Here is a 138,346-nt window from a genome sequence, read left to right on the forward strand (position 1 = left end):
TTCTGCCTTACAGTCGCTGAAGCGGCCTAATGCATCATATTCATTAAAATAGGCATCAGACGTCAACATTATCACGCTTAAACGATCTCCTTGATCGAAGCGGTGTTATAAATAGCTAAGCTCCTGAATTCGTTTTTTTAAAAAAAACCACCCGCCCCTCTTCACACTTTCTGGCTTCGCTTACCTACCCTCCCTTTAATTTAAACCTTTCTTCCTTTTGAGGGCAAAAAGGGCGGGTTACTGCACTGCTAGGGAGGGGGAGGCTCGAACTCGCGTCATCTCCGAGGCTTCTCTGCTGTGGAGAGAAGGCTCAGAGCAAAGAGCGCGGGAAGGAGGCGAAAGGTGCTTGGCGCACTGGGAAGAGGAACTTCAGCTTCGGTGGACGGCTGCTTTTCTGGATTTTGCCTCTTTTAGCCAAGGAGCTCGCCGGCAGAACAATTCACAGCTGGGTTGGAGGAGAAGAGGAGAAGGAGGAAGAGGAAGGATTAAGAGGAGGTGAAAAGATGTAGGGACTGGCGCATCAGTGACTCAGAATATTGCGGCTTAAGCTGAGGCACTTGGAGTCTGAAGCGCAGAGCATCAGTTCCTGCACACAGATGGGACTGGATCCCTAAACCCCCCTTTTCAGGGCACAAGGCAATTTATTCCTGTACCACCCCATCCAGTACATGGAGGAGCAGTAAAGGAACTTCTGTGTTGAGGTACAGGAGAGGTTTCCCTGGAACCCACGCCTCTCCTCTGACCTTTTTCCTGACCTCCCTCCTCACAGCACCATACCTGCAAGAGAAATGGAAGAGTCTTTTGAGCTGTTCTGTGGTACATTATGAGGAGGAGTGGACCTGGGCATGGGGAGAGGAAAGTTAGAGGGCCGATTTGGGGTGAGCTCTAGCTTTAAGTCCCAGCTGCAAAATGTGATTCTTCACTTTAAAGAAAACAACAACATACAAACCTTGACAGGATAATATAAAAAATAACTGTGGAGATTTATCTCTATGCTAAACTTGAGACTGCCTTGCCAGAAGATCGGAGCCCTATTCTTGGGACACTACGCCCTGGTGTGTCTGCATTTAAATCCTCCAGGTTACAACCACTGATAGATTCCCCCATTAGGACCAGTCATTGTGCCAAATGTGGCACTGATTTCAACAGACAGATTTGGGGCATCCTTAAAGAGCAGCAAATGTTTAGTTCCTTGATTTGGAAATACTGTATATTTATACTGCCAAGATGGGGAAGCCTTTGTGGTGGTGCTTTGTGCCTCCAGCTCCAAGATAGCTCAGGTGGCCTTGGTCAAGATGCAGCTTGACCCCAGGCAGGGTACGTGCATGTGTGACTTGCACCTCTGCCACAAGGAAGAAAAGGTCTTGGACTAGTTCTGGTCACTGCAGCAGATCTAGACTCATGCTGCAGGCCTGTTCCTCTCCTTTTCAGCCTGATGCTAGAGAATGGGAAGTTGCCATTGGTGACCAAGTACAATGAACCAAAACTTTTGGTCTGGATGCCCGTGGACTGAGTCCACTATGTACAGTTACCTACAGAGAGGTAGGGAAAGTGTGAAATCAATGCCTCTGTAGATCAGAGGTTGGCAGTGTTGGATACAAGGGTGCCTTGATCTGATCCAGAGCAGTTCTTACTATGTTGTAATGATATGAATCAGAAACTCCTTGGATTACAGTAGGCATAAAAAAAATTTAAAAGAAGCATCTGGCTAGTACCAGGCTCCTAACCTTTCTTCCCTTATAGCACCAGAGCTCCCAGAATCATGTGGAGCTTTAGTCCTGGGGCTGTTGTCCTGCTGAAACTCTATGAGATCTAACTTTGTTAGAAGATAAATGGGAGCCTAGGGCAAGAATGTGCTGCTTATATGTTGTCTCATAGCTCTTAAAGCACTATCTGAATGGTTTATGATTTAATTATGCAGGCTACACATTGCCCCCTTCCAGTGAACTTGGTACTCAATTTGTACTGACCTTGGAGGGATGGAAGACTGAGTCAACCTTGAGCTGACTACCTAGGACCGCTGGGATTGTGAGCAGAGTCTTGATTTGAGCACATTATTTTAAAGACAGAGAATTGCTGGCATTTTTAAAGTGTCATTCTTAGGGGCCACCCTTCTTAAAATTCAGTCTAAATCTTTTCCTCAGAATTCTTTTTTTTTGCATAGCTGATTCTTTTAACAAATTATCTTGCCTTCAAAGTGTTGGCACAGCTGACATAATCTTTATTTCTGCTTGTCCAAATATGCAGCTTATCATCAATCCATCTACCACAGATTTTGCTTAGATATACAATATATATACTGTATAAGCAAAATCTGTGGTAGATGGATTGATGATATATATAAAAACTTTAGGTTGACCTAAAATGGATGTAAGCCTGGATTTTTCACTGTAGGGCTCCCATATATGAGGGCATTTTGAGTTGAATGCATTGATTTAAGTTTGATTGGCAGTTCCAATTATAGGAGACCCCCTGAGTCTGTTGCTCAGTGGTGAGTCTATAATTATATAAATCTCACTGATTTGATGGGTTCACTCCAGCTGAAAGTTCTAATTGGATTCAAACCACTAAGATGGGCATTCTTGGCATACAAGGCACAACACCAACTTATATTATAGGTAGACTGTCCTCTATGAATTAACATCCGGAGACCCCTAAAGTGTTGCTAGTTAATCCCCAAACTACTAAAAGCTAGTGGGGCAGATAGAACAGAGACAGTCATTTCAGAGGTGCTCATCATGTGGCTTTGATCTGCTACCTTTCACTCCCCCGAAAAGTGCCCCCTGGTACAGCTGGTCATGAGTGATGCTTAATATAAATCAATATGGCCAGATGTGGAGGCCAGACTTCTTGTTTAAAGCAACTGAAATCTGCAGCCTTATAGAATCATCCTGAGGTGATAGGAGTCACCTCAGGGAATGTGATTTTCCTTGAAATTTACACAGCATTGGGTGTAACGTGCTTTACATGGGGCTGCCTCTGGAAAACATTCAGAAACTTCAGCTGATCCAAAATGTGTCAGCAAGTTTGCATCTGTGATTCCCCTGTTACAGCAGTTCCACTGGTTGCTGATCCATTTCTAGGCACGGTTCAAAGTGCTGGTTGTAAACTATAAAGCCCTAAACAGCTTGGGGCCAAGCTATCTCGACTGTGTCTCCTTTATGAGCCTGTTTGGGTGTTAAGATCATCAGGAGAGGCCCTTTTCTCAGTCCCACCACCTTCACAGGCGCATTTGGTGGAGACATGGGAGAAAGTTGATGCTCCAAGACTTTGGAACTCCCTCCCAGAGGAAGCCAGGCTGGCCCCATCTTTGCTGTCCTTTCACAAGCAGGCAAAGACCTTTCTCTTCAGGCAGGCTTTCCCTCAGTGACTGCCTGGCTGAGTGGGGTTTTGAAACGGATTGCTGTGCCTTGCTGCTGTGAATGTGGTTTTGGTGTTGCTTTTGTTTACCATTTATTTAGTATAGCATTTCCTTGATCCTTTTTAGTATTTGTGTTCTTACTGTTTTTAGATTTAAATATTGTCTTTTAATGATGTAAGCTGCCTTGGATCCTTTCTAAGGAGAATGGAAAGGTAAAAATATTTTAAATAAATAAACAAATAAAATAAACCTGAAACCTTCACCCTCAAGCTGATTTTACAAGGTGACAGACTCCATCTTAATACCACATTGAACTATCATAATAGGTAAACCTCTAGGTAAACTTCTAGGAGGCCAATGCAGCTGTTACTGAAATGGCAGCACTATCTTATCAGGTAACGCCTTAAATGCATACTCAGGCACACAGCTAACTTTCTATTCTTCACACTGCATTCGAATGTGTTTTTTATGTTTGTTGCAGGTACACACAAACACACGTGCATGCCCCTCTACAAATAGAGCACTGCAGTCCAGTCTAGATAGGACTGAAGAAATAGATTTTTGAACAAACATGGATTGTGAGATCATACATTGTATTAATCTAATAGTGGTAAGAGCCCCCTTACATCACTTGGATGTAGATGTCAGTGGTATTGGAGCCATGTGGCAAATTCACAGAGCTAAGTTGGCATGCTGGGAATTTGAGTCAAATGCGATTGATTTTGATGGAAAATGTAGGGACTGCAGCCTGAAATAGTCCTGCCCTGCCCCAAAAAGCAGGATGAGCATAGACACAATGTATATGTAGTATAAACTGTAGATATTTTGATTCCTGTTCTCTGATTCTCCACCCAAACAACTGAATGGGTGCAATCCCAAAGTGTGGTACAAATTTTGGTTGGTTTTATCTTGTTTCATACATTGCCTTGGGGGTAAAAAGGGCATTTTGAAAGATGGCAATGAAAAAATAACATAAAGACCATTGTTTAATGAAACTGAATGCCATTAGCTTGGGGGGGAGGGAGGGGAGGATTCAGTGATAAACTCTGTCAAAGCATATAGTCTTGACCATCTGTAATCCAGGGTTGGGTACTGCACACCCAGCTGGCATGCTGGCTGCAGGAATGCAGTGGTGGGAGACATGAGCACAGAAGTTATTTGCATATCACGTTCCAAGTCAGTCCACTGTCTGCATGTGAAAGTGTGAAAGGCAATAGGTGGGCATTAATTACTCCCCTCTGCTCTGTATCTGTGTTCCCTCCCTCCTCTGTATGAGTACTTTCAGTCTCTTTACAAATAGAAACATATCCCACCCCCATCCCCAGGGATTCCCTGAGCCTTGGCCTCCTCTTTGCTGCAGATAATCGGTTCCCCACATTGAAGCAGAACTGATTGTAAATCTGCATCTATCACCATAGCAGCCATTCAGATTGAATTAACAAGTCACTACAGCCTTAATTACTTTGTCAAAGATGAAAAATAGTAATTGGTCTTGTCCCAGGTCAGTTGGCACAGCCTAACCCATCCCCTTTGCCCCTACCTACTCCAAGTCCTCACAGATAACAAAAGAAATGCATGCAAATGTATATAAAAATCCCAATCATGTATATGTGAGGAGATAGAAACCATTCTAAGGACTCATACCAGGCCCTTCAGAAGGCAGAGGTGGAGAAAAATTGATTAACAGCTTTGAGAGATGTGTCGAACAAGGGGGCTCCTCTAAAACAGACACTGAAAAGTAAAATTTTCCTGTTTAGCATGTGGCTTGGCTGACTGGCCTACTGTTCTGGCATTGAAGGGCAATGAAGTGCACCTGCTCAGCGATTCTGGCACATAGTCATCTGGATTCAGTGACATTTCTGAGCGCATGGTCCCAGACCTAGCCAAAGACATTTTGCAGCCTGAGGCAAAGCCGCAAATGGTACTCCCCTCCTCCAACTCACAAGGCAAAGAACAGAGAACCCCCAAAGCCTGTGATGTCATTCTGGCAACTGAATTAGAACAGAAGCCTATAGACACCTCTCCAACCCCCTGCAGAAAATACAGCAGTGGCAAAGTAAATAGCTACGAATTTCTGCTGTTTTGTAACACCCAAACTCGTCTGCCTAGGTGGCTGCTTCTCCTTGCCTAGCTGTAATGCCAGCCATCAATGGTCCTGGCACTTCAATGGCACATCTATAATGCATTACAGGGAACAAGGGGAGGAAAAGCCATCTCTCTCTTGTGAACACACTGATCTTATCTGATTCTAGGAGCTTAATGGGATTGGGTGCTGGAGAGTGTTTCAACAGAGACTGCGAGGGAATATTAAGAATCTGCAAGTTGGGCTGGGAAAGAAACCACAGATGGATGCTGCCAGTTAGAGTTGACAGCATTGGGGTAAATGGACTGATGGTGTGACTGAGCATAAAACAGTTTGCTATGCTTGTAACTTCTTGCTTCAGAGGGCACCAGTGCCATGCAAGTGCCACAGTATGACTTTTAAGAAGTACCCAAAGATTATATGTGAGAGGGGGAGGAAAGGGGAGAAGAATATAATATAATGCTGATTTTATCTGAAAGTTGAGTCATGGCAACTGGACTTCTTTCTTGTTAGGTTGAAATGTTTCGCTACTCATCCAAGTAACTTCTTCAGTCTGAGCAGAGTTGGTTGGAGATCCCTGATATATTCTCCCAGGGATCTCCTACTAACTCTCCTCAGACGGAAGAGCTACTTGAATGAGTAGTGAAACATTACAACCTAATAAGAAAAAAGTTCAGTTGCCATGACTCAACTTCCAGATAACCTCCCTTGGATGACTGAGAATCTTCACAGATCTAATGCTGATTTTAACCTGTTAAAGGACCTCATGTGCCATTAACAATACTATGGACAACTTTCAGCAAAGGAACCTGCAAGGATGAGTCCATTAAAACACTGATTCCCTATCTTGGATAGTCAGATATTATTGGAGTCAAACTACCAGAAGCATCAGCAAATGTAACCAATAGTTAGGGTTCCTGGCTGTTACCTTTACTGCACTACAACTGGCTTTGCTAGTGGTAGGAACTACTAAAGCTCAGTCTCTGGACATTGGACACAGCATCTGGAATTTGGCAGAGGTCAGCCTTGGAATTCACAATTTTACTTTCACTCTGGCCTCCCATAAAGGATTTCTTGTAAAGATGAAGTGGGGAAGAGGACAGCTGTACACATTGACATGATCTCATTGGTAGAAAGATGGGATATATGGTAAACAAGCAAATCACTGCATCAGGTGACTTAGACCCTAGTGGTTAGAAAATGTTGCATGAAATATATATATATTCTCTGTCTCATTATGGCTGAAGATTTCCAGGACCAATCTCAGACCAATTTTCTTTAATAAAAGAGAATCTCCTAATCTCCGTTAGATTAACAGAGGGGTAGGGCCATTCTTCCTCTGCTATTTTTAACTAGCTTGTTTTACAGTTCATGTTATAAAAGTGGAAAATAAGAGTCATCTGGAAGAAATCAAATGGACGCAATCTGTCATGCAATAGTGTGCCTTAGATTTCAGCAGCCCTTTTTTACTGCAGAACAAAACCATAAAGCATGTGCATAGTACATCTTATCTGGGCTGAAGGTGATACATTGTCTTTCTTTCCCCCCCCCCCCGAAAGAAAGTAAACCTGTATTATTCTATATTTCCCAAATCTGAGAAACAAAGCATGAACCTGATTTTCAGGGAATATACCTAGTAAGAAATAATAAATGCAAAATGGGCAGTGAAATGCCATAACTAAAAATGGCAACATTTCTTTTAAGAAGAGTTTCCATTAAATTATTCTGATTGAATCACTCTATACTGTTACATTGCATTCAGTTTATTCTGGGCAGTGGTGGTATACCATATACTTAAAAAGTAGTTGGGGTTGCTGGAAGTCAGATGTTCAGGCTATGTGGAAGTAATGATAGTGGCACAGCTCTGCAATAGAGATGGAAAAATGATAACAGAGGACAAGGAAAAGGCAGAGGTGCTCAATTCCTGTTTTAGTTCAGTCTTTTCCCATAAGACAGACTATGAACTTCCAAACAAATGGGAAGTGCAAGGGGGGCAGGATTGGACCTGGAGATAGATAAACAAATAATCAAGGAATACCTTACCACCTTGAACAAGTTCAGATCTTCCGGGCCGGATTAACTGCATCCGAGAGTACTGATGGAATTGGCTGAAGAACTCTCAGAACTGCTATCCATTAATATCTTGAAATCACGGGAAACGGGTGAGGTGCCAGAGGATTGGAGGAGGGCCAGTGTTGTTGCTATCTTCAAAAAGGGCAAAAAGAGGAACCTGGGAACTTCAGGACAGTCAGCCTGACATCAATGCCAGGCAAAATTCTGGAACAGATCGTAAAGCGGTCATTATGCAAGCACCTAGAAAACAATGCAGTAAGAAATAGAAGCCAACACGGATTTGTCAAGAATAAATCCTGCCAAACTAATTTGATCTCAGTTTTTGATCAGGTCACCTCCCTGACAGACAGAGGGAATGCTGTAGACATAATATATCTTGACTTCAGCAAAGCTTTTGACAAAGTGCCCCATGATATCCTGATTAGCAAGCTAACTAGGTGTGGCCTGCATAGACCAAGTGTCAGGTGGATACACAGTTGGCTACAGAATCATACTCAGAGGGTGATGATTAATGGGTCCTTCTCTAACTGTAAAGAAGTAACAAGTGGGGTACCCTAAGGCTCAGTCCTGGGCCCAGTGCTATTCAATATTTTTGGATGAGGGAGTACAGAGAATGCTCGTCAAATTAGCAGATAATACCAAATTGGGCGGAATATCTAATACCTTAGAAGACAGAAACAAAATTCAAAATGGCCTTGATAGGATGGAGCCCTGGGCCAAAAGCAACAGAATGAAATTCAACAGGGATAAGTGCAAAGTATCGCACCTCAGAAAAAGAAACCAGTTGCACAGTTACAAGCGGGGGATACCTGGCTCAGCAAAACTATGAGCAAGAAGGATCTTGGAATTGTTGTAGATCACAAGCTAAATATGAGCGAACAGTGTGGACATTCAAGAAAAACATAGATAATCAAATGTCCTCAAAGCCCGAGGACGCTTGGCAGCAGGGAAGGTGAAAAGAAGTGCAGCTCCCTCTTACAGAACTGAAGAATCAGATCAGCTTTCATCCTTGGCCATGCTGATTAGGGATTATGGGAGTTGTAGTGTAACACATCTGGAGGATACCAGGTTGCCTGAAGATTTGGACAGTGGCACTGAGGTATTAGACAGTGGCAGGAAGTTATTGTCTCTTTTCCCCCACCATTTCCCATATAAAGTATCACTGCTGAGAATAACGTACAGTATTTCACATTCTTTTCAGGCTGTTTTTTTCTTTTTTCTTTTTTTTTGAATGAGAAGCAGTAGGGGATCGTTTGGCCTGAATCTAAGAACCCTTCTTCACACTCTTGCCCCCATCTAGTAGCTATTGATTGCCTGTGGGGTGTGCACTGTTAGCTATTTTTAAAAGAAAGGGTTCATTTATTGTGCTTCCTAGCTGTATTTCATACTATGTGGTTGATTGCATTGCACATCTGGAAACAGAAACACCTGGTCAGTGTTGTTAAAAAAGAAGTCTAGTTGTTAAAAATGGCTTGCTTGTTTCTTAAGTAAAAGAAATTTCACCTACAGAATATGAGGAATATTCCTAAGCAGTTTGCAGGTCATTATCTATTTCAGTTCTGGAAGCTGAAAGATAAATTTTGAGGATTTCTGCCTTTATATGATGTACAAAGGTATAGTGGTTTAAAATTATCTATTCTTATTCTTATACGTATGCTTATTCATATTCTTGACCCACTGTTTGTCAAGTAACCCCACTGGAGATGGGTGAGTTTGTTCCGTAACTGTTAAGGATTTGTCTCTGTGAGTCAGTATGGTTAATAAAAAAACCAAATCTCAGTGACAGGGAAATCATTACCTTGTAAAGAGCTCTTTGATAAAAATTCTGTTTCATTCCCTTTCAAATTGTCCCTAGATAATGAAGAGTCTGGTAAATCTTTAAAGTGTTAATTGCTTTTGCGGTTGGCTTCCCATCAGGCAGGGTTATTAAGCGGAATGGGAGCCTGCTTTAGTGTGCTTGTCACTATCATGATCACCACTACTGTTTAAGCAGAAGTTGCCTAGATGATTGAATCTATACTCTGAATTCTGACATATCCAGAAATGTGGGCTGTGAAAGAATCCAGAAGATTCATCAACGAAAATGAACATTGGGAGTTAAGGGGATCAGATGAGAGGGGGGAAAAGACACATCTAGAGGAAATTTCTGCATCCTTGGTTGAGCAGTCATACTGCTAATAGCTACTGTCTCCCAGTCATGTACCCCTTCATGCCACCAAAGATTTCCCTTGGCCACTGTACTCTACTGCTAGAATGTATTTCACTCATATAACATAATCATCATATACCAAAAGTGAAACCTGCTCTTTTTTTCTCCAGGATAAAAGAGAATCCAAGCAACAAATGCAAGTGACCATTCAAAATAAGGACCTGACTAAAACTATAATAATGTCGAAGTATTGCAGACTTAAAGCTGTCGTGGCTGATGGGGCTGTGTCCCTCGCCACCAAAGTTGTCTTGAGCAATCTGCACAGTCCTAGAGGCAGCACCAGAAGAGAGACTGGTACAGTAAATCATTTCTGAGATGTGACCCATTGAATCAATTGCTGAAGGGTACTTCCACCCTTACTCATATAAATCCCATTGATACAGTGGCTCTACTCAGAAGTAATATTTGTATTAAGGCCAGAATTTTGATCAAGTTCATGTTGGGTAACAACAATCTTGCATGCACTAACACTGGATATCAGTAGGAGGGGCTTTTTTACAGCCTAATGTCATTGTCCCTTGCCACTAACTTGATTGGTAGAATCCTTTCCCCACATCTAGCATCTGAGGCAAGTCCGTCAACCCTCTTCCTGTTCACTTGCTTACTTCCACTATCTTTGTTATTGCTAGCTTTCTTCTTTCTCTGACCTCCTACCAAGCAAGAAGCATGGGAGGTCTCTTCCCATGATGGAGATCCATTTCTACTCTTTTTATCTTTCTGACTGTAACTACAAAATGGTAATTGTAAGTAAAGAAAACTTTTTTTCTACTTTAAATGTTTCCAGATGCTTTTACCATGCGAAGTGCTAGTTTGTTTGGAAAAGGAACCAAAGAGACAGGCAGAGGCAGAGACTGGGCTGTTATTGCTATTTTCTTTGCTGCTATTTTATCCTAACTCACATTCTGCTAACTAAGAGGAATCACAAAAACTCCCCAGTAGTTCATTCTGAAATAAATATTCAACTCCAGTGGAGATTTTTGAAATCTCATTGAACATTTCAGTTACAGCAAAGCAAACATTGCTATACTCTATCAAAGGAAAAATCCCTCCTCTGATGCTGCAGTGATTAAAACTGCATGGAAATCAATGGTTTTAGATAAAAAAATGAACAGAATGAAATTCACAGGGTGAAAGCAAAAGTGTCAAGGTCAAAGGTATAACAAACATTGACCTCAGAACACTATAAAACTTTATAATACTGTTTGGTGGTTTGAGTCTGTGATGGTCCATCATACCTGCTATTTATCTCTGAAACTGTTAGTTTCAGTATGAAATCAGACAACTCTTTTTAATTCTATCAGTTTTCATCTTGGTAAAAAAGTATAAGTATTTTCCTTGTTCTACTCATGGTGAAGTAATTCATTTTAGATATCCACAACTACACCATCAACTTGCCTAATTCAACAAGCTTTATTCATTTAAATTGCTTCTATGCTTCATAAGCATAAAAAATAATTCAAACTTGTTAAAAACAGGTAACTTCTGTGACAGACACACTCAGTTATACAGAAATTAAACTTGCAGCAATGAAAAAGCTGTTGGTGCAAATTCTTAAACAGATATCCATTCTTGCAACTTCTGAAAAGCTGTGGGCGTGACTGTCATCAAAAATCTTACACTTATGGGAATTTGCAAACAGAAGCACGTTCAAAAGATATAAAGGCAAAACTTAACTTGTAGGCAGAACGTATCATGTTATAATCATGTTTCAAAATTACAGGAGCACACATTCTAAAAATACAGGGGCTTATAGCCTAAAAAAGCTGTAATCAAAAATTAGATTAGAAAGTACATCTCTGAAAAGTACCATTAAAACTGAAAAACATTACAGCAGTCTTTAGCATATCTAGACACATATGAAAAATACTCTAAGTGCTTGCCCAGCCATTTCCCAGTTCGAATCTATGGAAAGAAACCCATGATTGCTACATATTGCCTTACACTCCTAGGTGTCTGTTATCCAGTGCCTGGTATCTGATATGTGTGTTGTTGTCTTTTGCTTCCCTATATTTATGTTTCCCTCATTTGTTTGTTTTTCTATGCTCACCTGGCATACTTAATGGTATACCAACAATTTGCTACCAGACCAATTGCTTCAGTAGGAAACATGTCCCATACATTTTCTATAGCATGTCATGCTCAAGTGTCAGTCTCGCGCTAGGAAACAGATTCTTTGTGAGCCAATGTTCTTTTACATTGATCTTTCTTTTCCTGTGATGGCTTTCACTGAGAGCTAGCCAATAGTTGTTCAGTGAATTACACAGATGTTCAAATTTCATTTTAAAAAAACCCACATTGTACATTTTCAGGGTTGCATTTTTCTACACTTCCCTTAATTATTTTAGCACAGTGTATGTACAAAATTCGAAACCTTGACAATGGGACTTTTTGATTAATGAAGGTGGTTGTGTCATCTGTCCAGAGTCTGAAAAACCTGTTTCTTTGAACAACAGTTCTCAAACTTCAGCCAGAATGGTCATTGGCCATGCTGGTTGAGGGATTCTGGTAACTATGCTTCAAAGCCATAATTCTGTTCACCACCAGCAATAGCTGGAGGTTGTCTCTTATAGGTATCAGTGGGACTTATACTCACATAGGTGGGTGGGTGCTGGATACCTTATGCAAGCTCCAGAAGAAATGATCCTTGAGCAATCAGGCAGTGGGATTCTGACACACATACCAAAAAGTAATATTTTCAAACTCTTCTTTATCTCCCCCCCACACACTATTTTCCTGTTATCTCTGAGCCTAGCTGCTGATGTTCTGTAAGATTCCCAGTTGTGTCAGACTGAGCAGAGGGAGGTTTCACAGGATTTAATAATCCTGAATTGTGCAGAAGGAACAGTAACATCTATCTGGACTTTGTTCTTTGTCTGAGTCGCCAGTGTGTTACTTTCAAACCAAGTACAGAATGAACCACTGCTTCCCCAACACATTAGGATCTCCTTGGTGGTCTTGTCCCATCTGCAAAGCTCATCTCTCATCTGTAGTCACCTTGACCTTGTCGTCCAGAAGGCAACAGTCTTCAAGCCTGAATAATCTCTATCATTTTATTTATTTATTTAATTTATTTAATTTATATGCCACCCACTCTACCCAGAGGTCTCTGGGCGGCTTACAACAATTAAAATGACAAACAAGCTGCAGGGAGAAAAAGTCAATTCATTCAAAATGTGGTGTTGGAGGAATGTTTTGCTGATACCATAGATCACATAAAAACAAATAAGTGGGTCTAGAGCAACTCAAGCCTAAAGTCTCTATAGAAGCAAAGATAACTAAAGTGAGTGTATCTTACTTTGGGCACATCATGAGGGGACTCACTGGAAAAGACAATAAATCTTAGGAATGTTGATGGCAATAGAAAACACAGAAGACCTAACATGACAGGGATTGACTCAAAAAATGAAGTCATAGTCGTTCAGTTGGTAGTCCGGAGCAGGACTTTTAATGGTAGGACTGTAACAGCCACCCTCAAACCTCAGAGAGTGGTTGCTACAGGACTTTTAATGGTAGGACTGTAACAGCCACCCTCAAACCTCAGAGAGTGGTTGCTACTTTACTTTAAAACTCTGCTGCCACCAACTTATCCTTAAAACTCAAAAGAAGGACAAGTGTAACTTTGAAAACAAAAACTGGTTTATTGATTACAAAAAAAATAAGAATGGTAAATCACTGATAAAGAATCAATTAGTCAATCACTGTTAATAAAACACTGGCTCTCACAGACTTTTCTTCACTGACAGGCTCACTCACTCACTCTAACTAACAAACTTTCATCTCAAACTCTATCTCCATCTGCCTTCACACACTCTTCACCCCCCTTTTTATACCGGCTCCTCCCCTTAAGTTCCACCCTCTGTCACACCATTGGCTGATGACTCACTGCCCAGCTGTGACGGACAGGTGATGTTTTGGCTGCCCATTACAAGGACCTTCTGGTAAGGTCACTAATTCAGTGACAGCCCATGACAACAACAGCACTTGAGGGCATACAACAACAACAACAACAACAACAACAACAACAACAACAACAACAACAACAACAACAACAACAACAACAACAACAACAACCATTTGAACTGATGGCTCTGGAATGAAAAGGTTTTTTTAATTGGCAGTAGCAGGTGAACAGTAGACAGAATATGGCTGTTTAGGAGAAAATAAAAAAAGAAAGGGGTGAGAAATTGGGCAATCCTATATAGGCAGATTCTATTACTCAGAATTATGTTCCACTGAGTTTAATAGGGCATCCATCTAGATAAGGAGTGTAGGACTTCATATTTTATTAATTTCTTTTCCTCACACACCTAAGACATATTGAGAGGGCACCAGAGCAAATCAAGAGGAGAGAAATATAAATTAGGGTTGAATCTGGAGTGTTTATTAAGCTGGTAGGAGCAATCCTGAGTGATGATCTGTTCAGGAGAGAAAAGAGGGGAATGCAATTTTCACCAGTTCCCCCTTCCTTTGGCAGTCCCCAGTGCCAGGTGCCCCACTCCCACTCAAGGGGAGACAATTTGTGGAGGACATGGGAAGTGGGTTCAAGAGGGGGAGGGAACTTGTGAAGAACAGGAAAAACTTCAGCCATCAGGAAAAACTTTACTAAATCAAAACCTTCCATTAATGGAAATAGCCATGGAGCTTAACTACCTGGTTAAGATGTGATTTTTTTTACAAGGTGGGAATCAACAGCATGCATAGATATACAGTTAAGAATGTAAGGTACATGTAGCTGCATTATAATTAATTTTAGAAAACATCACAACATATTGCATAAATCCCTCCACTTCACCCTCTACATCAAAATTATATATACTTATTGGGTCAGTGACTGCAAAATAACTACTACTACTGCTGCTGCTGCTGCTGCTGCTGCTGCTGCTACTACTACTACTACTACTACTACTACTACTACTACAATTATATATACTGTATTGTTCAGAGAGGTAATCGCGTTACTCTGTTCCAGTAACAGAGACAAAAGAACTGTGGCATCTTTAGAGACTAGCAAATTTTTTCCAGTGTTATCCTCCATAGATTACAATCTGTTTGAAGAATTAGATTGTAATAACAAAACTTCACAATGAAATAAAACTGTCTGAAAGGTGGCACAATATTTTTGTTGTTGTTTTTACTAACTTTTTATATAGTATGTGTGCATGCATCATTCTGTTGAACTGCTTTATAAGTACTTCCATGGTCCAACATTTAGAAAGACAGGTGGCATAAAGATCAAGTAACATTCTACATTTAGAGCAGGGGAAATCTGCTGTTGCTATTTCATTATGTCCTTTATATTTATGTCCTTCATTTTAGAAATCCCCTGTTGAGGAACGATAGCCTAGTGACATACCTGGACTTGTGAACCCAGTCCCTGGTTAAATTAACTACCATACATCTCAGTACAAACAGCTAAAGCCATGTGTCTTTGTTTTCTTAAAATATGGAAGCTGCTTGCAGGGGGATGTGGAAAAAATAAAATAAAACAAACAAACAAACAAACTGAATGCATACTTTATTATCCTATCAGATATGCAAACAGAACAGCATAAGCCAAAGGAAAGGAAAAAGAATATTTCTCCCGCATAACAGCTCCAGTGCCTCTCAAACGATGGCCTCTTATCTCAGTTCTCTCACTCTCTTCTACTGCTTGGCCGTACAGATAAGCCCGGCTGACAGGATGCTTAATGAACTGGCAGATTCCCAAGAGATGGGATGGTTCACAAGACTGCCATGATGGTGAAATAGATTAAGAGATCATCGATGTTAATAGCAAGACAGCTACAGATTGGTTATTTAGAGCCTTGGTTTAACCTTCATTTAAAGCCCACTACAAACAGGATTAGCAGTGAATGCGGCTAATAGAGGGGGATTATGAAGATGGCTGTTAAACCAGGTTCATTAAAGACATTGGTGGAATGGTACATTGCTTGGTCTCGTACGGGGCAGAACACTATGGGGGCATAAAACCATTACACTCTTGAGGTTAAATAGATCTGTCATGGAACAGCTTCTGGTTTTGGAAATCTTGCATACGCCATTTAGCACCTTGCCTTTTGGCAGACTTGGAGGCATGAGCCGTTACTGCAGTAGGGGCCTAAATTGTTTGTTTGGTTACTTTTATATTTCACCTTTCCTCCAACGAGTCTAGCACAGCATACACGGTCCTCCTCCTCGTGGGTCATGAGAGTGTGTTACTGGCTCATTCTGAATTTCACAGCTGAATGAGGATCTGAGGTTGAAACTTTAACCACTACACCTCACTGATTCTGAAAAAAGAAAAAGGAAGCACTAATACAGGGGGGTGGTTTGGATGTGAATACCAGACTGCCTCCAGGTTGGAAGAAATTCAAGCGAAAAAGCTTTATAGAGGTTTTCTTCCCTCAATAGCAAAACTTGGGGGGGGGGGAATCCCCCTTTGAGGTTGTAACTCCCAGCCAGCATGGCCGCAGACCCTGCTAACCAAGGGATGCTCAGCCTGAGCCATCATTCAAATAAGTAAGTTTTCCAAGCTCTGCCCATCACTGAATGCATGCGATGGTGAAGGGTAACAGCACTCCTACTTCTGCTGGATGACTGAGTTTGATTACCATTTTGATTCCTCACAGTGTCCCAGAACATTCAGGACCCACTGATAAGTGTCATCTAAGGGGCATTTTTCTTTAACACAGGACTAATTTCACAGTGGCCTGGCCACCACCATCCAAACAATTACCACGTGTGAAGGGAAGGCATGCATCCCTCTGTTGTGATACAGGTAGCAGCAATGCACCCTATCAGAATGCCGAAACCCTGCCAGTGACCTCTGAAGTGCTAAGCGCTGATCTGGGCCCTGATCCAAGCCACTGCCTCCCCCAACCCCCTCTTGAACAAACAAACAAAAAAGAATCAAATTTACTTCCCACTTTGATTTCTCTGTATTTCCCTTCTCTTGGGGAAGCAGAAAATAAAGACTATAAATATGTTAATAGATGCCGAAAAGGAAGATGTACCTTAAAAGGGGTTAGATATGTGGAAACTATAATTTTAAAAGGAAATGTTTTAGAAAATGATTTATTTACATATAGTTCAGCTTTTAGTTAAAATGTGAACACTTTGAACAACGCCTGGACCCTCTCCACTGAAAATCCTGTCTTCAAAGACAATTTCAAAGTGTTCCAGCATGTCATATTCTCATGCATCTTTATCTCGGGAATTTAGGAACAACACTCACATTCATTATTTAAATTTAAAAAGGGAGAGAGCAAAGGCCTCAAATCTAATTTTTAGGCTCAAGTAGAGTAGCCTCAGCTGGCTGGATAGCTCAGTGGTTTAGATATCTGGCTACAGAGCCAGAGGCTGGGAGTTCAGTTTCCCGCTGTGCCTCATGGGAGAAGAGCTAACCTGTATAGTCACTGGCAAACGGCACAGTCCCAGAGTGCCAGGGAATTATAAACCTTTTCTGTGAATTCTTTACCTAAAAATCCTAGAAAGAGTCACCATAAGTCAGAATCAACTTGATGGCATGCAACATAGAGTAGTCTCATTGAATCAATGAGAAATTAGTTACTCAACACTTACTTAAATTCTGCTGATTTGGTGGGCCTGTCGCTGTTAGATGAAACAATTATCATCATTATTTTGCACTGATGATGCTGTATTGAGTTATTTTTTTAAACACATTTTGTAACTCTCTTTGTTTGACTTAGAATGTCTGTACATGATCCTTTACTTCACAGCATACAATATGGCAACAGAGCAACTGCTAAACAAAATCCTTGGAGAAGCACTGCCAGTCAGAGCAGCTGATACAGGGTTAAATGGAGTAGTGGTCTAGACCTGTTCCTAAGAAGAACACTGTTGAGTTCTAGTCTAGGTATTTCTAGTATAGAAATCTATGGGACTCTCACAAGCATGACACAAGCGCAATGGTATTCTGTTACTAGGGGCCCCCAACAGCTTGTATTCAAAGGCCAGATCCTGGAAGTAATGCACAGCCATCCTGAATAGCAGCCATTCATAGCCTGATTCCTAAGATAGCTTTGCATGAGGAAATCAAACAAAGAAAAGATATATTTTTGCAGCTTTCTCCCTCAATAAGCAGAAGATTTTGTTGCCTGATGCCCAGCAGGCTTTGATGTGAGGTTGCATATATCCAAAGGTGCTGTTTTTTTGGTTCATGAAGAAGACAAATCCCATAAGTACAGATTCCACGAGATGGCAGTGAGAGAAAAAACAGTGAAGCCACGTCTTGGTAAAATTCACCCCAAATATGCCTTCTGAGATGGCTGCTTCACTCTGTCTAATGGCAGGGCCAGCTATCTGGAAGAGCATATTTGTGACCTAAGAGTCTTGACTCACCTGAAGCTATGGTGGAGGTCCTCTGGCAGTCGAAGGTCTTGTGTTGTTTTAATGTTGCCCTCCTGATTTATATCATGTGCAAGATAGCAGTAAGCATAGTAACACAAGTTGGTTTAATTTTAACTCTTGAAATAATCTGCTACCTCAGACTTTTGAACTTTTAGCAGAAATCTAGACATTATTTACCTAACAGAGGCAGAAAGGTGTGGAGCAAAATATTCAAGGCTCCTAGCTCCTAAAATTATGTAGAAGAAATGTGTACCTGTTTACTTAGGGGGTGGAATGCATTGTAGCGTAATAATAAAAAGCATTTGTCTACTAAGAAGACTATATGTATGCTTTTGATAATGGCAGCTATTTGCATTTAAAATGAAAAATAGCAAAGTGGTGTTCCAGAAACATTGATTTTGTAAGGAGAATCTCCTACATGTGACAAAGGCCTTGGCATTTTGTGTTGGCAGATGGCTCCCATAAAGCCCAGCCAACATGGGCCAATGGCCAAGGATTATGGGTATATGTCCAATTTTCTAGCTGAGTGAACAATGGGTCTAAAATATCTTATGAGTTTCAAGTTATTTCGACTGGTCTAGACTTTTGAGAAATCATTGAAGAATACCTCATCATACCAATTTTATAGACGGTTAACCTTACAAAATAGTGAAGTTTGTTTCAGAAACAAATTGAAAAAAATCATTCATTCATTCAATCATTCATTCATTCATTCAATCATTCATTCATTCATTCATACATACATACATACATACATACATACATACATACATACATACATACATACATACATACATACATATGCATATATAGTCTAGGGCTGCCATTCTCAACAGGGGCCTTACAATTCTGATTTGGCCTATATTTCATATTGTCTTTATGACTGTGTCTAAAATAAGGTTGTGAGTGGCTGGTCTAGGGCACTCATAGCAGTCAATATACACACATGCACAGTGTGGACATCTTCATCCACACAGGGTAGGGCAGCCTTGTGAGTGATTCCAAGTAACAGAGTTTGGCCATATATCCTCCCTAATCCAATTTTCCACCTAAGTGGACAATGGTTCGAGGTTTTCCATTGATGTGATAAAGGGCAATCCCATTAAGAGATCTTCTTTCACCTATCTAGCTTATTACAGAATATTTGAATAGCTCGTTAACAGATGTATGCACAGCTGTACTGTGTTGAGCTGAACTTCACTTCAGTAGATACCAGATGCCCACCCCCTACTCCATGCCTTTCCATACCCAGAGTTAGCATGCCCCACGTTGTAACATTTCCTACAGTAACAGTTCGAAGTTCATTAATGGTTCAACATTAGCAGCAGCATCAGAGAGATGAGATGGAGGGGAAGGTAAGAAATGGAGGTTGGCAAACCTACAAACACTGGGGTAGAATGACTTCACACTGACGATCCATTTTGGGACGGCAAGAAGCAAAAGGCTCTTTCATTGCTGAATAGAGAGAAATTGTGATAACAACCAATAGACTAATTTTATCCTTCAGCCCTTGTATGTTTGCCAGTTTCAAATAATAAACAAAATCAAGGTGTAAATTTTGAACTGTCCAATGTCTTAACTGACATCTCAATAGTTTTCAACATAACTATTGTGAGGTCTTTTTTCCTGAATTTTTCTAAACTATCAAAACCTGAGTTCAGTTTAACGAGCCTTTCAAGACAATGTGAAGGTTATCATCATGTTTAAACAGATGTCAGTGTTTGAATGCTGGTAACTCTACTGTAAAGCAAAGTGGAAGCCATACTTGCATGCGTTAGAGAGCCACATGAGTACACCAGTCTGACTCGCAACCCTGTGGCTTTTCTCTCCCGCAATCTGCACATTTCCATGGGACTCTGAGTAATAACCAAGTGGAAAATCAAATTAGCTCACTGAGTAAGTTTTATTCCTCTTTAATTTGCACTGGTCCCATTAAGTGGTTTGTGTTTTGCTTTGCTAAGCCACTGCAACAGCAGTAACAAACAATCAAAGCAACAGTGCTATTTTTTCCCCTGCAATGGCTGATTTCATATGACACTTGTGCAACTAGCATCTATCTGAGATGGTCCAAAGTATTTCGTCAAAAAGGTTTCTCGCTACAGATCTCCTTTTAAATTTATAAAATTATATATATAAATTTTACCAAAGCAAAGTCTTTTTTGTTTTAAGGTGCCATCATATTCCCAGGGGCTCCAAAACAAAGCAACATTGTTCCTTTATAAAAGCTGTCCCCAAACTAAATAATGCTTAATTGTTACATTTTCAATCACTTGATCTTCTGCCATACGTACCTGCTGTCAGAGGTCTGTTTCAGGTAACAGTTTGTCTCTGTTGAGGCATGAGCAACCCTGCCTTGCTCTTTTAGTCATGGTGTGCCTTTGGTATTTTGCTCTCTGCTGCATGCTCTCCATTTCAGATAAGAAAGTGTTGGCGAGCAGTTTGCATGGTACAGCATGCACTATTTTCAAAAATAATAACCAATGTTTGAAGAAAAAATATGTTTATTTTCTAAAACACAGGGACATTAAAAAAAGAATAAAACTTTTAGAGTTACACTCTGTCAAGCTTTTCATCAGACTGTCAACAGCTCTTTTTCTTTTCGTTTTCCTCCTATTCTACTGTTCGTGCATATTTAGTTCTTTATGTATGTCAGCATGGAAGCTTGGTTTTATTTTAACTGAGCATGAGTGCCAAAAGTATAATCCGTTAGACTTCACAGCTTCTTCCCACAGTCAGACACGTCAGCTTGTTCTGACAGGGCATAAGGTAGCAAACTGCCTCACAACTTTCTTTCTTAGACTTCTACTTAACAACAACTATGCCTGCAAACTAAAACCCTACTGCTTCTAATAGTCTTGAACCAAACCAGTCCCTCACACACACCCTTCTCATATATCAAACAGCATCTCTACATCCAGGCCATATACCAGCCAGTCACAGTTCCACTCCAATACATGCTATCCCCCTCTCTGAGGCACTTCCAAATTACCATGCATAACCAAAACATGGATGGGTAGGGAAGGGGGTGTTCCCCTGACTTCTGCCTGCCCTCTCAGTTATACAGTCCAACACCAGGGTAGTCTCGAGGGGCAGGCGGGGGAATAGCCATTGTCTACAAAAACACCCTTCAGGTTGCTAGGCACTCTGCTTTGGTGACACCAGGTCTAGAGGCCCTCCAAATGTCAATTGGGGCCAGGGATGGTATTGGGATCTTGCCAGGGATAGTATTGGGATCTTGCTGGGTTACTGTTGGGATCCCCAAGGCTTTTGTCTTGGGTGACTTCATGTGGAGGCAGAGGTTTCCAGTCCAGCTCTTGAGCTCTTGGAGACCATGGCCTCCTTGGACATGTCCCAACATGTCAACGGCCCTACCCATGTGGGTGGCCACACACTGGACCTGGTGTTCTCCACTGAGCAGAGTGAGTGTGCTCCAATGGTGGCTGAACTAGTGTGTCAGGAGTGCAGCTGAAGACCTGGAACCAGAAGGGTTAACTGAGGCTGAGGAGAATGCTGAGCAATCAGAAACACCTGAATTGCCTCCAGATTCTCCTTCCCCAGCAGACAAGCTTCGGGCCAGGCTTCGGGGAAGACTTATGGCAAAAAGGTCAGAGGATCGCTCGAAGGCTGTCCACAGAAACATCTGTTCAACTAGCCCTGAGTATTGACAGGATGGAAAGGTTTCCAGCAGCTCAAGGGGCTGTTTTACTATAAAAACAGCTCCTAGTCAGCAAGAATTTCATGGAAGCAACAAGTCAAAACCTCTGACTTGCATCCACGCTCCTATAACCTTGAACCGTGTTTCCTGAACTCCTGACTCTGGACTCGGACTTTGGACTACGTTGTGTGTTTGACCTTGGACTCTGACCTTGGACTCTGTTGTGTGTTTGACTCTGGACTCTGACCTTGGACTACATTCTGTGAGTTGGTTTGGTAATTGGATATCGGCTTTGCATTCCTAGTATTCCTGACTTTGGACTGGCTTATCGGACCTTGGCTGTTGTGTCTGTCCCCTTGTCATGGTCGGATCATTGCCTAATGAAATGCAATCTCACAGTGGCTCTCCCTCCCTGTAGGGAGCAAGGACCCATTTTAATAGTTCGCCCTCGAAGGTTATTGGATCCTATAGGATTCCAGTATATCATGAGAGGATTCCAGCCAATTTGATTGGCCCTTCTGTTGAGGCTCTGGTTGATAGGTGGCTGGCTGCCACCACCAGGGCTGTTGACACGATCACACCTAAACACTCTCTCTGGCGCAGAGATTGCCATTCACCCTGGTTTAATCCAGAGCTGTGGTCAATGAAACGAAAAAGGAGAAGGCTGGAGCGCATATGGAGGCAGAACCCAACGGAAAATAATCAAATAGCTGTCAGGATCGTGACTAACCTCTACCAATCTAAGGTGATGGCTGCTAGTCGATCTTACTTCGCTGTCTGCATAAGTGAAGCCTCCAACCAGCATGCAGAACTTTTCCGTATAGTCCGCAATCTATCTGGAGTTGGTCATAGTCGCAAGACCAGATAGGCGGGGTACAAATAAATAAATAAATAAATAAATAAATAAATAAATAAATAAATAAATAAATAAATAAATAAATAAATAAATAAATAAATAAATAAATAAATAAATAGTGACTGGCCTCCCACTAGCATCTCACCTGACCAAATTGCCTTTTAAAAATCATAAGTGGAGGCCATCCACTGGGATCTTACCCCCTATTCGAAAACAGTGAATCGAGCAGAGAAGTCCAGTGCTCTGTCTTGTCCAATGAGACTTAACCACTTTCAGCCTGCGATGTCAGAAATGGTGGACAAAGCGTTTGACCCTTGCCCAGCCTGGCTAATCAAAACAGCCAGGCCTATAACATCTGAATGGGTTATGACAATAATTAATGGGCCTCTCCAAGGAGACACTCATTAGGCCCATTAGGAAGAAAACAAGCTTGGTGGCAGATGACATTGGTAATTATAGGCCCGTCGCCAATGTTTCTTTCCTCAGCAAGGTAGTTGAGAGTGTGGTGGCTGATCAGCTGCAGGCTCTTCTGGATGAAACCAATGTCCTCGATCCATTCCAGTTGGGCTTCAGGACGTACCATGGCATGGAAATGGCATTGGTCACCCTGTTTGATGACCTACTGAGGGAGGTCGACAGGGGTAAAATGTCTCTGCTGGTCCTCTTCGATATCTTGGCTGCCTTTGACACTGTCAACCATAGTATTCTCCTGGGGAGGCTCTCCGAGTTGAGAATCAGTGGCTTGGCTCTTGCCTGGCTCCGTTCCTTCTTAGAGGACCAATCCCCAGAGAGTGCAGATTAGAGAGAATTTCTCAGCCCCATGGAGCCTCAATTGTGGGGTTCCGTGGGGCTTGATTATCTCTCCTACACTATTTAATATCTATATGAGGCCGCTGGGAGGAGTCATCAGGGGATGTGGAGCTTCGTGTCATCAGTACACTGATAATACTCAGTTCTACATCTTTTTTTCCAACAACAGTGGATGCTGTTTCATCCCTTGAGTGCTGCCTGGGGGCTGTTCAGCAATGGATGCAGGTGAATGGACTGAGGCTGAATCCGGGCAAGACGTAGGTCCTTCGGGTGGGTGTCCCAGACATCAGTGGTTTGGGAAACTCCCTCTCTTTTGGGGGTGTATGACTCTTACCACCAAGAGTGAGGTTCGCAGTTTGGGTGTACATCTGGACCCCACGCTCACCATGGAGACCCAGGTGTTGTCAGTGGTCCATTCCACACATTTCCACCTTTGGCGGATTGCCCAGCTGTGTCCCTATCTTGATATGGGGGCACTCACCACTTTGGTCCATGCACTTGTAGTCTCAAGATTAGACTACTGTATTGTGGTCTATGTGGGGCTGCCTTTGAGACTGACGCGGAAACTTCAGATGGTACAGAATGCGGCAGCCAGACTTCCTACGGGGGTAAAAAGGTACCATCATATTTCCCCCACTCTGGCTGCCTTGCATTGGCTGCCCATTCATTTCCACGTTGATTTCATACAATTGCATATGAAGCCCTAAATGGTTTAGGACCACGATGAGGAAGCTTTAAATGGTGCAGAATGCAGCGGCCAGACTTCTTAGAGTGGGATGAGAAAACATCAACATATTTCCCCCCCACTCTGGCTGCCTTGCATTAGCTGCCCATTCGTTTCTGCATTGATTACAAAGTGTTAATGATGACATATAAAGCCCTAAACGGGCTCAATATCTAGCAGAATGCCTCCTCCCCCCTAGATCTACTCAAATCACTCACACTAGCCAGGAGGAGCAGCTGGGTGTACATCTGGACCCCGTGCTCACCATGGAGACCCAGGTGTTGTCAGTGGTCCGTTCCACACATTTCCACCTTTGGTGGATTGCCCAGCAATCTTGATATGGGGGCACAACCCTATCTTGATATTAGGGCCTCAATATCTAGCAGAATGCCTCTTCCCCCCTAGATCTACTCAAATCACTCACACTAGCCAGGAGGGGCAGCTGAGGGGCCTAATGCTGAGGGAGGTCCAAAAAAAAAGAAAAGAAAAGAAACCGGGCCTTCTCGGCAGTGACCTCTCACCTTTGGAACAGTCTCCCCTCCAAGATCTGCCTGGCTCCCTCACTGGGTGTTTTTAAAAGCCAACTTAAGACCTGGCTCTTTAGGCAGGCCTTCCTTCCTGTCACCACTTGATTTTTGTTTTCCATCCTGAATGATACCATTATCGCTGTTTTAAATTGTCGTTTAGCTTACTATATTGCTTTGACAATTTTTATGGTAAGCCGCCCAGAGTAGACATATTCTAAATGGGAGGGGTATAAATTTAATAAATAAAATAAAATAAAATAAAAATCTCACAGAGTGCCTTCTCCCACCCAGTTCTGCCAGAGTTACTCATTCCAGCCAGGCTGGGCGGCTGAGGGGCCTAACGCTGAGGGAGGTCTGGAAGGGAAGAACGAGAAACAGAGCATTCTCAACAGTGGCCCCTTGCCTTTGGAACAACTTGCCAGTGGAGATCCGCCTGGCTCCCTCTCTGGGTGTTTTCAGGAACAAACCTAAAATCTGGCTATTTGGGCAGGCTTTCCCTCCTGCCGTATCTTAATTTCTTATACTTTCGCCACCTTGGATCTATAATATATGTGGGTTTTTTTTGGTTTTATTGTTTTTTAAAAATGTAAACTGCCCAGAGTAGACCTTTGGTCTAGATAGGCGGGATAGAAATCCAATAAATAAATACATACCCAAAACTGCTGGTGCTTTTAGCAGCTCACTCATCCCAGGTAATTTGTTTCCATACTTGCAAGATTTTTTAAAACGCTGATCCAGAATTTTAAAGATACCAGCACAAACTCAAGAACAGGCCATTTACAAAGCAGCTCAGACTGGGCTGATCCTGGTCTATATGACATACATTTGAAGACTGACTGATTTAGGGAAGTACTCACATATCTGTAATACTTCCTTTAGAACAATACCTCGTAAACAGCACTTGCACAAAACTTTCTGCAGGGTTGCCGTGTATTCCTTCACTCATTATAACATTGTCTAGTTTAAGATTAAATGGATCATAGGCACTGCATCACCTCATTAAAGCAAATACCACATCCCCGTCTAAAAAGAAAAGGTAACAAATAAGGTATGTAAGAGAAATCTATTATGGGTAACAGCAGGCAGCTCATTGCTTAATAAAAGACCCAGGGCAACCACCATATTAATGGCTTTCTTTTTCCCTTCTCTGATAGCAAGGCCAGGCTCCATTTTGCAGCGCAGTATGTAACACATTCAGAGATCATCTTGCAGGATGTTATAAAATGAAACGTCTTTCTCTGAAGGAAAAATGTGTACTTAGTTCCAGACAGGTTTACTTCACATGGTTATTTTATACACTTGAGCACTTGGAGGACTGTGACAATAGAAGGAGGAGGTCAAAGTCAGTTCTGGTGAGCACTCCTGAATTTCATGTATTTCTTTCCAATTTCTTCAGTAACAATGAAATTATATCTCACTAGGGACAGGAAGCTTGGGTCAAAAGTTTTCCATTGCTTATTTTCTGTGATGGGCTGCTCCTGCTGTTCCAAGAGTTCAGCAGAACTTTTGCTAGCTTTTGGGTTGTGAGGGGAAAGAAGTCAATAGAAGCAGAGTTGGGTAGTTTTATCCAGTATTGGGAGGGAACCCTCACAGAAAACGTTCAGATGCAATAAAGTCCTCTTTGTCTGGTGCAAACACCTGCTGCTGAACCATGAAATTCAGTGTTCTTTATCATACAAGTACACAATGAAATGTTTTGGCCATAAGTGCCAGCACTGACATCAGTCCAAAATCTTTATTAAGCCAACCAAAGGTGAACACTTGTTTTGAAGAAGTCTTCATTAATAGCCACCTCATATGGAGAACTGCAGCAACCTGTAGTACATACTTTACTAATTTACTATGCTTGAACAAGTAGAAGTACAGTCCACTCACAAGACTCTTGCTCCACTTTAAAGAATAACATATTTATTGCTGAACTAGATTTTGCAAAAGAGAGCTCATTTCATGTGAGGCATACTACCTTTCCAGAAACTGTCAGCATGTTGTGATTATTGTATGAGTGTATTGTGTAAGTGTCATATAGCAACCAGTCTGCTGTAAGAATTGTGAAACTTGCTGATGCTGACAAAAGTAAGTTCTTCTCACTGGTTTACAAAGCACATCCTCGATTAACTAAAAGATTTTAAAGCTCTTGAGAACCATAATATAGTGTCCTTGGGGAACATTCTTCACAGAATCATTTAATGGTTTCAGGGACGGAGAAGTTCCAGAAAGCCTTGAGAGTTACGGTATTCTATCTTCCCAAAGAAGCAAAAAGTGTTCAAGCTGTTCGTCCATAACACACTGTACAGCAGGATATTTGATCATTTAAATCTGTCTTTAAACAGCCTATCCTCCATATTATTTTACCCAGACTTCGTGCTCTGGAGAGGACACTCATACAGAGCACGTTACCATAGTCTCTTGAGACTGAAGGATGCCTAAGAAGAAGAAATGCTAAGTTCTCCAAAAGTCTTCATTGTTTAAATGCTTGTGACTGTGAAATATATATGTAGGTGTAAGCAACTATTTTTGCACAATGCATTTCCTTGCTGAAGAGTATATTGGAGCATTCACCTGTTCTGAGTGAATGTCTGAATATTAGCAAAAATGAGTAGGGGAAGTTCAAAAGGTTATTTATGGACACCATAAATGTTGCTGACCTTGTTTCTGGGTGTTGCATTTCATGGTGCAACTTTACTGCTTTGTTCATGACATCTCATTGGAGGTTCACAACAAAACCTGTAAGTAATTAAAAATAATTGGTGTTTAGAATTTTGTGGGGTTTTTTTGGACCACTCCTGGAATTCTAGTCCAAAGAAGCAAATTTTCCAACGTATGCAAACAATTAGTTATTTGTGATTAATCCTATTTTCCAACATATATATAACTACATGGCAACTGTAACTCAATGAGAGATAACTTCACTCCTGTTGCAGTGTAACTGCTACTTCTAATTTATTTTGTTGTTTCTGGCCTATGGTCTCACTAAATGTTGGAGGAATATAAGTGCTAGACTACGTCTTTCTTGTGTGCTGAAGCGATGATGGGTATGAGGAGGGCCGTTTTATACCACTGGCCTCCAAAGGGTAGTTGTCACATTTCTTTAAAGTAACTTTCAGAGAAAGTGTACTAATTTTAAAAAATGTCTCTTTAAAGTGAGAACTAAGTACTTTTCAGGGGTCTTGGAACTATGGCCTGAATCCTTTGCAACTCTCACTGAATCAGTAGGATTTGCCGAAGTGTTGATTTACTATTCAGCAATTCAGTTGTATTCTACTTTAAATGGGACTAACAATTGAATTTCAGGCTTAAACTGTAACTAGTTACTTTTTGAAAGTTACTATCCATACACCCTTGTCCTTCGTTTGTACTTTTTCTTCTCATCACTTTTTTTCTAGAGAAAGAAAATAGCTGTATAACTTTTCCAATAAGAGATCTCTGTTTGGAAACACTACTAGGTGTGTGTGTATACAGACATTCATCGTCAGTAGCCAATAATCCAGAGAATAGCATTTCAGATTCAAAACTCTGTACAAGAACAGACAGCAGGAATCACTAAATGCAAAAATACCCTGCACAAACTGTAGTTAACACCAGCTAATGACAAATCTCTTAGCTTTAATAGTCCATGTGGCTTTGCATCATTAATAAACTATTTAGTGATATGATTAATTTTTGAGATCTTATTTTTAAATATTAGTGCCACTGGTAAGAACTTCTTTATTAAAATAATTTCCTTTCACCAAGCATTGCTTGGAAAAGAACTAGTACATTTGAAGGAGCAGATCTTGTTTGATTTTATTTCATCTTAATGATTGTGTCTGAAGAGTTAATTCTGAGAATGGGATGATTAGACACTATTAGAAATTTGTATACTTACACACACACACACACACACACACACACACACACACACACACACACACACACACACACACACACACACACACACACACACACACACACACACACACACACACACACACACACACACACACAAACCCAAAGGGGGGGACCTTGGAAGCACAAGAAAATCCATTTCTTAAACATTAAAATTACGCCTGTGACTGGAATGAAATGCAGAATGAGTTTTTAATGTTAATTCCCAGTATATTTGGAGCCCCAGGGGGTAAGCAAAAAATAGCATTCCACTGAAATACTGGTTTAAATAGGGCAATTGAACTTTCAGGGTTCTTTCTTCTCAATGCAACAACACTGAGATAGTTGACAAGCACTTGTACATTTATAATCATAGAACAGTGAAGTTGGAAGGGACCTATAAGGGCATCAAGTCCATCCCCTTGCTCAATGCAGGAATCCAAATCAAATTGGGCATATAATTTTTCTCTTGAATGCCTTCAGAGTTGGATCACTCACCACCTTCTGAGGTAATTGGTTCCATTGTCACATTGCTCTAACAATTAAGATGTTTTTCTGATATTCAACCAAAATCTGGCTTTTGTAACTTGAGCCCATTGTTATGTTTCACACTATGGAATGCTCCAGAATTCTGGCATTGATGTTAGGCTGATATCAGTTTATAATTTCCGGGTTCCTCCTTTTTAAAGACAGGAACAACATCAGTTCTCCTCCAGTCATCTGACACTTCATCCATGATTTCAACCAAACGATAGACAGTGGTTATGAGTTACTCAGACAATTCCTTCAATACCCTTGAATCCATTTCATTGGGCCTTGGAGATTTGAGCTCTTCCAAAGTAGTAAGTAATACTAATTTTGTATACTAACATTTTGTCAATAGTTGAAATAGATAAAGATCGCTAATGGTTGATAAACATTAGCTTGGCTCGTGGACACCTATCATTTCACCAGTGAAAGCATCTCCCACAGATTCTCTACCACAGCTTGCCAAAGAACAGTATTGCAGGCACTTAGTTTCTGTACGAATATAGTCATGGCCAAAAATATTGGCACCCTGGCAATTCTGTTAGAAAATGCAACCCTTCTCTCAGAAAATGGTTGCAGTTGCAAATGTTTTGGTACTCACATGTTCATTTCCTTGGTTTGCATTGGAACAACACACACACACAAAAAGAGAAGAAAAGTCAAATCTGATACAATCCCACACAGAAACCCAAAAATGTGCTAGCCAAAATTATTGACAGTGTGTAAATTGTGAGAAATAATTGCTTTTCAAGCATGTGATGCTCCTATAATTTGTATTTAGACACACCTGTTGCAAGTAAGAGGTGTGGGCAATATAGTAAACATATTTGCAACCAGTTGTCTCAGCCTGCTGAACAAGTGCCTCTTCAAATTGGAAGAGGCCATGCTGCACCGCCTACCTGCAGGCTGAACACTCAGATGTCATAGTTTCCTATCTGGTGTGGTCCATTCCTAAGGCCTTCAGATCCTGCTTGCAGATATCCTTGCATTGCAGCTGTGGTCTCCCTCTGGGGTGCTTTCCCTGCACTAATTCTCCATACGGTCAGCCATTCTCATAACAGAACCCAGATTAACTTCCAAACAAATTCAAGTTGATCTGCAGACACAGTGTCAGCTTGCACTGTCTGTTGCCATCTAAATGAAAAGAGATGCTATGGCAGGAGACCCAGGAGGACACCACTGCTTACACAAAGGCATAAAAAAAGAAAGACTGGAGTATGCCAAAACTTACATGACAAAACCACAATCCTTCTGGGAGAACGTACTGTGGACAGATGAGACAAAAGGAGAGCTTTTTGGTCAAGGACATCATGGCACTGTTTACAGAAAAAGAAATGAGGCATTCAAAGAAAAGAACACAGTCCCTACAAACATGGTGGAGGTTCAAATATGTTTTGGGGTTGCTTTGCTGCTTCTGGAACCAGATGCCTTGACTGTGTGAATGGTATCATGAAATCTGATGATTACCAAAGAATTTTGGGGTGCAATGTAGTGGCCAGTGTCAGAAAGCTGCATCTCCACTAGATGTCATGGGTCTTCCAGCAGGACAACGACCCAAAACACACTTCAAAAACACTCAGAAATGGTTACAACAAAGCGCTGGAGAGTTCTGAAATGGCCAGCAATGAGTCCAGATCTGAATCCCATGGAACACCTTTGGAGAGATCTCAAAACAGCAGTTGGGAGAAGGCATCCTTCCAATGAAGGCCCTGGAGCAGTTTGCAGAAGAAGAGTGGTCCAAAATTCCAGTAGAGAGGTGTAAGAAACTCATTCATGGTTACAGGAAGCGACTGATTTCAGTTATTTTTTTCCAAAGGGGGTGCTATCAAATATTGTTAAGGGTTGCAATAATTCTGGCTAGTGCATTTTTGGGCTTCTGTGTGGGACTGTATCAGATTTGACTTTTCTTCTTTTTTGTGTTGTTCCAACACAAATCAAAGAAATGAACATGTGAGTACCAAAATATTTGCAACTGCAACCATTTTCTGAGAGAAGGGTTGCATTTTTCTGACAGAATTGCAAGGGTGCCAATATTTTTGGCCATGATGGACTTTGGTCCATTTGTGATGACCCCAACAATTGCTTTGGAATACTCGAGGGATAGTTCCCACTCATTAATCTGTAGAGTCTGCTGACCCAATGAGTCTGTTGCTAGGTTGTGTGCTGCAACAGGGACAGAAATTAGGTAGACGTGTCTTTGAATGAACTGCTCCTTGAGGAGGACAGAAAAGTAAAGGAGTGGGTAAAACAGTAATCAATGGGGTACCCCTCTTGTTTATATAAAACATTGTTCCAACATGAACAAGAAATTATATGTGGTGGGAATGTAAATGGATTCAGAAATTTTGAAAACTGATTTTTAAAGAAATATGTGATATATTTAGAAAATATATTGAATTCAACTCTAAAATTGCTTTGTTGTCAATTTATGATAAGGTAGAACTTGATTATTGTTCAAAGGAATTGATTTCCTATTTTATGACAAGTGCTAGAACACTAATAGCTAAATTTTGGAAAGATAAAAATGACATTAAATTAGAAGATTGGTATAATGAAGTATGGGACATTGCATTAAATGATAAATTAACTACTGAACTTAAGATGAAAAGAGGAGAAATAAGTTCAAATATTTTTATGCTATTTGGGGTAGATTTGTTGAATTTGCATTAGTGAAAGGAAAGGGAAAAGCCTCTAAACAACAATACAATTTTGGAAAGGAAGGTCATATTAAAAGTATTGTTCTAAGGGGTCCCGTGGGTATGGGGTGCATGGTAGTTTAGATTGTATAGTGAGTATTTTGTACTTTTGTATTTGTTCTGAAAAATAATAAAAATATTTTGTTTTAAAAATAGACTTTAAGACCGTGAGGACGTCTGTGCAGTTCCAGAAAAAACCCTTAGTGTGAATCACAGAGACCACGAAGAAGAACCTCTATTATTCAATTCTAGCAATTGTAATTCTAAAGGAAAAGGCTTAATAAATTCACAAAGTCAAAAAATAAATGAGTTTATTTTTCATGTGTTTATTTTTTACAATTTTATTTTTAACTGTATTACGGGAAAGAGTAACTTTATTTCATTTAAAACTAATGGAAGGAAAACAGTCTTATAACAAACAAATCTGTAAATTTCTTATACTCAAGATTCCTGCCAGTGGTCTGAACATGGTCTCTGCCTTTTACAAATGGCTGGAGTCCTTTCATCCATGGGGGACTTACAATTCAGTGGAAAAATCCAACCAGTCTAGGAGATGAGTTTGTTCACCTCCACCAACCTCTGCAGCATACTTTGTTCTCCAAAATCTTTGGATGATACTAAACCTTTCAGAGCAGTAGGGGAGTGTCATTAAGGGCTGCATGAAGAAACTCACATAAACCCTTCTACTACTGGGAGCTCTCTGAGATGAGCTAATGCCACCACCAAAATCAAACTCTGAATTCAGAGTTCCAAAATGCTGAACTATCATAGATTACAGAGCTCATGTGTTCTACACATCCATTTGCACCTACCTTCATATCCAATACGATGCTATGAATGCTTACTCAGATATAAAACCCACTGCATTCAGTGGACCCTACTCATATGTATGAAATCTGCCAAGACTTGCAGTAAAATACATCTAAAGTTGAACCATGCAGCCATCATTATTTTTCAGTTGCCATCTTCCTGCAAATATTTACAGCAAGCAAAGCAATTCACCCCTAAGCTGTTTACAGAACAGTCCTCACTGAAGGGTGTAAGTCTGTGTCACATTTTTAACTGTGAGTGTTATGATAAGGGAGCGTGGATCTTTTCTGTTTTTGTGAATTTTTATCTTTCCTTTCAGCTCTTCACCTGCATAAAAAAAACAGGAATTTCATTAAATCATCATGCAAATAACTGCATATAGTACAGCTATGTTTGCATTCACAATTCACTTTTTTACTAAATCAGTTTGCTATGACATGCTAAGAAAGTGCATCACAATACAGGTCCTCATTTGGGGAGCACTTTTCAATATATGTCATCCTTTTAAAAGGCAGAAAGTCCCCTAACCTTACCCCATCTCTAACAACTCTAGGCAATGCACTCTACTTCTGGTTATCAGACTGAAATCCAGTCCATTTTCCAAAGGAAAAGACAGATCATTTTGCATGTACTGATACTGAGTCATAAACCTGGCTGACTCCTGACTCTATTGTACATGGGCTATAATGTGGGTCTAGCAAACTGTAGCCCTCCAGATGTTGTTAGACTTCAGTTCCCCATAAGCTCCAGCCAGCACAGCCAATGTTGAAAAATACTGGGAGTTGCAGTCTTAAAATATGGAAAGTTGTCCTTGGCACACCTCTACTATAGGACATCCACTTGATGCAACATGGTTGCTTTGTTCCTACACCAATGTCTATAAACCATAGTAGATATTTACTGGATAGCTTTCTGAAATGCAAATGCCACCTTTATTTCTTTATAATGTTTTCTATACTGCGCAGTAGACCATGAACAATGTATTCTCGAAGGCTTTCACGGCTGGGATCTGATGGTTGTTGTAGGTTTTTCGGGCTGTGTCCAGAACACGACCAAACAGCCCGAAAAAAATACAACCATCAGACCATGAACATTTGGACTAGAACTTTTATGATGTGGCTAAGGGCCAATTCTGAAATCCTGTTAGTATTAAACAAGGAATGAAATGTATTTGTTTTACATTACAAGATCAAGTTTTACTATTCCAGATAAAGATGGATCAGTCCTTTGTTAGTTATTTCAGAAGTTTTGGCCTTGTATCAACTATATCCTCTTACTGAAAAATCGTTTCTGGATGTTTCCGCTAAATTCTTCTGACTGTCCCAATACACTGGTGTGCATGCAATTTGCCATTAAGCAGCTGTTTGTATCTCTCTGAAGACAAGTGCTTTAGTAATGAGTGAAATTATCTGTGCAAGCTCTTGCATATACTTAAAGAGTTTTTCAATTGTTTCTTTAATGTATGGAATGAAAATAAAAGTGCTCTTCTAAAAACAGAAAAGGACTGCATTACAAAGGTTAAGACAGCACTACATATTTTATATATGTTGAAGTGCTTATGCTCCACATCCCATGCGCTACAGCACGATATGGATGAGGAATCTTGTTTGTGTAAAGCATTGTACACCCTAATGCTCTACACAGAACAAAAATCAAGAAAGTGAAACATTCTGCCATAAATCCAGCGTTGCACCAATCACTGCCAGAGATCTCTCATTCATCCCCGCCTCTCTTGCTAGAGGCCCTGAAGCTCCTTAACACCTGCTCCTGTATGCTTCCCAGCTCACTGGAGCATGTTCTGAGGACATACAGAGGGCTAAGGGGAGGGGGATTGCCTCTACCCAATTCTGATAGCAGAGCAGAAGTACACCTTTGGATTCTGGCCTTTTTCTAACATACAGTATACAGAAACCATGGGCCTAAAATCAAAATATATGGAATTGTGACAGGGTGCTTAAATGTATGAATTAAGGCATATATTGGCTTTTAGAATTGATGCAGCCTTCCTGTCTTCTGTTCCGATATGATTTCAAATAAGAAAGGACAACTTCCCCTTTGATGACTCTCCAAGGTATAGGAAATTCAGGGAGTCATATGCCCAGGTAAGCTTTTTTTCTGAGCTTCCCAACCTGACGTTCTCCAGACAAACTGGACCAGAACTCCATCGCTGGTCATGGTTGGTGAGGGTAGCGAAAATTCTATTCTAACACATCAGGACTGCAGCAAGTCAAAGAAGGCTCAGACAGCTGTTAGCTCTTCTAGTTCCTTGATTCAACCATCCTAACCCTTTCCATACTGCATCTTACTCTATTAACCCACCCTATCTGTTTCCTTATTTTAATAGCATGTGATGCGAAAATAATCAAAGGTGTTAGCTACTGATTTTAAAGAATGATGGGAACATTGTACTTACAAGAACTTGTACATAATATGGAAAGGAAGTTACATACAGGTAAAATTTGTTTATCTCCTTGCAAACAGCTGCAATATCTCCATTTTTGTACTGAGATTAACTGAAGCTTATACTACAATATGGACTTAATTGCAATCAGTCCATTTTCCAATGAAATTGGTCCCAACTAGAGAAGGTTCATTGAACCAACTGTTGACTAATGAGTCAATACATATATAAATCCTACTGATTTATTCTAGCATGAGCTACCAAAAGGATTTGTGACACTATGTTCATATACATTTGATCATCAAAAATACTGTGTATTTTATTCTGTAGGTGACAGCACAGAATTGCTGTGACAATTAAACAAGGCATACTTGTATTTCTAAAAACAAAACAACTGGCAAAGCAGAACTCACTGCAAAGTTAAAATGTTATCCTCAAGAGATTCAAGAACATATTATCTTGGCTTAATTGTACAAAAATGAATTAAATGTAGTATTCAAAACAGTCCTAGTGATGAATACCTTGAGGCAAGGTCTAAGAAACAATCTTGCTGCCTACTACAGTTTTCATTAAAGACAGCTTTCTGTTATTTATAACCAAATTAATTGCATTAAGCGACCCAAACCATGAGTTTAATTCATTGTCACAAAGCAGATCTTTGCCTCTTTTTCACCCTAAAGGTCTGCATTAAATCTTCTTTTGTGCACAGCCATTTCTATAGATGAATTAAAGCAATGGCCGTGTGATCATGAGAGAGAGAGAGAGAGAGAGAGAGAGAGAGAGAGATCAAAGCAATTAATCAACGCCATGTAGATATAAAATGACTGATGTCCTTTCAACAGCTCTACTGCTCTCAGTGCTGCAGAGAACGGCTTCCTGAGACTAAGCTGCATCAACCTCTACTCAATAAGATGCAAAGCAAAGCAGAAGTCAAGCCATAGTTTGATCAAGACTGAATTCATTATCATTTTTACTGCAGCATTGTCAACCGTCTTTCAAAGCAAATGAAGTTTCTTTTGCCTAGTTAAAAAAGTCCAGTGAAGAGGCAAAACAGCACAGGCTGTTGAGGGGGAAGCGAGAGAATGGGGACGTGCTAAGCAAGTGTTCATAATTGGGCATCAGAGCAGATACGAAGTTTGTATTCATTGGGTCGGGTCAAACGGAGGTATTATAACAGATAAAACATTTCCTGATCACATCGTCTAAACAGCCTATCAGAGAAAACTCTCCTTGCTGCAGTTGCTTTTCAGCAGTTTTTATTTTATGCCTTCCAGCTCATGCTCAGTTGTTTCTCTTTTGAAATTTTCCACTCAAAGCTATCACCATCACCACCTGAAAGTTACAGAGCTGGAAGGGACCCTACGGATCATGAAAGTACAGTATAACTGATTAGTCACGGTAGACTCGCTTTGCACATATACCGTGTGCTAGTAACTCTGCTTTCAAAGGCAATCACATTTTGTTTCATTACTAAAATTCACTCTGTGTTCAGTTTTGCTACCTCCAGCCAGCAAACAGAAGCTGGGCTGAAGGGTTATCCTTTCCCAACACTGTTTTCATGACAAATAAAAACAGGATGTTAATTCTTAGTGGAGGGCAGATTTTGCCTCTCAAAACGTCTGCTCATTTACTGGGCCTCTTGCTTAAACTAAAATGCAATGTGCACCTGCAGTGAAAATTCCAGGGAAGGACTCAGAACTAAAACACTGTCAAAAGTGTCTAAACGCTCTAAAGAGAACACACTTTAACTATTGTCTGTTATTCTTGTCACTGCTCAAAAAGGATACTGTAAAGCTAAAAATGGTGATGAAAGTGGCAACCAAAAAGTTGAAGGAACAGCAGCCATTTTCTTATGAAGAAATGTAATTTTTAGGATTATTATGTTAGAAAATTAGGGGGGGCATGATGGAACCATACCAAATTATGCATGGGGTGGTAAACATGTTCCTGGAGATATTTCTCCTTTCTTCTCAGAATACTATAGCTTGGGATCATTGAATAAAGCTGGATGATGGGGGGAGGGAACAACAAACCATATAGGACAGCAGCAAGCGATAGCCATCAACCTTGGATGGTTTTTAAAAGAGATTATGCAACTTATTCATAGACACTATGGCTATCAATGGCTACTAGTCATAATAATTATATTTCATGTCCAATATAATAGCTAGTGCATCACTGTATACCAGTTGCTGAGGAGCACAACCTAGGAGGTGCTACTGCATTCATCTTTGGTGTACAGGGGATTTTCCAGCCACTGTCTTCATTCTAGTACATGTTCTTATGACTACAGGGAACAAGAGTGAATGAGTAGTACAGTGGTGCCTCGCTTAACGACTATAATCCGTTCCAGGAAAATCACCATTAAGCGAAAACATCATAAAACGAAATTAAAAACCCCACTGAAATGCATTGAAACCCGTTCAATGCGTTCCAATGGGGTAAAAACTCACCGTCCAGCGAAGATCCACCATACGGCAGCCATTTTCACTGCCTGTATAGCGAGGAATCCGTCCCTAAACACAGCGGGGAGCCATTTTAAGCACCTGGTGGCCATTTTGAAAATCTGACAATCAGCTGTTTTGATCATCGTAATGCGAAGAATGGGTTCCCGAAGCTTGGAACCTATCTTTGCAAAGCGAAAAGACCTCATTTAGACCATCGTTTTGTGATCGCAATTGCGATCGCAAAAAGATCGTCGTACAGCTATTTCGTCGTAATGCGGGGCAATCGTTAAGCGAGACACCACTGTAACATGAAAAACCTGTATCTACGCCTACAGAATATCCAATCAATCAGGTGGGAGGGGGAAATAGCACCAATGGAAATTACTTACATGATGATTTGGTAACAGCACACAAGCAAAATAGAAAGAAATCACAGAAATCATTACACATTACACCATTATACAGTATTATCTTGAGAAACATGACACTGCAGCCAACATTAGAAAGTACTAGAACTAGAAACCCAATGGGAGCCCTTTCTCCAACAGAAATTGTTTGTTATATCTTTTGCTAATGGTGTATCCTTGATATGATTATTCTTCATAATATTCTTGAATCCTGAAATTTCATGAATAATTTGCATAATCTCTTTACTCTTAGAAAAACCAAAATATGAAACATGCAGCAGCAAGAGAAAAACAGAAATGGGATGATAGGAATGATAGTCCCATAACATTTGACTGTATGAACTAGCAAAGACACAAAACTTATTTCTATACATATGAGGATAACCCAAAGTTAGAACAATGAGGTGGCCTTTAGAAAAAGGTCAAAAGTCAGCATGATTCCCACTGAAATGAATGTGATTTATTACTGAATGCACACATATATCCCATTGATTTGAATGAGTTTTCCTCTAGCTAGGGCTAATATCAGTTTAGTAGCGTGTGCCCTTTTTTACAAAAAGGTTTAGTTGCATAAAGCCTTGTGAGTCACTGTGGAAAATAACAAGCATTTTATTTCCACTGCAAGGCATTATCAAGAACATAAAAGAGAACCATGTGCTGTTTTACTGCTAATGGAATTTTGCTTGTGTGTGGATTTTATATTTCAACTTAATGCTTTTTCGGTTCTTTGGAATCAGTCCAAAATCTTTTTTAAAAAAATTTCTAGACAAGTTAGCTTTATTTTATGATTAGTGGAAATCTCAATCTAGAGATTTAGAGGAGCCACAAATATTCACTATTTAATGATTTACTTAATAAAAACATAAGAAAATCAAGGGCTTGGAGGGAAAAAACCAAGATTTTTTTCTTCTGTATTATAAAAAGACTGAAGATAGTTCTTTCATAAAAGTCTTCAGGAGGCCGTGATATGAAATCTGCAGGCACATTTATGTCAGTCAAAATGTACTTGCATGGACATAGTTTTCCTTGTCCACAAAATGCTAGATACACCTTTCCTCTGCTGTTTAGCAATGCTGCAAGGCATTATGAGCAAATGGGAACAGTGACAGCATTTTCTTGCACTTCACTATCTATCACTGTTATGTTTTGAAACACCACTCTTCAGGGATGAGGACTCAAATCGTGGGACACACTGTCAAGTCAAACTTAAGTAGCACCAGTGACTTGACTCAGATTTGACTCTGGATTTTTTTCAATGACTAAGACTCTATTCACAACTCAGAACCTGCCCGCCCCTCTCTTTTTTATGGGGGGGGAGCTTGTTTTTTTTTTAACAGGAACTTGGACTTGGGATTTGGTACCAAAGAACTCAGAATTGGACTCAGTAATCTTGCAGTGGCACAACAGTTAGCCTTTCCGGGCATATACTGCACATAAAGCTTTTAAACTACAGATGTTGCACTGGATTGTACAGTCTTGTAGCTGACATCATAATGATAACTTATCAGCAAACATGAACCTCATTTTAATAAGTTACTTTAATAAACGTGAAAAACTAAAGCTATACAGAAGATATATTATAAGAGCTGGTTGTAGGGCCAGACTCTGAAGAAACAGGAAAGAATTAATTTGATCCAGCAGATCATTTTTTGCAAGTAATGGAATCCATCTGTTAATAGAACAGCTCATAGGTCTAGTACAACCTTTCAGAAAAGGAAAAGGGAGGATGCAATTTGTTTAAAAATGTCCCCCTTCCTCCCCTTCCTCATCTGACACTGCTTGAGGGGAGGATATGTGAGGAGCACAGGGAAATTGACAATGGGCATAAGATTGCCAACTTCTGTTCATGGTGGCTGGCAGCTCCTCGTTCCATCTGCAGATCTCTGGATTTTAGTGTGCACAAATGGCCTTTCAAATTCTCCACTCTATTGCTGGGAGAAGAAATTCAAGAGAAAATGTCAATAAATTTCTCCAAGGGATGGAGAAATGTTCCAACAGTTTCTCGGAGGTGGGGCTCAACATTAGCAGTTGGTATCACACTTCTTTGTTCTAATGCATTTTTGGTTTGGCGGTATAAGTGGCAACAATAGCACCTGGCCACCATTTTGCTTTCTCCACGATACCTTCTATGGGTATTGTGGGATGAATGGGGTGGTGAGGCATCCACCAAGAAGTGGCAGAAAAATTCTGAAATGAAAGAGAGAGAAACTCTGAAAAGTGGTCTTCTATTTGTAGAGGAGTAAGGAATAGAAATCCCCAGAATCAATCAATGCCTCTCAGAAAAAGTGTCTTCTGAAAAATGTTACATTTTTGAGAGGCCACTGTAGCTGTCTTTGGCTCTGGTGCAGATGTTTATAATACAGGTTCTTCCCCCAAGCCTTGTTAGATAAAAGCAAATTTTCTATTTCACTTTCAGGGCTCTGTAAAATTTATTTCAGATATATTATCAACTACAGAAACACTAAAGGTTAGCAAAGCATGCTATATTTTCCCCCTTCTGTAACATTCCTCTTCATCATTATTTAGCCTCTTGGCAGCCTACATTTCCTAATCAGAAAAATCCCTCCAACATGAGTTATTAGTACTTTATAACATGTTCCCCTGGGATTTAACTGAAGTGTGAGACGCCAGAGAGGCTGCAGATGCTGTGGCCTGCCACAAAGATGATTATAAAATAAAATACAAGAAATGACCCACACAAACTGGCTACACTGTAAGTAACATAAGCACAAGAATCCAAAACTTCACCTATGATAATGTTCACAAACTTTCTTCGCCACTGAAAATCTTTTTGAAAGTAATTTTGTTTCTATCAGACTGAATGAGAAATTTCTTCTGAAATTTCTCACAGAAGAAATTTTCTGCACAGCATTACTTTTTAACAAACCCAACAGAGTGAATAGTGTGGGTAACAACTACTTCATCTACAACCATTTCAACTACATAATGTTGCACAGCATAGAAGAATACACAAGTGAAGTCTCCATGTTGCCTATGAGGTACTAAAAATATCCGTGGGTATAATGTCATCCCATTACATCACCCATTAAATGCAGCAGCCCTGTGAAGATTAATTGACTTAAATCCTGTTGCTTAGCATCGTCAAGAGTAGAGTAGACCCATTACCTCAGCAGGAATTTGGTCAACTCCTCCAGAAATTCTAATGATTCAAATAGGCTTACTCCAGGTGCAACTTAATATACTACAGTAAGTCACAACTAGAGGAGCCCCACTTGAATCAATGAAACTTATAGAGGAGTTGATTCACCAGATCTCCAGAGAAAATGGGTCTACTCTAGTGTAATTTACTGCACAAAGCAAAAGGATTTCAACCAGTGAAATACTACTTGATTTTCCCGTTTCTAATACTTCTTTTCTTTCTCTTATTGTTTCATAGAACAAAAATTTTAGTATACTGTTACAATTCTCCTGTGTCCAATGGCAATGGAAGTTATTGATAATTTACTCTTTATTGCCATTATCTGATAGCTTTCCAACGACTTGAAGCTGCAATGAAAAAGCAAGAGGTACAAATACTCTTTCAAGAAACAATCAGCTAATACAAGAGAATACACAGATAAATGATAGCTGAGTGAGAATAACACTCCATATGTTACATCAAGATCCTGCTGTAAAATGTGGCAATATTTTGCAAATAGAGATAGAATACTTGGCTAGCAGATAGGCGGGATATAAATAAAATGAATAAATAAATAAGTTCACAGTTGTATCTACCTTCAGATATCGTCAATCGTTCTAAAACGCAAAGTCCATTTACACTTTGTGTCATTGCTTTAGGAACACACAAGGTGTTCTTCCCATAAAACAATGAAACATCTTTTAAATCAGTCTTACTGAACAACGATCATTTTGCACAAGATGTTAAGCTATTTTAGTTTGACAACCTATTACATATTTAAAACACTTCCACACTTACTTATCAAATAGAAGTTACCACCATTCTAGCAAGACCACTAGCTGAATGAGCTCCTGAACAATTAGATTCCTATTACAGTGGTGCCCCGCATAGCGAGGTTAATTCGTTCCGGATTAACCCTCGCTATGCGAAATCGTCGCTAAACGGGTAGGGGAAATGTATTGGAACGCATTAAACTTTGTTTAATGCGTTCCAATACCTTTGTTACTTACCCGTTCAGCGAGGATTCCAGGTGCCGGCAGCCATTTTCGCGCCTTCGCTAAGCGAGGGCAGGGCGCGAAAACGGCTACCGGCAGCCATTTCCGGGCTTCCGGCGGCCATTCTGGAACCGCCGATCAGCTGTTCGGCGGCTCCAAAATGGCCGCCGCAATACCCGATCTTCGCAATGCGGGTTTTCCCCATTGCGACGATCGGGGGAGTTTCCGTATAGCGATCCCGAAAAAGGGATCGCTATACGGAAACATCGCTATACGGTGCACTCGTTAAGCGAGGCACCACTGTACTGTCTTTTATACATTTTGTAAAAAATCATTTTATAACTACTTCGACAGATGTGGAGATCTTAGATCCTAAAAAACAGAAACATTCTGATGTGGGGAAAGAACAAATTTCAAAATGCCAAAGTATGCATGTTTTATTCTGTTTAGTCAATACATTCCGCATTTCCAATGCGGGGGTCTTCTTCAGATGAATCTAATATGTTTGACAAGCTCCTTTTCAAGAGTAGTTATTTGTCCTTAAAACTCTTGATAGGCCTTGAAACTCCATCATATTTTGAATTTCCCCTCAGAATTTATAGAGGGCCAAAACACGTTGGCTAAACAAAATAAACCATGAACACAGTGCCAGTCTAAACTCATTCTCCCCCTTTTTATTTTGTTTTATTCCATTTTCTGGTGAATTCCTGCCAACTTTGGCTTATATCAGATGTTTAACATTACATCTGGTTTGGGGCCTACACATCTTGCAAAACCTTTAAAACCATCAATGCTCCTGCTCCTGCTGTCATGATACAACAAACTGCAATCTATAAAGCCAACATCTAAAATCCATGTTATGGACTGTAGAGTGTTATAATGCAATGCTATCTTTTACCATATGGTACCATAAATACCTGTCAGGGCTACTGTCTTAGAAAGTTTAATCCTATATATACCAAACAAGCAAAGAGTTAAATCACTATAGCCGTTGCATTGCATACTATTTTTAACTGCGACTGAAATGATGGTGACATAGAGATGAAATAGTCTTCTCCAGTGAGATGCTTCACCAGAAAATTTCTTCCCAAAAATGAGATATATAATATGCTCAAGATGCCACAGAGGTTACTTGTTTGAAGGGTTAACAAAAAGAGAAGTTCTGATGGATAAATTAATGTAGGGATTTTGTAACAGATGGAAAGGCTATAATGACAACCTGAATTACTTTGACCACTGATCTAGAAAGGTCATGCACTTATTGGGTACATATGTTAAAATCCATGATTATTCTTAAAGTCACTAGACCTTAGTTAACAGAGTTTTTATGGTAGATTAGAACAAGTACATCTTGATAGGTCTCTTTTTTGAAAAAAAAAATTAAATATGCCCTCTAGCAAATGCCACTGCACATTCATTAATATAAAACAAGTAAGAAGGGTCGACTAAACGAACCTATGAAAATAGGAGACTGCCAGCCTAAGAACATGTATCTCTCTGCACTGCAGGATTCAGTTGGCTGGTGTATTATAAGCACATAAATTATTATTTTCTTGAAGACATCACAGGTTAGACCTCAATAAGAAGCAAACTATGGCTTGCTTCCCGCAGTGAGATTAAGAAACTATAGAAATCCTAATCACTTTGCTTTCAATGTGTAACTTCTAAACACACAAAAAGAGATCGTAAGAGTGCAGTGCTTACTCCTGTGTGTACAGGCTTCCTTCATGTGGATTCATCTGGCCCTGCTGATGTCTTCTCCACAAAGGGAAGCTATAAATGGGGAATGAGTAAACTAATTTACTGTGCATATATGCTGTGCCCTTCACTATTTTTGAAATCATACACAGTTGATTTCAGAGAAAATCCATGCACTAATCTCACTGTAGATTATGGACTTTTATGTCTAGAGGAAAGACCCAAAAGGACTTCGAGCAATTATTTAAAAAGCCTCCAAAAAAGAATAGTTCATGCTTATGAAATATGTGCTCCCTTATTTGTGTAACTTTCTGTTGCCCTTTCAAAATTAACAGTTGTTTTTCATCTAATAGTATTATGAGGGCTGCCAGCAGCCATTCAGAACATTCTTAGGGAGTGGGAATTCTGAATTTCTAAACAGACCTGGAACATAGTGAGTTCTTTGTTTCGACATTCCTTGTGAGATTACTGTGTGCTGGGTTCCTGGTGCTCAGGACCAAGAACCCATACAGACTGCTTTCTGTATGATGCTATGGAAAACAGGGTGAATATATCTATGCAATATTTGTGCAGGAAGGTCAGACACAGAATCTTCTTTTGTGTAATCTGTGTGGGTGAAAGGGAATGGTGTGTGATGAGATTTGGCTTTGGCCAAGCCAACAGCTCACTTGCCAGGATCCAGTCAAACCTGAGGGGAGAGGAAGGAAAATGAGGGCTGTGCATGATGCCAGCCATTCAGACTTGCTCCCTCCACACCCTTTGCTGGAGTCTACCATCATCTTCCGTTGCACCCCAAAGATTATTCATTCTAGCAGAAACGGTGTACAGTGGTGCCTCGCATAGCGAGGTTAATCCGTTCCGGATTAACCCTTGATATGTGAAAACATCGCTGTACGGAACGGGAAAAGCCATTGGAACGCATTAAACTTAGTTTAATGCGTTTCAATAGGCTCCAAAACTCACAGTTCAGCGAAGTTTTCCCATAGCCGGCAGCCATTTTCGCGCCCTCGGTAAGCGAGGGGAGGGCGCGAAAATGCTGCGCGTGGCCATTTCGGGGCTTCTGGCAGCCATTTTGGAGCCGTCGAACAGCTGATTGTCGGGCGTCGCAAAGCGAAGATTGGTAAGCGAAACACTTACCAATCTTCGCTATGCGAGTTTCGCCCATAGGGGCCATCGGTATGCGATCGCATTTGCGATCGCAAAACCCTAATCGCTATGCGATTTCGTCGTTATATGGTGCGCTCGTTAAGCAAGGCACCACTGTAGTCTGATAAGAACTGGTCTGTGTGGACGGCGCTATGGGTGACAGGCACTGGTAGCACTGACAGTGCCTAGGACATGGCATTAAAGGTTGGGAAGGAAGGGAGTTGGGCTGCCAATGCCAAGCAAACAAGGCAACAGGTTTTGCTATGATTACTGATGATGTTGATGATGAATGTGATCATATAAACCAGTGCTACATAAGTCTGATTATTTTTCTTTCTCACATACTGCTGTGCGGACTGGTTCTCTGCTGCCATGCCACTCCTTTTTGGAGTACAGTGGTGCCTCGCAAGATGAACGCCTCGCCTGACAAAAAACCCACAAGGCGAATGGTTTTTGTGATCGTGTTGGTGACTCGCAAGACGGCTTCTTCTATGGCCGTGCTTCGCAAGATGATTTTTTTCGCAAGACGAAAATGATTCATTCGTCTTGCGAGGTTTCCCATAGGAATGCATTGCAATGCATTCCTATGTGAAACCACTTTTCGCAAGATGAAAATTTCGAATTACTTTAGTCTTGCAAGGCACCACTGTAGTTTTAAACGGCTCTTTAGAATTTTTGGTATGCCAGAAACGACAAATGGGACAACATGAACTTGGAACCTGAGAAAGGCTCTCCCATTTGTCTAAAATAAAAGGACCAATAAACAAAAAATATTCTTTCAAAAATCAGAGGCACCCATGAAAGAACCTGAAAGGAAAGAGATAAAAAAAAACCCCTTGCTGGATACATCTCTTATATAGATACTTTGAGAAGTGATATAGCCTGACATATCCTTTGCTGCAAGCATATGCAAACAAACAAACAAACAAAAACAAGAACCAAAGACAGCTGCAAATGCACACACTGCATGTATAAACCACAATATGTAAATTTCTGTGACGTAGTCACAGTTATGATAATACAAAATTGATTTAATTGGTCACTAACCTGCTCTACACTTTCTGTACAAGCAAGCAATTAGAGATGATATTTAAAAGGTGTTAAGCCACCCACTAACAAGCAATAATTTTTCCCTAGGCTATAGTACTTTCTGCTGTATAACAGGGTTTGAAGTTTTAAATGCTTTCACAATAAAACTCTATATAGACAGAAAGCCAACACATCAGGGAGAACTTCCTTCTTTTATACTAGTCAAATATATGCAGATATTTTAAATAACATGGGGAACAATATTTAGAACTCACTCCTGCACCACATGGAAGGATAATTTAAGGCCAGCACAATATTTTTGCTGAATACATATGATAAGCATTTAAAATTCGACCACACGTCTTGTAGTCTGAAGCAGAATAGAAATATTAGAAATAGATTGTACTTTTGTGGTGCATAAGAAATCCTTAGTTTTAGCAGCAATTCTGAAAAGTGTGTCTAACGTGCTCTATACTTCTTGTGTTACAGAGTTCTATCTACACAGAAATATGCTGTACCTTCTTCCACAGCAATTGGGTTCTCCAGAAAAAATGTTGTCTGTTTCCAGTGTGTCTTGGCACAACAGGGACTTGTAGAAAACATTACCTGAAGTGATAGAATTCAAAAAATATGTGATGATATGCATGAATTAATAACATATTATGGTAACTTATTGCACAAATACATATACATTAAATATCTGCAAGAGCTAAACAGACCTTCAGGCAATAATCTGACAAAATATACCTTGCAATTAATATTGAACATGTAACATTCAACTACTTACTTGCTTGTTGCAATTCTTCTCAAAATATATATCAAAATATCCCGCAATTGCCTGTATTAAAAACACACAGACCAACACAAGAATGTTAACAGTACTCATTATCAGTGTATGAAATAAGCCATGTAAATTGAGTTTGGCTATGTGATGGGACTTTATCTTCCCTCACTGCAGCCTCTTGCCCCACGTCACTCTGCTACGCACGGTCCCCTCCTCATTCCACTGACAGAAGGCATTTTGTCTGCAGAAAAGACTGAATATAACCCAGTATTAAAATATTTTGCAATTTATTGCTAGGAATTGGAAACAGCTTACAGTTTCCAGTTAAGTGACTGATATAGGGAAGTTTGGGATTACCGTATTTTTCGCTCTATAAGACACACTCCCCCCCAAAAAAAAGTGTGGGGGGAAAGTCTGTGCGTCTTATGGAGCAAAGCTGGCGATTTCGCCCCCACAAGCCCCATGGGGGTGGGTGGGAGCTTTCCAGAACCCTTGGGAGGCTCACCCCACCCCACCCCTGCACGGGGCCAGCAGGGTGAAATCGCCACCTTCTGGGACTCTTTTGAGGCTTGGGAAGCTTCAGAAGAGTCCCTGAAGGTGGCAATTTCACCCCTCTGGCCCCTGGAGGGCAGAGTGGGCCTCCAAAGGGTCCTGGAACACACCCTAGGACCCTTTGGAGGCTCACCCTGCCTCCCCCACGGGGCCAGAGGGGGCCAAATTGCCACCTTCTGGGACTCTTTTGGGGACCTCCATCTCACGGCAAGCATTCAGGACTCAATTTTTACCTATATGTTGGTGTCATTGTGTTTTACTGGTGGCTTTTAGCATTTGGATACTTCCAACATTCTGACACCATCTCACCTAATTCATTTGGGGTTTACTATAAAAATTAATGTTTTGAGTTTCATATTTCTAAATGGCTCTGAGGGAATTGTCGATGTGGTGATACAATAAACTGACTAATCAGGTCTTAAGAAGGACTAGAATCAGACTGGAATGTTATGTGAAGCTTGTGCAGCTTGCCCAAGGCCAACTCATTTATCTTTCAATAATATGTGAACTGCCTTGCATCCCATAATAGGAAGAAGGGCAATATAGAAAGAAAAAGAAATATAGAAAGAAAGTGAATGCACAGGGCTTGAAAAACTTTAGAATGTCTCACCAGTCAGTCAAAAATTTCACCAGTCAACATGCCCAGACTATAGCCTTGTAATTTATGTTTAAACTTAAACTTAAATTTAAATTTGAACTAGGCACTTTCTACATAACAATGCGTACAAACCCAAAATAAATATACCCTCAGAGTTGGGTTGCTTTATTACCTGCGTGCCCTTGGGTCATGAAGCTTGCATTTTGAATGCCTTTCTTTTGAATGCCTCCAGCAAAAATAAAACTGAAAGCAAAGGCGTCCAGCCTCTTAAGGTCCAGCCTCTTAAGGAGCCAGGTCGTTGGGTTGAAATTGGGGGGCCGGGAATCTCCATATTCTCCAGCATGAGACTATTCTACATTCTCCTGCAGAGCTATATATATCTTCTGCCACTCCAACTCTCTTCTCACAAGAAGAGGGCTGTTTTTCCTTTTGCAATTGGAAGGGGGAGGGGAGGACTGCAGGATCAGAGAGAGAAACAGGGACTGAGAGTAAGGAGGGAGGGAGGGAGGTGTGGTTAGTGAAGCAGCATTTTTTCACTTGTCACAGATGAGTGGACTAGTAGATTTTTCAAGCCCTTTGAATGCAGCAGCAAGTGACGCTGGAAAAGAACCAACTTCCCACTTTCTCAAAACGTTCTTCACCAAAACCTAGGGATACATGTCATATTCTGCAGTTCAGTCTCACACAACTATGCTTAATGTAACAGAAACAAGTGAAGTAAAATTAAGGCTACAGTTTAAATACTGTGAGACCAAATCAGCAAGGAAAAATAGAAGGTTATGTGTTTTCAGCTATTTCTCTCCCATCACCACAGCGAATGGAATACATATTCTCTCTCTGGTCTATTTATTACTAGGGCTTTTGCTCCCAAACAGTAGCAAAATATATACTGTAATTAGCTACAATACTTAATGCAAGTAGTAACAGGACGCTTTGTAAAGCTTTTGGAAACAGAAACTGCTAATAGTTTAGCAATTCAGAGCATTTCTTCTACTCTACTAAAGAAAAGCTTAAAGACTAAGAAATGCAACAGTCTGCTGTGTCTAAGGGATCAGTTTTGGACATGATTGGGCATCCCCGCCGCATATCCCAAACATTTTGGAAAAACTTCGGAAAAATACATGTATTTGGCTCAACATGTCCCAGAGAGGAGTGTCACAGGAGCAAAAGGGGTTCAGGGACGGGTATGTGTGGCAATATGAGTTTTGCAGGCTGTCCAGCACCTTTCTCACTGGGCAAGCAAAAGCCAAGGGAACCTCTTGGGAAGTGCAACCTCGACCAGCATTCCCCCAAGAAGTTCGCTGCCCTGCTGCGAAAGGAAGCACCAAGAAAGACCTGCCTCAAGTACAGCTCCCTAAGGAGGGGGAAGGCTTTGAGAAGAGCAGTGGGACCTCAAGGGAAGCTATTTTCTGATAGTTCCATCAGAAAATGAACAGTTACGAAGTATGTTAACCTTTTGTTAATTGTTGTTATCTTCAGCAACTGTCTTAGTATCTATGAACTTTAAATCTGTGCCAGTTTTAAGCTGCGGAATTCAAACAGCATGAAGTGACATACAACTGAAAGACATGAAGTTAAAAAAATAATTTGTCTTTAAAGCAAAAGTATGCTGTGTGTATACCAGCCCATAGCACTTAAAAGAACTCTGTGCAGTTTACAATTTAATTATGCAGGCTACACACTGCTTCCCCCCACTCCATGAGCTGGGTACTCAATTTACAAAACTTCGAAGGATGGAAGGTTGAGTCAACCTTGAGCCAGATACCTGAGTCTGGGGTCAATCTCAGGTCATGAGCAGAGTCTTGGCTGCATTACTGCAGTTTAACCACTGCACCACAAGGCTCTTCTTTGAAAGTTTTCTTATTTTGTTTTACACACAAGAAATTATGCTTGTTTCTTCTATGATAATGTTACTCTTCTTCACCTTTCGGCCCCATCTTTGATGACCGAAGATCCCCAGAGTCATCATCATGATGGAATCCAGCCTTTCTGTTTGAGTCTATCAAACACAACTCCCTGAACAGAACCTGTCGAGACTGTGAGAGTGAACAGAATGGGAACAGTCATATATAACTAAGGCTCTGGTCTGACACGCATATTAAGAGTGTGTTTTAGGTTTAAATAAACGCACAGCAATAGAGTGTTATTATTCTACCTTCTCAGCATCTCAAAAACAGATAAAACTGGTGTTTGTGTGTTGACAGGAAGCGGGTTGTTTTGAAAAGCAGGCAAGCAAAGAAAGAGCTAGTAAGTTAATGAGATGTAAAAATTGACCACATCATCCCCCTCTCCCCCAGAATTTCTCCTAATCATAAACCAAGTCAGCTATACAGGAGGGAAAATGAGGAGCACTAGAGCTGCAAATGTGATCATTAAGCCTGCATATGGACCTGTGAAATCAATTCATAGTCCAAGCTGACGTTGAAGTATAGGCCAGGTTAGCTGGCTCAATATAGAAATCTGTCTAAGTCTATTAAGGGGAACACACTCATAATTAGCATCAGTAGCCTTAATACTGCCAATTCAAGAGCTGCAGGCACAAGATCAGGGCAGGACAAAAATAATCAGCATAATTTCTTGTACAAGAGAAATATTTGCAGTTCTATGAAACATGTAGCTGTTCAACTGTGAGTGAGGGACACCTTTCTAACACTGAAAGTCACAAAAATTCACTGGAAACATGCACAGGTTACTTACTGGTTATCCTGAATGTCAGGCTTGTGGTAAAGGATAATCTGAAGCACAGGCTAATATTGGCTTCTTCATTTACCTGAGCCTTCTCTTTAAAAAGGAGAAACCTTCTGTCCACTTTGTAAAGCCCATCTGATTTATACAACCCTCTGTAAAAACCATTAAAAGCAATCTGACCAATTCACTTAGGGAAAAGGAAATTAAAAGTTGCCATCATTGCTATCAGCTGCAGGGAGCAATTTATCATTTTTGTTTCTCGTCAGTATCGTGTTCCAACAGCATGCACCTCGAGCAGATACAATTAGGCAGCTGGCCACAGAAGTAGGAGGATAATGTGCTTTTGATGGAGTTTATCCAACCATGGCGATGAAATGCTTGTAAGCCTTGCAACTGGGGTGGAGTGGGGTGGGGAACAAACACACTATCACTATGTTCCTGCAGCAGAAAAAAAAAACCCAATTTAATTTTAAAAATGGTATTTCCAAAATGAAAATGATTCAGCATCTTGAAAGTACTGGATTATTTCATGGCAGGGTTCTGAAGAAAATTTAGTTTGTTTGCTGCATAAAATGTTTCATCTCAAATCAGAATAGGCACATTCTAATTTTAGAATAGCACATGTGTAAAGCCATTTTGCATCTCAAAATTAGAATAGCACATTCCAAGAATTATTCAAGCAGGCTTTCTATTACATTATTCAAAATTTGACTAGAAGTAAATTGCATTTAGTTTCACTCTACATAACTTCAATTCTTCACGACGAACTCAAAAGCAAAGCTATCTCCTATCAGTCAAGATGGGTAGGCTTCTCATTCTTGGAGGCAAGAAATTAAGGTTGCATTTACTCCTTTAACAAAAAGTTCTTTACAAGCTAGAGTCTATGAAGGATCATAGAGGTGAAATAATTAGAAAATTTCACTCAAAGTAAAAGACCGTCAAGCTCCGGCGCTAGAAGAGCTGCTTCACTCTTACCTAGTGCTAAATCTCAGCAGTTTAGTGCTAGAAGCCAATTCTCTTTAGATTGGAGTCTAAAGTAAACAGCAAACTGCTTACCTATTCTGAGGCAATGCAGCACAATGGAATTTATTTATTTATTTATTTATTTATTTATTTATCTATCTATCTATCTATCTATCTATCTATCTATCTATCTATCTATCTATCTATCTATCTATCTATCTATCTATTTAAAATGTTTCCATGCCACTTTTCTCCTTAAAAAGAACCCAAAGCAGAAGGTAATGGGATATGTAATATCTTGTTACTTGGTGTGTTTGGGTAGGAACAAAGCTCAGCAGAAGGGCATTCCTGTAGTATGCACCTGCTGGGCTTTGCCATCTACATTATTGCAATCCTTTAGGGACTCAAAGGGGTACCTTTACTTGCATTATCATCTCATTCCCGCAAATGATACTTTCAACAATCCATGCTTCCCAGAAGGAAATAAGTAGGCATAGTCTTTGACTATTGGGGGGGTGGGGATATCTGGGGGACTCCCCAAGTATGCAGACCCCATTATCATCTCTGTCAGAGGCCCAAAGGTTTGGCATGGAAACCAATGAATTCAGTATTACAAAGAACAATGGTGTTGAACCACTGCATCTCCATTTGAAACAATAAGATACTATATTAGAATCACAGAACCATAGAGAATTGATTTGGAAGGGGCCAATAAGGCCATCAAGTCCAACCTTCCGCTCAATGTAGGAATACAATCAAAGCATATCTGCCAGGTGATTATCTATGTTTTTCTTGAATGCCTCCAGTGTTGTAGCACTCACCAAATCCCAAGATAACGGAGTTGTGCTCTAACAGTTAGGAAGTTTTTCCTGAGATTCAACCAAAATCTGGCTTCCTTTAACTGCCCATTGTTGCGTGTCCTGCAGTCTGGGATGACTGAGAACAGACCTTGTCCCTCCTCTGTATGACAGCCTTTCAAATATTTGAAAAGTGATATCATATCAATGATCAGTTTTCTTTTCTCAAGGCTAAACATGCCCAATTCTTTCAGCCTTTCCTCATAAGGCTTGATTTCCAGCCCCCTGATCATCCTTGTTGCCCTCCTCTGAACTTGTTCCAATTTGTTAGCATCCTTCTTGATGTGTGGTGTCTGGAACTACAGACAACACTCAAGGTGAGGCCTAACCAGTGTGGAATAGAGGGGAACTAGCACCTCCCAGGATTTGGAGCTAAACTTCAATTAATGCTGCCTAAAATATCATTTGCATTTTTTGTAGCCACATCACACTGTTGTCTCATATTTAGCTTGTGATCTACGACAATTCCAAGATCCTTCGTGCTCACAGTTTTGCTGAGCCAGGTATCCCCCATCTTGTAATTGTGCAGTTGGTTTCTTTTTCCGAGATGCAGTACTTTGCACTTATCCCTGCTGAATTTCATTCTGTTGCTTTTGGCCCAGGACTCCATCCTATCAAGGCCATTTTGAATTTTGTTTCTGTCTTCTAAGGTATTAGATATTCCGCCCAATTTGGTATTATCTGCTAATTTGACAAGCATTCTCTGTACTCCCTCATCCAAAAATACTGAACAGCACCGGGCCCAGGATTGAGCCGTAGGGTACCCCACTTATTATTTCTTCACAGTTAGAGAAGGACCCATTAATCATCACCCTCTGAGTATGATTCTGTAGCCAACTGTGTATCCACCTGACACTTGGTCTATGCAGGCCACACCTAGTTAGCTTGCTAATCAGGATATCATGGGGCACTTTGTCAAAAGCTTTGCTGAAGTCAAGATATATTATGTCTACAGCATTCCCTCTGTCTGTCAGGGAGGTGACCTGATCAAAAACTGAGATCAAATTAGTTTGGCAGGATTTATTCTTGACAAATCCGTGTTGGCTTCTAGTTCTTACTGCATTATTTTCTAGGTGCTTGCATAATGACCGTTTTACGATCTGTTCCAGAATTTTGCCTGGGATTGATGTCAGGCTGACTGGCCTGTAGTTCCCAGGTTCCTCTTTTTTTGCGCTTTTTGAAGACAGTGACAACACTGGCTCTCCTCCAATCCTCTGGCACCTCACCAGTTTCCCGTGATTTCAAGAAAATAATGGATAGCAGTTCTGAGAATTCTTCAGCCAGTCCCTTCAGTACTCTTGGATGCAGTACTCTCAGATGCAGTTCATCTGGCCCTGGAGATTTTAACTAGTTCAAGGAAGTAAGGTATTCCTTGACTATTTCTTTATCTATCTCCAGCTCCAATCCTGCCACCACTTGCCCTTCCCATTTGTTTGGAAGTTCATATTCTGTCTTATGGGAAAAGACTGAACTAAAACAGGAATTGAGCACCTCTGCCTTTTCTTTGTCCTCTGTTATCCATCTCCATCGCGGAGCTGTGCCACTATGTCTTTTTTTGTCTTTTGCTACTCACATAGCTGAAGAATTCTTTTTTATTGCTTTTCGTGTGTCTAGCCAACCTCAGCTCTTTCTCAGCTTTTGCCCTCCTAATGCCATCCTTGCATTTCCTTGCTACATGTCTGTAGTCATCCTTGGTGACCTGGCCTTCTTTCCATTTCCTGTACACATCTTTTTTGGTTTTTAGGTCCTCCCTGAGCTTTTTGTGAAGCCATACTGGCCTTTTTTGCCACCTACCCCCCTTTTTTCTTGTTGGAATTGTTTGTAATGCCTTTAGAATTTCTGTTTTTAGAAGTTCCCACCTTTCTTTGACTCCTTTTCTTGTTAGGATCTCCTACCATGGGACCTTACTTATCCTTGTTCTGAGATTGTTAAAATTAAATTTTTAAAAATCCAGTAGACATGTGTTGCTACAGTCTGCTTTCGTTTCCTTTGAAATCAAGAATTCTAGAAGGACATGGTCACTCTCACCTAGAGTTCCCCTTACTGACACTTCCCCCACCAAGTCATCTTAGGAACATGCTTACTGCACATATTCTATGGCCTGCTACCTTTTTCAGCACATTATTACAAACTGAAAATGCATTGTGTTTTCCTCCCCATAACAGGCTGAAAGGGAAACAATTTAAGCACCTAGGGCTACAGAGTTTCACACACTTGTTTGGGGAAAATCCCACTAAACAAAGTGGGCTTGTATGTGTTATTTGCCATCAAGTAAGATTTTAGAGTACAGTACCTTAGTTGGAATTGGAGGTAAGTGATATATGTAAGATGTAGCTTCTCCAATGCCACACTCCCTAGTCAGTTTCCCTGGCTGACCCCAGGTCTCCTGAGTCCTAGTCTGTCACTCTATCAACTACAACTTACTGAGTATTCAACTGGGTACTTTTCTGATTAAATATGAATAAGGATGACCTGAATCCACAGTCTTTCTGTTTCAAGAATAACCTTCAACAGTTGCTTTTTGTTTCAAAAGTAGAAAGTGTCAAGGTCTTGGCATCAAATAAAATTTGTTCTAATATTTTAGAAAAGAAGCCAAAAATCTAAATAGAACATTCTAGAGGAAAAAAATGTATCCAACCACAGACTTACATTTTAAGATATCTCCAAAATTCCCAATACAAATAATAGATGTTACTCTTCATTTACTGCAAGGTTAGGCAGCTTGATATGATAAATGGGCTGCCAGCTTCTAACTAAACTGCCATACTCCATCACAAAAGGAGTGGAGATTCTGGCCATAAGATGTCAATAATATTGCATGATGAATGCCTAATACCTGACAAACTGTTTTTGTTTTTTGAGCAACACTACAAAGCTTTGATCAAACATGAATAACAAACATATCACTTGTATTACTAACTGGGGGTGGGAGTGCACCCAAATCAACAAATACACCTATCAGTTTGAAAAGGAAGATGCACACTATATCCCAAAGTTGTACAGATCTTTAAAAACATGCAAGCAATGTCATATGCAGAAGCCCTAAACATATGCATATTTCTTTGTTGAAAGTGTGAGTTCCCAGGGTAGAACATGCAGTGAGTAAGCTTAAAGTTGTTCCCTATGAAGAGGGCAAAAACAGATCAAAGCATGGGAAGAGAAAGAAATTAAAAAACAAACCCAAACATAAAGGAAATACCTGTGACAAGTGGAGAGCGAAATAACGCAGAAAATAAACACAGGCAGAACAGAGACTTCTTTAATGGAAATAATAGATGACAGGAGAGAGGAAGAGACTTAAAAGAAGTAAAGCAGGACAGACCACAGGAGAGAGAGACCACAGGAAAGACTGTATACATTGGCCAAAGACTGGAAACACTGCTCGAAGGGGCTGCTGTCATGTTAAAAGCTAACCTGAAGTTTACTGAATTCAAACTTCCATTTGCAAATATAAGTGATCCAAACTGAGGCACTGAGTCCAAAGGAATTCTTAAATAAAATCTTTACCGTACACACTGAAGTCTTCATGACCTTCAGGGTGAAGTCTGATGAGCACTGTAATTCTGGAACAGATACAACATGGCAGTCTATCCGCTGTAAGACAGTGCAAGACTGAGGTGAGTCTGAGAAACAAATTATTATTTTAAAAAAAGGGCTGTTAGTCAGCCCTTTACTACAAACCTGTAAGAAAACTATCTTAGCTTAGGAAAGAAAACAATAAAATAGTCATAAAACCATAGAATAATGAGGTTAGAAGGGACCTATAAGGCCATTGGGGGCAACCTCCAACTCAATGCAAGAATTCAAATTAAAGCAGATCTAACAAATGCTTGTCCAGTTTTCTCAGCATTATAACACTCACTGCCTACCATCCTAATTGGTTCTGTTGCCATGCTGCTCTAATAATTAGGACATTTTTCCAGATGTTCAACTGAAATCTGGCTTCTTGTAACTTGAGCCCATTGTTGTGTGTCTTGCACTCTGAGACAATCAAAAACTGATCCTGTCCCTCCTCTGTATGACTACCTTTCAGGTATTTGAAGAATGCTATCATATATCCCCTCGGTGTTCTTTTCTCAAGGCTAAACATGCCCAGTTCTTTCTAGTATTTTCTCATAGGACTTGGTTTCCAGTCCCTTGATCATACCTGTTGCCCTCATCTGAATTTGTTCCAATTTGCTGGCATCCTTCTTTAAGTACGGTGTCTAGAACTGGACAGAGTACTCTATATGAGGCCTAACAACTGCCAAATAGAGGATTTGGAGATTATATTTCTGTTAATGCAGTCTAAAATAGCATTTGCCTTTTTTGCAGTCACATTGCATCATTCTCAGTTATAGTATCACCGAGCCAAGTATCCTCCATCTTGTAACTGTGTGTTTGTTTTTTCCCTAGGTTTCAGCCCAGTGCTCAAGCCTATCAAGGTATTTTCGAATTTTGTTCCTGTCTTCCAAGGTATTAGCTATTCCATCCAATTTTGTGTTATCTGCAGATCCGATAAGTATTCACTGCATTCCCTCATCCAAATCATTAATACAAATGTTGAAGAGCACTGGGCCCAATACCAAGCTTTGTGGTAACCCACTTATCTTGTCCCAGTTTGAGAAGGAGCCATTGATAAGCACTGCCTGAATACTATTCTGTAACTGAATGTATACCCACCTGACAGTTGTTCTATCCAGCCCATACCTAGTTTGCTAATTAGAATATCATGGGAAACTTTGTCAAAAGCTTTGCTGAAGTCAAGATATGTCTACAGCATTCCTGCTGTCTACCAAGGCAGTTACTTGATCAAAAAATCAGATAAGATTAGTCATGTCAACATGCAAGAGAAACACGTAGCAACCCTACAGCCTGGGGTGGCGCCAAAAAGATGTGCCTCTCCCTGATTTCGGGGTGGGCACCCGCAACTAATTTAAGAGTGTAAAAATAGCTCTATCTGTAACAACAGAACCTGACATCAGGCCACCTTGACACACAGCTTATTAAAGGAATTTTCTGAGCTATAGGTGTAAAGCACCATCAGTCAAGGGTTCATTCAATCTCCATTCTTAAAAGCAACCTACTCACAAAAATAGTTGCAAATCATTGGTTCATTTGTGAAGCCTGAGCCAAAAATGGAGTATTTTATTACCTCTTTAACGACCAACCTCTAAACCTGCATAAAGACCAAACAGCTTTTTAATTGCAGTCTAAAGCTGCTTGATAAGATCCAAGACTGTTTTGCAATGCAGTTTTCAGGAGAAAGATTTTTTCAGTGGAGGGAGAAACTTCACTTGGTATCCTATTAGTCTCTTATATTCCAGTTTTGTGACTGATGCTGAGATTTCATCTGGAGTGTTTATTCTAGGCATTTTCTTAAGAGATTTTCTGGATTATAACCAGTATTTCAAAGTTGCAACTGTACATACTGGTGAAGCCTTTTGTACACAGGCCTTCAATTGTTCAATACATTCAGAGTATACAGTTATTCACAGAATGACTGCAACCATTCTAAAGGAGGTACCAAAATAAATAGTTATCAAACAGAAAGCTGAACTATTATGAAACCCATTCTGAAAGTTAAGTGCTGTTGGTTGTGTCTCGTACTGTTGCATTTTTGCACTCATTTTTCATTACATTTTGATCAACATTATTACTGTTAACTGTCTTTTGGGTATTTTGGCTGAAGGTCAGGCTATATACATATTATTCTGCCTAAGACATGGACTAAGTGATTCACTGTGTTCTTTCCAGCCCAGAAGTATGATGGTACAAACCAGTACTAATAATCAGCAACTGCTCACCTACAGATTAGAAATTTGCTTCATAACATACACAACTCAAACTTACAAAAAACTATAAGATGTTTATGAAGCCGAGCAGAGCATGACAAGCACATCCCCTCATATTAACAATGATTCAGAGCTCAATTTATATTCTTAGTCATCATCTGACAAACTGTGTACTTTTTAATAATTTCCTAGGTTTTCCAGAGTCATCAGTTTTATAGAGCAGGTATTGATTTTGATTGTTTACTCATAAGGATGGACTCTGGTAGTTTTATTAATTTTACTACATGTTGCAGAGGAAATCTATGCGTAAAATTTAAAGATTACAGTGGTGCCTCAACTTACTAACTTAATTGGTTCCGGAACTCCGGCCGTAACTCGAAATGGTTGTAAGTCGAAGCACCATTTCCCATAGAAATGCACTGAAATGCAATTAATTTGTTCCAGCCGAAGAAAAAAATCACTAAAAAACACCCACAAAACACTGCAAGACCCATTGGAAACGCGATTGATTCGTTCCGGCCGAAGGGGAAAAAAAGAAAGAAAAGCAAACAAACCATGCAAGACTTTTCAGAAATGAAAAAAAAAAAAAAAGCAAAGCAGAAACAAACAAACTGTGCAAGACCCATTGGAAATGCAAAAAAAAAGCAAAGCAGAAAGCAAACAAACAAGACCCATTGGAAATTAGGGGGGAAAAACCCAAAAAAGCGAACAAACCCTTCAAGACCCATCGGAAATGGGGAAAAAAACAAAAAGCAAACAAACCCCCAAAACCCATCGGAAATGGGGAAAAAACCCAAAAAGTAAACAACACCCCCCCAGACCCATCACAGTATAGAAACATAATTCCACCACCCAGCCCAAAACCACGCTGCAAAACCCACCCAGAACAGTTTTTAAAAAGCAAAAAGCAGCACCTTATCTTACCAGGCAGTCTGAAGCCTCCTCCGATCGCACTCACTCTAACCATTGGGGCAAAAGAGCTACAAAGAAGCAGCCTCTTCGCCTACCAACAGTTAGCCATTTGAATACCCCACTTTTCCCCCCTGCCTTTTTCTGTTTGTAACATAATTAAAATAAACATCATTAAATGCAACTGCAAAGACTAAAGAAATAAATCAGAGGAAGGAAATAAGCAAAAAAGTTTTTTTAAGATTTAAAGATAGTTTTTTAGAGTCACATAACATTGTTATGGGTAGAACAAACAGAATTCTACATCAGGATTGACATACTACTACTACATATAAAATAGAGAAACTGAATATGGAATGAGCAGGTACCTATTACAGCTTCTCATTTTATTGCTGTTTTTATGAATTTTTGGTGGTCAAGGTGGAACATGAGAAAATGTGCTATGAAACAAGCTTGACACTCATAACCAGTTCATTTCCCCAACAGCAACAACTGAAATCCAACTGCTAATCCCAAATGGAACAGATTCTTTTAATTAAATGCAGAGTGTATTTATAATACTTACAGAAATTCCACAAATGCTGTGGTGTGCTCTAATTGGAAATGACGGATGAATTCAGTTCAAAAAGATTAATCACTTGTAACAAGCTCATATTTCCCTTTTCTAATTACAAATTATTATACTGATAATAATTATAATTGCAAATATATAGTTGCATACAGTGGGGTTAGAACTATAACAAATTACATTTTAAACATGGATTTCCAAGTCATGTATGCAAAATCCAAATAGTTTAGATCAGTGGTTCTTAACCTTTGTTACTCAGGTATTTTTGAACTGCAATTCCCAGAAATCCCAGCCAGCAGAGCTGATGGTGAAGGCTTCTGGGAGTTGCAATCCAAAAACATCTGAATAACAAAGGTTAAGAACCAGTGGTTTAGATCAAAGTTGCAAGATACTACTGTAGGGTCTCGACTTACGAACGGCTCGACATACGAACGTTTCGACTTACGAACTGCTCTCATAGGAATATATGGACTCGACTTACGAACTTAGATTCGAGTTACGAACTCTTTTTTTTTCCTTTTATTTTAGGTTAAAAGGAAAAAAGAAAAAATATCCCCCTCTAGTGGCAGAAGGTGGAATAGCAGCTTCCCATTAGTTTCTATGGACGAAAAGAGCAGATACGGATTAAATGGTTTTCAATGCATTCCTATGGGAAATGCAGATTCGACTTAAGAACTTTTCGACCTGAGAACTGCCTTCCAATACGGATTAAGTTCGTAAGTCGAGACCCCACTGTACTACCATGGGCTCTCTGTTACTATAGGTCAGACGTGTACGTACATAATTTTCATGTAATTGCCTTGGCATGAAAGGAAAGAATACAAATGGAATTAACAACAACTCTTTTTAAAATCTGCATTATTTGTTACAGTACCTTGATGACACAAGCTTCAGATATAAGTGTGCTTGAATCGAAAACATCTACAACTGCTTCTGGAATAACGGCCTTTTTCATGCAGGACATGCTGAAACCATACACATTATCCCAAAAAGCGAATCTGTCAGCATGTTTCTTAAGATCACCTATAGCCACCAGGCTAATGGTGCAGATGTCAGGATACACTGCGAACAGACAAATTATTAAAAATTGTGATGGTATAGCAGATTATTGTTATCCAAGGAGATAAACCAAATACTAATTTAGCTACAGCACATATTGAGGAAAAATTAAACTTGTAAACATGACAATTCAGCATCTGTGAACTAAGATCCTGAAGGACTAGTACATTTTGAATACATAGAGAAAACAAATGCTGGAAAGGTTGCTTTACCTGATAACTACTGCTAAATCAGTACCCTTTCTTCTACCAAAGTTTTAGCTACACACTTTGATAAAGGGCAACAAAAGATATGGTGAATGACAAGTATCCTTTGACCTATAGAGACACTCAACTCCTCTGAGTTGAATCCTAACACTACTGTTGCATATCAAGTGGATTGTTTAAAGTTTGCAGGTTCCAACTTGGAACTTCAGTTTAAGTATAGACCTAGAGCTTCAACATCTACCCAGGATGATTTTTTGGATATGTTTGTACCTGCCCCCCAACTCTGCAATGCTCAAACAGATGAAGAGTTCCACACAACTTGAAAGCTCATGTGTTCATTATATTTTAGTGTTTAGTATTGCCCCTTTCTTTTCTTTTCTTTCTCTTCTCCCCCTTTTTGAAAAAAGTAAGGTGACAACTACTGATGAAAAGTTAAAGAAAATTGATGCTTCTAATTTGCTAACAATACAACAACTGTTACTGACGTGGCTGGTCGAAGTAATGCTGGTGATAACTACTTCTGTGAGGGAAAGCATGTATGTCTTAGCATCAAATTGCTATTCACTAACAAGATGCTGGCTGCACTCCATAAATATGGAAATAACTTTTAGTGTTAAAATTATTATTTTTTAATTGAACATTAATTAAGAATGGTTTTCCCATTAACTCTGCAAAGCAATTCACATTTACCTCACAATAAGCCCCATTTAACATAGTGGAATTTTACTTTTAAGTAAACATGCATAGAATTAAACTGTAATAAAACCCAATATGACTGCTGAAGTTTTAGGGGCTCTGACAGTGGAAACGGAGAGGAAGAAAATTCCACTGCATTGTAGGCTAAAGCACACTCAGAATTATAAGGAGCAGGAAGCTTTCATTGGCTATCCAGGGGGAAAAAGTATGGCAACTCTGGTGGAGAAGGAGTGGTGTTCAAAACAAAAGGAGATCCATCAATGGCTTTGCACACCTGAGAGCTGTTGTACAAACTGGTATTTGGGGTTTTTATGTCAGTTGGTAACTGCTAGAGAAAGTATTATACAAGAGAATGTTATTAACCTTAGAAATTGCAGCATCGGGCAAGGTTTTTGAGTTCCTGAATTAATACTTTTTTGACTCGAGCATTCCTACAGTCCAGACACATTCCTGGATTATTAGCAATATTCAAGCACTCAAGTGTAGACAAAACATACCAGACCTAAGTAAATACACTGTAGTTTAATAATTCTATATTAGACATGGGGACGAAAAAAAATTGCGATATTCATCAGAAATCACTGATTCGTGCCATATTTGTCACTTCATATTTGTCAATTCCAGAAGCCCTGACAAATATGAAATGATGAATATTTAGCTTTTTAATCTGTCCCTTCATTGGGCCTGGGCCCAAAGAGCAGGCTAGGGTGCTGGAAAAGCTGTTCCAGCAGTCTAGTTTGCTCAATGTCCTTCCTTACAAGCCTGCTGAATAGCAGTTCAGTGGGCCCCCACCCCCTGCCCTCTTCCTACTGTCCCCCCATCACCTCCCTATCTTGTCTTGTCCCCGTTGCCCTCCCTAGCTTGGCCTCTCTGCCTCTGAGAGAGCAGGCTAGTTGACCGGAATTGTCCGCACAGGCTAGACTGGCCTCTCTGATTCTGCAGGCACCAATTAGTTGATCAGTGCTGGGGGAAGCAAAGACAGCCTGCGGGCACAGTTGTACCCAGCTAGCCTGCTCTCTCTGCCTTTAGGACCAGCCACAGGCTGTCTTCAAAAAAAAGACAAACTGACAAACCAATTCATGGTTCATCAGAAATTCCTGGGAAAATTTGGTGGTTTCTATTCTATATCATTTTAATGGTTTCTATTCTATATCATTCTAGTGGTTTCTATTCTATATCCATTTAGTGGTTTCTATTCTATATCCATCTCTATTCTATATCATTCTAGCGTGGTTTCTCATTTGGGGAAACACCTTCAGGATATGCAAGGTCATGCAATGGGAAGGAGATGTGAATCTCAAGTTCTTTGCATCCTGCCGTTGTCCTGCATCTTTGCCCTTGCCCTGCTACTTGGATAAAGGACAAATATTCTGTGAATGTGGAGAAACTTAATAATGCAGCATTTATATGCATGCAATCTATGCTCCACCACATGTACAAAATAAGCTCTAGCAAATGGCCAAGATAACACTATTGAAGTAGCCTGCATCTGGTCAAAAACAGTGTAATTATCCTAATAATTTGTTTTTTGAGTTTAACTAGATTCCGAATTTCCACATATGGTACCCAGAAATGAGCTGCAAAGAGGCAGAAAAGTTTTCCTAACTAACAAGTTGTGGTGGATACATGACTCAGCTCTCATTCTTTCTACAACTGCAGCCTGACATTGTAAAAAAAAAAAATCTGTATTGAATTCTCTAATATGGCAACCCCATCTGACTTTCTGCTAACTTTCATTTTGCATAGCAACTGACTTTCAGGACCCAAATGTATAACCATTCCTTATTTTGTTAAGACCATTATTAATTAAAATATCATGGCAGGTTTCCACATAATCTTGCTAAAAGAGTCTTCAGCAGAAAAGACCCAGTCTAACACATAACAGTGATGGGTCTCATTTATTTACTTATTTACTTATTTACTTATTTATTTATTTATTTATTTATTTATTTAATACCCCACCTATCTGGTCTTACGACCAATCTAGGCGGCTTACAAACACAAGGAACAATAAGTAAATATAAAAATGAAATTATAACATCAAAAGCCAGTTCTTCAAGATGGAGAAGAAAAAAATAAAAATATACCAAAAAAGAAAAAGAGAAGAGGAAAGAATCAAATATTAACTGGAGGGAAGGCCTACCTGAACATCTATGTTTTTATTTGGTTTTTAAAAATACCCAGCGAAGGGCCCGCATGAATCTCTGGAGGCAGATTGTTCCAGAGGCGATAGTTCCTTAAACCTTGCTACTAACAAAAATAAAATAATTTCTATGTGTGTACCAAATCCTACGGAGTCATTTCGTTTTTACATGGTGGTATTATTTCCCATCCCATATAACATTAAACTGCAAATCACACATATCTCACTGCAGCACACTTTAGAAATTCATGGATTTCTCATCTGTGTCCTTCTCGACCCACTGCCCCCAAATCATATGTCATTAGTAACAGCTCATACTGAGAGCAAAGTGTGTTGGGAAATCTTGTATCCTTCAGCAATGCCATACAAATTTAAGGACATTAAAAGGATAACACTGTATAACTCTAGGTCTAGAGGCACAGATGTAAATGATCATCACCCAGTGGTGAGAAAACAAAATAACCAATCATTCCTTTTAAAGTAGTGGTTTTACTTTCAGAATGGAAGACTCCTTCTGCACACCATTGCTTGATATATTTTATAGGTCAGAGTGCTGGAAAGATGATGTAGAAATTTTTAGCCCACACTGTGACAATCCATTAATCTTAACTTTCACATGGATTTATACCTTGGATAAGTAAGCACACAGCTAAAATAATACAAAAGCTGTAAAATATTAATACGAAACAATGTTCCACATACCTAATATGCAAAAAGACAACACACAGTTTCTTGTGACAAACACAATTTAATCATAAAAAGTTAGCTGTTTCACAAGGCAGACAAAACACACAGAACAGTACCTTTCCAGAATGAGTTGACACCCAGTTTGCTCCATCAATATAAAAACCAGCAGACATTGAAGACATTGATGCAAGGCAGGCAAAATATACTTTTTTGTCAGGAGAACATTACAGCATCACACATCACTAGCACTCAAAATCTTTCAGTTATACTGGCATAGGGCAAATGATGTAACTTTTGTACACAAACTTACCAGTTGTGCACTGAATTGTACAATATGGTCAATGTGCAACGCTGATGATTTCTTAATTTGCCTCTATTTGCACATTTACACAAAAAGAGTTTGGCCACTGTGTGATACTAACTTTTAATATTTCCTCTGAATATTATTTTTGCTGACACTAAAACAATTTTCAAGGTATGTGAATTATTTTAGGAATGTTTTTCACCATTGTTATCTCTACTGTGTGTTTCCATGACTAAGTAGGGATTTGCACCTAGGTCTCCTAGACCATCACCACTACATCACTCTGGCTCGATGATGATGATGATGATGAAGATGCCGCATTTCTCCCAACAAGAGACCCAAAGCTGCTCACAACATTACAATTCACACAATTTAAAAACACAATAAGTTAAATATTAAAAGATAAATTAAACAATATATGATTTAAAATACAATTAAAAGATTAAAACATGAAAACATACAAAAGATTAATAAAATCTTCCAGAATGGGGTTCATGGATTCAATTATAATTTTTTAAAAGCCTGCCTGAAGAGATGGGTCTTTGGCTTTTTTCGAAAGGATCACAGGGAAGGGGCCATCCTGATCTCCCAAGGGAGAGTGCTCCATTGCCTGGGAGCTGCCATAGAGAAGGTCCTCTCCCGTGTCCCCATCAGTTGGGCTTGTGCAGGCAATGGGACCCAGAGGAGGACCTCCGTTGCTGAACACCAAGAAGGAGCATATAGGGAGATACACTCCTTCAGGTAGCCTGGACCCAAGCTGTACAAGGCTATATAAGTAATGACCTTGGGCCCACAAATGAACTGGCAGCCAGTGTCTTGTAACAGGTGCATTATATGCTGTCTGTAGCTGACCCCAGTCAGCAGTCTGGTTGCAGTTTTGCACCAGCTGAAGTTTCCGAATCGTCTTCAAAGGCAGCCCCACATAGAGCATGTTACAGTAATCCAAAAGGGATGTAACTAAGGCATGTGTCACTGTAGCCAGAGCCTATCCTAACAATACAATTACTAATTGCAATCACTGATCCTGGTGATCTTGGAAATGGCGAGTATTTAAATTCAAGAAGCTTGCTCTATTTCATTTCAGAAATTTTTACACTGATGGGTTTCTATCAGGTTGGGTGAATACTCCTCAAGCACCGTCAACCTGTTAGAAAGTATGTAGATGTTGCTGGAAATGAGAATGGAATATGGTTTTGTTCTAGTCTATGTTGATGTTGTCATGTTCAGGAAATCTTTCCTGAATATCTAGTACAACAGAAAGCACAGTTAGGGGGGTTCATAACTCAGAGATTATGTGATTTGCTGAAGATCCTATATTCAATCACTGCAATTCTAGTTAAAGGGATCAGAGACGCAGAAAAAAATGTCTGACAAAATGGAGCACATCACCAAGCAGAACAGACAATGCTAAGAGGTACAGAAAAAATTATCTCACCCAGAGCTTGGGCAAGATATGTTTTCTGGACTATGGTTCCCTGAATTCTATAGGTAGCAGAACAAGCAAGAAAACAAACTAAACAATTTTCTTAGCTCTAGACCTTGCCCTAACATAGGCAGTTCCCAATGTTTTCTTGTGTTTGTAATTATTTATTAAAGATTTTTTTACACTGGCATTCAATTGAATTCAAGGGTGGTTTGCAAAAAACATCAAGATACAACAAAGTGTTGTTTTAAAAAAAACGTACTATAAAAGCAAGCCCAAATCAGAGCAACATAAAATCAGACAGGCTATGTCTGGCACTATAATAAAGAGAAAGAGTGGACATGAAGCAAGGGTTATTCAAGAGATTGTTCTACTATTGAGACACCACAGTTGAATCATAACTGTCCTTATTTATGCTGAACCTTTCTGCCTGACAGTAAGGATCCAAGAAGGCAGACATGGACATATAACACAATAATACTACTTTTAAAAGGCAGTGGTGACTTAGGAGGGCACTGGTGGAACAAATGATGGGAAATAATCACTCTCCAGTCCTTCAGCTGCAGTTGTAGCTGTTCCCATTGCTCTCCTTTGAAGGCGAGCTTTCCCGGAGTTGAATGGCTACCAAATGGGTTATTTTTTTTAATGGATCATTGTGCCTGACTGCATCAAATGTATTTTGATGTTATTTATGTTTTTTGGTATTGTATTCATTGATCCTTTTAGTATTGCATACTGACAGTTACTAACTGAAATACTTCTTTTAATTGTTATAAGCCACCTTGGGTCCTTTTAAGGAGAAAGGAGAGTGTAAATAAATAAATAAATAAATAAATAAATAAATAAATAAATAAATAAATAAATAAAGAAAGAAAGAAAGAAAGAAAGAAAGAAAGAAAGAAAGAAAGAAGGCTCTATGGAGATTTTTATGGAAAACATCCCACGTACCAACCCCTTCCTGATATGTACTACCTAACTAACCACCAGGACCATCTAACCTTCCAGTCTGGCTTGTCTCCAGCTGAACACAATTGAGGTGTGGGTCTGTCAGGTGGAACTTCCAGAATGGCGAATTCTGGGATTTGCAATCCAAGAAAAAACAGACAAACAAAAATCACAAATGGCGCTTGCCTCTATTCATAGCTATTTCATCAGTCTGAAGACAGGTTAGTGTTAGTGCTTGTTATGTCAGAATGTGCTATTCATATGTATCATAATGGACTGTTTCCTGCTTGTGCACTTGTATTTCTAAATGTTGTATTGTTACCTCTGGTTTCTGATTGGGAGCTACTGCTTCTGTCAATCATGATTCTACAATTCTATATTTTGTAAAGAGCATGGCTCATGATTTTCTGGCATAGCTCTAGACTCAGAAATTGAATTATTGATAAACAAAAATGCATCTTTTATGGAAAATACATATAAAGTATATTCTTGAGAAAATATGTAGAAAAATAGAGTGGTCGTCTGACCAGATAGGAGGGGTAAAAACACAATCAATCAATCAACCAATCAATCAATCTGCCTTCTGAACTTTTTCTAAAAACTGGAAGCAAACAGGATAGTAAACATGTGCAAAACTGTCAGGGATCAGAGGAGAACTGATCTGACATCCTTAAAAGGCCCTTTCCCCACTAAACATGCCCATCGCAGATGGCAAAGGAGCCTATAGAAGAACCCTTGATGTAGTTCTGGTGTATATGAGTAAGCACACATGCTGACAAAATAATCAAGACTTTACATATGACACTTTCCTCTCCTCTCCCCGCATCACCTTCTCTTGTTAGTCTGCATCATTTAAATTAGAAGCATGAGGGAACCTTTTAGGCTGAAGGGAAAAACTGTTGTTATTACCATTGCCGCCACTAATAATACTGGGAATGCACACGTAATTTAAATGGTATCAAATGTGGTGCACAAATAACCACAACTATTTTCTCCTTGTTTGTTTCTAACATTTAGAAAGAAAAAAACCCTCATTTTTGGTTTACAAATGATTGACAGTGTTTGCCTCAAGCCATATAACATGTACACAGCTGTGTCAAAAATTCGAATCCAGCTCTCCACAACCAAAACTGATAGTATAACTTTTGCATCACATGGATATAGGTGAAATTTAAAACTGGCAATACCTCAAACTAGAAACTAAAGTTGACTGAAATGCACATTTTTAACCTCACTGGAAAGTGATAAACATTATGATGAAAAAGGGAGTATGAGCAACTGTTTCAGACTGGTATCAAAAACTCAGTTACTAAGACCTGAAGAATTCAATATCCTATTTAAAATCCTGCTAAGTGAGCCGTATAATTAGGCTAGACACAACATAACCTGATTTTAAAAAGTTGATATCTATGTTTAAAATGTATGCAGATTTTATGGTTAATTCTGACTACCATACTTCCTTCCCAACCACCTTTGAAGCAATGGTGATTTGGCTGAATGTATATGAAGTTCATTTCTTCAGAAGTTCCGCTTTGAAGGCAGGCAAGGTTTTACATTAGAGAAGTGAGAAGAACGTAAAGAAAAGGGCAGTAAAGAAAAGCAAGGACCTAATTCATTGTTTCCCAATCTTGGTTCACCAGGTGTTCTTCTTAAAACTCCCAGAAGCCTTCACCACTAGCTGCATTGGCTAGGATATCTGGGAGTTGTAGTCCAAGAACATCTGGGGACCCAAGGTTGGGAACTACTGATCTAATTCAATATGCTCCTGTTTCTAAAGTTATACACATATTATTGTGGCGGCAAGGTCACGGATTATGAGAGCCCACATTACATGACAGCCTACACTCCATCTTTTCTTCAGGTGGGGAGGTTACTGGACCTCCAATTAACTCGTGAAAAAGTTTAATCTCAAAATTAATGTAGCATGTTTTTTTATCTCATGGGTATCTGACAGAATCATTAGTCTTGTTGCTCCACAAAATGCTAAAGTAACTACATGTGCTATGGGATCTTTTGCTGTTTGAACCCCACCTGTTGGCTGATTTATGGATAAACCTAAGGAACAATTTACAAGGCCGATCATTAACCTTGACCGAAAGCAAGCATTTAGTTTAAAATCCTGCTAAATGAGCTGGGCAATTAAGCTAGAGTAATACGAATATTCTCTTATATTGAGAATAAGAGCAGGGTATAAATCCTAACTTCTGACACTTATTTTTCTTCACTATTCCATCTTCTGTTTTTCCAAACTGAAGAATTCAATTCCAGCTACCAGTTCAGCCAGCAGTTCAGTAGAGAAATAGTGTCCGGAATCCAATGATGTCCTTTTGCTGGATCTCAATCCTCTTGCTAGAATTAGTGACCCCCTTCTTCCTGCAGTCCCCCATATACCCTGAAGGCCTATTCTAAAAGATTGTTTATTTTATTTAAAATATTCATAGCCTGCTCTGTATCACAGGATCTCATCAGATATTTAAAATTAAAAATCAAACAGTTTAAAATACAAAATTAGAACATTAAAATCAGTGGATAAAAACCAGCGCAAGACACAAGAGCAGACTGTCACATCTGTGCCGAATGTGGTGCTGATCTGAAGTCCAGCTACAAAGTTAAAAGGTTGAATGTTGATTTACTGTAGTGCTCAATAAGACAGATGTGCTACTATGCAGGTACAGTAAGTCCATCACAATAATTCACATGCTGACTGATAATGTGGTTACAGGCTACTTTGCCAAAGTAGTTGAAAACTAGTCTGTAGCGAACACCCTGCCTTCCCTATATGTAATGGTATTAGCCTGCACCAATGGGAGTTGTTGGGAGGCGGAGCCAGAGTGAAACTAGAAGGGAGGTTTAAGTTAGAGTGAGACCGTTGGAGTTAGCCGCTTGACTGTCAGAGAGTTAACTGTGAAGTGGGCAGTTAGGCTGTGGAGAGTTAAAAGTGGCAGTTGAGAATGAGGAAATTAAGGAAAGTTAAATAAGAAGTTATTAAGAAGCCAATGAATGCCTTAATGTCTTTTAACAATTTATTCAAATGAACTGTAATCAATAAACCTGTTTTATGTTGAAAGTCACACAGAGTATGGACCTCAATCTGAGTAAACTGTGTTGGTAAGGACCAACTGGTGGCAGCGTGAAGTAAAAAGAGATCGTGGCTCGCGTACCTTGGGTTAGTAAAACCACCTGGGGGCACGCAGGAAATAGGGTGCACGTCACATAGTCTATTCTTTATTATCTTAATTTAGTAACATTTCCTTTCAGAAAGTGCTACTCATGAACTGTTCATTTGAAAAGCAGTAAGGAAACAGAAAAAAATAGGACAAGACACAGGCAACTGATATGTGTCTGAAGGTCTCCGATTGTAGTACCACTGTTTTCTCCTGGTTACTTCTCATTCCCTTCTTCTACAGTTCCACTGCTTCTTTTAAAAAAGAGCAGGATGAGGTGATGGTTGAAGATGCCAAATGAAGCCACTTCCAAGATTCCAGATTTGGTTCATGGGCTACAAAGCTGCCTAATCCTGTTTTAGACAGACTGTTAACATGGTGTAGTGCACAGCAGTGGGGGTGGGGGAAGGCAAACTCTCCCAGAGTGGTTTTAACTCAACGGTGTATCTTGAAAATGGCTTGCATTCTCCCTGGCTAAGCACCATTTTAATTAAGTTGTCCAGCTATGCAGATAGATAGTAAGAGGATCAGTGATGCCAGACCATTCAGCATTTCCCATTACAAAGAGTCAAAATTAGATGTTCCAGTCTAATTCTATAAATGAAGATGAGAATCAAAAAGGCTCTTGTGATAAATTTGGTTTGAAGATATAGTGGCCAAACTGACATAGAATGTCAAGGCAAAATGCTTAGCATAAATGGGCTTTCTTACCCCTGACTGGCTCCTTCAGCTAGTTTGAATGGCTAAATTACCCAGAAACAAAAAGCCTACCTGGTCACAGATCCTGGTTTGTCACTTCCACAAATATGGTTTATAATTTTGACTTGCAAAGGTTACAGTAAATTAAGATCTTCAGTTCAGGCATCTATTTCTGGCTAGTTTTCACCTGCTCATGCTAGTGAGAGAACTTAAGGAGCTAGAACATCCCAGCTTACCATCTGGTGCCATCTGTCATTACTCCCTAGCACTACCAATTCTCAAATATGACACTGACAATTCACATAGGGAAACATGAAATAATAGCCAATTTTGCAAGAATCTTCAGCCCTGTGGGAAAGTCAAGAAATTGCTTTTGGAGGCTTCTGGAACCCATCTTTTCTTTTTCCTTTCCTTTTCTTACTGTAGGACAGGGAGATTCTCTTTACCTTTATGGATTATGTAATAGATAAGGCACTTTGGGACTATATGTATAAGTATTCATAGGTACATATAAGTATACAAGAGACACAGGTAAAGGTAATTACATGGTAATTACAGGTAATTACATGGATAAGTAATTACACTTAAAGTTTATTGAGTGGATTGCTTAACAAAGCTTGCTAATTACCAAGCTTGCCATTGAGCACCATTTTTTATATAAACAGGAGAGGTCATGTTATAGAACAAACACAGGGCATGCCTAAACATAAGATTAAGATTAGGCATCCTTCAGTCTCGAGAGACTAGGGTATCGTACTCTGTATGGAGGGCTTGGAACAGTGTCTAGTATGGCTGAGAAGGCCAATTCGAGAGTGACAATCCCTTCCACATTGAAGACAAATACAGTGGTGCCTCGCTAGATGACTGCTTCGCTTAATGATGAATTCGCTTTACGACAACTTTTTCAGAGTGATTTTACGCTTCACTTTACGATGGTTCCTATGGGCGATTTTCGCTTAACGATGTTCAGGGCCTTGCCTCGCAAGACGATTAATTTTTGAGTCCCTGTTTCGCTTATACGATGTTTTTGACAGCTTGGGTTCCGTGCTTCGCAATACGATTGTTTTAAAGGTCGCTGTTTCGCAAGACGACTTTGGCCAGGGTATTTCTTTTTCTGTTGTTTTCGTTCAAATCTCAACCGTCAATACCCAGGATGCATTGTGCCTTGTGCCAGTCTGCAGGGTTTTTTTTGTTGTTTTTGTTGTTTGGGTTTAAATCTCAACTGTTAATACCCAGGATGCATTGTGCCTTGTGCCAGGAAGGTTTAAAAACCCTTCCCCATGCAGCCTGGCTTCCCCATGCAGCCAGTCTCATTCTTATTTTTTTGGGGGGGGAACTGCAGGGTGTTTTGGGGGTGGCTAGAGCCTTGCATTGGGATTTAAAGTTTAAAACTACCTTTTAATTTTTTTTCCCTTGAACTGCTTTCCTTGGTTGTGAGAGAGTTCTGCAGAAGTCTCATTCTTATTTGGGGGGGACTGCAGGGTGTTTTTGGAGTGGCTAGAGTCTTGAATTGGAATTTAAAGTTTAAAACTGCCTTTACATTTTTTTCCCCTTGGATTGCTTTCCTTGGGTGTGAGAGAGTTCTGCAGACGTCTCATCCTTATTTTGGGGGGGGGGGACTGCAGGGTGTTTTTGGGATGGCTAGAGTCTTGCATTGGGATTTAAAGTTTAAAACTGCCTTTTTAAATTTTTTTTCCTGGGAGAATTTGGACCTGCTATTGCATTGGTTCTGTATGGGAGAAAAGTGCAGAAATGTGATTTAAAATTTTGGGTACCCTGCAGGGGAAACTTAGGGGATACAGTAGCTTCTGTTGTGGGGGTTTGAATGCAAAAGTCTGATGCCAAGTTTGATTTTTTTTTTTTTTTAATGTAGGCATCCTTTCTGTCGTGTGGTGTGGCCTTTGGTGGGTGGACTTTTCCAGAACATCTGGGACAGCAAAAGTTAGGTCTGCATTTCTTCTCCTGTGTTTGGGGGGGGGGGGGAGGTAATGCCAAGTTTTATTTTAGGCATCATCTTTTTGGTGAGGTTGGTGTGGTGTGGTCTTCAGTGATGTTGGCATTTTCCAGAAGTTTTTGGAGAGCAAAAGGTAGGTAGGTCTGCATTTGTTCTCCAGGGTTTTTTTTTTGGGGGGGGGGAGGTTAGGCCAAGTTTAATTTCTTTTTCTTTGGTAAGGCACCCTCCTGCAGTTCGTGTGGTGTTCGTGTTGTGTGGCCTGCAGTGGAGTTTGCTGCTTCAGGGACAGCCAGAGGTAGGTCTACATTTGTTCTCCTGTTTGGGGTGGGGGGAGTTATGCTGTTTGTTTGTTTTTTACCTTGTGCTGGGGGGATGTTCGTTATGCTAAGTTTAATTTTTTTAAAATTTCTTTGTTAAGACATCCTCCTCTCCTGTGGTGTGGCCTGCGGTGGAGTTTGCTGCTTCAGGGACAGGAAGAGGTAGGTTTACATTTCTTCTCCTGTGCCTTCTTCTTCTTACCTTGTGCTGGGGGGGTTGTTATGCTAAGTCTAATTTCTTTCTAAATTTCTTTGGTCAGGCATCCTCCTGTGGCGTGGCGTGGTGTGGCCTGCAGTCTAGTTCTCCATAGCTTCTGGGACAGCAAAAAGTAGGTCTGAATTTGTTCTCCTGTGGTTTTTTCCCCTTAGCTTGTGCTGGGGGGGGGTTATGCCACTTGTTTGTCCAGGGCAGTTTTGGCCAGGTGTGGGAAGGTGAAGCGGATGTAAAGCACTGACTTTTTTTTTAACGTAGCAACAGCTGACATGGGTCCCAAGAAGCCTGCTTGTGCCGAGGTTGGCAAGCCGACCAAGGAGAAGATTACCCTGGAGATGAAAAAAGAGATCCTCCAGAAGTACGATGGAGGCAAGCAGATCATGGACATTGCCAGGGAGTACGGCAGGAATCCATCCACCATCAGCACCATTGTAGCGATGAGGGAGAAGATCCTTGCCATGGATGCAGTGAAGGGTGTCACCAGGATCGCAAAGAACCGGCCAGCTGTCCTGGAGGAGGTGGAGAAGCTCCTTGTCATCTGGATGCAGGAGAAGCAGCGTGCAGGGGACACAGTGACTGAGGCTGTCATCTGTGAGAAGGCCAGGGCTTGGTGAGGCACGGAGAGGATGCCAGCTCCGATGTTACTGCGGCTGAGGAGTTTGCCACGGAGTTCCTGGAGGTCGTGATGACAGAGGGGTACCATCCAGAGCAGGTCTTCAATTGCGATGAGACCGGCCTGTTTTGGAAGAGGATGCGCAAAAGGACCTTCCTGATGCAAGAGGAGAGCAAGCTGCCTGGCCACAAGCCAATGAAGGACCGTCTCACCCTCCTCTTCTGCGCCAACGCCAGCGGGGACCTGAAGATTAAGCCCTTGCTGATGTACCACTCCGAGAATCCACGGGCTTTCAAGAAGCACAAGGTGAACAAAGCCTGGCTGAGGGTGATGTGGTGATCCAATGCCAAGGCTTGGGTCACACGTGTCCTCTTTGTGGACTGGGTCAATCACGCGTTTGGCCCAGCTGTAAAGTGTTACCTGGTGGAGAAGGACCTGACACTGAAGGCCTTGCTCCTGATGGACAATGCTCCTGCCCATCCTCCAGGCCTTGAGGACGACTTGTGGCAGGAGTTCAGTTTCATTAAAATAATGTTTCTGCCGCCTAACACCACCCCAGTACTCCAGCCAATGGACCAGCAGGTGATAGCGAGCTTCAAGAAGAGGTACACGAAGGAGCTTTTCCGTCAGTGCTTCAAGGTGACTGAGGCCACCCACCTCACCCTCCATGAATTTCGGAAGGAGCACTTTGATATCGTCACCTGCTTGAAGTTGATCGCCACAGCCTGAGACGGCATCAGCCAGAGGAACTTGAACTCTGCGTGGCGCACGCTCTGGCCAGAGTGTGTAGCTACTGGTGTTTCTGCGCCTGCACCAGAGTCCACAGTGATGCAGGACATTGTGGCCTTGGGGAAGAACATGGGCCTCAAAGTCACAGAGGAGGACATTTCTGAACTGGTGGAGGGCCACAACTAGGAACTGTCCACCCAGGAGCTGGTCGAGATGCAAGCCGAGGCTATGGAGGAGCAGGAAGAAGAGCCAGGGGAGGAACAGCTGTCCACTAGGGACCTGAAGAAGCTCTTGCACCGGTGGCAGAACGTGCAGACTCTAATACAGCGGCACCACCCGGACAAGGCTCTGGCACATAACCTTGTGGACACTTTTGATGAGAGGCTTGTGACCCCTTTCAGAGGGATAATCAAAAGGCGGCAGAACCGCTGACCATCATGAGGTTCCTCACGAAGAGGCCAAGACAGGAAGGGGAACCTGCTCCTTCCACCAGTGGTGCCCAGTTGCCTTCTACCTCCCCCTCATCCTCCTAGAAGACTGCTGCTGTGATGTGGGGACAGTTCTGTGTGCCTCCAGGTCCCTGCATTGAACACTGGTCCGGGTGGTTTAGAGACTTCAGCCTCACTTGTTCAGTTTTAAAATGTTACTATACTGTACAATATTAAAACGTTAAAAGTTTCTGTAATGTAATGTTTACTGTACAATGTTAAAAGTTTCTGTAATGTCCTTAAAAATTTCTGTAATGTGTGTGCACTTTATGAAGACTTTCTGTATATTGATGCACTTTCTAAAGTGTTTTGTACAATCCAGTGTTCCTGCCTCATGTTTGCTATTTCTTAAATGTTTTTCTATGTTATTTATAAAGTTAAAGTTTACTGTTTAAAATGTTTGAAATCACCTGCACAGTATTTATGATGTTAGTGTGCTCAATAAACCCTTTGTTAACCAAATTTGACTTTGTTCTGACTCTTTTTTAATTTGTTGTTTTAATTTTTTCCCCCATTGAGATGCATTGAATAGGTTTCAATGCATTTCAATTTGGGAACCGCGTTTCGCTTAACGATGTTTCCTATGGTGATTTTCGGTTGACGACAATTCGTTCCTATTGGTACGGATTATCCGGTTTTCAATGCATTTCAATGGGAAACCACGTTTCGCTTAACGATGTTTTCGCTTAACAACGATTTTCACTGAACGAATTAACATCGTCTTGCGAGGCACGACTGTACAATCTGTACCCCATCTAGCTCCCTGATTTTGCTGCTTTTGTGACTTTCTCTTTGCCTCGGCCTGCTGGACAAGGGTCTCTTCAAACTGGGAGAGGCCATGATGCACCGCCTGCCTCCAGGCTGAACACTCAAATGTCAGGGTTTCCCATCTGTTGAGGTCTATATAGGAGATCTTTTGGAATCTGACCATCAGCCACTTTCACAACATGCCCAAGCCAACGTAGACGTCGCTGTTTCAGTAATGTATACATGCTAAAAATTCCAACTCGATCTAGGACTACTCTATTTGGAACATTTTCCTGCCAGATGATACCAAAAATACGTAGGAGATAACACATATGGAATGTGTTCAGCTTCCTCTCCTGTCATGCACAAAGGGTCCAGGACTCACAGGAATGTACTCAGGACACAGGCTCTATAGACCTTAATCTTGGTCTATGCCTTCAGCTTCTTACTGAGCCATACTCTCTTTGTGAGTCTAGAGAACATGGTAGCTACTTTGCCAATGTGTTTATCCAGCTCGACATTTAGGGAGAGAGTGTCAGAGATCATTGAGCCAAGGTACACAAAGTCATGAACAACCTCCAATTCTTGCGTGGAGATGGTAATAGAGGGAGGTGAGTCCACGCCCTGGCCCATGACATGTGTTTTCTTCAGGGTGATTGTTAATCCAAAGTCTTGGCAGGCCTTGCTAAAACAATTCATGAGTTGTTGGAGGTATTCAGCAGAGTGGGCAACAACAGCTGCATCATCGGCGAAGAGCAAGTCCCACATGCATTTCAGTTGGACTTTGGTTTTAGCTCTCAATCTAGAGAGATTAAAGAGCTTTCCGACTGATCTAGTCCAGAGATAGACACCTTATGTTGCAGTTCCAAAGGTATGCTTCAGCATGACAGCAAAAAAAGATCCTAAATAGGGTCAGCGCAAGAACACAGCCCTGTTTCACTCCGCTTTGGATGTCAAAGGGATCTGATGCTGAGCCATCAAAAACTACAGTGCCCTTCATTCCCTCGTGAAAGGACCTGATGATGTTAAGGAGTCGAGGTGGACATCCAATCTTGGGAAGTATTTTAAAAAGGCCATCCCTGCTAACCAAGTCAAAGGCCTTTGTGAGATCTATGAAGGCCACAAAGAATCGCTGTTGTTGTTCCCTGCATTTCTCCTGCAACTGTTTGAGTGAGAATACCATGTCAGTGGTGGATCTATTAGCTCGAAATCCACACTGTGATTCTGGATAGACTTTGTCTGCAAGCACCTGGAGCCTCTTCAGCACAACACGGGCAAGCAGCTTCTTTACAAGGCTGAGAAGAGAGATGCCACCGTTACTGAATAAAATGGTGCAGTAACTGATGGCTAATCTGACTGGTACTTGATGACCAAGAAGAATTCTTATCTAGTGGAGAGTAATTTTCAAGTTGCCAAAAGAGATCAAAGAGTGAAAGAGAAACAGGCCTGAATGGAAGAAACAGATGACTACAGAAGGAGGGAATCTTCTTATTGAATAGTTGGGCTCGGGCAACATGAATGGCCAACTATTAGACAAGACAGCCTCACGTTTAGCTTGTGACACCTTCTGAGGACAGAGGGCCACCTACTTGCTTCATCTTGTAAGTGCTGCATTATTTCTTGGTGTGATGGCTTTCCTTGTTTTCCTTGTGAGGAAACTGTTGGAAACTAGATTCCAACAACATTATCTCAAAATCTCCTGTGTGCTACCCTTTGAATCATTAAAACACTGAGGTATTTGGGAAAGATTTTAAGAAGAACACCTAGAGATCAGAATTTCCACTTCATTCTCTTGAATCATTTCTCTAATTAAACTGGTAAGACAGTCAAGGAAGACAATATATAAAAAACAAGAAAAGTTGCTGAGTCTCCTTTTGTACTGAGATACAAAACATATGATGTCAGCAATTTTCAGGCTTCTCATCACTTCAGATGTCAGTCCTGCCTTAAGAAAACCTGAACTCTAACAAATACAGATTCCAATGTTATAAATGTCTGGGCATATTTAACATAAGACACTAGAATGAAGCCAGTGTAAGGGGCAACTAATTCAGTGGACTCCAAAACTTGGAGAGTTAAAAAGACATGAGAACAGATGGCTGTATATAGGCAACGAAGATTCAACCTAGTGAGAATTATGTACATAGTTTTTAGGTTTAAAAACAACTATGACTTTCTTGAGTACTGTATAAATAAATAGCAATTTATACAACATTTTAATGGATCACACACACACATGGATTGTATTGAGACATTAACAAAGAAATCGTAGCATTAGGGAACTTCATACTGCTTACACTCACAACTTTTTAAAGGTTTTGCCAATAATCCACACTGTTTTAACATCAGAAGCCTTAGGAGAAAGGTAATAAGCTTAGAATTACGGTCATTTGTTTTGTTGATTTTATGGTTGGGCATTTGAACCATAAAGTTTTCTCAAATAATGGTATGGAAATTTAGAAGCACCAGTGTTATGGGGGGGGAGAACACTTGTCTTGTTGATACAGAATAATATATCTTTCTACAGCTGATCCTATTCGATCTTCTTTTACACCTATTAATATTTTTTCTAGAAGTGTGGGATTTTCCTGAAAAGAGTAAAACCACACTTTTAAAAAATTTCAGTCAGGGTGTTCCAGGGTGATATACGAAAGGTAAACAACATTCCAGAATCAGAGAAATACAGTGGTGCCCCGCATAACGAACGATTCGTTTAACGATGAATCCGCATAGCGACGTGGTTTTTGCGATCGCAAAAGTGATCGCATAACGATGTTTTAGATGGCAAAAAATTGCTTTGCGATGATCGGTAAGCGTTTCACTTACCGATTTTCGCATAGCGATGTTTTTTCTAACAGCTGATCAGCGGTTCCAAAATGGCCGCCGGGTAAAGAAAATGGCCACCCGCAGTGTTTTCGCGCCCTTTCCTCGCTTACCAGGCACCGAAAATGGTGACCACATGGAGGATTTCCAGATAACTGTGAATTTTTTGCCCATAGGAACGCATTAAACGTGTTTTAATGTGTTCCTATAGGCTTTTTTGCCCCGGATACCGACGAATCCGGATAGCAACAATTTTTTCGGAATGGATTATCATCGCTATACAGGGCACCACTGTATACAGAGGCCATGTAATTAATACACAATCATGTGATTGCCTCTATTTCCCTAAGTAGATTACAAAGTGAAAAATCAGTTCACACAAATGGAAAAGGTAACATAAAAGATTACCATCCATGACAAAACACTATTTTCCAGATGTTTAAAAAACCAAATATGTCTTTCACAATCCTGGTGTACAGTCCATATGGTTAATGGTGGCATCCTTCATATCATATCATCCTTCCATTTTATGACAATTGCTACCATAAAAACCCCAAGTGGATCACACACTAAAACAGAGATGGGCACAAACGTCTGGTTCAACAGCTCATCCTAGTTTATTTACTGTTGCAACAGGTGTTTGGCAGTGCAGCATCCTGCTCCCTCCAGCAAGTGCCCACTCAGAAGCAGCACCTGGATAAAGTGGGGCCAGGATACTGCTTCAATGTGGGTGCCCACCAGAGGGTTGGGATGTTGAGCTGCCAAACACTTGTTGCAATGGTAAATTGATCTCTACACTGGAATTATACCAATGGAATGACTTCTATTAGTGGAACACTCCCACCCCATCCTGCTGCTCCCATGCCTCTAGAGAACAGGAGTCCCCAACCCCAGGTCTGTGGCCTGGTGCCAGTCTGTGGCCTGGGCCACGGAGACAGATCTCCCACCCACCCCCGCAGAGCCCCTCTGCACATGTGCACGAGTGCACTCCCCCACCCCTTCATGAGTGTGTGCTAGTGCCTCCTGAGCACCCCCATACATGCACATGAGTGCCCCCTCGCTCTTTTGTGCATGTGCGTATGCACCCGCATGTGCGCAGTGGGGGCCTTCCCCAACCGGTCTGTGGAGTTAAAAAGGTTGGGGACCACTGCCAGAGAAGATTTGTGCATGGCCAGGAGGCTGATGTCTTCTTTTTTGATACTGTACTGGATTTTACCTTTACATTTTACTTTAGTTTCACATCCAGCTGAGTTAAAGCAATCTTTCAGAAATGCTCCTATATCAATGTTTTGTTTCTCACTACAATCTTACCCTGCTATTTTCTCAAAAAAGTTTCTCTAACAACTTTCAAGGATTATACTTCAATTATTTTTGAAACGTCAAAGTGTTCTTGAAAACTGTATTTCATTTAAGGTGTAAATATCCGATTAATGTTTTTGTATTACCCATACCATGAAACAAATGCCTTGGAGCTTCCACTAATGGAAACATTTTTCATCTCGGGTATGAATTTTCTTAGTCATGCATAGCAGGATTTAAATCTTTCTTTTCCCCCAGAGCTGAGCTATTTCTTGAAACAGACTAACCTGAGCCTCCCTTCACCAGGTACTTGTCTCTTGCAAAAATGACAGAATCCAGCATTGACTCGAAGAGAAGGAAGTAGCCCTATGAATTAAGAAACAAACAGACAAATGATATTAAAAGGAGACAATGTTATCCACATACCATAATTTTACGAACATCTGTATTAGAATACACTTTGATTCAGTATCTATGAACAGGAAATATTTGGAGTACATTCTATTAGCTCATCTATCCTTAACATACTGCTGCCATCTATTCTATTTGTAACAGGTTCTCCATTTGCATAAGGGCAATGCTTGGGCAAGGGAGAAGTCCTGGGCAACTGTGCTAGTGGGGTTTTATATTCTGCTAGTGTCAAACATTATTGTCAAAAATGTCAAACACTGGAATGCCCAGTGTGGTGTAGCGGATAGAGTGACAGATTAGGACTCTGGAGAATAGGGTTCAAATCCGCACTTGGCCATGGAAACCTCACTGGAGGAGTGGGACAGGTAAAACCACTCTTTAAATCTCTCACTTACCTTGAAAGCCCTATTAGGGATGCTATGAGTCAGTTCCAATTTGACAACACAGAACAGTGTCAAACAGAATTCCACGCCTAAACTGTAGTGAATATTAACTATAGGACAAGGAGATTAAACAGCTTCATAAACTATGGTTGTGGGTGATCACAGAAAAAAGGAAGGCTAATTGCCTTAGAGAAAGAACAAAGGAGTCGACAACGGATGTCCCAGCCAGCGGAGCCTACAGGCTACACCCTGAGAGCAATTTTATTTACATGGCATGATTACATAGTATGTTGTTAGAATTCAGATAGGATACTAGTTACCTAATCGTAACTAGGATTGGCTGAAATAACCCTTTGATCTTATGCTCTACTTCTAAGCAAAAGGGCAGAAGAAGGGGTTAACCCTCCTGCTGGCAATTGCCGCTTCCTTCCAAGAGTGTGCATGTCACTGGAACAGAATGCAGCTACAACCTTTAAGCAGAAATTTTCCACATATGGCGAAGTCCATTTTCACAAACCACAGGGTATCTATGTTTGGACAACAAACTATGGTTGATCTTAACTTGAAATGAAATCTTCCATTGTGCTGTTACAAGGGATGGGGCATGCTAAACTCCCAAGGTGAAACTATGGTTTAGCACTGCAACTGAAAGAGACCACTGTGAGCAATGGAAATTAAGACTGTGCAACATCCACAGTTGAACTAGTTGCACCAGAAAAATTGCAGGGAAGATTTTGTACAATTTGGTAAATTCAAATTTTTACAAAGAGGTTAGAAAGCACTTCTGGAGACTAACAAAACATGTGAAGAGAGAAAAGTCAATTTGTAATGCCGAGGACATAAGGAGCAGCATGATTGCTAGATTAATAAGTTATTTTTCAATTCAGCAGAGAAATGATCTTCATTCAGGACTACAAATGCCAAATTCATATGTCATTATTAAAATGCTGAAATGTCTATATATAACAACAAGAAAAAGAGGCAGTGGATTGTAATCCACAAAAGCTCACACTGAAATAAATCTATTAGTCTTTAAAGTGCCAGGACTCTCCTCTTTTTATTGTTGTTAAACATGCTAAAACAGACTTGCTCAGCTACCTTGTTGAAAAGTGTTAAAACAGGTGTGCTGAACTTAATATGGTCGATTTTATTGGGAAATGAAAGCAATCACAGTGACCCTAAGTTGCTCCTAGTCAGCAACCTGAATTAGTTTCTTCCTGTTAACTGCCCACTATTAGATGCTGTTTGACTCTGCAGATGTTATTTATAGTATAAAGGGCATCTTTGTTGGGAAAAGCCATCAGGTTGTAGGCAATCTGCAGAATAGAACTGAAGCAAGCTCTTGATCCAGATCAGAAACGCATTCTGGATTGGCGACCCATAGCTGCTTTGCAAATAAGAGGGGTTAAGTTAAACGTGCTTGTCAAAACGTACATCTAATGTCTCTTGTCATTTAGCCCCAAGGCTGCTTTTCGCCCCCCAGCAGAAAACTACTCACATTTCCATAACAGTTAAGAGGACACTGCAGCTGTTCCCTGCAGAACACAGCAGTGGCAAGCTGTATTTTGTATCCCTGCTGCTGGCTCAATGTTTACTGTATTTTAACAGCTTTTTATTTGGCTTTGTAATGGGTTCCCCCCTTTGCTGCTTTAGGCTATTGGGTTATAGCCAATTATGGGTTTGCATTAGCAGAAAGTACACCCTCTTGTGCAAGCTAAGACACCTGATTTTTGGAGATCCACCTGCACACTGCAGTTTCCCTAGCTCTTCCTGGGGATTGGATGACCCTGTGGAATGGGTGATAACATGGAAAACTATAGCAAAACAAAGACATTATGTCTTGCATTAGCAAAACGGCTTACTGCTACCCGAAAGCCACCACTGAATACAACTTGCAGTTTTTATGATTTTATGTTGTTACCTATCTTTTGTGTCTTTGTTGAAAAAAGACAAGCTACAAATAAAATAATTCTATTATCCAATAACACAACTGCTCTCTTAATGCTTGCCACTTCAATTCTGCAGGCATGTTTAGCCTCAGACTTCCATCTGCACACAGTGTTACATTCCTGTTTGTTATTAAGGAATCATGTTGAATTAAGTCATTTATTACCGGTCTCCGAATGATTTGCTCTTTGTGTGGTGCTCATTGCTCTATGTGTGGTGCTCATCTCAGATGTAATTTAGAATGTAATTTCACAGGCTAGTGGCTCACCTGTAGGGGTGCCATCTGGAGACAGAATTATACCTGACATTTTCTCCTATGATGCTCTGGGACTTTCCTTCTTCCACACTGACAAGGTTCAGATTTTAGGAAAAAAACAAAACCCCTTGCAGTAGCACTTCAAAATTAATTACAGCAAAGGGTTCTGTAATGCACAGATTTGTGAGCAGAATATTAATAGTTTAGGCCAGCAGCCAAACTAAGACATACAAATGACATATCTGCCATTGGATGAAACAAAGGCTGGAAATATTTTGATCCTTACATAAGCAGATTTACAAGGGTTGTCTAAAATATATTCCTGCCCAGCTGGCAGAAATTGTTTTGCATGGTAAGATTCAGTGAAAGTTAAAGTGATTTACTTTAATACTGCTGCATCCAAGTTTAGTTTAATGTAGTAAATTCTTAAAATTCAATAAAAGTTCTTTGTTTGAAGGCCCAATTGTTAGAAAGATAACAAAATTCAACATTAGAGTGCTTACAAAGAACGAGTTCTGATAATTATACACCCAACAATCTGACTGGGTAGTTCAAACTTTTTTAACTGCGTAGTTCAAGTACTTTTAGCTCTGCTTTTAAAATATTGCTTACTGGATGATATGAATTTTATTATACACCATTCTGGAATCCAAACACACTGAAGATAATGTAATCTTTTAAGCAAAATTCAGCTCCTACTCCGCTCCTAATTCTTATCTGTCACTGATATTGTAAGGACAAAGTAAATTATAACAGGCAGATTCCTTTCTCTGCAACCTTTGAAGGGCAGCATGTTTATCAGTCACATCCTAGCTGCTCTATGTCCCCATTTGGTTTCTGAATTCTAGTCTGGGTATCTCAGTTTTCTTTTCCTGCCTATTTCCTTCCAGACAACAATACTGTAATGGCCATTCTTCCTAGGACACTTGTATCACAGCAGATCATCATGAAGCATTATGAGATTTCTTCAGAACTTCCACCATTTTCCCTTGTTTCCCCCCCCCCTCATATTTCCATCAGACTCCTACATCTTGATCCGCTACTACAAGTATGGAATGAGCACATCACGCACCTTCTTTTCCAAATTCTCTTTTACAAATTTGGAAACTGGTCATAAACAGAAGTTCCAAAAAGAAAGCAGCTGCCAGTTACTTTACTTCTGACCAAAACCTCAAATACATAGCATCCAGAATCATTCATTACTTTAAAAAAAATCACAGCTTTGCAATTGCCTTACCCACTCTTTCCCCTCTTCAGACTGAGAGATAAACAGATGCTAGACTTGTGCTACTATGCAGCCCCACCACCCATTGCTAAGTTCGATCTGAGGTAGTGGCAAAGTGTGGGTTGCCAGCACCTGTGGCAAGGCAAATATTGCAGGTCACGGATCAGCCCTGTCACACAACATGTGGGCAGAGAGGGGCAGGAGAAGTCCCCGGGGTGGCAGCTCAGACTGGTTCTTGATTGCAGAAGATATCCGAATGCTTCTGAAGCCAGTATTTTGTCCTTCAAACAGGGCTCTCTGTTTATGTGCTAGTACAACTGCAAGATGGCAATGATAAGTTAGAAGTAGAAAATTCTGCTCATGGATAATCGTCTTGTCTTTCTATCTGCACTCATCTGTTCCTGTAGGAACAGTTAAAGAATTTAGATGTGCTGAAGCACTTCATCCCAAGCGCATGTATATAATGCATGATCTTTCTCTGCAGGAAAAAATGAATAGTCTGGAGAACTAGCACCAACACAATGCACAGCTACACTCATTTCACAGTTAACTACTGCATGTAAAATTACTCTAATTACTGCAAAACATCATTGCCTCTTAAAATTCTGTACCTCAAGGGAACAGAAACATAATTCTGCCTGCATACAAAGCAGTTTTGTTCACAGACCATGCTCATGTTACAGTTTCAGCAACAGGATACCCAAAACGTACTGCTCAGCTTCCAAACAAGCCCACAAGTACCATCACAGACATGCACATATTTGAATGTATACACAAAGCTTCTCAGATCTTCCAATCATTATTTTCCAGTTAGGGCAAACTATACTTAAATGCATGACTAAGACCCTTGAAATAACTCCTGCTTTATCAGAATTAGCATAATCATGCTATATTATTGTTCAAATGTTTTTACGATTATGAATGTTGTTTATTTTTGATTGTGATTTTTTGTTATTTAATGATATTTTATGATTTTGTAAGCTGCCCCGAGTAGACGCTGTCTAGGGGGACGGGGTATTAATCAAATGAATGAATGAATGAATGAATGAATATAATAGCTGTGACAATAAGTTTCACAAGAGGACAAGAAGGATAATAAGGGGGCTGAAAACTAAGCCCTCTTGAGGAAAGACTGAAAGCACTAGGCATATTTAGCCACAAGAAAAGAAGACTGACGGGAGATATGACAGTACTTTTCTAATATTTGAAAGGCTGTCATATAGAAGAGAGGTAGGATCTGTTCTCGATCATCCCAGAGTGCAGGACATTCCTGACAACCTAGCAGTTCGAAAGCATGTAAAAATGCAAGTAGATAAATAAATACTACCTCTGTGGGAAGATAATGGCGTTCCGTGTTTAGCCACGCTGGCCACGTGACCATGGAAACTGTCTATGTACAAACGCCGGCTCTACGGCTTGGAAACAGGGATGAGGACCACGCCCTAGAGTCGGACACGACTGTACTAAATGTCAAGGGGAACCTTTACCTTTACTAGGATCTGTTCTCAATCATCCCAGAGTACAGGACATGCAACGATAGGTTCAAGTTACAGAAAGCCAGATATCCTCACTGTTGGAGCAGTACGTCAATGGAATCTATTACCTTGAGAGGTGCTCCAACACTGGAGGCATTCAAAAGAAATTTAAGCAACCAGCTGGAAGATATCCTTTGATTTGTATTCCTGCATTGAGCAGGGGATTGGACATGATGGGCTTATAGACAAAGCAAAAAGCAAAGCATGATGCTTATATACCGCACCATAGTGCTTAAAACACTCTCTGGGCAGTTTACAAGTTAATTACTCAAGCTACACATTGCCCTCCAGCGAGCTGGGTACTCCTTTTACCGACCTTGAAAAGACAGAAGGCTGAGTCAATCTTGAGCCGGCTACCTGAGATTGAACCCCAGGTTGTGAGCACAATTTTGGCTGCAGTACAGCAGTTTAAGCACTGCGCCACAAGGTCCCTTTCAACTTTGTGATTCAATTATAAGGTGAATGGCTCCTATCTCATCTCTGAGAATCAAAGGATAAAGATTGCTGATTTGCATATGTTACTGTAATTTTTCTAATATGGCCGCTTAATAGTGCAATCTTATTCATGGCTAAAACAAATTATTTCCAGTGGGTTCTACTCCGAGGCCCAGCCATATCGTTAGGCTGAGACAATTGCCTGAGGAGGAGAGACGGGTCTCGATGTGCCAAGAGCTGCTGATGCCACTGCTCCCCTTCCAGGCATCTTAGTCCCTATATTACTACATGAAACTCTGTTGAAGTACACGGGCATAATGATGCCTTAGATATTAATCTTTGAAACATAGCTTTTATTAGATTTTGCTAAATTCTGTGAAGGAAGCCAGCCAGTATTTGTTATCATCACATGCCTGCTAAGCACCTAACAAACTGGAATAAAATTCACTGCCAAGAAATTATTCATTCATCCTTTAAGGGTAAGAAAGAAATATTATTTTACTCTTTCTACCACTATGCTTGATTAAAGCACATGCACGCATGCTAACAATAAAATATTTACTATGATGTACCCTTTCAGCCCAATGTCTTAAGAGGCATTTTCTCAATTAAGTGCACCATAAGATAGACTAGCACTCCTAAAACCTACTAGTTCATAAAATCAGGAAGAATGTATTTTTGTCAAATGCCTCTACATTTTCAAGAGCATTCTATCTATTTGTATCTGTGCCAGTCTCAAATTTCTTGGACAAATTCTTGTCCAAGCAATGGGTTTTCTTAAAGGTGGCAAGAAAGCAAGACAGCCATGGAAGTACTATTTTTCCATGTATATGACCCCCCCCCCGGATGTATAAGATGACCCCCTAATTTTGTCCTCTGCTGGAGACGGAGGAGCAGTCAATGGGCCGTCGTGAGGGGCGGCCAAGCGTAGCTGCTCCTCCGCCTACATCTCCTGCTGCCTCTGCCGCCCGATCGCCTCCTTCAGCGCAACTTGCTAGGGCTCACCTCCAGCTCCCCTGTCCGAAGGGAGCCCACAAGTGGCACTGGAAGAGGTGATCTGGTGGCAGCAGCAGCAGTCAATCGGTCGCAACGAGAGGTGGCTGAGCGCGGCTGCTCCTTTGCCTCTGTCTCTGCCTCCTGCTGCTCCTCCACCACTGGATCGCCTCTTCCAGCACCACTCGCGGGCTCTCTTCGGGCAGAGGACAAGGCTGCAACGTGAACCGGAGGTGAGCCCTGGCAGTCGCACTGGAGGAGGCAATTGGACGGCGGCGGCAGTAGTCAATGGGCAACCGCGAGAGGTGGCTGAGAGTGGGTACTCCTTTGCCTCCACCTCCTTCCGTGTATGAAACAACCCTCAATTTTTCCTCTATGATTTTAGGGAAAAGTACTGTTTTATACACAGAAAAATACAGTATTTTTTTCAACTTATCAAGTACGCCATCACCTCTAGTGTATCAGGGCTACCCAAACAGGAAAGCTACACAGAACATTATAAGGTGTTCTGGGCATCTTTAACACAACTCATCCTCCAAAGTAACAAAAACATCTACCTAACAAACCTACATGTGGCAGTCTACTGACATGAAACCAAATGTTATTATAGAAGATATTTTCAAGAGCTTATACTGTAAATCATTCCTGTTTTTAGTGCATGAAACTTCAGGATGGTTTAAAATGGGGCAAACATCCCTCTCCCTTAGCTGAGAAGAGCTCCAGTAGTCAAGAAGCCTGCCTGCTGATAGTTGCAGAAAACTGTACAGGCATATTTCTAATATCCACTGAAAACAGGGTGTTCTGTGGACAGATCAGAGAAACCTTATATCTGAGTCCCTCCATCTCCCTGAGAGATGCCTAAATCAGGCCTTTCAACGATATCAGCTTAGTGTCTGTGAAGATTCTCAGTCATCCAGGTGAGGTTATCTGGAAGCTGAGTCATGGCAACTGGACTTCTTTCTTGTTAGGTTGAAATGTTTAGCTACTCACCCAAGTAGCTTCTTCAGTCATGCGAAACATTTCAACCTAACAAGAAAGAAGTTCAGTTGCCATGTCTCAACTTTCAGGTATGTCAGCTTAGATGTGGCATGGCTAGCTCCTTTGTGCTTTCAAATTGGGGGGAAATGGATGCCAGAAAAAATTTTATTGGGCTGAAATATCACCAATGCCACCCCCAAATTGGCTAGAAAAAAGTCAGCAGAGTTCTGAAACCAGTGGCATCACTCCACACTGATCCTGTTCAGGACTGCTCTGTCTGTTGCTGCTGTTGATAGATTCATTTGGAATACTATAAATTTGGGACCATGTAATGATCTTTTTTTCTTTTTTGCATTTTCTTTTTTGCAAACGGTATCATAAAAGTTGCCACAAGGTAACAATCAGCTAGTAGTCAAGCACTGATAATGTCCTCAATAGCTGGATACTTCAATATAAATTTCACATCTCAGCAGAAAAAAAATTACAAACAATTCAGAATTTCAGTATTTGAATTAGCACATTAGGCAACACAGTCCTGTTATTCAGACCACATTTCTTTGTTACATACCTTGGGAATGAGATCCAGAACAACTGCATATGCCAAAGCTGAAGAAATGAGTAGATCACTAACCTACCAGGACACGATGCTGTTCAATGACTTGCACAATGTCAGAAACCTCCAGTTTTCCTTCACACAAGCTGGAGAGCACCCTCATTGCTTTCAAGGGGCATATGGGCAAAGAGGTATTGGATATCTCCTTGCACAAGTTCCAAAAAAAGCTTCACTACACATATAAAACAGAGCACTAACTGTATGGTACAGGGCATCAGGACTCTGGCCTTTGATCCTACATACTTAACACCACTGCAATTCCAATACTATGACCTAAAATGGGAGCATGTCATGATAACTTTTACTAATTTCACATCTCCTGATAAAGGCTGGTGCATTTTTCTTAACACACAGCTCATTTAAAACCTTACCATCCACTCTGATATGATAACATCTACTTTTTCAACTGCCAAATCAACATCTTCAATTCTTCCTTTGATCAAAGAAACAGTATCTTCAAGTCTATTAAGTCTGCAAAACACAAAGGCAAAGATATGTTACGTTTCTCCTATGTAGTTGCAGTAAGATGTTCCAATACTACCGTTAATAAATCATTTCATAACTGCAAAGAATTCTTTCATGAGACCAAAGTAAAACGTCACTATATATCATGTTTCTGAATGGTAAGCTATGTATATAAGATATAAAAGGTATTCATATCCATTTTTCTGAACCTAGCACACTGCTGAAATGTTTTCAGTGGAGCTAGAGGAAATCAGTCCTAAAACAACTAAGTTGGATATTCCATATTGGACATGTTTCTGAAGGCTTGATTTTTTCCTCAGAGAAAAATAGAAATTTACTATTAGAAGCCAATAGATCATTCAAAATCTTGGGGGACGTTCTAGTATTTCTTCCAGTTTTCCCGTAAAATTCCTGCAGCATCAAATGTAAGTAGAACAACACTTACGTTTGATGCTGCACGAACATTACTTATCAACAGAATTCCTTTTTGCATTTTTTAATAAGAAACACCAAAAAGTTATAAAATGTTTCTGATGGATACAATTATAACAAAACAGAATGACAAAAACAAAACAAAAATAAAGACAAATTACAATCTTATGTATTCCAATGTGAAATATATAGCCACATGTTTATGTACAAGTATACATTTAAAAGTGCAGGAATTATATTTTGTGTCACTATACTTTCTACTTTTTTATTTTTGCTATACAGGCTGAAAGAGATTAAAACAGCTACCTCCTTGAAAACTGGTTTTAAAAAGTATTTCATTCACTTGCGCTTCTGCTAACAATAATGTCTCTAGCAGCTACATGCAATAGTTTGGCTCAAGTGTAATACTGCAGCACCATTTTTTCCCCAAAAGGTATCCCAGCATCTCATTTTTAAAGTAAAACTGCATATCTATTTAATAGGCAAGCCTGAGTTCAAGTTTTAATGGCATTCACTTTATCTGAAGTGCATCATATCAATCTTACTTTCATATGCCATTACCATGACAGTTAATGTTAGAGAGGACAGAGTAATTATTCACCCTAACACAATTTATTTCTCCACCACATTTGCTATCTATGCCCTTTCTCCAACATTTATTATTTCTACACTCTCCCCACATCTGAATTTCTAAACAAGGGTACTAACCTCATTAAAATTATAATACATTAGAAGAAAAGCAGTAAGTATTGTGGAAGCAATATGCAGATGAAAAGCTTTCGGAACTCAACAAGTCTAGACTTAACATAAGATTTCATAGATGAAGATATTCTTGCAATACATAGGTCAAAAGGACTTACTAATACTCAAGCAACAGTTTTATTCAATAAATACTTGAGATCAAAAATTCATATATTTAGTCAGCTTTCTAGTTACTTTAGACATTCTCCAAAAAACAAGTCAAGGAATGCTATACATGGAATACACATCTAATTACAACAAAACATTAAACATTATCAATAAAAGGCAGAAATAGCATCTCCCAACCAGAAAGTAGACAATACGACATTTAAAAATGCAAGCACACAAGCAGGAAAAAGACCATTATGATACGTATGAATAGCACATTCTGACGTAACAAGCACTAACACTAACCTGTCCTCAGACTGATGAAATAGCTATGGATTGACAGCTAGGCATGCGCCATTTATGATTTTTGCTTATTTGTTTTGTTTTTTTCTTGGACTCCAAATCCCAGAATTCGCCATTCTGGAAGTTCCACCTGACAGACCCACACCTCAGTTGAGTCCAGGCCATGCCGGAAGGCTTTACAGCCTACGATAAGCTTAACTCTGGCCTAGGTTCCTCTTAGAAAAAGAAATTGTCTTACATTCAGGGAACAAAGCATGTGGGCATTATCCAATTACTGTATATGTCCTATGTAGAGCAGATTTACTAAGTTAATGGGATTTACACATGCTAACTTAACAAGTCATCATCATTCAACAGCTGTACTCTCATTGGGGCTACCAAATGGATTCTGCAATGTGTTGTTTGTCCAGCCTGCTTGCCCCCATTACACTCAATTTAAATGGTAATATTTACTAGACAGAGGAAATGTGAGTCACCATGTCACTGAGGAACTGCCCAGGTCTAATTGGTTCATTTCAGTATGAAAACCATACTTGGATGGTGCAGAATTATAGAACAATGAAGTTGGAAGGGGCCAATAAGGTCATCAAGTCCAACACCCTGCTCAAAGCAGAAATACAAACCAAAGGGTATCTGCCAGGTGATTATCCAAGTTTTTCTTGAATGCCTCCAGTGTCGGGAGCACTCACCACCTCTCACAGTAATTGGTTCCACTGCCATACTGCTCTAACAGTTAGAATGTTTTTTCTTATATTCAAACAAAATCTGTCTTCCTGTAACTTAAGACCACTGTTGCAAGTCCTGCACTCTGGGATGATCAAGAGTAGATCCTATCCCTCCTCTATATATAAGCCTCTTAAGTATCTGAGAAATGCTATCATATCTCCTCTCAGTCTTCTTTTCGCATGGCTAAACATGTTCATTTATTTCAGTCCTTCCTCAAAGGGCTTGGTTTCCCACCCCGATAATCCTTGTTGCCCTCCTCTGAGCTTGTTCTAATTTGTCAGCATCCTTGAAGTGCAGACATGAAGAAAGGACCTTAATAGACCTGGACTTTGACTCTTATTCTTTATGCCTTTCATGCTAAGCAATGGCTGTATAAAACGTATGAACCGACTGGAGATCATCCCAATTTAACATCTTAGACAGAGCAGTGGTGGCTATTTTCACCTCTCTTGGCCAAGCACTTTCTGAAACTGGGAGGGAATATGTGTTTGTTGTTCCTTTGTCATCCAGTGACAAAGTATGTTTGGTGTTTAGCCAGATTCCTTGCTCTAAATCAATAATTCCCAACCTTGGGTCCCCATATGTTCTTGGACTACAATTCCCAGAAATCTTGCCCAGCACAGGTAGTAATGAAGGCTTCTGGGGATTTCAGTCCAAGAACTTCTGATCATCCATGGTTGGGAAATCTTGCCCTAACCCAGAGAATTGAGTGAGATGTCTTCTTTCCACGCTAGAACTAAAAGAAAATCATTGTAATGGAATGCCCAAGTGATATGGTTAGTTTTAAAATAGAATTCTTTCAGTGAGAGAAAGCCAGTGCTATTTCTCTCAAACACAACTACCAATACTAAACCTTACAAAAATAAACTATGCTGCAGCAGCGTTTAGGGGACTGTGCATGTAAAAAGAAAAACCCAGCCAATACAGAGAATGCCTGTATGCAACTAAGCCTTTCCTTGCTGCTAAACCTATTTGCACTAAAAGTGTTAAAAATCTCATGTCTGGCAACTAGCCAAATATCACTGGTCAACACTGTGTGGTTCAGTGCTGTTCTATGTCTGAAACAGGTAAATGTGACAGCTATTCTGTTGGAGCAAAAGAATGTAACAAGGCTGTTACAAATTGTTTTAATATGAATTAAAGACAAATGAGATACTCTTATAGTCAGCAGATGTAACCTTACAGCAATTGCTCATGAGGTGCTCCTTTATCACTGTCACAGAATTAGTTCTTCGGAATCCCCTTTTGCCCCTAGTATGGCATGCATATCAAACAAATCCCAACTGTCATATAGACAGGTATTTTCATTCAGTTACCATCATAGCAGAGGACCTCCTCTGCTCTTAGTAAGAGCACAAAAACATTAATCCAAATGACAATTTTCCTGGCACTACTTCCTAACACAACAGCTGCACTGTGGTGCTTCAGAAAAGAAGGCAAGACTGAATGCAATCATGATGGTGCAACAGCTACTCTCTTTAGCAAATGCCATCTCACAACAGAAGTGTCATTTGTCATGTTCCAGAAAATATGATGCTGCTGTCATGACACTGATATTTCCAGTTGTGAGCATCTCAGTGTTTTGATGGTGATCTTTTCTGGCTTGGTCCTTAGAGCTTGACGTGCACCCAAAGAAGGCTTCACATCTGAAAAGAAGTGGGCAAGGCATAGCCCTGGAATTGCATGCATCCCAAAGCGCTCTTTCCATCCACTAGTCCCATCAGGATCTCCGAATGCCATGAAAGGGGACTTCCCCAAAACTAAGAAGAAAGGCAGACATAAACTGCCACTCCTGGAAGCTCCAAGGAACAGCAACTCACCTTCTAAATAGGTTGCGCTCCCACCACACAGTGTTTAACACCCTGGAACACTTATTTTACAAAACAGGAAGTGGACTTCAGGTCACTTCTGGTTTTGGATGTGTATCTTTTATCCCATTTGTTGTGGTCCACATGGCGCTTGTAAGGATCTTGGGGACAGAAAATTGGTCCCCATATTTGCTGATGTTGTCCACCCTGGATATTGTATGCTCTGACTTTATAAATTCTCATATGTCCCTATATGAAACAATATGAAAAAGTGTTCTATCTAAAAATTATTTCACCAGATAAGAAATCCTTGTGAAAAGCAACTGCCTTAACCCTTCAGGAACACATTTTGTTTCCCTTTCTGGAATTCTGAGAAATGCCCATATCTGCATCCATTGATTTGTTGCTTATGACTCTGCAGTGTGTTTAATCAAATGTTTTGCCACACAAAGCATGAACTATGCCTGCAATACTGTTGCTTTCCAGAAAGACAGCAACACACACCGGACAATTAGCACCGTTTCATATATATTCCAAAAGGTTCAAATTCAGTAAGAGCAAAATATAACACAACAATGAAATCTCAGTGAATAATGCCTAAGTACCATTTAGCAGACACACTGGGCGGAATCTGGTTACTTACCATAGTATGTCACACTTGAGTAGAGTAGCTCTACTGTATCAATGTGACTTGGTGAATCAACTCCTTCATAAAGTGACTTCTTTGAAGAACGTATGGAGGAATTGACTCAACAAATTCCCACTACAGTAAGCAACAGGATTTCAGCCATTATTTCAACAGCATGTTACATGAGCAGCTAAAGAAAATGAAGGTTATTTGTTCTATAGATGTTAAAGTGGCAACACATATTTGAGGAAGTGAGGCATACTTACTACTAGTTGCCCTACACTTCCCAACTCTAAGATGCCCTTCAAAGCAGACTGTTCAGATATGCATTCCTTAATCACCCAAGTAGCATGTAAGAAACGAGAGAGATGTATGAACTCAGTAATACTGATACCAATTAAGTTGCTATCCTACATATAATCCCAAAGAATTCTATTTAGCTTCTAGCCATGAACGAAAATATATATTCAGGAAAATTAAGATCTCTGGGTATCATATTGCAGTTCTCCCCTCCTTCTTGTAAACTACAGTATTCTGTTCTGCCTGTGTCAGAATGTATTCACTGTAATGGACGGCTCTTACAGAACTACAGGAGAACTGTTATTTAAACCAAAGTTTCTAGGCTGTACTTTGCCTTTGTTTTGTTGCAGTATTGCTCTGTTCTATAGTGATACTTGGATAAGTAATGATTCTGAACTAGAATAATGATTCACACCATTCTAATACCTCATTATCAAGATGTAGAGAAGAGGTAAGAACAATGAAAAGTACCAGTAGACAGTCTCAAGATCAGAGTTGAAATTTTTTTTTATCAGTTTAATTAATAGCACAAAGCGAGTGTCATATACTGAAGCCTATTCCGTGCACCATCAAAGGACCCAGTGTAGACATGTGTCTGTGTTCTTCCGTATCTGAGGTCAGCTTGATGTGCAACCATATTGCTGGATTAAACTACTGAGGCCAATGTAAGACAGATTTCTGTTGTTTCTGAAATTTGTTCTTGCTATTCTCTTACCTAATTATGTCCATAGCTTGATAGATAATTTCAGACTGGTCCACTCCTATCACCTTTTTTGCACCTGCTTTGGCAGCAAACATGGAGAGGATTCCTGTTCCACAACCAACATCCAGAACGATCTAGCAAAAAGAACAAAAACCAATTATTGCTGCAAAGTTATGTGATGCTACAAAAGTATTACATCTGAGCCTCAAACCATGTTCCTGAAAAATTAAGGTAAAATTGTTTTCCATTTTTGAAAAAATAGTAAGAAACACAATGGATAAATCTGAATGTGAACAAGGCATACATCTCACAAGGCTGTACATACATGCAGTTTTTGAAGTACTGTATTTTTGCTACCTTCTCTAAACTAGATTGAAAATGTAGCCTGTATCTCAAAAGAAACTCAAAGGCAAATCACAGGATGTTTATGAATTCATACTGGAAGACTGAAACACTCACATTTAACAATGTCAAAGAACTGGTCAGTCTTGGCAAACAAAATACCGGGGAACCCAATATCCTAACTGCCATGGAAAGAGATTACATTAATAGCAACTAAATTCTGATGCCAGAAAAAAATGGACTGGATTTTTGTGAGAGTTTCAGTTTGTATATAACACTTAACAATTCTTCAGGATTCCTGGCTTGCCACACTCCTAATAACTGAGAATCTGAAGCCAGGCGTTCTATTCTGTCTTTCATGCCATTTGTTTTCTGGCTTATCTGGCATCTTGGTTCAGAAATAACACTAAGGATTTGCTTGTTAGCTACTTTACCCATTCTTACTGTCAGGAGTCAGGTAGGAATAATTAGGCAGTGTGTGGCAACATGCTTGGTTACTACAAATAACTCACAAGTCTGAAGAATTTCAGCCTGTTATAAACTGTAAACACTGGCCTCTAGTTCTGAATAGCATCCATCTCTTTGGACCTTCTTTTTCTGGAACCACTGCATGTCTGAAGGGAGTACAGGTATGACCATGGCTAAGCCAGGAAAAGAAGAAATGAATGGACAGGTGAAAGGATGGGAAGTTAGGAAAATCCAGAGAAAGTAAAGCAAATGCAGGAGGACAAGGAGAATGCAAGCAAAGCTTTAAGGAAACAGTAAGTTTTAGTCCTTAAACTATGAACTATGGCAAGTTCTTAAAGAAATGGGAGTGCCTGACCACCTTATCTATCTCCTGAGAAACCTGTACATGGGACAGGAAGCAACAGTTAGAACTGGATATGGAACAACTGATTGGTTCAAAATTGGGAAAGGAGAACGACAAGGCTGTATATTGTCCCCCTGCTTATTTAACATATGCAGAATACATCATGTGAAAGGCTGGACTGGAGGAATCCCAAACCGGAATTAAGATTCCCAGAAGAAATATCAACAACCTCAGATTTGCAGATGATACCACTCTGATGGCAGAAAGTGAGGAGGAATTAACGAACCTCTTAATGAGGGTGAAAGAGGAGAGTGCAAAACAATGATCTGAAGCTCAACATCAAAAAAACTAAGATCATGGCCACTGGTCCCATCACTTCCTGGCAAATAGAAGGGGAGGATATGGAGGCAGTGACCGATTTTACTTTCTTGAGCTCCATGATCACTGCAGATGGAGACAGCAGCCACGAAATTAAAACACAACTGCTTCTTGGGAGGAAAGTGATGACAAACCTAGATAGCATCTTAAAAAGCAGAGACATCACCTTGCCAACAAAACTCGGCATAGTCAAAGCTATAGTTTTTCCAGTAGTGATGTATGGAAGTGAAAGCTGGACCATATAGAAGGCTGACCGCCAAAAAATTGATGCTTTTGAATTGTGGTGCTGGAGGAGGCTCTTAAGAGTCCCCTGGACTGCATGGAGAACAAACCTATCCATTCTAAAGGAAATCAAGCCTGAGTGCTCACTAGAAGGACAGATCATGAAGCTGAGGCTCCAATACTTTGGCCATCTCACGAGAAGAGAGGACTCCCTGGAAAAGACCCTGATGTTGGGAAAGTGTGAAGGCAACAGGAGAAGGGGACGACAGAGGACGAGATGGTTGGACAGTGTCATTGAAGCTACCAACATGAATTTGACCCAACTCCAGGAGGCAGTGGAAGACAGGAGGGCCTGGCATGCTCTGGTCCGTGGGATCACAAAGAGTCGGACATGACTTAACAACTAAACAACAACAAAAGTATTAGTCCATGAAAGTTAGGATATTAGGTACCGTGTGCTCTGTTTGCTTGCCTATACATTGCCTATAAACTTTCTTTCTAAATTCATCTTTTACTTACAACTCAATACAACACTCTTTTCCCATGTTGTCTTGTTGCCTTTTTCTTTCTTTTAATAAAGTTTTTAGTTAGACACCTTGTCTGGTTGACATGTTCATGGAAACCACTGGTCACCTAAATCACATAGTCTTGACATTATTCAACCACAACTACCAACAGGGTTATGAGCATGCACAGAGAGTAAATGGCATCAGGTAACAAAGAGGATGGTGATAGCATAGAGAAGAAATAGGAAGGAGTCTTCTCCGTTCCTCTATAGTATGTGAACCAGGTCACTTGTCAAGAATTTCCCAGACTTGGCTGAAAGGGACTGGGCACGGTATCCTCACTTGAAAGGCCTAAGAGACAGGGAAGATTCTGCTGCAGACCCAGATTCCAAACTTTCCTGAGATTATAATCCTTGCAAAGATGCATTAACAAGAACTTGCCAATTGACTTCTCTTACTGACACAATGCTTCATTTTGCTTTTTAAAAAGAAATTTCATTTGTACACTGACTAAGCAATTGGTTGGGTTGCAGTTTTTCCCTCTCTCATTCCCAATTTATAAAACAGACAGGCAATAGTATGACAGAGAGTGACAAGAGATTTTGTACTAACTCTGGAGGCTAATTAAGAAACATTTCCACAGGTTCTGATGGGGAAGCTGCAACAAAGGTGGAAGAAATGTATGCACTGGATTGCACAAGAAAGAATCTTTTACCCTTTTATACTTTCATTTTCAAAACAAAACTTTATTTTTAAAACTTTGTGGAGTTGTGGGCAGGGAAGAGGGACTGTGTTTAGAAAGAAAGTTTGAAGAATCTGTTTTAGGGAGGGGGTTACCACTTGGCAAGAAAGGCACTTTCCGTGTCCTTTCTTGTTGACTAAGAGAAATGCTATTGGCTTGTTTGTCTATTGGCTATTTGTGAACCCCTCAACCTGCAACAAAGGCACTTGACTTGCTTATTCAATATACTACAAAGTAATCCTTAAACCCTATGACAAAGTCAAGCCTACTATGTCAAATAAGCTACTCATCACTGCATTAACACAAATACATACATACATAACCTAGGTGTTTATTTATAACCCTGCATTTTCACACAGGTTAAACTGGCTAATATAAAGCAAAAAAGGCTGCAATGTGGACAGCACCATGTACTTGGTCAGAACAAAGGTTCGAGCACAAAAGAATTATTCAGTCTGGAAACATCTGACTGTGAGCTCTAATTGTACTCCAGTGGTGCCACTTATGTTCCTGTAATTAAACGCTTGTCAGGTTTTTTCATTATAGACCCCTTCAGCAATTTTTCATTTCACCACTAAAGCACAAGCTAGGTATAGAAAAAAAGCTGTGATGAGAATTTTTTAAAATTCCTTCAAAAATATTTTTTTTAAATCAAGAGAAAAAGATCATGTTAGATATAAATTACTCTTCACCACTGCATCCCTCTATATGTAGATTAGAAAATGTGAAAGATTTTCCACTAGCCAAACATTTATATTATGCATTCTGACTATATCAGTCTTGAATGTCTTGGATTGTATATCCTTTTGGCAGTACTATATACTGCTTTATTGCACCAGTGTCACTACAAATATATATGAATAGCAGGCTCATTTAATTTCTTACAAGCTGGGTGGTTGTTTTTTTCAAATGTAATACCTATTATTATTACAGATTGTGAGTTACCATTAAATACTTCTGCATAAATTATCACAAAGTAAGAATAATGTTCCTAAATCAATACATCATCAAATATAAGATAAATCAACCCATTTCACCTTGCCATCTGTTAGTTAAGGCCAACAAAGAAACAAGACAAAAGATATGCTTTATGAAAAATAAAAGGGAGACGCTAATAGACAGATTTTAAAGCAGATTCAATTTTCACATACTAATCTTATGAAATCCCCAAATAGTTTTTACTCCACATTTCTGAAAGCAAGACTTTAACACAGTAATTGTATCTGAAAGCAAGACTTTAACACAGCAACAGTAAGTGCCCATTTGTGATTTGCCATAAAGCATCTGCAGGGCCCTGACAGAGAAACTGATGTTCCAGGTTTTTGCTTGGAAAGGTATCAAAAACATCTAACAGGAAATAAGTAAAAGCACAGGGCTGGGAGGATGGTCTTCATTACGCTCAGCAAAGTTGGGACACAAAGAAAAAATCAGAAAGATTGCCTCTTGTGCTCAAGCATGGATGGAAACGGCAAGAACAGAGCAATTGCTTGACACAGACAGGCAAAATTAGTAGAAGCAATCCCATTTTCGAAAGACTGTGCCCAAGCTGGACAAGACACGTTCAGCATGCTGAAGATACCAAAATCAATCCGTGACATCTCAAAGATACAGTGGTACCTCGCTAGACAATGACCCCGCTGTATGACGAATACGCAGGACGGTGACTTTTTGCGATCGCTATAGCCATTGGCAAAACAGTCGTTCCTAAGGGGAAATTCCACTGGATGTCAATTAGGTCCATCCTTCATGAACCATTTATTTGCAAGACAACAATGTTTTCCGGCTCAACAAAATGGCTGCCCTGTGTTTTCCAGAACCATGCTTCGCAGGTCAGCCATTTTAACAGCTGATCAGTGCTCGGAAAATGGCTTCCCCTATGGGCAATCTTTGCTGGACGACAAGGTAATTTCCCCATTGGAACGCATTAAATGGGTTTCAATGCATTCCAATGGGGAAACTGTTTTCGCTGGACAATGTTTTCGCTTAACAGCGATTTCAGGGGAACAAACTATTGTCGTTGTGCAGGGCACCACTGTAGGTTTAGAAATATATGAGGCATCCTTCAGTCTCAAGAGACTATGGTAATGTGCTCTGTATGGAGGACTTGGAACAGCATCTAGTGTGGCTGAGAAGGCCAATTCGAGAGTGACAATCCCTTCCACACTGAAGACAAATACAATCTGTTGCTTGTCCAGCTCCCTGATTTTGCCTGTTTCGGGACTGCCTCTTGGCCTCGGCCTACTGGACAAGTGTCTCTTCAAAATGGGAGAAGCCATGATGCACCGCCTGCCTCCAGGCTGAACGCTCAGATGACAAAGTTTCCGATCTGCTGAGGTCCATTCCTAAGGCCTTCAGATCCCGCTTGCAGATATCCTTGTATTGCAGCTGTAGTCTCCCTCTGGGGCAATTTCCCTGCACTAATTCTGCATGCTGGAGATGTTTTGGAATCCAACCATCAGCCATTCTCACAACATGCCCAAGCCAACGTAGAGGTCACTGTTTCAGTAATGTATATATGCTAAAAATTCCAACTCATTCTAGGACTACTCTATTTGGAACTTTGTCCTGCCAGGTAATACCAAAAATCCGTCGGAGGCAACACATATGGAAGGTGTTCAGCTTCCTCTCCTGCTGTGCACAAAGGGTCCAGGACTCACTGCAGTACAGGAGTGTGCTCAGGACACAGGCTCTATAGACCTGGATCTTGGTATATGTCGTCAACTTCTTATTAAGCCATACCCTCTTTGTGAGTCTGGAGAACATGTTAGCTGCTTTGCCAATGCGCTTATCCAGCTCAACATTTAGGGAGTGTCAGAGATCGTTGAGCCAAGGTACACAAACCTCCAATTCTCGTGTGGAGATGGTAATAGAGGGAGGTGAATCCACGCCCTGGCCCATGACATGTGTTTTCTGCAGGGTGATTGTTAATCCAAAGTCTTGGCAGGCCTTGCTAAAACAATTCATGAGTTGTTTGAAGGTCTTCAGCAGAATGGGCAACAGCAGCAGCATCGGCAAAGAGGATGTCCTGCATGCATTTCAGCTGGACTTTGGTCTTCGCTCTCAATCTAGAGAGATTAAAAAGCTTTCCATCTGATCTAGTCCAGAGAAGACACGGTCTGCATGCAGAAGATGCCAAACTCAATCCCTGGAATCTCCAAATAGGTTTAGAAATAATTCTGTCTGAATCATTGGAGAGCTGTTGTTACTCGTACCAAATATGTATTAGACTGGCAAAGGATCAGACTAAGCACACCGCAATTTCCTAATCTGTATTAACAAAAGGTAATTCCTTCATTTTGTCTACCATACCCATTACATTGACCTGGAACTTCTCTGCCAAATAATGTTCTCAGCACAGCATTCATTATGCTTATCAGAAGGAACGAGAATAACAAATTACTGTCACAATCACATGGAATAGGAAATCCCATGAGATGATTTATTGCGCAGGTTTTGCATAACTCTGCTCATTATTTGGCAAGACTCTCAATTCCAAGGAGGTATCTGCCATATTTTATTTAATTTTCCTTCTCATCTGTACATCAGGAAAACAGAGCCCCACACACACTCCCAACACTGAAACTTTTATACGCCAGGAAAAATTAGAAGGAAGCCACCATGACTTCTACCATTCCCAGAAACTGGTCAGAAGCCCTCTCTTTAAAAATGAACTCAGCCTAAATAGATTTAGGCTATTTTGTTTGAAGGCTGCTGCTTTGATAATGCTTTATAAATAAATCTAACCAATTTTAATCCTGACCTCATTCATCAGGGATCATATACCATTCTTGTCCAATGGAAGAGGCTAAATCTTTGCAAAAAGTTTCTGGGTAGCTCACAAGAAGGCAGGCAAGATCTCTGGTCCCATCTCAAACATATGTAACTACAATGCTTCTCCCAAAATTATAGTATACATTAAAGTACACACACACACACACACACACACACACACACACACACACACACACACACACACACACACACACACACACACACACACACACACACACACACACACCTTAACTGAGGCACTATGGAATAGTATAAATAATCAATCTGTATATACTGTAAAACAAACAGACAGACTGAAGAAAATGTCAAGGTGCTCTGTAAGGTATGAGTAGAAATGTATATGAGGGAAGTAATACAAAAGACTCAACAGCAGCTTCCATATAAAAGTTCATAGGAGTAGGTAGGAACAGAATGGTCCAGATTCTTGCCATAATTTAAACCCTTCTCAGTATCTATTCACCTTCAATAGTTCTTTCATATAAAAGCAGAATACATTTCCCCAGAAAATACAAATCCCATTAACAGTGCGTTTTTATGAACGTTCAAAAGCAACAGCCAAACATAAACATTGGGATGGAAACTCTGTCCTCTGGGAGAATGCAGGTCAAACCTAATTCCTCAGGGATCTTGAAGATGCTTTTTATCATGCAAGGTACAGATAATGAATTAACATGAATTAGTGTAAATAAGTGTGTGCCACTTATTTCAGGCACCACTTAAGAAGAAGAGACAAGGCTCAACAATGCCATGCCATCATAATTAATGAACTCTCAGGACAGCACACTGAATAGTGACAATGCTGATCAGCGTTTCTCTTATCTGCAACCTCCAGCAGCTGCATAATGTTCTCTGTGCAATAGGACCCAAGTGCATTGAATCATAGCCCCATTAAAGTGTCATTCTCCTAACTCTTCAGTCGTAGAGGTTTCTTTTACCTTGAGAGTATCACATACTGTAAGAATATCAACTATTTTAAAAGCAACTCACTTACCTTATCTCTAAAGATGTGGGGGTTTTGATATATGAAGTCACGATAGCTTTCTGTGCGCACTTTGTCCTATTAAAAAAGAGTTCAGGGAACTTTGTTCAATTCATGGCACTACAGCAACATAAAATGTATTAAGTTACCTTTCAATGATTCCCCACCTCCCATCCCCAAACAGTTTGAAAGGATTTTCCAGGCAGGAGCATTTTTCAGAGCTGAGATTTCTGTCCAAAAGGCAGCCAATTATCTTCTACAGCTGATGCTGCACCAGCAAAGTATCATGTGTGAAAATTTTATAGAAGCTTCAATAGACCTGTATAAAGTATTAGTCCTTTTTGCTCACTGATATTTGATGTTATCAAAATATTGATAAAATATTGGTCCTTTTTTTCCTCAATAAGAAAGGGTTACCTATTAATATGTCTGCTTCTACATATGTTTCCAAATTTTTCAAATGAAATGTTAATTGCAAGACCAGATGACTTTAAAACCATGCTTTTTCTGGACCCTGGTTATCTAGCAATACAGCCAAGACAACCATATGTATGATAAATAACTGTGCCTCCTGCGAAAAGTGACAGCCTGTTTGACCTTGGGCAAGTTGCCAAGTACCAGGATCCCCTCACAAAGGAGGGAATGGTAGATCACTTCTTTGTGTATGCTACCTGGAAAACCCTGAAGAGTATCATCATAAGTATCATCGATATTTGGCGGAACGCCTGCTCCCACCTAGATCTACCCGGATCACCCGCACGAGCCAGGAGGTGAGGCTGGGGAGCCTAACGCCGAGGGAGGCCCGGAAGGAGCGAACACAAAATCGGGCCTTCTCGGCGGTGGCTCCTCACCTCTATAACAACCTTCCTAAAGCGATTCGTGCAGCCCCTACACTGGGCACATTTAAGAACCAGCTAAAAACATGGTTATATGTTCAGGCCTTCCCTCCTGTCAATACTTAATTTCCTTTCTCTTTCTATCTATTTGTTTTATTATATGTGGTGTTATTTACTTGTAATAATTTTTATGCTTTATTGTATATTTTTTATGGAAGCCGCTCAGAGTGGTCAATCTGACCAGATGAGCGGGATATAAATCTAATAATAATAATAATAATAATAATAATAATAATAATAAGAATAATAATAATAATAATAATAAGAATAATAAGAATAATAATAATAATAAGAAGAAGAAGAAGAAGAAGAAGAAGAAGAAGAAGAAGAAGAAGAAGAAGAAGAAGAAGAAGAAGAAGAAGAAGAAGTAGTAGTAGTAGTCAGAATTGACTTGATGGCACATGATGATGATGCAAGCACTGCTATTATTTTCAAATATGAAAAAAATGAAACTTGCTGCCTCGGGTGTAAATAGCAAAGGAAACGGCTCAAGTCCTTGGACAGGGTTGGGGAATGTGTGGCTCTCCTGTTATGCTACTGCTACTGCCATCAGCTCTCATAACTGGCTTGTGCTGGCTAGAAATGAGGAGAGCTGAAGTCCAGCAACATCTGGAGGACCAGCCATTCCTCATCCTTGCCCAAGGAGCAGCAGCCTTATTTTAACTTACACATATACACCTGGAATGCTGTAAAGCTAAGTGACTCACAGATGCTTTGCAAGTCATTCTACAATATGCCAGGATCAGCAACAGCCTTCAGTGCTTACTCAGCGTGACTAGAGAGGTACTGGTGGTTTTCCAGTTTGTGCATCTAAATAGATGTAGTACATCTGTACGTGAGCTGGTTACATAACCTGCCGTAGCGTCCAACTAACATCATTGCTTTTAATGCGCAGAGGCAGGGAGACAAACTGCCAACAAGCCATATGCTTTACTGTCCCCGCGAAGAGCTAGTGAACCAAATGTCAGGCAAAAGAAGACAGGATTCGTGATTTTATTTTTAGCTCCTCGTGACGGTGGTCAAAAAACAGCATAAAGCTTTAAGAGCGCAGCTTTTTTTAAAAGGCAAGGACCTCTCTTTGCATACCAAGTGAACACTGCACCAACCAGAAGCAGTACCAAAAGGGTAAAAGGACAAGTCTAAGCAGCAACTTGCATTCCAGAACAGGTTATAAAAACAAAGTCACAATGAAAGCTAGATGCCCACAGCATTGCCCTTGTGAGCTGAGATTTATAAAGTCTGAGAAAGCAGTCTGAAAAGGGTGTCTCAGTGATGCCTACAATAAGAAACTAGTCTTTAAAGACTTAAGCTATGTGAAATCTGCCATCTCCTTTCCATAAGAAATCAATCTGCACGTTGCCCTTCTCAGGAGGCCCTGTTACATACTATTCTGCCACGTGAAGTACAGAGGAGCAGGACAGGGGATCAACCTTCCTAGCAGCGGTACCAGCATGATGGAATGTACTTCCTGGGAGATGCAGCTCTCTAAATGGCCATTTTAAACAACCTTGCTTGTGAAGGCATTTTACAACATTTTCCTTCACACTTTTAGCTTCTGATGCTGGTAGATTTTTATGATCAGAAGCAACACTACACCAAGTCAGACCAACAGCCTGTCTAGTTAATTATGGCCTGGCTACAGCTCCCCAGATTACAGACAGGGCTCTTTCCCCTTCTTACCTCACTGAACTGAGGACCTTCTGGATACAAAGCCCTAGCACGTTGACAGCATTCTCAGTTTCAAGGGTTCTCTTTAATTACCGTTTCACAGTATTGATTGTAAGCTACCCTTAGGGTCAGTTTTAGATATAAAATGTGAGATATATACTGTATCTTTTAAAAGAAACAACGCTGGTGTTACTTATCATCTGGATCCCTTTTAACAAGTTATGCACAACTGAAGGGCAGCTACCTAACTGCTACAATCTCTTTATCACTCACAAAAGCAGTCAACTGTAAAGCTTTCAGACATCCTCCCTTTCTCTTACTGCTGCCTAAACTTAATCAACAGATTCCCAACTGCTGTCTTCACTACGTGGATGGCTGCTCAGGAAAACTCCAGTCATTTATTTTGGGACATGGTTAGCTCTTTTCTTCCCTTCATCACCTATTCTCCCTCTAGTAGCAATATGCAAGCACTGTATAGTGTTAGGTAGCACTATAAATGAAATGTGGACATCTTTTGGAGATGCTGGCTAGCGCTGATGTCAAGCACGATCTGGAGGACCACCATCTCCTCACACTTCTCCAAGGAGCAGCCTCATTTGCAGCTAACACATACAAAACTAAACTAATGCAAAGCCAAATGCCTCACAAGTCTTTCTACAATATGCCAAGTTCAGAAAATGCCTTTAGTGCTTACTCAGTGTGACTGAACACCTGAATGGATGTAGTACATGAGCTGGCTATACAACATATTTAATTACTGTTTTACAATTTGACTGTAAATCACCCTTAGGAATTTGGAATGAACATGTGAAACATTAACTTTTTTTAAAAAAAGAAATCAGCATTGTTCTTATGTGCCATCAAATCACTTCTGAATACTGGTGACCTTGACAGAATTTTCAAGGTATGTGAGATGTTAAAGGAGTTTTCATGGCCAGGTGGAGATTTGAACCCAGGTTTCTTAATTCCTAGAACAACACTCTATCCACTACAGCCGTGGTCCCCAACCTTTTTAGTCCTGCGGACCAGCCGGGGAAGGCGGGGCACCCCCATGCACACACATGTGCAAAGGAGAGCGTGCATGCTTTCACGCAGGCATGCTCGTGCACATGTGCAAAGGAGCAGGGACACCCATACAGGCATGTACACTCATGCACAAAGGGCGGCACAACACTCGTGCAAGTGCGCCCATGCGCAGGTGCAAACAGGCTGTGCGGGGGGAGTGCGTGTGGGGGTGGTGGGGGAGGTCTGTCTCCACAGCCCAGTCCAGCTCAGGCCACAAACTGGGCGCTGGGGACCTCTGCACTACGGCACACTTGTTCTCAAGCACTACAAACTACAAACAATTTGGAAGTAACATAGTTAAAGGTAATTCCATTATCTACAATGAAAGCCAATTTACCAAAGTTGTTGCTTTAAAAAAGATTATATAACTAATAAGGGATAGATTTCTTCAGTATGACGAATGAAAATGTCAGTTTTTAAGGGTAATTTTTAAGATTTGGCATTATTTTTACACTTAAATTGATTATTTTTAAACGGCAGCTGAATATAGCATTGTAATAATGGTAACATAACTCTTTATTTTTCTACTGGAGTGTTGCATTAATGAACCACTTCCTTAAAATAAACAAATAACCTTATGAGCAGCTCTTGATAAGCAGGACTGAGGCGGCCTTTTGTACTTTCACTATTTTTGATGCTGTTATCAGGAACTTCTAATACATGAGAAGTCTCTACATGTCAGTGACAAAAGTAGAGATGGGAACAAACTGCCAGTTCGGTGGTTTTTGCCAGTTCGTTTCTCGGCCGAACGGGTGTTTGGCACTTCCCAGCCTCACCTCACTCGCTCACAGGCAGCGCCCCAGTTTCCTTGGCCCGTCTCCTCCAAGGACTGTCCCTAAGTGGGCGAGGCGAGGCCGGGAAACGCCAAACACCTGTTTGGCTGAGAAACGAACTGACACAAACTACTGAACTGGCAATTTCTGCCCATCTCTAGACAAAAACAATTGAATGTAAAGCTTTCAGGTTTCTATCCCGATTCCTTTTACTGCCTAAGCATAACTAATAGATTCTCAATTACTGCCTTTGCTCAAGCCTAGTTGGTCAGGAAAGCTGAGCAGTGGAACACTAGCTTTCTTTTCACCCCACCCCCATCCCACCATTTCTTCCTCAATTCCAAGATAGCAATAAGACAGTAAACAAAAATAAACAGAAGATCAGTAACACATTATTTAAAAAACCACCGAATCTCCCTTGACCACAAAAGTAGAGATCTTGAAAGCAACTGTGTGAAGACTTAGAACTGATCGATCTGAGTCCTCTTGCAGAATACGGACCTGAACTTTAAAAGCCTTGAATGTATAAGCTTCTGTAGGACAGATTTTAATTCAGAATAATTCTTTAGTGTTCCAGTATTCCTAAGAATGATGCTCAGAAAAGCTGAAGGCAGCAGGAAGAGAAGAAAACCAAATATCCAAAGATGGATTGACTCAATAGTCATAGCTTTACGTTTCCAAACACTGAGCAGGACTGTTAACGAGTGGATCTTTTGGAGGTAAATTATATACAAAGTAGGACTGTTAATGAGTGGATCTTTTGGAGGTAAATTGTTTACAAAGTTACCATTAGTCAGAGGCAAATGATAGTAATAATCCTTGAGTAAGCTTGATTGAAGAAAAATAAATACTCTAGAGTAATCAAAAAAACAAACAAATAAAAATCTGCTGTTATGAAAACTGCAGACTGCTTCCAACATGGCACCCAAGTTCTAGACCAAAACTCCCAAAATCCCCTGGTAGTATTGTCAATGGTAAGAATGACTGGAATTGTAATCCAAATGTAAACACGCATGAATCCTAAACAGCTAAACTGGGTGAACTTTGGCTCATCAGACCCTTCCAGGGATCATCAAGTCCAGCCCTTGACAAGGAGGCACAGTGGGGAATTGAACTCCCAGCTCTGGCTCCACAGCCAGATCCTTAAACCACTTAGCTACTGCTAATCACTTCTGAGTATTTTATACCTACAAAGCCCTGAGAAGGGTTGCCATAAATCAGAATTGACTTGATGGCATATACCGTATTTTTTGCTCCATAAGACGTACCTTTCCATAAGACGCACCAATTTTTTAGGAGAAGAAAACAGGAAAATATAATCTGTTTTCTTCGCTCCATAAGACGCACAGACTTTCCACCCCCCCTGTTTTGGGGGGAAAAAGTGCGTGTTATGGTGCGAAAAATACGGTAATTATTTATTCCTTAAGAGCAAGATTCACCACAGCAAGGAGAACAAGAATGAATAAATATGAAAGCACTGTAAATTATGGAAATAAGAAAAAGAAAACAAAATTTTCACCTGCAGATGAATTTCCCTGATAGCATACAGAAATCCTCTGGAGAGCATTATTACCCCTTAAGGAAAAACTATGTAGAAAATGATAGTGGAAACAGACTTCACAGCCTTTTGGAGTGAGGTCCACAGAGTGACCCTTTTTGGTTGGTTCTTCCCTTATATTTCCTGCATGCTTTTAGCTTTCGACAAAATAAGCGCAACTAAGTATGGACAGGGTTAAAAATGCAGCTATACTGCAGTATACTTTATGGACAAACCACCCTGCTTCCTGCTTTATGGCAAGAAAGGCAAGTTTCTGTTCATTTCCTAACCTTTATCATCTCTTCGTGAATCCCATAGTGCCCGTATGAACTGAAGTAAACATTTTCTTCATCCTCCTCTAAGTCCGCAATGGTATTGGCTGATGAGACACGCCTGACTTCTGTGTTCATCACAAAATCATGGGCAAACTGTCTGTAATCAATTTGAAACATACACTTGAGACAGAACGATAGGACTGTAAAAATACAGAAGAGTGTGTTGAGAGAAAGCATGTAGGTTTCATGGAGTGATCTTGCACCTGCAGCAGCCTGAAGCTCCCTCTGCTGGTTACTGCAAGGAAATCTACTGTGGAGGGGGTTCTCATCCTCCCTGCATGTCTCCCTGAGCATCTTTCTACATTTCAGGCTTTCCACAACTCAAATTTAGTATATGCAGCTTGCTTGCATGAGCTCTTTTAAGTTGGATGTTTTCTTTAATCTTAAAAATTCAAACGATACCACAGTGAACAGTGTACACAATCCCAGTTAGGTGGTTTTACTTTAATTTTGTTTTGAAAGCTGCCCTTAAGACAGTAGGGAAAGGTTCCCATTATCTAAAAGGTATAAAAGATTTATAAAACATCACCAATTCTGCTGTCCAACTCTCTTGAGAAGAAATGGATTTGAAAATGCTGACCTTTCAAAGGCAAGAAACTAGCTAGAATGAAAGAAAACACAGCTATATAGTACTGTGCTTTTCCGAGTGACCACATTATCCATTGAGGCATTCATTCTAATACACCTTCTAGGCACACAAAATTTTCTTATTTTCCAATTTGCTGTTGGAAAGACAATAAAAGCTTACAATTCAATAGCAGATATCTATATCGCAATGAGCCATTTAAAATTTGGCTTGGGGCCCCATCCATTTTACACTGAAGCAACTCATTTCCTCCCCCACTCCAAATTCAAACTTAAGGAGTGATGGACAATAATTGTTTTCTGCACTGGTTTTCACACCATGTCTTAGGGCTAAAATGCTTAAAGGGTTTATTTTGGGGAGGGGAGGAGGTAAACCAATTTGAAGGACAGAGACTACAGCCAAGAATCAGGCACATAAAACAATGGTGAATTACTGCACAAAAACTACATTCTTACAAGAGACCTTGCCAAAACACTCACTCTGGATTTGGCAAAAGTGAGTATTTTAAAACAGTTATTTATAACCCATATAAGCTACGGAAGCTTCCCTCTTCAAGGAACACATGACAGTTTCATATAAGGTACCTCCATTTGATTACTCTTTTGCTTCTGAAAGACTGGAAGAGTACCACACAAACTGCAGTATTGGTGATGCACTTGAATCCAATGCTGTTTAAGATATAGAGCAGAAAGAGAATCGTGCTCTTTCCACTCCCTTGCAGCCATGAAACTGCAGTTCAATTGTTTGCATAAACAACCCCAAGAGGCTCCTGCTGCTGCATTTAGACAGACAAATTAATGCTTTTTATTCATCTTTTAACACACCTACCATAATTGTTCTTGCTGCAATCTTTTCCCATTTCCATTTGGCTAATTTAAGTCCACAAGAATAATTTAAGTCTTGAAGAAACATGTGCTATGTTTAAAGTTACACTGTATGACTGAGTTGATAAACTTTTTTTTTTTGCTGCTACTGTCTATACTGTTCCGTTTTAAAAATGAGTTTCTGAAGCTAAACAACATATACTGGCAAAGAGTGATATAGCAGGACACCTTGTATCTGTGACAACACATATATGTGAAGGAATCTTTTGTACTGTCTTAATCCATTCAATGAAACTAACATGTTACTTTGCAGTGATCTTGAAACAGTATTATAAACCTACTTTAATCTAGTATGTTCAAGGTGGTTCCCAAGACTCTGAAATAGAAAACTCTCCTGTCAAAAGGGTACCTCATTTTCTGAAGATCATCTTGGGCTCTGGCCAACGCAGCTTCTGCCAATTCTGCCCTGTGCTCCGCATGTTGCAATCGCTCAAGAAGAGATGAGGTCTCAGTCAGAACATTAGGTACAGAGTCAAGATGATCTTCTATATCTGGAAATGAACCAGGAGAAAGTGTCATAGAGTGTGTACACATTAAGATTTACAGAATGTTTTAGATCCCAAGAATTGCATGGTTTCTACGAGAGATTTGATCTATGCATTTAAAGAACAACATGCTGTCCTCTAATAGACACACTACAAAAAGAAAGTAACATGAAAAATCTGCTCTAGAAGGAGTGACCCCTGCTGCTGGTATTTATCAAAAACTGCGGAAAGGAGGTGGTAGTATCTGCCTACAAAATTGATCAAAGGCCTTCACTGTTGCCATTCCAGGAAATTCTTCCATGTTACTTCTCAAAGAACTCTTCCCAAATCTTCAAACTGCACCAAAGGAAATATACCTAATTTTAAAAAGGGCCATAGTCAGACTCTGGGTTGGTTGATGTGATGGCTAGATGCTTGCCATAGTGCAAGCAAGAAATTTCCTTCCTTTTTCTGCCAGCAACACTGATGAGGATTCCAAACATGGATGAATCTTATTGAGATATAATGCATAGGATGCAGCACAAAACTGGATAACTTAAGAGCAGAGGCAGGATCCTGTTGAGTAGCAAAATTAATATTCCCTTGAGCACGATCAGGTGGTATATAGCTCATCATGGGTTCAGGGCAGGTCCAACAGTAAGTAGCAGTTGGATTAAAGCACAGTGAAGTACTCTGAACCTGGGGAACCCACATTGAACCAGAGAATGGCAAAAAGATAATGGCTAGTGAAAAATGCCCCCATGAGCCTTGTCCTACATAGATAGTCTGAGCTACTGTGAGGTGGAAGCAAAATGCTGGATAGGCTCTTAGCAGAGCTTAAAATAAAAACATGCACAATTAAAACATAAACCTGTTAAACACAGGTAAAGGAAGATGAATAAAAACAAATGACTCCTTTCAAATGAAATTCAGACAGACACCAAGTCTTTCCCTGCTGGCATATAAATAATAGCATGGAAAATAGCCAGGCTAGCCTCTGCAAGTGGCAGCCAAGAAAACCATCTCTCTTTCCTATCAAATTTCCTTGGGATGAATCCCCCTGAAAGATCTGAAAGCCAGGGTGGACTAGAATATTGCTTGTAGAATAGAATATTGTTTCTGTAGCATAAATTGGAATGATCTATATGGATCAGTTTCCTCTGTAATACCTTCATTATTTCACATTCTTTCAGAAATGACAGAAGTACTTTTTATGAAGCACAAACATAACCTATTTTGTATCTAGTATGTCTGTTCGAAAGTACGAGAAGCTTTCCCCCACCAAAAAGACTAACCTTTACACTACACATCAGTAAACAAAACTTTCTGTTTTTAAAAATAGTGCTCAAATTTGGGGGGGGGGGGGAGAAATCTTACCAAACTGGAGTAACAAATCATCTTCCAATGCAGGCTTCAAATATTTCTCTTCCACCCAAGGAAGTGGTGAACTGAGAGAATTCAGAATCTCTGCAGTTGGTTTCTGAAAAGATGAAAACAGATTTATTTATTTATTTATTTATTTATTTATTTGATTTATACCCCACCCATCTGGTCTAAAAGACCACTCTAGGCGGCTTCCAATATAGTAAAAACAGTGAAATAATACAAAAAACACAAACAATTACTGTACATAAATCATATTGTAATAAACAGAATACCACAATAGAAAATACGTAAGGAGAGAATAAACAGAAAAATCAGATATTAACTGGAGGGAAGGCCTGAATGTATAGCCATGTTTTTAATTGACTTTTAAAAGTGTCCAAAGTGGGGGCCGCGCGGATCTCAGGAGGGAGATTGTTCCAGAGGCGAGGAGCCACCGCCGAGAAGGCCCGGTTTCGTGTCCTTTCTTTGTGCACAATGTGTTAAAATATACCTGCAGCCATTGGTTAAGTCTTTACTTTAACCAGCTATATCTTCTGTGTTGAGAATGTCACTTTAGAAACATTTTTAAAGTACTGAATCCCGCCACTATTGCTATTTGTAGATTAGTTGCTACATTGAATGTTGACAATCCTGCATGCTGATACAATTAGCTTTTACTAATTGCCAGAAAATAATAATTAAATTGTTTGAGATGACAGATGAACCCCATGCAAGACACATACCTTTTTAAAAAAAAATGTAGCCAAGTCTACCAGTACCTTGATTACTCAAAACAGTAAATCGGATATATAATTTCACTGAATTTTGCAAACAAACAAAAGTTTTATCTCTCTTATGCATCTTATTGCACCCAAATTGCTAGCTACTTTCTCATGTATCTCTAAGCTTTGTAACAGTATATTTTAACTGTCAGTGCGAGGTAAATATAATCTGAAATTTCCAAATGGCTATCCTATCGCAATGAAAATGATCAACTCACTCCAAAATATTAGCAGCCTCTAAGAAAACATTAATCTTAACTTTCAGCATGTCTGTAGGTAAATTTAGGTAGTAACTCTATAGGAAAGTTTAAGTATAATAAGCTCTTAGAGATAAACTACAATGTACTGCGTGGTTCTTCCTTCAACAGAAACATGCAAACTACAGAAACATTTCAGTTAGCAAACATTTGATGAACTTCTGTGTTGCCTAAATGAGTACAAACAAATGGGAAACTATGGCCATTGGAGATAATAACCTTATATAGAGATAGGCTGCGCATGTAATGTGAATCCATTTCTAATACCAATGACATTACACAAAAGGGACAAAGAAATACTCCTTTTTAGTATAGTTGTTGTAAATTCAAAGGTTTCTCAATCAGATGGTTGTTGCAGGTTTTTCGGGCTGTTTGGCCGTGTTCTCGAGGTTTATCTTCCTAACGTTTCGCCAGTTTCTGTGGCTGGCATCTTCAGCTGTGGAATCCCATAGCTACAAATACTAAACAATCCCACACACTACACCAGAACACAGACAGAGTTCTAGCTCCTGTCCTCTGAAGGTCCTGGCCACAGAGACTGGTGAAACATTAGGAAGAAAAACCTCCAGATCACGGCCAAACAGCCTGAAAAACCTACAACAACCATCAGATCCTGGCCGTGAAAGCCTTCGAGAATACATTTCTCAATCAGCTTTAACAATCTAAGGCTGTTTCCCCAGGTCACTGTCCAAATTGTGTCCAGCCAATCTTCTTTCATCTCACTCTCCTCTCTTGTGGGGTCTGACTCATGTTTAGCTTTCAAGTGAAAGAAAAACACTAGGATGGAAGGTGGAAAAGTTGTCATTTTAACCAACACCCTAAAGCATGAAATCTGTAACCCAAAAAGTAACTTTTCCAAGTTCTGTATTAAACATTAGAATGAACACTGCCATAGTTTCTATGGGGTGTAAGTAGTGGGAGAAGCTTGTGTTAATTGCTCCTTAGCTTCTGGCCTTAACCTCAAGCAAGAAAAACCTTCTGGCAAGCTGACAAAAGGACAATTAAGGGCTCACATCCAAACTCAGTACATATTGCATACACACAACTCACAAAGCAGACAACAGGTATGAGCACCACAAAATCTTACTACATATTTAAAACAAACAGAAGGGGCAGTTTCTCAGAAACCTGTTCCTGGATTACAGATAAATTTGTGTTCTTCAGATGACAAAAAGCATACTACTATTTAACTTTAGTCTTGTTGAATTTATAGAATATTTGGTAACTTACTTCCACCCTAATGAAGTTTATTAGCTTGATGTAGCTGTAGAAATCGAGTCCTGGAAAAAGGAAGAAAAAAAGTGATATCAGCATTTTAACTGATTTATCATGTGTACCTAAACACCTTATTCCCAAACAGTAACCCAACATCCTGATCTGTGCCAAACTACATACAAAAGTCCAACATACATCCACAACATCAAACTCAAAATAACACACAAAAATAACAGTAACAAACTAATCATGACCATAATCTAACAGAACATAAGAAAAACCCCAGATGACAACAGCTAGCTCAATTAAAAATTACATAGCATGGGTCGGGGAAATCTCTCATGTGGGGAGTTGGTCCTGAATGTCTCCTTGAAAAGCAATATTTTGACCTGCTTCCTGAGGGACAGAAGGGAAGGAGCTTGGCGTACATCAGCAGGCAGCGAGTCCCATAATATCATGGCTACTAGTGAGAAGGCCCAGTTCCTGGTGGTGATTTTCGAGGCCTCCCTTGGGTTGCCACCCAGAACAACAAAGCCTGAGATGACTGGGTGGTCCAGGTAGAAGATCTCAGGGAGAGATACTCCAACAAGTACTGAGGCCACAAACTGTTTAGGGCCTTATAAATTAGCACTTTGAATCTTGCACAGAAACAGACAGGGAGCCAATGCTGGCTTACCAAAAGGGGGGAAGATATGATTGTGTGTAGAAACTCCTGAAATCAGTCTGGCAGCCACATTTTACATCTGCTGCAACTTCCATATTGCCTTCAAAGGCAGCCCCATGTAGAGGGAATTGCAGTTATTGATTGCCAGGGCACAAACAAGTATGGTCAAGGATCACCTGCCCAGACAGGGCTATAACTGCAATTTGCTGAAGATGGAAAAAGGCAGATCTGGCAATGGCAAAAATTTGCTTCTCTACAGAATGTCAGATCCAGGAACACCCCTAAGTCGTGGATCTGGCCCTTAAGGGAGAATGTAATATTTGTTCAGACTTGATTTGATCCATGACCCACTTGCTTGTCTTTCTGGCATTCCATGGTATCCACAAAGCTCTCCTTCAACACATTTCAAACAAATCTTTTTTTTTCTTTCAACATAATCCATTTTAAACAGTGTGTGTTTTTTTCCATAGGAAAAAGCAGTATCCAAACCTTTACAAAGCTCAAGTGACATTAACAGGAAAGCTCGTACATATATTTCAACCATTTCTGTTGTTACAACAAGCAAATTTCCACCACAGAAAGTAACTTGAGTACTACAAAAATATCATTTATAATACAGTTTTAATAATAAAAAGCCCAGTGGCACCTTAAGACAAACAAGTATTTTTTTAGAAGTAGCCATGTTAGTTTGTACAAGCGTACAGTGGAGTCTCGACTTATGTTCAGCTCCACTTACGAACTTTTCGACCTACAGACTTCTCCAGCCGCAAAGTTTCACTTCGACTTGCGGCCGGAGAATCGACCTACGGACCAGAAGGGTGAGGCACGGAAAGCGCCAAATTCAAATTTGGTGCTCTCCCCGCCTCCCCCTTCCAGTCCGTAGGCTGCAGGTCTAAGCCCCGAAAGCCCAAAGCTGACAGCGGGTGCAAGGCGGCTTTCAGCTTCCAAAGCTGCATGAGGGGAGGCGGGAAAAGCCGAAAGCTGCTCTGCGCCCGGTTAGCTTTGGGCTTTCAGGGCTTAAAAAACTGGACCCACTGGCGTCTTGTCAGGAGACAAGAGGCCAGTGGGTACAGCTTTCTAAGCCCTGAAAGCTGGCAGCGGGAGCAGGGCGGCTTTCACTTCCAAAGCCGAGCCACAAGTGAGGGGAGGTGGGAAGCCACTCTGTGCCCGCTGCCAGCTTTCAGGGCTTAGAAAGCTGGACCCACTGCCCTCTCGTCTCCTGTCCCCAATGTGGGCACTGGGGATAGGAGACAAGTGGCCAGCGGGTCCAGTTTTCTAAGCCCTGAAAGCCCAAAGCTGACCGAGCGCAGAGCAGCTTCCCACCTCCCCTCACTCAGGGCTCGGCTTTGGAAGCTGAAAGCCGCTCTGCGCCCGCTGTTGGCTTTGGGCTTTCAGGGCTTGTGGGGGGGAGGGGTTCTTGGACTGGGTACGGATTAATTGGTTTTCAATGCATTCCTATGGGGGATGCATTTTCGACCGACGGACTTTTCGACCTACGGACTCCGTTCCAATACGGATTTATTCCGTAGGTCGAGACCTCACTGTATTATAACCCCCCCCCAAAAAAAGTAATGTCAAAAATGTTGTGGTACATCAGAGACTAACCACCATACTTTAATATGACATTTATGGATTTTTTTCATGTATCCCCACCTAGTCATGGCACCATGAATAAATATGACAGCCATACATTGTATTTAATGTTAGTATTTGTGAGCCAATGGTGTAACACTATTAACATCCTGAAAACACTTACTTATCTTATTTTGGCAACTAAACATTCATGGGACCCCGCCATGGTGAGGGAAAGATGAAGAAACCAATCTTGAGGTAGGGCTACCAAAGAATCTTACCAGACCCTGAAAAACTGCTACAAATTAACACTGGGCTAGATAAATCAATGATGTAACTCAATACAAGGCTGCTGCCTATATTCCCATGGTACCACTAAACTCTTTGATGCTACTCTTGTAACATATTAACATAATATTACATTTCCACTGCAGTAGAGAGTTCTTTTTATTGTTTTGATTCAGTACCACAGCCTCCTACAGGCTCTAGAGTCTCAAGAAGCACATAGAATTCCTTCACTGCCAAGGAATGATCTATTTATTTTTCCACTAAAGCTCATGTCAAAATGCAAAATTCACTTCCTAAATTTGTAGACATTCTCAATATTTGAAGCTAGCTATATTAAGGGCCTCTTTTTTGACAACTAGTACATTTTAGTACAACATGCAACTTGCTTGCCACTGTAAGATGAATATAGAAATACATAATAATTTATTTGTTTCCCTATCTTGAAAATTCCGTTGAAGCTCCTACTTGGTAGAAAAATATTTATGTATAGCTAGAATGTATAGTAAAGCAGTAGGGAGGCTCTACTGACAGATGCCGGGGTCTAATACACTACACTACATCTTTCAGTGGACCAAGAAGGAAGATTGCTGCTCCCCACAACAGCACTCTTTTCACCCAAAATCCAAGATACTGCTATGAAGCATGAGTAACAATTCTGCTTTGCCATTTCCCATTTTTAGAACAAAGCAGTTTTTTTTTCAAAATTCAGAAATAATGTGCCCATCTCTGGTATATGCTGATATCCGCCCCCCCAACGTTTGGTTAAATATTACTTTTCACTCATTAAAAGTCATTCATTGTTACTCTATCTTATTAGCTTGTGTCAATCTAACTAGAAAATTATGCAAACCGCAAAAATAAACTTACCATGTTTACGAACCAACATTCCAACATTGAACCCATGGTCTGATGTGCAATGGCTAAAAGCATCTTCCGCGGAACTGAAAAGTCTTAGCAAATGACATACAAGGGTTTTAATATACAAATTCCTGGTGTGTTAATAAAGACAATAAAGCTAGAAAAATACGAAGGCATTAGGAAAATATGAGGCAGATTGACTCCATAAAAGAAGTCACAACCTTGAGTTTACAAGAGTAGAATAGAGCTGTTAAGGACATTTTGGAGGTCAGTCATTTATAGGGTTGCCATTAGTCAGAGGCAACATGATGACACACAATACCAACATGTTAATACCTAGCTTTCTAGCAACGTCTAACTACATCAGAAAACACAGAGGCAACCAGCTACAAAAAATGATATAGAAAACCTTTATCCCAGTTTGGACAATTGCTAAACAATGATCTGTAGTGCACCAGCAGCATTTAAGTAAGTGATCTGGATGTGATACAACAATCCTAATGATACCATTTGAAGTGCAAGAAACCTTTGCACACAATAGTAAAAAGAAAAAAGCAGACAGGCTAGGATGAGAAGTGTACGCTAAATGTGGAAACTAATGTACATGGCTATTCACATATCCAAGCTGAGCAGAAGACTGAAGTTTGCTTAGGAGCAACACAGCTCTAGTAGGCACATAGCCTGGACAGCTCTATCTGTGCTGCCTTTTCCTTCCCCCAAAAAAGGAAGGGCAAATGGGAAAAGCTGGGCAGCACTACAGAGAGAAGTTAAAAGTACTTCTGAAAAGCAGTGCCCAGCTAACCATTTTCCTGCTAGCCTTTCCAATGAAGACTGTTGGAGGAAGGGCTTGGTAATGTCCCAAAAGAGGGAAAGCAGATCCTCACCTGACAAAATATTGTGCTATGCACTGTCAAGTCAGAACCAAGAAACAGCAATCCTAGTAGGGCTCTCAATTTATGTGAAATATTCAAAGAGTGGTTTTATCAGTGCTACCACCCATGAGTTTCCATGGCTGGGGTGAGATCAGAACTCCGGTTTCCAGAGTCCAAGTCTGTCACTATACACTTGGCTTTAGAACCGTCCATTACTTAATATGATAATTCACTTTAAAACAAGGCAGCAGCCAAACAGACTGCTATAATGTCTCCACCTACCCTTTACCTGAATTTGCATCTGCATGAGTCCCCCTCCATTTTGTGCCCACCTCCACAGATATGCTGGGCTACAACAACTATAATCCAGTATGTCCATATTATCTGGTTGGTCTAATCAAGGCAGAAAGGGTACAACATTTTAATGTTACTTTGTATCCCTGGCTTTTTTACACTCATAACTTACATTACCAGCATGTCCCTATATAAAAATCAGCTTAAAACAATGTTTTGATACTTCCTATAGTATCAAAAAAATTCAAACATAGGACCGCCAAAACCATTTGGTTAAACTTGTAATAGTTAGAACTGCTGGATAGCTCAAGGGTGTCGTCATCTGTCAGTGGAGCCAGAGGTTGGGAGTTCAATTCCCCACTGTTCCAGCAGCTACATCAGTTCATAAAATACTGTAGAGCCTTCTGATTTAATAAGGATGATTCCCTAAGTTTTTGAAAGCTGATGCAACAAAAACTGGGAGCCTTGTGACACCCTAACAATGAGCAAATGTGATTTGGAATATCTTTTCAACAACTGCAACCGACTTGTTCAAATGCACGAGGCAGTTGGACTGGGGCTTACAAACTTTTCTGACAAATGAAACATGCCAGCATTTAAACTCCCACCGTTCCTTCTATCGCAGCAGACTACCAAATAACACAGCAATTCCTCTGAAATTCTCTGGAAAATGTTGCATCGTCAAAACAAATAATTCAAGCCGTTCCTTAGAACACAAGAAAACGGCAAGGTACTAGAAACAGAGGAACTACTGATGCTCTTGAAGTCAAAACACAAGACGGGGGGGGGGGGCTTACACTGACAATCTGCCTCTGCCTTTATAGGCACAGGCAGATTGGAACTTATGTTCCAAACCGGGGCTTTTCCTCCGACTTCCCCGAACCGAACCTTTCGCAGAAAAGGCAGGGTGTCCTCAGCGCAGATCCCGCGTCGTCGCCTTCTTCTTCCCAAGCGTCCTCACTCCCGTTGTCAGACAAACAAGGCTCACTCTCTGAACCATCTCCCGCCTCTGCCGACGCGTCCTCTGCAGAAATAAGGCAGAAATAAGCAACACCGTTTCCATTTTAGAGATCTCTCATAGAGTCGCCATAACTCCGAGGCGACTGGACAGCGCGTAACAACAGCAACAAGGGTCCACCTTGCCCACACTTCCTCAGAGAGAGAGAGAGAGGCGGCACCAACCTACCAATTGCTGTGGATCCCCGGGAGTTCATAACAGCAGTCTATTAGCGCTCCCACAACGACGCCAGGAAAGCTTCCCGCGCCCACGATCCTCGGCAAACCCGCGTTCCACGTGCAACATGAACTGTGCCCACACTTCCGGGTTGCGCTTCCCGCCGCTAACCAATGAGAAAGAAGAGTGTGCCAGAGGGCGGTAACGAAGCAGAAGCCCTCTGTATGGTAGCCGTAAGGAGCCAAGCTTAGCCGCTGCAACCGCGAACGATGTATGCGCTCATTTCGTGGGGGGGGGGATAGAAAAGGGGGCGAGGGCAAGGAGTGGTTTCGGTTCGTCGCTGCAGAAGAGACCGCCAAACAGCCGGCACTCGTATGGCCAGACTGCTGTGCGGATGGGGGGGGGGGGGAAGCAGTTGCATTAAAGTCCACGTAAGAAACTTCTCCAAGCAATAAGGCAGAGACGTTGACAGGAAAACGATGCACATTCTGTGCGTGCCAGATCTTTCTGGGAGTTGGGGAAAGCTTACCCTCCCCAGCTGCCTCTCTGGACACTTTCCCACCAGCTTGCTGGTCGTCCGGAAGAGACCTGTCGCAACTTGGAGTTTGACCACTAGATGGCGCTGCCTCGGAGTTGTCCTTTGGCAGCAAGAGGAGGGCGACGGGGCCTTTGAGAGAGGATGCTGAAATATGGACCGCACAACTAATTGCCTTTAGAATGGTGCAAAACCATCTGTTTTTGGTACGTGTGCCTGGAAGGGCATGAACTCACCCGTTTTCTGTGCATGTACAGCCTCCAGCCAGTTTCTCCTACCTGAGCAGAAGGAGACATAGCAGGCAGTGCAGAACTAATATGGACATCAACTACCCATATCTAGACTTTCTGGCCTGTTTCCTTTCTACATTCCAAATTTTACTAACGGGACAAGGAACGCCCTGGCGCCAGCTTAGCAAATTATGGCTCTGCCTTTTGTACTACGATTCCTAGAAACTCCTAGCCAGCGTGACTAGCCGCTGCGCTGGCTGGAGGATTCTGAGAGGTGTCGTTTCTTTTTTTAAAAAATGCTTCTAAACTCTGCTCATAGCAATAAACAAGCTAAATGAGTCATTCTCCTCTCAGAAATGATGCAGCTAAAGCTGATCCAAACAAGCAAAGTTGAGTTTCCCATGGCGACCTAGAAAGTGAGAGATAACAGGGCAGGAGCAAACAGGCCCAGTGTTAGCCCCTGAGTTGACACAAACATGCAATAGCCCCCCAGGAGTGTTAGTCAACACAGCATCCTTGCTTTCTTCTAATCTTTCATTAATTGGAGGACACCTGTCTGAGCAAGTGCAGGACCATAGATACTCGTTTTATATTAAAACTAGCCAGTGGAGCTGCCTTTAGCCAGATCTTTAAGGAAGGTCTTCTTTTAGTACCATCACAATTAGAGGCACATTTAGTGTGGAATCAAGAAAGAACCTTCACAATGCCCTCTCTCAAATTCTTTGCCAAAGGAGGACAGCAGTCCTTTATGTTATACTTCTGTCAAGGCAAAGAGGTTTTTATTCAGACAGGCCTTTGATCTTCAAAATGTTGACATGTTGGCTGAAGCATTATCAAACAAAGTGATGTCCTGCCATTTTAGTTTGGTTTTGTGCTTTAATAGAAATTGTTTTTTAATAGTTTATGGCACAGAGCTGGAAAGAGAGGAAATAACTTTCCCTGCATCTAGTCCCACAACTGCGGCCACCATAATCATATACAGTAATCCAGTATTAGAGCTTTATAGAGAAAACATGCTTTGCAAAATAACCCAACAGTTGTGAGGAAAAGAGAGGGCCACAAGCACCTAAGGCAGTCAAAATCAGTTAGAAAAACTAGTTTTGACTCAGAAACTGAGATGGTTTTCCTTTTCCACTTACTCCAAGTTAACTACACTTCCTCCTCATGATCATTTAGCTAACTGGCAGCATCCACCAGTTGTTTCCAAGGTCCTGTGGCCCATCTCCTCCATTTTCTTCATGCAGACTGTTGGCTAGGTTTACTCCATCACAGCAGTGGAGCAGTGATGGAGTAAAAAGGTAATAGAGCTACCGGGATCTCCTCCTTGACCATCCACTGTTGGCACAAGCTCTCCCACTGCCTAAGATGGAAAGAGAAGCACCTCCCTCACCCGCTGCTATGCCCTCTTCTGCTGCAGTATGGCTACACTCGCAGGGAGAAGAAGCCAGCACCTTCTTTTGTCAAGATTCCTGTCTGCCTCTGTAGCATGGCGACCTGATTACTTGATCATTGTCTGGATCTAAGAAGGCAGCACTGGCAACATTTGGCTCATTTGGCTGTGAATTGGTGATAATCCATTTTAATCTGGCTTGAGGCCTGATCATGGAACAGAGACTGCTCTGTTAACCTTGGTGGATGACCTATGCTGGAAATTGGGGGGGACGTGTCCCTATTGCTTCTGCTGGACCTCTCAGGGGCTTTTGATACCATCAACCATAATATTCTTCTGGCTCGTCTCTCTGGGATTGGACTTGGAGGCACTGTTTTATGGTGGCTCCGGTCTTTCCTAGAAGAGAGAACTCAGAAGGTGGTGCTGTTCAATACTGTGTTCAACTCCCTGGCCACTGGCCTGCAGGGTCCCTGAAGGTCCTGTTTTGTCTCCTATGTTATTTAATATTTACATGAAATTACTGGAGGATAATTGTGGTTTCGATGTCACCAGTATGCAGATGACACCCAACTCTATCTCTCCTTGCCATCTAAATCTTAGGAAACTATTTTGGTTCCGGTTCAGTGCCTAGTATCAGTAATGGACTGGGTGAGGCTGATTAAACTGAAATTTAATCAGAAAGACGGAGGTACTCCTGGTCAGTTGAAAGGCAAATGTAAGAAAGCAACAGCATTTTAGTGTATGTGTAATAACTTCTCCCAAAATAGACAGTGTGCTGAACAAGCGCCCCGACAACACTAGCAGTGCCTCACTGTCAGCTAGAAGTGACCAAATTTTATGCCATTTGCCTTCCACATGTGTAACAAAGCAGCAATCAACATTTTATTGGAGCAATCTCTGAGTTTTGTACATTATGTATTTTGCAACACTATTTGCCTGTTTGATGGAGATGAATTCATGGCTTGTAAAAAATTGATTCTTCATGCTCTAATGGTCGCTAAACAATTGATATTGCAACATTGGAACAATAAAGGTGCACCCTGTATTCCTCAATGGACATATACAGTAGGACCGTTGAAGTCTTTGAACATTTTTGGGTATGACATATAAACAACATCGGGAAATGGAAACCTACCTGGATGTTTGGTCATTTTTAATTGATAGGGGTCCAGACTTTGTGACTTGCTTTCAGTAGTTAATACTACTGTTTTTCTAATCTCTTTGACCCCTTTTTCATTTTCTGCTTTGTTTTGGGTTACTTGTCTGTGGATTATTATTATTATTGGCTTTTATTACTTAAGCACAGTAAAAAATAAATAAAATGTAAATGATAGCAATCCTAAATGTGTGATTTTTTATTTTATTTTATTTTATTTTATTTTGCTGGACTGCAACTCTGATCAGGACTAGCCAAAAAAAGTTTATAGCTTTAGTCCAACAACATCTGGAGGGCATACTTTGCCCACTCCTATGGTAGTGTTTCTGTGTTCCTTTCCTACTATATTAGCAACTTCGAAGACATCTAAGGTGAGGGAGGTTAAGATGGGGGAGTTAACTGCTAATGATCAAAGACAATGAAAACAGTCACACTGTCTATTTGAAGAGCGTAAGTGGCTGAGTGAAGTCTGCTTCCAAAGACAATTACTGCATATTTTTCTTTTCCTTTTTGAGATGTCTTTGTCAGAGCTTCACTTTATTATAGTAAGTATAGCTTCGTCGTCGTTTAGTCATTTCTGACTCTTCGTGACCCAATAGACCAGAGCGTGCCAGGCCCTCCTATCTTCCACTGCCTCCTGGAGTTGTGTCAAATTCATTCTGGTAGCTTCAATGACACTGTCCAACCATCTCATCCTCTGTCGTCCCCTTCTCCTCTTGCCTTCACACTTTCCTAACATCAAGGTCTTTTCCAAGGAGTCTTCTCATGAGATGGCCAAAGTATTGGAGCCTCAGCTTCAGGATCTGTCTTTCCAGTGAGCATTCAGGCTTGATTTCTTTCAGAATGGATAGGTTTGTTCTCCTCGCAGTCCAGGGGACTCTCAAGAGCTTCCTCCAGCACTACAATTTCTTAAATGGGAGCTCGACGAAATGGCTCCTGCCTGGCTTCACTCGGACAGAAGATCCAAGGACATTTCCTTTAATGAGAATGCCCGCTTCCTAGCAAATCTCTGCTCTGTCTATAATCTCCATATTCTCAATGGCTCCTCTCAATACCTTCATGCTGACAATTTCACCTTTCTTTCCTCCTTTGGTGCCCGTGTGGTGGATTATATTCTAGTATCGCCTGAGCTTCTAACCAGATGTAGTGATTTTTCCATTGGTGCTCGCATAGATAGTGATCACCTTCCACTATCAATAAAAATTTCGATCTCCCCCACTCATGTGCCCAATGGTAGTTCATCTTGCCACCCCAAGCTCTGGCCTAAATGGTCCCCTAGGATCAATTTAGCCTTTGATCAATGGGCTTTTAGACCTGATACGATCCTTTTAAAACAAACAATTCAATCAACCACGTCACCACCTCTGGCTGATTTATCCTATCAGCAGATCACCCATACTCTGGCAGAACTACTTAGCTCTGCAACTGTATTTAAAAACAAGGCTATCCGTCACACCTGGTTTGATGCTGAGTGTCGAACTACCAAACGTCTAGTTCGCCGCCTATTCCTCTCATTCCAATCCTATAACACTCCCAAGACCAAGGCCCTTTACGGTTGGGCGAGAAGTACATGGCGCCAGCTCATTGATGTCAAGAGGCATAACTTTGGCCTGCGGAATTCGTCCCACCTCCTGGAGGCTATTACATCAAAAAATAGTAAACCATTGGTTGCACAATCCTTCCCGAAAGAGCCCTATAAGAGTCCTTTACTTATCTCCCCTCTTGACTGGACAACCTATTACTCTAAAATATTCTCCTCCCAAGACCCAGTCCTAACACTAAGAAACCTTCCCTCTGATCTCCCTCCCTGGCCACCAGTTTCCAGGGACGAGGTTATAAAGCTGATCCACTCTCTGAAACGTGGGAAATCCCCTGGTCCAGATGGGATTTCCAATGACCTTCTAATTAATAATGCCCAATGGTGGGCTGACCCCCTAGCTAATCTGTTCACTCTAATCGACGAACATGGGATAATCCCAGAAGACTGGCTCACCTCTATTTTAGTTCCCATTTTTAAAAAAGGTGACCCCTCTAACCCGGGTAATTACAGACCAATAAGCTTGCTCTCGGCAATCAGAAAGCTGTACAGTAAACATCTTTTAGCTCACCTTGCCACTTGGTCTTCTTCTGTGAACCTTCCAGGACACGAACAAATTGGCTTTCATTCGTGTAGCTCAACATTAGATCACGTATTAACTCTTTCATTTTTGGCAGAGAAGTATACACACCAATTCAAGGGAAACCTGTATGTAGCTTTCATAGATTTGAAAGCTGCCTTTGATTCTGTCAATAGACTTATTTTGTGGGAAAAGTTAGCCACATGGGGAATTCCCCCACGTCTACTTTTCTTAATTCGTAAATTACATTTTGCCAACTCTTGCCAAGTCCGCTATGATTGTTGCGGCTCTGTCACCGAGAAGATTCCAGTCACCAGAGGAGTGAGGCAGGGCTGTATTTTAGCCCCGTTTTTATTTAATCTTTTTTTAGCAGATTTACGGCCTCAGTTGTCACCAGCTGAAAAATCTGCCCCGTTTTTAAACAAGGCGTCAGTACCCCTTCTATTATACACGGATGATGCCGTCCTTCTTTCTATATCCAGCTCGGGCTTAAGACAACTCCTCTTCTTGTTTAATTCATATTGCTCTCGCAACGATCTCGTTATCAATATAGAGAAAACCAAAACTATGGTATTCTCAAAATCTTGGAAGCCTCTTCAGTGGAAAATCAACAATCAGACCATTGAACAAGTCAGAACCTTTAAATACCTAGGCATATCATTCCACTTCCAACTCAAGTGGAATACACATAGAAACCTGGCGATAGCTTCTGTCTCACATCTTCTCGGAGCAATAAATAAATTCCATCATAATTCTGGGAATCAGTTTGTTCCAGCAGCCACTCATATTTTTCAGGCTAAACTGATTAATCGCCTACTCTATGGAGTCCCAATCTGGATCAATGCCATGAACAATAAAGTTGATTTACTAGCTGCTACTTTCTATAGACGGATTCTAGGGATTCCCAATTCAATCAAATTATCTACTATAGCCCTAGAGCTAGGGCTGCATCTTCCTTCAACGACGGTGTGGGCTCTTACCTTCAAATTCTGGCTGCGCCTCTTTTTTAAAATAAACCCAGATGCTCTCCTTGTTCACCTTTTCAAAGATACTTACCAATCCATATGGTTTTCACAATGTGAATCCAAACTCATGACCATTGGCTTATCCTCAAACTCTCTATTTAACAGTAATTTTAATCAAGCACTCTCCCTTATCAAGGAGAGACTATGGGAGTCTGAGTACCTTCAGTTAGTTTCTAATGTGAATCAAACATGCTCCCCAATTCATTTTGGTATTTTTCCCTCCTTTGGTTATGGATATTCTTACTTCCAGTCCTTGGTGAACCCCTCTATTAGGAGAGCCTTTATGTTAGCCCGACTGAATATCTTCCCTTCAGAGGTGCTATATCCTTTGTCACTGCCCTGAGTTTAAAGATATGCATGCTTGTCTATTAGGTTCAATAATTTCAAATTTTTCTGGCCGTCCTCAGTTACTCACAGGTTTCCTCCTTAATGACTATTCACAAAAAATAACGGCCTTAGTAGCAGAGTTTCTTACAAAGGTTCTCTCCGCCCAGGGCTCTAAAAATTAACTAGACTACTCCAAAGTATCTCCTATTGTGTTTTTTGCTGTTGTTGTTTTTTTTTTAGCCGTGTAACTACCATTATTTATTTATTTATTTATTTATTTTATATCCCGCCTATCTAGTCGTGGTGGACTCTATTTGCTATTAATTTCCCAGTGTAAGTTTTTTTTTTAAGTTTCCTATGCCAATAAAGGTTACCGAATTTAAATTGATTGAACATCAAGGTCTTTTCCAAGGAGTCTTCTCTTCTCATGAGATGGCCAAAGTATTGGAGCCTCAGCTTCAGGATCTGTCCTTCCAATGAGCATTCAGGCTTGATTTCTTTCAGAATGGATAGGTTTGTTCTCCTCGCAGTCCAGGGGACTCTCAAGAGCTTCCTCCAGCACTACAATTCAAAAGCATCAATTCTTCAGCAGTCAGCTTTCTCTATGGTCCAGCTCTCACTTCCATACATCACTACAGGGAAAACCATAGCTTTGACTATTTGGACTTTTGTTGGCAAGGTGATGTCTCTGCTTTTTAGGCTGCTGTCTAGGTTTGTCATCGCTTTCCTCTGGCCTTGTTGTTAGCCAGGCTTTCTAAGGCCCACTTAACTTCGCTCTCCAGGATGTCTGGCTCAAGGTCAGCAACTACATTGTCTGGGTTGTCCGGGATATCCAAATCTTTCTGATATAATTCCTCTGTGTATTCTTGCCACCTCTTCTTGACATCTTCTGCTTCTGTTAGGTCCCTCCCATTTTTGTCCTTTATCATGTTCATCTTTGTGCAAAATGTTCCTCTAATATCTCCAATTTTCCTGAACAGATCTCTGGTCTTTCCTTTTCTGTTATCTTCCTCTATTTCTTTGCATTGTTCATTTAAGAAGGCCCTCTTGTCTCTCCTTGCTATTCTTTGGAAGTCTGCATTCAAGTTTCTGTAACTTTCCCTATCTCCCTTGCATTTTGCTTCTCCTCTCTGCTATTTCTAAGGCCTCGTTGGACAGCCACTTTGCTTTCTTGCATTTCCTTTTCTTTGGGATGGTTTTTGTTGCTGCCTCCTGGACAATGTTACGAGCCTCTATCCAAAGTTCTTCAGGCACTCTGTCCACCAAATCTAGTTCCTTAAATCTGTTCTTTACTTCCACTGTGTATTCATAAGGGATTTGGTTTAGATTATACCTGAGTGGCCTAGTGGTTTTTCCTACTCTCTTCAGTCTAAGCTTGAATTTTGCTATGAGAAGCTGATGATCAGAACCGCAGTCAGCTCCAGGTCTTGTTTTTGCTGACTGTATAGAGCTTCTCCATCTTTTGCTGCAGAGAATATAATCAATCTGATTTCGATATTGCCCATCTGGTGATTTCCATGTATAGAGTCACCTCTTGTGTTGTTGGAAAAGAGTGTTTGTGATGACCAGCTTATTCTCTTGACAAAACTCTATTAGCCTTTGTCCTGCTTCGTTCTGAACTCCAAGGCCAAACTTCCCTGTTGTTCCTTTTATCTCTTGGCTCCCTACTTTAGCATTCCAGTCCCCTAGAATGAGAAGAACATCTTTCTTTGGTGTCAGTTCTAGAAGGTGTTGTAAATCTTCATAGAATTGTTCAATTTCAGTCTCCTCAGCAATGCTGGTTGGTGCATAAACTTGGATTATTGTGATGTTAAATGGTCTGCCTTGGATTCGTATTGACATCATTCTATCATTTTTGAGATTGTATCCCATTACAGCTTTTCCCACTCTTTTGTTGACTATGAGGGCTACTCCATTCCTTCTACGGGATTCTTGCCCACAGTAGTAGATATGATAATCATCTGAGCTGAATTCGCCCATTCCTGTCCATTTTAGTTCACTGATGCCCAGGATGTCGATGTTTATTCTTGCCATCTGTTTGACCACCTCCAGCTTCCCAAGGTTCATAGATCTTACATTCCAGGTTCCTATGCAATATTTTTCTTTGCAGCATCGAATTTTCCTTTCACTTCCAGGCGTATCCGCAGCTGGGGCATCCTTTCGGCTTTGGCCCAACCACTTCATTAGCTCTGGAGATACTTGTACTTGTCCTCCACTCTTCCTCAGTAGTATGTTGGACGCCTTCCGACCTGAGGGGCCCATCTTCCAGCGTCATATCTTGTCATTTCCTACCTGGAGTAGGAAATGGCAAGCCACTCCAGTATCTTTGCCAAGAATGCCCCATGATCAGAAACAAAAGTATAGCTTACTAGTCTAATAAAAAGTGATCCACTGGAAAGTTGTAAACAAGCATTGTTCTGCCTCCCATGTGCTCAAAAACTCAGCGAGGAAACTTAGCACAAGCATACTACGGGCACCATAGTTCTGTCTCAAATTAGATCATCCAATGCCATCTTGCCTTGGCAGATGTTTGCATTCAAGGACAAGGGACATTTCATCTCGACTAATTCTTAAACTGTTTGCCTTAACCTCAAATGTTAAACTATCTTTTCCTAGTGATTAGTTCTGGAGAACTCAAACACTCATGCTGTTCGTAACTTCTTTGTGATCTTGTACTATCCTGTTAAGATACAGTATTATTGAAGCCAGAGCTCTGCTTCTAGGATGAATCACTTGGGTATCCTTTACTGTCTCCTTGGCAGGATGCTGTTCCAGACAGGCAGAGGGGTGCTGCCTCCCAATGGCTCTTGATTCCCTGACAGATAGAGGAGGCCAGAATGTTTTGCCCTTCAGCTCTGCAATCCCTGTAGATACATGACAAACTTCTCATTTTGAAGATGAACATCCATTAATTTGTATAAGTATTTTCCATTAATGTTAACACCTGTTGTATTAATTTACATTAATATATTCTTCCAAGGGAAGAATGTTATGCAGTTTCTAAGTAGCAATCAATTACTAATTTTGGACACCAGTTTGAAACTTTGCATTTCCTCCACCCCTCCCCCCTATATAGGAGGTAAAGTATAAGAATTAAGATTATAATAGTCTGGTAACCTTGTGTATTTTTTTTATTTAAAATGTTTATATGGCATTTTTCTCCTAAAGAATCCATGGCAGTTTATAGCACTAAAAAAAAATATAAAGTTAAAAGCTAAATAATTATTTACAATATTTTAAAAACATTAAACATACATTATATTAAAACTCATAAATAAGAGTAATATTAAAAGTTCAAGCAAAACACAAGTATGTGATGTTTTGGGCTACAATACAATCCTATGGACAGCTATTTTGAGGAAATCCCAATAAATCCAATAGTGTTTCAATACAGGCTTATATTACCCCCTGTCATGAGATTGAAGGAGAGTGGGACTTGTAGTCAATGAGCATGAAATAAAATGGAGTCTGTTAGGTTTTAAAAATGAAAGGAGTTGAAGACTGTGGAATGTGAGAAAAGCAGAGAAGCTGTTTTTCTTAATTTACAGCCAGGCTGGTACAGCATGAAACCTGATAAGGATGCCAGGACAAAGAGGCCCCAGCACAAAGACCCAACAAATTCCTTTCTAATTGGAATGGAGATAAACCACCTGTATCGACCTGAGAATTGAGAGTGGAGTGAGCAGTTATGCCTCTTTGAGTTAATTAGTTTACAGTTATGAAGAAGAAAGTCTGTGGAATGTAGAAAAATGGATGATGGGTTATGTTTTGAGAGAGACCATGATGTGGAAGCGAACTTTTGCCATAGATAAGTTCTTGGTGGAGTTTGTGTTATGTAGCTGGAAGGAAAAGAATGTAGGTAAGCAAGAAGGAGGTGGGGCTAGCCCACCTTAGCCCAGTTTTTAATTATTTTGATGGGAATTAGTTGTTGCATTTAACAATAGTAATCCTTTGAACATGACTTTATGCTAATGCCTGAGCAAAAACAAACTTTCTATGAAACTATATTTTCTTAATAAAAATAATTATTAAAATCTTTACTGAGGACTGGTCTCTTTGATCAGCAGGATTCGGCTAAATCCAGAGGAGTGGTAAAGGCCATTGACTAGTGTGGCGTCCACCCTAAGTTATGCATTATTCATAAGTTGTATGTTAATATGCTCGTGAGGCAGGGCCAAAGGGGGTGCTGAGAGGCGGAGCCTGGGAGAGGAGTTAGTTCAGTCAGAGAGAGCTAGAGAAGAAGGAGTTTGGGGTTTTGAGGCAGAGAGAGTGTTGAAGGAGTGATTAATCAGTGTGACCTGTATTAATTAAGATAGAAGAATAATAAAGTAAAATATTGAAGCTTTGTGTAACTTTAAGAATGTGCTTAAGAATCATTCCTGAAACCATGTGTAATCAATTAACCTGTTTCCATTTAAAAGTTCAGTACTGGATGGACCTTATTCTTTCTTAAGAAATATAAGCTGATAAAGAGATCAACTGGTGGCAACGTGTTAAAGGGTATGTTGCGATATCTTTGTGATACAAGCAGGGGCCACGGGGTAAACATCACAACAAGCTACTATAGAGAAGTCCTATTTAACTGAGCTGTTGGGCGTTCACAAAGCCCATGTGGAAGTACTTGCAACGTACTGAGTAAGAGTAAAGTGTTTTTTTAAAAGTCAGGCTTGTTCAAGGCACAGAGCCTCGTGGCGCAGTGGTTAAACCGCTGTACTGCAGCTAAAACTGTGCTCACGACCTGGGGTTCAATCCCAGGTAGCTGGCTCAAGGTTGACTCAGCCTTCTATCCTTCCGAGGTCGGTAAAATGAGTACCCAGCTTGCTGGGGGGGAGGCAATGTGTAGCCTGCATAATTAAATTGTAAACCGCCCAGAGAGTGCTTGAAGCGCTATGGAGCGGTATATAAGCAGCACACTTTGCTTTGATGCTATGCACTGCTGGAGGTTGAGGATTTGCCCCAGCGTAACGTGGTAGATCTGTGGCCTGCGGAACTCCCTGCCTGAACGACATATGCTCCTTAGGGAGATTTGGTCGTCACCTCCCCCCCCATATCTCATTAAAATGGGTCTTATGCATAATATGAATTAATCACCTTAAAGCAGAACTTCATAGTATAGTGGCAAAGAATGCTTAAAACAAGACAGTTTTGTGTTTTTATATTTTGCAGCTAATCTATGCTTTCTTGATAGTATATTACATATGCAAAAGAGTCATCTGAAAAAGGAAGAGAGAGAAAAATCACTCACTCGTTGCACAGTCCTGGGACTTGTAGGAGTTTCTGGAGACATTTTAGATTGACTAAGTGAATAGCTGTTGCCTGCTGCAAAAGTGGGGGAAGCTGTACTTTAAGCTAATTTAATTCACCTAAATTGAATTAATTCATGTAAATTATACTAAAAAAAAGTTGAAGGCTCTCTTCTGACAAAAAAGATACTAATTCTCCTTACACATGCATTATTTCCCATTTTTAAAAGGGAAAGAAGGGGACTGTTTGAAGTATTATATTGCAGTGTTTGTGTGTAAAATCTCTCATTCTTCATATTGGCTTCTTAAAAATTAGCTAGCCAATCATAAGTCCCCAGACCGACGCTGTCTCTCTGAGTTAATCCAAGGCCAGTAAAAGGATAATTTGATTAAACTGAGACCCTAATTTATTTAGCTTTAGTTCTGGATCAAGCTTTCCTTAATAGAGTGCTGTCGTCTTCAATTGTTTGAGTCAAATTAAAGTGACATAAATACCATGGGACTTTTTCAATCTGATTAGTCAGCTAACTTGCCTCAATGCTACCCCAGCCATCAGATGCTGGCGTCCTTCCTTTCATTAGCCTTAGTAACAACTGACAAGTTCTCCTTGAAGAATGAGCACCCACGCTGCCATGCCGACCCCCACACTTAACCCATCATCCTTCCTCAATGGGCCCTGTTGACAAGGTGTCCACACCTTTTCCCACTGCTATTCCTGGGACAAAGCTAAATATTGTTTTATTAGCTATCAATAGCCTGTTAATCCCAAACATTTTCACAAATCCATTGAGCGCTCACACTGATTATAAACATTTGGTCTTTTAAGATGCTAAATTTCTGCTGGTTTATTTCCTCTGTTCTCCTTCCTCACCATAAGACACCCAATGCATTGTTGGGGAGGGGTGGGTAAGGTTTCAAATACCAAAGGTAGCCATGCCCTTTAATGTTTCATTGCACCAGTCAACAACAGAGAAAAAAGTAAAGTCTTTGAAGATTACTGCTGAGTTCTTATCTTCAAACATTTGAATATAAGCAAGAATATTGTTTTTAAAAAAATTGGAAGATCTAAGCTTACCATCTTTTCAAACACTAGCACAGTGGAGTTTTGTTTATAAGGCTTTCTGGTAGAATTCAAACAATTATTTTGATGCAGTGTGAAATGCCAGAAGGGATCTTTACTATTAAAAGTAAATGGCAGATCTATTACGCTTTAGATCCACTTTTGAGGATAAGGATTGTGTGTATTATTATAGAAAAGCTATATAACTGTATACACAGTAAGTAGTAAGAGGAGTTTCAGCATTGTTATCTTTGATCTGCAAGCTGGAAGGGACTCTATGGATCATCAAGTCCAGTCTCTCTCAAAGAGGCTCCACAGCCAGAGACCTAAACCACTGAGCTGTCCAGCAGTTCTGTGAGAGGGTGCTCTAGAACCCTTTGATACCATAGGGTAAATTAGGTAATCAGGTCCAAAATGAAAGCCTTATAAATTGATGGGCAATAGTTAAGCAATGGAGCTTTGCATGCACAAGGCTTCCAAGGAGGACTTGTAAATGACCTGGAAAGGCTCCATCTCAAAAATGTAGAGAGGTGCTGTAGACTTCACTGCTCACAGGGACCAAGGGGTTGAGGCAACTTCGTATCTCAGAAACTTCAATATAGCTTTCAGAGGTGGCACATTGATACTAGAGTTGGGCTATTTGTATTGGCATCCCTGGGGATATCAATACGAATATCAGCACCACAGGTGCCACAGAGAACCAGCCCCTTGCCCCCAACCGGTTAGTCCACTCACCGGTTGCTGTGTGGTGTGCACAGCCATCATTGCACCAATCATAGAAGCAGCCCACCTCTCTAGTTCTTGCCATCTGTGTCTTGAAAAGGGATTTCCAAGGCCATAACTCACTTCTGATAGGAGCTAAATTAACTGAACTAATTCCAGCTGAAGAGAAAGGAGGAAGAGAAAGTAAAGTTACTTTGGAGAACTTACTCTCCAAGAATGTTCAGGGTGATTTTAAACCTGATTGTGCATCCTCTCAAAAGGTCTAGAAAGTGGAATGATGTGTATAAAATGGAAAAAGAGTTTGCTTACTTTTGCTTAGTCTCTCTAAGGAGAATACCATGTTCACCTGCAGTGGTGTTTGTGTGATTTATACTGTGTATTTGTTCTAGAATCATGCTGAAGTTCTAAGATAGTCAGTTTTCTTATTTCCTTATAGGAATTGTTCTGGAATTTTCCTTGCCTCAAAAGCTTGCTTTGTTTGAAACTTTTTAGTGAACTATAGTGGTGCCACACAAGACGGGCGCCCCGTTTAACGACGAAACCGCATTACGACAAACTTTTTGTGATCGCAAAAGCAATCGCTTTATGATGGTTTCAATGGGGAAATTTTGCTTTGCAATGATCGGTTCCCTGCTTCGGGAACCGATTCTCGCAAAACGACAATTTTAAAACAGCTGATCGGCAGTTTCAAAATGGCTGCCAGGTTAAAAAAATGGCTCCCCGCTCTTTTCTGGGACGGATTCCTCGCTGCACAGGCAGCAAAAATGGCTACCCTATGGAGGATCTTCGCTGGACGGTGAGTTTCAAGCCCCTAGGAACGCATTAATCGGGTTTTAATGCGTTTCTATGGGCTTTTTAATTTCACAATACGACGTTTTCGTTCTACAGTGATTTTGCTGGAACGAATTAACGTCGTAATGCGAGGCACCACTGTAATTACGTTTTGGTCTATCCAGAATTTTTTTATTCAGAAAAGTAACTTTTAAACCTCTGAGTTCCAGCATATACAGTCTTCATTCCCGGAATCTGCTTTCATATAGCAGGGTGGAACGGAACGCTTGAAACTCAGTAGGTGTCACCATCTGCCCAGATCATAATCTGTCTTGCTGTATTTAGAATTCCTAGTATCGCTTACAGGCAAATCCGAATTTCAGCACCTCTTTTTAAAGAAATTAAACACTGTTAATTGCAAAACCATGTTTCTTCAGTTTTCGACTTGTGATCTGGCTACAATTCTAACCTTGTTTTGGCTGTAATTTGCTGTTGCAAACAGGAGAGGGCAATACAATTCTAATGTGAGAAAATTTATATTCAGCCCTGAGTGGGAGGATTGAGTTCCCCTAAAAGAAAAAAAATGCCTTAAAGTTTATTTGTATCAGTTCTGTCTGTGCATTTGTTCTCAGAAAGAACCCCCAGTCAACAAACAGAAGTTTCTTCCAAGTAAACATTTTTAGGATTGGCCATACTGTTATACTGATGTGTTGTTGTTGTTGTTGTGTATGTGTTGTGTATTTAAAACAGAACATTGTTTATAAGTCATTTAAAAATGGCCAAGTTGAAAACCCACCTTTTGTATTAGTGGCCTTTTCTTTCGTCTTTCCTCTACATCTCTCCTTTTTTATAAGAGCAAATTAAAACAAACAAAAACAAAAAACTAATCTCAAACACTATGCCTTACTCTGTCTTTGGAGGCACTGTCTCACAAGCAGCCGGTCTTTTGTCGAGTTTGTATCAGCTTCCTGCATTAGAGAAGATAAATCCAGCCATGCAGTGAGATACAAAAGTCCCCCTGCTTTGCATAGAATTGCCTTACAGCTCAATCCTAGTGATGTTTACTCAAAAGTAAGTCTGTCTGCGTCCATTGTGGCCTCCTCCCACATGCATGGGTTTAGCATCCAAATATTAATTTGCTGGCCGGTGAGATCAGTGACGATGTAAGTACACAGCAGGGAAAATAGAGTGCAATTAGAAAACAAGGAAAGATTGCATCTGATCACACCAGAAAGAGTTGATTTGCTGGGAGAGATCTCCCTTAAAGTGACCCTTCAGTCAGTGGAGGAATCATTCCAGCCTGCCCCCAAAAGGTAGTAGCTCTACTGCTGGATCAAAAAAGTCCATCTTGGGCACAGATTGGGGTCAGGTTGGCTCATAATCTCATAGATTTCATGTGATCTCTGGGAAACAGATTGCACTGGACCATGCTAAACAGCATCCAAAATGCAATCTATTTCCCCATCTGATTGTATCCTTAAATCTGCTTTGATCTGCAGTTTTTCAAAGCTGCAACAAGATTTTCTTTTCACTCTAATTGCCAGTACTTTTGATCAGACAAGGTGCTAACCCGGGTTGACTTGATTTAAATCATGATTTAAATTTTAAAACTGGATTTTTGGGGATTATTTAAATTTTAAAAACTGATTTTAAAAAAACTTAAATTGTGATTTAAATTGTGATTTAAATCAATTTGATTTTAGGAAATCATTGATTTTTAACCATGCTGGTACTAACTGGAAATTCTTGCTTGTTTTTTAAACTGTATTTTTCCTAAGTGACTTAGCACTAATAACTTTCAGCGCTGACTTTTACCTTTTTAAACAAACAATTTGCAAACATCAGTGCCCGTTCATGTTGGATCAGACAAACACACAGTCCAGAAAGGAGGGATAAACAATGCTAGTGCTGTTGTTGTTTAGTCGTGTCCGACTCTTTGTGACCCCATGGACCAGAGCATGCCAGGCCCTCCTGTTTTCCACTGCCTCCCGGAGTTGGGTCAAATTCATGTTGGTCACTTTGATGACACTGTCCAACCATCTCGTCCTCTGTCGTCCCCTTCTCCTCTTGCCTTCACTCTTTCCCAGCATCAGGGTCTTTTCCAGGGAGTCTTCTCTTCTCATGAGATGGCCAAAGTATTGGAGCCTCAGCTTCAGGATCTGTCCTTCCAGTGAGCACTCAGGCTTGATTTCCTTCAGAATGGATAGGTTTGTTCTCCTTGCAGTCCAGGGGTCTCTCGAGAGCCTCCTCCAACACCACAATTCAAAAGCATCAATTCTTCGGTGGTCAGCTTTCTTTATGATCCAGCTTTCACTTCCATACATCACTACAGGGAAAACCATAGCTTTGACTATTCAGACTTTTGTTAGCAAGGTGATGTCTCTGCTTTTTAAGATGCTATCAAGGTTTCTCATCCCTTTCCTCCCAAGAAGCAGGTGTCTTTTAATTTCGGGGCTGCTGTCACCATCTGCAGTGATCATGGAGCCCAAGAAAGTGAAATCTGTCACTGCCTCCATATCTTTCCCTTCTATTTCCCAGGAGGTGATGGGACCAGTGGCCATGATCTTAGTTCTTTTGATGTTGAGCTTCAGACCGTTTTTTGCACTCTCCTCTTTCACCCTCATTACAAGGTTCTTTAATTCCTCCTCACTTTCTGCCATCAGAGTGGTATCATCTGCATATCGGAGGTTGTTTATATTTCTTCCGGCAATCTTAATTCCAGCTTGGGGTTCCTCCCGTCCAGCCTTCCACATGATGTATTCTGCATATAGGTTGAATAAGCAGGGGGACAATATACAGCTTTGTCGTACTCCTTTCCCAGTTTTGAATCAATCAGTGTTTCCATATCCAGTTCTAGTGCTGAGCAAAGGTTAAACTGTTGCTGTCAGCAAAATAAAAAAAATAATAAAAAAAGAATCTCCACTAAAAAAAAAATTCTACACTAGGTTGTCCCACACAGATTTTTGTTTCATGTACTTGCTGGGTTTAATTTCAGTTTTGTCCATGCCTGATCTGATGCAAACTGAAAATTACCGATGTAGATGCTTCCCGTTGAGCACCTGGCTGCTGAATCAGAGGTTGGAAGCTTGATTTCCCACTGTGCACCCCAGCAGAAGAGCCAGCCTTTGTACCCTTGGGCATGCTGCACAGTCCCAGAACACGGCCACAAAAAGGGAAAGGTTAATCACTTTGGAATCCTCTCTACCTAGAAAATCAAGGAAGGGATTGCCATTAGTTGGAATTGACTTGATGGCATGTTGTTATTATTATCATTATTATTTATTTTGAGTAGTATATTTGCATTGCAAAATGTTACACAACATCTTTGCTTCAGATTTTTTTACCTTCCAGATGTTGTTTCTTAGGGGAAAACTTTTTGTCCTTGAACAGAGTTACCTTGAAGTCATGTACCCTCATAGAAGAAAATGAATGCAGGCATGAAGGTGAG

General features: G+C 40.5%; 1 protein-coding gene across 3 annotated transcripts; it reads right to left on the reverse strand.

Annotated features, from left to right (window-relative positions):
• Positions 1-32,029: 32,029 nt before the first annotated feature.
• PRMT3 (protein arginine methyltransferase 3) lies at positions 32,030-120,494 on the reverse strand. Of its 3 annotated transcripts, none has more exons than XM_020782870.3 (16): positions 120,334-120,491; positions 120,036-120,171; positions 117,991-118,073; positions 114,615-114,664; positions 112,358-112,460; positions 110,866-111,007; positions 109,002-109,143; positions 102,785-102,850; positions 95,013-95,134; positions 89,158-89,257; positions 80,298-80,376; positions 60,375-60,562; positions 55,757-55,843; positions 46,595-46,645; positions 46,326-46,413; positions 32,030-32,872 (listed from the first exon to the last, which is right to left on the reverse strand). In XM_020782870.3, the coding sequence occupies exons 1-16, from the start codon at positions 120,359-120,361 to the stop codon at positions 32,763-32,765; spliced, it is 1,575 nt and encodes a 524-aa protein (XP_020638529.3). In that variant the 5' UTR covers positions 120,362-120,491; the 3' UTR covers positions 32,030-32,762. The 3 variants fall into 3 exon arrangements, with proteins under 3 accessions (XP_020638529.3, XP_072841989.2, XP_072841988.2); XM_072985888.2 differs by lacking the exon at positions 120,334-120,491 and adding an exon at positions 119,143-119,246 and having other exon boundaries at positions 120,036-120,172; XM_072985887.2 differs by lacking the exon at positions 32,030-32,872 and adding an exon at positions 44,025-44,320 and having other exon boundaries at positions 120,334-120,494.
• Positions 120,495-138,346: the final 17,852 nt, after the last annotated feature.

This window comes from Pogona vitticeps, chromosome 1, assembly GCF_051106095.1.
Source record: "Pogona vitticeps strain Pit_001003342236 chromosome 1, PviZW2.1, whole genome shotgun sequence".
Classification (NCBI taxonomy): domain Eukaryota; kingdom Metazoa; phylum Chordata; class Lepidosauria; order Squamata; family Agamidae; genus Pogona; species Pogona vitticeps.

Bases quoted from the DNA above. Each gene is read 5' to 3' on its own strand.
- PRMT3 (XM_020782870.3), bottom strand. From the start codon at position 120,361: ATGAACTCCCGGGGATCCACAGCAATTG. The intron at 114,665-117,990 runs GTAAGTTTATTT...TCCTTTTTCCAG, and splicing joins AATGTTGGTTCGTAAACATG to GACTCGATTTCTACAGCTAC. The intron at 112,461-114,614 runs GTAAGTTACCAA...TCATCTTTTCAG, and splicing joins TAAACTTCATTAGGGTGGAA to AAACCAACTGCAGAGATTCT.